Source organism: Rattus norvegicus, chromosome 1 (assembly GCF_021556685.1).
Source record: "Rattus norvegicus strain SHRSP/BbbUtx chromosome 1, alternate assembly SHRSP_T2T, whole genome shotgun sequence".
Lineage (NCBI taxonomy): Eukaryota > Metazoa > Chordata > Mammalia > Rodentia > Muridae > Rattus > Rattus norvegicus.
Window position 1 is genome coordinate 272,188,231 of NC_141534.1, and position 144,179 is coordinate 272,332,409.

A 144,179-nucleotide genomic window follows, 5' to 3' on the forward strand; every position below is an offset into this window, starting at 1 on the left:
GGCAGTCGCCAGGGGGATGGATGAATGGCTCTCTGGAAGCCATAGTGAGAAGAGGGCTTGCTCCTCCTTGGGCCTGAGTTTGTCTGGGCTTTTCTGGCATTTGCCCCATGACTGCCTCTGTATTCAGAAGAGCCAACCCTGCCCCCAGTCCACAGCTTGCCCACATTTGGAGGCTGTTAGAGGAATCAGCCTGCAGCCTGCAGCCTGGCCTGGCCGAGCTGGCCCTTTTATCTTTCTTTATAAATCACCCTCTCCCTCCTCCTGATCCTGCCTGTCCAGCTCCTCTGAACCTCCTCCAATTTGTCTCTAGTGAGGGGTGCAGAGTCCTGCCTGCGAGGCCAGGTGTGGCTGTTGTGAGGCTTGCTGGGAAGGAGGGCCCCCTCTTCCATCTGCAGGCAGGCGCCTTTGCCTGCAGTCCACGCCTTTGCTGGGCTCTGTTGGCTGTAGCCCAAGTGGTTTCCTTACTGAACAGTCACTCAACATTTATTTCCTGAGCTTCGTGCTCAAGTGCCAGGTGGGAAGACTGGGAACATGTGCAGTCTCCTTATACGTTTTACAAGTGCCACAGAAGAAACCAGTGGGGCCTGCGATGGTTGTGACAGGGGAAGCAGGTCTTCTGAACGGTGAATTCCCTCCCTGGGTGTGATCAATGAACAGAGCCAGCTGTGAATGTAGTGGAGAGGGAGAATTCATACAGAGAAATGGCGTGTGTAAAGGTCCTGTGGCTTGAATAGCCACTGAGCTTGACTTTCAAGGGCTGGCAGATCTGCTTTTGAGGAAGTTGGGCATGTCAGTGCTCTGGCTAGGGCACTGAAGGCAAAAATGCTCACACCCTGATGAGCTTCATGACCATCCTAATAGCATCATCTACCTAAGGGCAAGGGCCATGTGCTCAGTGCCTCATTACATTTACTAGTGTACAGGGAATTTTTGCAGATAAAGAAACAGCCTCAGTACCCTCACCACTGTGACGCAGTTAGTGAGGACACTTTAAACAATAAAATGACTCATTTAATTTAAAAGCATGTGTGTGCATGCCACTTCCAAGAGTATAAAAATGTGAGACCAGAGACATCGGAGTCGGAGGCTGTGGTGAACACTGTGAGGTGGATACCGGGACCAGCTGCCTCGTGCTCCTGCACCACAGTCAGGAAGCAGAGAAGACAAATGCTGGTGTTCAGCTGGGGGACCTCAGCCCACAGAGGGGTGTCATGTACACTTAAGGAGGGTCATCCTGTCCTGTTAAATATTTCCAGAAACATCGTCACAGACACGCCCAGAGGCGTGCTCCCGTGGTGACTGCATATCCTGGCAAGCTGACATTCATGATTAACCATCATCCCATCAAGTGACAGGGGTGAAGATCAGATATTTGGCTCTGATATCTGGGTCAAGGGCTTTGTGTGGATGTAAGGAGCAGGGTGAGGAGGATGCATATGTGTGCATGTGTTATATATCTGTCATCTATGTATGTATGTATGTATCAGAGTAAATCATCTATTAATCTACCAGTCTATCATCTATTAATCTTTCTATGTTTCTATCTGTCTGTCTATCTATCTATCTATCTATCTATCTATCTATCCATCCATCCATCCATCTATCTGTCCATCTATCCATCATTCAGATGGAGGAGTCTATGGGCACCCAGGAGCCATGTCCTGGGCAGGAGTCGGGAACATGAGAGAGAAGCAGGGTTGGGCTGTCTCTGGGGTGTTGGTCTCATGGCTCAGTACAGTGAGGGCAGTGACAGTTTCCCCATTTCATTCTCCCATCTACATCAGAGAGTGGTGTCATGAGACACACTCTGTACTAAGACCCAAGGAGACACAACTACTTGGTCCAGATCTCAGGGTCAGAGCATGGTAGTTTAGGAAGGAAAGTCTGTTTATCATGTTTGTATATATGTATGTATCACCTATGTATCTATGATCTGTGTACCTGCTTATCATATATGTATGTATGCATGTATGTATTTATCACCTATGTATCTAAGATCTATCTGTGTGTATGTTTATCATGTATGTATGTATATTTGCATGTATGTATGTATGTATGTATGTATGTATCATCTATGAAGCTGTCAGGCTGGACAAAACCCACTTCTTTTTCTTCTTGCCTGGAAAGTGAAAAAACAGGTGCTACTTTGTCTACAGAAGTTGTCTTCCAGCTGTGTGTGTGTGTGTGTGTGTGTGTGTGTGTGTGTGTGTGTGTGTGTGGTGTGTGTGTAACCCAGAGGGGAAAGTCTTTGTTATGTTGGCCTTGCTGGGAGGAAGAGATTCTTCTTGCCTAGGATTCAGACCCAGCAGAGATACCCAGGAGCCTAGAGGCCTGGAGGGCCAGGAGCTGAGCTGCAAATGAGGGTTGCCTGGCCTCCATCAGCACACACAGATGTATTAGGTGGGAACAACTCCCTAGGGTCCCTCCCTGTCATCTCCTGGCCACAGTAGATCAGAGGTGTGGGAGCGAAGTGCTTACTTCACAGATCTCTCACAGAGGGTTGTTGGCTTGGGCCTCAGCTGGGTGTGATGTGGAGAAGGAGGTGGCATCAAGGTCAGAAGTGGAGAGAAAGGTGATCCCAGGAGAGAAGTATGAAGGCCTGTTTGCCCTCTCCCACTGGTCCAGGAGACATGTGGAGGGACAGAGGCCGGCACTTGAGGTCCTACCCTCTTTCTGCTCTCCCTGATGTTTGAGCAGGTCTCTGTCAGTACTGTGGACTGAACTGGCATCTTGGGCCATGACTGCTATGACTATGCCCCTGAGTTCCCAGGTCATACATCACAGCTTAGAGAGGCTCAGACAGTACCTGACACTTTGCTTACCATCCTCATGATAAACTCAGATAAGTGGCCAGCCAGAGGCTGCCAGGGGCTCCGGGAAGCCTGGTGGCTTGTGAAGTCTAGGCAACCACCTGGATAGCCTCAGAGGAGTGATTCTAGGGGACCCAAGGCTGGGACGAAGCTCGTTACCTCGGGTTGGAAAAGGAGAAGCTGAAAGCACACTAGATTCTTCTAGGCTTTCAAGCTAAAGAAAGGAGGGAGGGAGGTGGATACTTGCCCCTAGGCCACTCAGGTCATTTAGAGGCCAGCCAGGCGGCCCCTTCTACCAACAAGAGCCCATGTCACACTGGGTCCCCTGAATCTGGTGTTGAACTCTTTCTCTGCTGGAATAGGCCCCAAGTTGAATCCCTTGTGATGATTTCCAATGATGTGTCACATCTTTAGGGCTGTGCTTGTGTCCCAGACACCTGCCATTCTTCTTATCCGAGCTGTGTTCTGCCTCTGAGAAGCCTGGGCAGGTTCCTGTCCCACCCAGTACAACCCACATAGCCTTGTCCTGTGTCTCTATGTCAACATTTACCCTTCCTTATCTCTGGGTTCATATCTTCCTTTGCACCAGAGCCACTTTAGGTGACAGACCATCAGATGCACAGTTTGACAAACAGTGGGTCCTCAGCGCTGCTCGATGATTGACTGAGTGAATGGAAGGCAGACTTTGATTGTTGATTGGCTTACATGCTAAACCCCAGAGGACCTTTCCCCAAGATTTCCTTCCTAGTTTATACAGCAGACCCTCCCTTGTGTTCCTCTGAGCTGGAGACCACTACACAATTGCTTTACCCTACCAGGAAACAACTTAAAAAGGTTTAATTTGGGTTTTTCTGGTATGTCTCTGTGGAAGCTCACCCTGGTCCCTGAGATGACTGGGCCACAGTGATCTTGACTCAGTAGTAACTTCAGACCCTTGGCCTCATGTAAATATATAGGAAGCTCTGTCTGAAGAAGGGAAAATTGTGTTTCTGCTGCTCAAGCCCTGGGGTCAGAAGGCTTGAGCCAGCTGGCTTCTGGGACCTATGTCTGTGCCAGCAGGTCCCAGAAACAACTTCCTGGTTAGGCCAGCTGTCTTCCGTAAGCTTTACCTACTTGTTCAAGGGAGACAGGAGTCAGGCCCTCCGGATTCCAAAGCTCAGAATGTGTCTCTTCTTGTTGCATCTCCAGGAATTTCAGCCCCGAGGAATTTCATTGTCTTGCAGGATGCTCAGAGGGATGTGTGTTCCTAAAGAGTGCTGCACTCCTCTTCAAAGAGAGGCAATGCCCCTGTATCCCCTCGGCAGGCCACTCCCAGAGGAGAAAGCCTAGGTACATCCCCCAGACCAAGGCCACCCTGGCCATTCCACTCACACTTTCTCTCCCCACCGAGAGAATGCTGGGCTAGTGAGATCCCTCATTTACATTCCATTAGGAGGTGTGGGTCTGGGTGGTAAAGAACACATCTATTCTGGCCCTGGATCCAGAGTTTGGGGCACCACTCTGCAATTATTCCCAGCAACCCTGTCAGTGCACCTCCCTGCCTCTCACTGTGTAACTGGAACTACTAGAATTGTATGCTAAAGGTTCTGCCTGTTTCCAGGATGCCTCCAGAAAGGGGATGGCTTGACCTCCATTTTTACATAGGAGAGATCCAGATCAGAGAGATCAAGCCATTGCTACTGATACTCAGCTAGAACATGGCAGAACTGGGCAGTAAGCATAAGCTAGTTTGCCTCCAGAGCACCTGCTCTCCCTTTACGAACAAGCTGATGACCCCCACTTGAAGAAGGAGTTGGAAATAGGAAAGCTTCGCAGAAGGAACTCAGTGTAGACCAGTGAAAGGAGAGGGCGGTTGCCCAGAGACCCTGCTCTTTGCTGCTCCATGCTTTTGGAGAATGGCACAGGACCCCTTAACAGTTCCTCTACTCATGGTGTAACTCATCATATGACACTCTCAGGGTACCTTCCTTCTGCTCTCACCCGGAGAACCCAGGAAGAAGTCAGCATCTCCTCGTAGGAGCTTGGAGACTCCACATGAAGTCTTTATCAGGGAAAATGTCACCCTGAGAGCCCCTCCCATCCTGGCCTTCACAGGAGGAAGAATTTCCTAGAAAATGCTGGGGACCAGCCTAGATCTAGAAGGGAGATCCTGTGGCTCATCTTCCTGTGCATCTCGGAACGCTCTGGAAAATTCAGGCTCAAAGCAATCCGTGTTTTATCACGTTTCTGCATGTACCGTGCATATTTTCACGTGTAAGGCGCTTTTCAGCATTTCTTGTTATGTTTTTAAGGCTCAGATTGATGAAGGCAAGGTGGAAGTCAGACCCGGGGGCAGGGGGTGGAAGAGACAAGGGTTTCGTAATGAGTTCGAAGTTTACAAAACACAGAAGCCAATATGGCTTCAATACGCGACGTGACCCTTTATAAGCCTGGAATCGACTCTTCTAAACTCTTTCTGGACTGACTTCAGAGTGGAGTGGGTGTTGGGACAGCACAGACTGACTTTGAGAAGTGGGTCGGTATTGCAGGAATTTTTTAATTTCCTGTAGCTCAGAACAGTTTTCTCCCAGGGCGCTTTCGGAGTGACTCCGCTACGAGTTGACCACGTTGCTGCTTCGGGAACGGCCGAGAGAGAAGGAAAACACCGTCCAGGAAGAACATTAATGGGATTCCCCTGGAAAATGACACCACCAAAAGTTTAGAAAAATATTTCCAGGGAAATGAGGAACCCGCTACTCAGAAGACAGAAACCAGTGACCTGACACCTCCGAGCTTTAAAAAGCAGAATAAAAATGGAGTCACTTACACTTCCCAACTGAAAGGAATTTGGGAAAAGCAGATTATTATTAATTATTTTAATAGCTTCTTAATTAGCCCTTCAAACAAGTTTTTAAAAATCCCCAAAGGTGTCTAATTTGCATTACATGTTTTTACTTTTCTGTGCATTTCATTAACAGCCCCCCGTTAAAAAAAAAAAAACCAACAAAGCTAACAGCGAGACAGGAAAGCAATGATTTTTACAAGGTGGATTTGAAAAAGAACTCAAACTAAAGTTGTTCAGAAGCTCACGCGTCTCTCTTCACCTCAGCCGTGTCTCATCTGTGCCACCCCAGGGTGCTCATGGGAGCACATGTGCTCTTCTGAAATCACCAAAAGAGCTCCCTCAGAGTCACTGTGACCCCGCAGAGCTTGGCTGGCTCCAAGGGGTGGGGCAGGGCAGGGGTGGGGCGGAGGGCGGGGCAGCTGCTCCTTCAGCCAACAGTTAATCTGGAAGATAATGACTTCAACCGCATCAGTGGGCACATGACCGGTCACAGGAGCTGACCTGGGGACACTGAGAGACCAGTATGCGGATGTCTCTCACAATGTGTGAAGTCAGGCAGAAAAGTGGCACATTTGATTGAGAACAGAGGACAGCAAGGAAAAGTCAGCGCCACCCGCTTCTGGCGGATGTGCGGCTGGGAAGCTGGAAGGTGACACTTGGCAGCCCAGGGCATGGTGCCAAAGGATGGACTCAGACCCCTGGAAGAGCTGGACAGGAGAGAGGGGCTGACCATTGCTTTCCCCTGGTACTTCTCCTCTCCCTTCCTCCTTCCCATAGTTGTGACCAATGGCATTTTTCACTTCATCTAGTGTGTACCAGATCTGGATCAAGGTCTTGACTATATCATCTCTCTAAATGTTTTCTACCCTACTGGCGAAATGAGCTTCACTATTTTCCTCATTTGGCAGAGAGCAGCTGTTTAATAGCTAACTTTTAATGAGCAGTTACTATGCAGCAGACCTTGGAGTCTACTAGTATAAATTCAGTTAATTATCACAACACCCACCCATTCTACAAGAGCTTTCCTCCCACACTGGATTTTACAGCGAAAAAAAGGAGGCTCAGAGAAGTTAAGTGACTTACCTTGGTCACACAGCGTTTGAGTTACCCAGTCAGACCTCGAACCCATATTGAACTTTACCTATCATTTAAGGTCACACCAGGTTACCTAGTTTCTTCCAGGAACCCTTCTCTGATTTTCCACAAATCCTAAGCCAAGTTTTATTTCTTGTGCTGCCTTTTGAAACTTGATTCCTCTATCCCTGCTATATACTTTCCCTGACTGTATTCTCATCATGCTCTAGCTCAACCTATGAGTGTCATGGGTACAAAATCTGCATCAAGGGCTGGGGATTTAGCTCAGTGGTAGAGCGCTTACCTAGGAAGCGCAAGGCCCTGGGTTCGGTCCCCAGCTCCGAAAAAAAAGAACCAAAAAAAAAAAAAATCTGCATCAAACAATCATATAATGAGGCAACTTTAGCTGTGAACTTGGACACTGGATAAAGCTACACTTTAGCTGATTGGATGGTGTTGGGCTGGGGGGGGGGGTGTCCAGCACTGCTTATTAGACTTCAAGGTGATTTATCTTTCTGCTTTTTTTTTCTTGCCTACTAATGGAAAATTCTCTCCAAAGTCACATTAATTAGCACTCAGAGGCTGTTGTAGCAAAATCTTCCCAAAATAGCCCCAAGTACATCTGCAGGAGGGGAGAAGGGCTGAGCCTCCGATGAGGTTTGTGGATTCGACAGGCAGAGGAAGCTTGGAATAGGCAGACTGGCAACCTCCACCTCCCCTAGAAATGGCAGCCCAGGGTGGAGAAGATGGTGTGTTTAACTGAAGGCAGCAAGGAACAGGCACATGGAAGCCACTGTTACCCTTTTAACAGAGGGTTCCATTGCTGAGATCAGACAGGTATGTATGATTGACACTGTTTCTCACCAGACTCAACGGTTAAGGAAATCTCTTCCTGGTAAGAATGGGTCCTCAGCAAACACGAAGCATGGAATGGACTGAAGGGACTACAAGAAAGTATGTCTGTCTCTCTCTCTCTCTTTTTTTTTTTTTGTTCATTTTATGTCACTGTGGAGACCTGGTGTTCAGGAACCCAGAGACCTCAGAAGCAGGTGGTCGCCTTTATTCTTGCAGTTGAAGACTCTTGTGTACAGAATGCCCATCAAGAGACTGAAGTTGACTGGGAGCGATGGAGTCAGTGGGTACAGCATTCACAGAGCACCAGGGAGAACTTTCCCTAGCCCTAGCAAGGGCTTTTAGGGAAAGGATTTAGCACCAAGTGGAGGAGGGGGGTGTCCCATGGGGCAGTTATTCCCATCTTGACTCCCCTCAAATGAGACGCCACAGAAACCTGCCTTGGCTCACACATCCCTCCTTGATTCAGCCTGTTGGCTTTGGCATTCATTGGAACTCCTGGGGTCTTTATTCCAGGAAAACCGTCATGCCTAAATCAGATATACCAATGTTCTGTGATGTGATGGTTCCTGAGCAGGGACAATTTTTGCCCAGGGGCCACTGGGCAATATCTAGGATGTTTTCTGTCACCACAACTGGGGCTTAGGAACAATATTTGTATCTAGAAGGTAGGGACAGCAATGCTTCACGGTGGCTCATAGTCCCATTACAAGGAGTAATCTGGCCCCTAATGCCAACAGTGACAGCTTTTGAGGAAAAATAGACTAAAGAAATTTCTAAAATTTTCCCAGAAGGGGAATTGGTTTGGAGGTCTGAGTTCACATGAGACCTCAGAATGACAATGCCAGGTATTCTACAAGGCCAAGGGCTTTCAAAAGCACCGTGCTTGTATGGGTTGTTTGTGTGTGCACTTCTGTGTGAATGTAGGTGCACACATGCTGTGAATATGGAAGTCAGAAGACAGCCTAAAGGCTTGGTCCTTGTAGTTTTGAGATGGTACTTTGTTGTTCTAATGCTGTTTCTTTAGCTGGCCTGGGAACTTCTGGGGACCCCCTTCTGCCCCCCAGCTCTCTTTAGGAGGTCTGGGATTGCAGATACTCAAGCTACTGTATTCCATCTTTATGTGTGTTTTTGAAGCCACAAAATAACTCTGAGAAGATAGGTGTGGCCATCCTGTCTTGCAGAGGCGCTCGTGGTCTCTTTTGAGGTTTGAAGGGCACACAGTTATACTTGCAGGGAGCTGGCAGTGGCAGGTTTAGAAGATACCCGCCATTCCTTCTTCTACTGTAGCTTCTTCCCATGGCAGAACTGGCCCTGACGTTCCCCAGTGACTGGGGAAGGAGGAATGCAGAGCTTTTTAAGAGAGATGACATCCCACTTCACCCAAGTAAATTACTCAGTAAATTCCACTTGGCTGAGTCTCAGTGATCAAAGTAAAGGATCATCAAAAAAATCAGTCCTGGGTCTCGGGAACCACCTCAGGGTGGGCGTGAAATTTTAACCCAAGGCATTTGGCTGAGCAGCTGTGCAGCAGCAAGCTGGGGCTACAAGAAACTTGGATGGTGCTAGAGGACAGGGGCAAGCCAGAGAGAGGTGCTGCCTGCTTCCTTTTACGGTGAAGAGACAGTAGTGAGTTTCTAGTGACAGAGATGGCAGCCTCTGGTCCCTGTTCTGAGTCACCTGTGGGCGGTGGGCAGCTGGCTTCCTGGCAGAGACAGATCAGATCCCAAGCTGTGACACCAAGACAGTTGAGACTGGCCAGGGGTCTTCACCCATGGCACCTGCAGGAATCTATCTTAGCCACCCACCTCACCCCAGCCTGGTGCTTGCAAGTCGGCATTCACAACCACCATCCATCCATTCTTACTACTGTGGGGATGACTTCATTGTTCGTTGGTCCTCCTATTTGCAGTGAACCTGAGGGGAGGGAAAATGCTCATGTACTCAAGGATCAAAGAGCTGCTCATGTACAGCATTGGAGGAAGGAGCAGACATGAGACCAATATGTCAGACCAATGTGGCACATGCCATAGAGGTCCGGTAGACATCAGATCTCTCTTGGCCAGAGCATCATGGAAACTTTCCTGGAGACATGGGATAGGGTGACTTTTACAAATGGGAAGTTTTACTTGTCTTAGAATTTCATTCCAACCCCACTACTGAGGAGAACGTAGATGGGAACTTGGGTGTGGACTTTCTCTAGACTAGGCTAGCCTAGTATTTTCAGGTTGTAGCTGTGGCGGTTGAAGGAAAATGGCTCCCACAGGCTCTTTCCTTGGGAGGCTAGATAGCATGAGTCAGAATGCACTTACCTGCATCGCAGCTTGCCTGGAGTGTTTGCTTAAGAATCTGCAGACTGACAGTCCTTAAGAGTCCCCGCTGTATACATTGTAGCAATCTGAGTACACACTGAACATTTTCTTCTTAAACAATGTGAGCCGTGAGTCAGGAGCACAGCTGTGGCTTGGCTTGGCTCAGGGTGAGGCCTTCACAGCAGCAAGGGTAAGCAGGGCTTGTTCCTTTCACCTACAAGGCCTTGCAAAGAAACTGAGCCCTGTTACACTTTCAGGTACTGCAGAAGCCCAGGATCAGTGGAGCCTTCATAGAACTGCAGGCAGCTGGGAAATGGATCTGAGGAGGTTTCTGCGTAGATACCAGCCTGTTGTTTATTCTGTTTTTTTTTTTATTTTTGTATTAGTTTATAGCAGGAGCATGATTATCAAGGATGTGGCAAGTGAGTGTTAGTGCCACTTGGATTGGTCACCTATTGCCTGGTTCAACTTAAAAGCTCTCATCATAGGGACGCTTCCCAAGTCTGTGGTCCTGGCCCTGCCTCCACCCTGTGCTCTACTGATGAATGTCCTCTCTTACTCTCCCGTAAGGCTCTCAATAGCAGGACCCTTTCAGTTTTCCATCTCCAGGGATGTCTGCATATATCTGGTGCCAATAATGTTTGTTGGGTGAATCGGTAATCAGTGATGTCTTGGTGGGTTTGTTCCTTTGCTTTATAGGAGCCATCTAGAGAGTTCTCTTGCCTCTAAATTCCCTGAGAGTGTTTTAGGCGATCTTTCACAGCATAAATTACTCTTCAGATGAGGAAACCAAAGCTTGGGTATACAGTAGGGCTGAGAATGGGACCTCGCCTAGTTCAAGGGTCTTTCCTTGAACTGTCTGTTGGAGTCTACTAAGGGCCATGGGGAACCATCAGTGGGGGATTCAGTTGCTGTGTGTGTGAGGGGGTGGACCCTGAATCAAATGGTGGAGATGACACATCTAGTTGGCCAGTTTCTTCTTAGAGGACATGGATTGAGCTACAGCAGGAAGATGGGACAATTGGATCCTACTTGTATTTACCCATAATCTACCTACCAGAAGTCCAGAGAGAGGGTGAAAAAAGAGAGACAGAGAGAGGAGAGAGAGAGAGAGAGAGAGAGAGAGAGAGAGAGAGAGAGAGAGAGCTCATTGAAGGTCACATAACAAATGGGAATCACAGCCTGGAGCAGCCACCAGGCCCTTGAAGCATACATGAGGCTTCTTCCCCTGCACAGGTAGAGCCATTCCTTGAATTTCCTCAGCACCAGCATTGCAGCTGAGGGCAGCTCACAGGCAGAGAAGGAGGCAGCCATGTCCGCACCTTATCTGAGGTTGCTCTCTGGTCCCCTTGCGGGATCTCAGCTTCACATATGGTTCCTAAGAGGTTGAAACGTTTTGGGAACCAGAGGCTATTTTCAGACCAGCAGCCTGCTCAGAGCCCATCTCTAGGATGCCACAATTTGGGGGCCTCATATAGAAAAGGTGGCCCTTTGCAGACAGGGGAAGCAAGTAGAACCTTCTGTTGGTGAGGTGTGGCCTCAGTGGTCTGCCCTTCATACCCATTCGTGGGAAGCCTTGGACACTCCACCCAATCCGGCTTCGTGATGGATGTGGCAAGGCGACCAAATGCCCCTCATTAATCACTGGCTCCATCTGGCTCTCTGCTTGATGATTTTCAGCTGACTTGAAAAAGACCCAATTAGATCAAAACATTTTGACAATTTATCTTATGGCGTGAGGGCCAGATAAAGCCTATGAAGTCATCATCTAGGAAGGAGGAAGGAGAGTTTAGTGAGAGAAGAGGTCCTACAAGAGGCTTCTCATGAAACCAGAGTGCAGTCTGCCTCCCAGGGGAGGCTGCATATATCAGTGCCTGGCCCAGGGACCGGAAGGGTGTGGGTACCTTTGGTTTGAACAGGAGAGGCCAGAGCAGGGAGTCTGGGTGGAGCTGAAAGATGAGCAGTAAGGAAAAAGCGAGTTCTTGGGCTGCTTGGTACAGGGTGTGAGCACATGGAGTGGACACGTTCAAGACCAGTCCCAGAAACCCTCATTTTCAGGGGTCCCTGCCCCTGCCCTCCCACCCTGTGATGGGCTACCCGTCAGCTCTTGCTGATTGCTACCCTCTCCTCAATGGATAGGACTACTACACACCTCCTTGCTAGGTGGGAACACTACCTATCCCCTTGCTGGGTGGGAGGACCACCTACCCCTTTGCTGGGTGGCAGCACCACCTAGCCCCTTGCTGTGTGGGAGCACCACCTACCCCCTTGCTGGGTGGGAGCACCACCTACCCCCTTGCTGGGTGAGAGCACCAACTATTTATTCCCTTGCTGGGTAGGAGCACCAACTAATCCTTTGCTGGGTGGGAGCACCACCTATCCTCTGGATGGGTGGGAATACTACCTATCCTCTTGCTGGGTGGGAGCACCCCTATTCCCTTGCTGGTTGGGAGCACCAACTATTCCCTTGCTGGGTGGGAGCACCAACTAGTCCCTTGCTGGGTGGGAGTACCACCTACCTACTTGATGGTGCATCTGTGGTAAGAAGCCATGAGACCTCAGCTTTGGTTCTTGACCTTTTTTGTTTCTTTTGTGAGACAGTATCTCATGCAGCCCAGGCTAGCCTAGTAGCTGTGGTGATTGAAAGAAAATGGCCCCCATAGGATCACAGGGAGTGACGCTATTATGAGGTATGGCATTACTGGAGTAGGTGTGGCCTTATTGGAGGAAGTGTATCACTTGCGGTTTCAGAAGCTCAAGCCAGCTCACTGGCTGTGATAGTTCGTATATGCTTGGCCCAGGGAGTGGCACTATTTGGAGGTGTGGCCTTGTTGGAGTATGTGTGTCACTGTGGGTATGGGCTTTAAGACCCTACTCCTAGCTGCCTGCCAGTCAGTATTCTGCTAGAAGACTCCGGATGAGGTGTAGGACTCTCAGCTCCTTCTGTACCATGCCTGCCTGGATGCTGCCATGTTTCCAACTTGATGATATTGAACTGAACTTCTGAACCTGTAAGCCAGTCCCAATTACATGTTGTCCTTTATAAGACTTAGCTTGGTCCTGGTGTCTGTCCACAGCAGTAAAACCCTAACTAAGTCACTGACTTTTCCTGATGCTTGTCGGACCCAGGTATAGAGCTACCTGTCCAGCACCATGACTGCCTGCATGTGCAATGCTTCCCACCATAATGACAACAGATTAAACCCCTGAACTGTAAACCAGCTTAAACGCTTTCCTTTATAAGTGCTGCCATGGTCATGGTGTCCCTTCACAGCAAAGAAACTCTAAAGCAGCTGCATAGGATTGCATTGAACTTTGGATGCTTTTGCCTTCACCTCCCAAGTACTGGGATCGAAAGCAGGTATCTCCACGCTGGGTTTACATGGTACTGGGGATGGAACCCAGAGCTCTGTGGATGCTAGGAAGCACTGTGCCAATGAAGATATGCCATTGTGGACGCACCCCCCTGCTCTTTGTTCTCAGGAACCCTGGCATTGATTTCCCCTCTTTACCCACCAGTGTGGCTAGCTGCTCAGCAACCCTGGCTGGCATCTCACCACAGCCTCAGGAGCTCTGCTCCGGCTGTGCACCCAACAGATGCCGGGAGGCTGAAGAGCAGACTGTGTCTCTTTCCCACTTCCTTCCCCAGCCCCCAAGGCTAAGGTGGGGCTGCTGAGAACGGACTAAGACAGTAACCTTTGTTTTCTGGTTGGGACTTCCATTCTGCCTGTTAAGCTGGGGTTGGTTCCCAGCTTGTCTCTGCTTTTTCTGGGTACCTCTGGGTTGACTCAGGAGTGAAGAAGACCTCCTTCTTTGGGAGGGCTGGTGTGAAACAGCCCAAGGAAGACTTCTCCAACTGTACTAGTTACTTTCCTCATAGCTATGACAAAAAAGGCCAGAATAAAGCAATTCAATGACGCAAGGGTTTATTTTGGGTCAGGGTTTGAGATAATAGCCTATCAGTGTGGGGAAGGCATGGCCAGAGGAGCGTGAAGCATCTAGTTACATTGAATCTAGTTACATTGAGTGTGCAGTCAGTGGTCAGAGGAGCGGGAGGCAGCTAGTTACATTGAATTTAGTTACATTGAGTGTGCAGTCAGTGGTCAGAGGAGCGGGAGGCAGCTAGTTACATTGAGTGTGCAGTTAGTGTTTGAGTTGTTTCCCCTCTGATAAACATGATAAAGGGTTGTGAGCAAGGCAACTGAAAAAAAAAAAGCATTTAATTTAGTGTGCCGTTTCAGAGGGTTAGAGTCAATGATGGCACAGTAAAGCAACAGCTGAGAGCTCACATCTGGATCCACAACCACGAAGGAGAGAAAGATAACTGGGGTTCACATGGATGTTTGAAACCCCAAAGCTCATTTCCAGTGACACCTTTCCACCAAGGCCACACCTCTCAAACCTTCCCAAGTAGGTCCACCAACTGGTGACCAAGTATTCAAACACAAGAACCCACAGGGACTTTCTCGTTCAGACCACCACAGAGAATGCTGGTGTTAAACTCATCTCCTTTTTATCCCCTGGGACAGGACCTCAGCCACTGAGATGGTGCTCCCCACATTCAAGAAGAGGGAGGGAGAGGGAACCTAGGGTGGGCAAGGGTACCTTGACTCATCTGTACTTTTTGGTCTTTGTAAATAAATGAACTTGGCGTTCTAAATTCCCCTCTTTAACAGAAAGGAAGCATTTAGCATGGCTGTTTTGGCAATCCACAGAGTCCAATTGTTTTGGTATATAGCAGAACTCTGTTGCCCACAGGCTATGATGCTCCGAGGCAAATCATTCATTCTGTCTCCACATTTGTAGAGTAAGAAACACCTCCACCATTACACGTTACACATGCCAGAGATCCTACACGGATCCCAACCATAGCACTACTGTGGTTTCACGCTGGTAAATTCTTTGTCATGAGAGGATGTTTGGCAGCATTGCTGGGTTCTACTCACTGGCTGTCAGCAGCAGCAGCAATATGCCTCACCCCAGTCATGGCAACGTTAATAAAAGTTAATTAAAGGTAGGGAACCACCTGGATCAGAGTAACTTAGTTCCTTTAGAGTACCTAGGTGCCAAAGCAACTCAGGTAAACAGTATTCTTATGCATCCAAGAATGGAAAAAAAGGGAGTGGGCCATGCAACTCCATGAAGCCAAGCAAAGGGATCCAGACTCTCGCAGGGGCAGAATCCTGGACAGAAGTCAAAGTATTGGGGATCGGCTTCTTTCCTTGTTCCCTTGGTGTTGGAGTCTTTGGACACTGGTAGAGAGTAATTTTCCTTGTCTGTAAAATGTGGAGGCCCCAGCAGAGGCTGTATGCAGGGACCCCTTCTCTATCTCTCAAAGCACAGTGTGGTGGGTTCAGGGCCTGTCACCTCTCTCAGGCAGCTGCCCCAGGGCTGGGCTTCAGTTCAGCCTGGCTGGGGAATCCTCCTCAGATGTACCCCTCCCTCCCTCCACAACTGTGGAGCAGATGCAGCCTGGTGACTACGGCCCAGCCACAGGTGGTACCTGTCACACATGCCTCCATTCTCCATCGTCCTACAATCACTTTTGGCCCCCAAACAATTTGCTGGGTGAAGGGAGAGGAGGGCCCAGAGGGAGAGGAGGAAGAGAGGGAGGGGAGATGGGGTGGTGTGGGGTTAAAAGTGGCTTTGAAGTTTGCAACCGTCTTATAGAAACCATCTTCAGTCACTCCCCATTTGGGTGATGTCAGGAGAACACATTACCATCTGAGATCAAATGCAACAGCAAGAATCACTTGTTGTGCACCAGGCTGTAGTCATAGATCAAGGACTGCAGGCACATGCAATTCGTAACTTTCCCCGAAACAGATTGATATTTTCCTCTTTCACTTTGTGGGAGGAGACATCTGACTTTGCCTCAAGAGCAGTTTGGGAGGCGGCAGAGAAATTACAGCAGGGCCTAGAGACTTTGTCAGTCACGCAACTGGTGCCCAGTTCTGTTTCAAGCCTCTTTGTGTCCCGAGGCTATGTAGTGGATGTAAAAGAACCCGAAACAACCCTGCCAGGCTCCCTAGAGTCTGGTCCAAGCAGAGCACAGAGCAGCAGGCATTGTGGTTTATTTTTCCTGTTATAGGCTCTTGTTGTTTTGTTTGAGGTCTTCCGTGTCTTTCCACTGTGGATGGAATTAAGGTCCAGAATGGTGGGTAAACCTGGGAAGTTGCTTGGTGAGATAACTCAGTTGGTCAAGTGCTTGCCTCACAGGCATGGAGGCCCAATGTTGAGTCCTAGAACAAACATAAAAATAAATGAATGTGGTGGAGGCTGCTCGGAGTCTTGTGATAGGAGGACAGAGTCAGGCAGACAGCCTAGCTTCCCATAGTGAGTTCCAGAGCAGTGAGAGGGCCGGTCTCAGAAAGTAAGGTGGGGCTGGAGAGATGCCTCTGGGAGTAACGGTGCTTGCTGCAAATGCTGACACCTGAGTTTAACCCATGAGAACCACTTGGTAGACAGAGAGATAAGATTCCCACAGGTTTGTCCTTGGACATCTGTGGACACACACACACACACACACACACACACACACACAGAGAGAGAGAGAGAGAGAGAGAGAGAGAGAGAGAGAGAGAGAGAGAGATATTAAAGCAAAACAAGGTGGATGGCTACTGAGGAATAACATTCAAGATTGTCCTCTAGTCTCTGCATGTAACATACGACACACCACATACACAAACACCCCCCCCCACACACACACACAAAGAAGAGTAAAACAAAACAAGGTGGATGGCTACTGAGGAATAACATTCAAGATTGTCCTCTGGTCTCTGCATGTAACATATGACACACCACATATACAAACACACCACACACACACAGACACACACACACACACACACACACACACACACACACTCAACTGATTTTGTTTGTTTGTTTTGAGACTTTCAAGTAAGCAGAGCAATTGAGCCAGGGGCAGCTCCCTGCACCCACCACAGAAAGGAAGAGAATGAAGATAGGGAAGAGTGGCAGGATCCAGGTGCCATCATGAAGTGTTGACCTTGAGCAATTCACTCACTTTCTCTGGAAGCTCTTTCTCCTCTCAGTGAATAGAAAATGTGGGGACCCCTCGTAGCTTCTTCCCAGAGCTAAGAGAGTTGGGAACACAGGAGGGAAAGTTCTGCAGAAAATGCTTCCTGAAGCCACATCCAGAGACAAGTGGCCGCTGCTTGTGAGGGAAGCTGTAACTGTGTGTGTCCTGACATCCAACAGAATTACTTCCTGTGTCAGGTGACAGTTATCTGTTGTCCTGTACAACTGTTTCCTGTAACAGTTATTTGAGAGAAACAGCTTAAAAAGTCATTTCAAGTATTTCAGTCCACGCCTGGCTGCCTTCACCGTTTGCGGGTAAGAGGTAAGACAGACCTCAAGCTGGAAGGGTGTGGTGGGAGGAACTTCTCATCTCTCCTGGCTGCTGTGAGTGAGTGATGGAGGGTGGGAGGGAAGGACAGAGGGAGACAGATATTGAGATTCAAGGAAGCTAGGGGCAAGATACCTTTCAAAGGCACACCATAGTGACCTTCTACCTTCAATCACGTCCGACCTCTTAAGTCTTTCTCCCCCACCGTCTAGTAACACTATCCTTATTTCCTGACTTCACCAGTGGATCAATCAACTTACACAGTCAGCACATCATGAGCCAACCCTTTCAGAGAGCCCTACTAACTGGTAACCAATCCTTTAATACAGGACTGTTTCAGAAGATGCTTCTTATCCTACCTCTTACCACACACTTGGAATGAATTCACACTGTCTGAGCTTCAGCAGACACAGGTCGAGTCTGAGGGTCCCATGACACAAGTGTGTGCTTGGAGGGGTCACTATGTATCCAGGAGAATGAGGCAGGCAGGTGACTTAGGGGAAGATCGTGGCCCCCTGGAGGCAGCCCCAGGAAAAGGACAGGCCAACACTGACTTGTCCCCAAGTCTCTGTCTTGGGGGACCTGGAGCACAGGGTAGAGATTAATACCATCACTCTCCATGCCTCTCAGCCACATCCCTTCTGTAATTTATAACTTCTCTCTAGCAGCCCAGCTGACTCATGACAGCCAGCTCAGTTCAAGTGTTTATCCAGTTGTCTGGGATCAAACCCTAGCTCCACTGATTCCATGCTGTGCAACGTAGCCACACTTGTTAGCTTCTCTGGGCCTTGGCTTTTAGTCTTTTAAGTTTATTTTGTTGTTTGTTTTAGATTACAACTTAATGTGCATACAAGTAAGTGAAAAAGTCCAGTGAATTTGCTTCTCAACATAAAAAGCAGAACTTTTTTTTTTTTTTGTCATGTTGGGGCTTCCTCAGATCCATTAAATCATGGTCCCTTGGAAGCAGCCCCAGGAAGAGGACAGGCTGACACTGACTTGGTACCTCTGGTCAGGTACAAGCCATCTTGCTTTTTGATACAGGGGCTTGCACTAGCCTAAATTAACATTAGAATAGGTCGCTGGCCAACAAGCTCAGGATCTCCGAGTCTCCTCCTCCCCAGTTCTGGGCTTAAAAGGGGGGACCACCATACTCTGCGTTTTTATGTGGGTTCTGAAAACGAGACCCTGTTCCTCTTGCTTCAAAGCAAACACTTTACCAATGGAGTCACCTTCCCATCCCCATTTTGCTGTAATGTGCTAACAGCAATGGGCCCTTTAAAGGGGTTGTCCATTGAGTACCCTAAATAAAGTGTTGCTTAATTTTGAGCTTACAAAGGCAGTACTGAGGGTGGGAGAGGCAGCTCATAGTTCTGAGCCCGGTTCCTAGCACAGACTTTGGGCGGCTCATAGCCTCCTGTAACTTCAGCTCTGGGAGATTTAATGTCGTCTTCTGGTCCTTGGAAACATCTGTCAGACATGCACTTAAACATACCCAGACATAATGCTGTGCACATGAATGTTAACAAAACTACAACAGTAGTATTTGACCCTGGGAGGGTCCCTCTGGCCTACTTCCCTCTCACTAAAAACTGTATTTTTCTCTTCTTTGTTTTTATGAGATGGTACAATTTCACCCTCAGCACAGGCTAACCCGGAATGCACTATGTAGACCAGGTTAGACTTGAACTCATGACAATCCCCCTACCTCTGACTCCCAAGTGGTGGGATTACAGGTGTGAGCCACTACACTGTGGAGACATTTCTATGACTCATCTCCGCTACCCTGTTTCTCCCATCTTTTCTGTGTAGACTCCTTCATTTCATAAGCACATCACAATTAACTTCTGCATTCCTCTTTGGATGGGTGTCATACTGGCTGGTTCTGTGTGTCAACTGGACACAAGCTGGAGTTATCACAGAGAAAGGAGCCTCCCTTGAGGATGTGCCTCCAGGAGACCCAGCTGCAGGGTATTTTCTCAATTAGTGATCAAGGGTGGGAGGGCCCATTGGGCTGGCAGTCCTGGTTTTTATAAGAAAGCAAGCTGAGCAAGTCAGGGGAATCAATTCAGTAAGCAGCACTTCTCCATGGTCTCTGTGTCAGCTCCTGCCTCCAAGTTCCTGCCCTGTGTGAATTCCTATCCTGACTTCCTTTGGTGATGAACAGCAATGTAGAAGTGTAAGCTGAATAAACCCTTTCCTCCCTAACTTCTTGGTCATGAAGCTTTGTGCAGGAATAGAAACCTTGAATAAGACAGGTGCTGAGGTTGGTATCATGTTTTATTACAACTAGAAAAAGTGCTTCTGTGAACATTCTGCTCTTTCCCTCTCTCTCAGTCTCGTTCTGTCTCTGTGTCTGTCTGTCTGTCTGTCTGTCTGTCTGTCTATCTCCGTCTCTGTCTCTCTGTCTATCTGTGTGTGTGTGCGTGTGTGTGTGTGTGTGCGCGTGTGTGTGTGTATGTGTGTGTGTGCGTGTGTGTGTATGTGTGTGCGTGCGTGTGTGTGTGTGTGTGTGTGTGTGTGTGTGTGTGTACAGACTCTGAAGAAAAGTTTGCATGTCTTAGGGAGTAGCCATACTAGCTTTATGGGGGGGGGCGGGAACACTAGGTTATGTTCCAGCGTGAAACTGTCTGTGCTTTCATTTGGGATATGGATGGCTGCTTCACAGAGGAGCTGTTTGGGATGCATAGCCTGGAGCCAGATGCTATGTTCCTGTCAGGATTTGGGAGAGGGCTCATGCATCTTCTGTGCTGCTGCTGCTGCTGCTGTGCCAGCCGCCCTGGCACTCCGCTGGAACTTGTACCTGTGGCACTGGCTTCTGGGCTTTAACTATCATTGTCCTTTAGAGTCCACACAGCAGCTTGGTGTTATCATCCCGTGGCCTCTCTCACTAGGCCCCAGTCAGAGCATCTTGCCCACTTCCAAGAGTCAGTGCTCTCCAGTTTAAGTGGGGACTGTGAGCATTCAGAATTGGATTTGGTGGGGGCAGGTTGGAAATTCTGTTTCCAGGCACATGTGGTCCATTCTTTGTGAAACAGTACAGACCACACAGGCCATTTATTCAAAATATCCCAAACATACCTTCCAAGTACCTCTCAGCTCACAACAGGGAGCAGGCAGTCTTATTAGTGTGATACTGAATGTCTAACAAAATGCCCTTTTCCTTCTTGACAGAAGAGCAGAGGGAGGAGATGGAGGATGGAGGAAAGTGGAACTGGGTCAGAAATGCTTTTGGTTATGGTGAGCTCTGGGGGATGCTGTGTTACCCAAGCCCTTAGCAGCTGAGGCAGACTCTAGAACCAGGACAACGGAGTAGAGAGAGGCTCCGTTAGTAATGCCCTTTTCATGATATAGGAAAAACTCCTCCTGTGAACTCTTTAATGACTTTGAAACTATTTTTCTAGGGAGTGAGGCTAAAACCAAGCATCCCTAATGCCTTCTGCAATCCTTATCAGGACAGACATTCAGCTAGGCAGAATCCATTGCTTGACCAGGACCTTTTAGTTTGGGGTTTGACTCCTACTTGGCTCACTAAGTTTACCTAGAGCATAGGAAAGCCTGGCCCTTGAATTCTGGTCTTATACCCAGAAACCCACTGTTGGGGAGAGTATTGAGGTGTGCAGATGGATGGCCAGTCTCTCTAGGAAGTAAAATTCAGTCTTTGAAGAGTTAAATACTCCCTGTTCATCCCCATCTTTGCTGTTGACAGGTAGGCACCAAGGGAAGCATGCACACACAGTTCTCCATGGCTGGCAACCTAAGATACTCGTTACTCCCTGGCACTATTCACAGCTCACGAATGAGATACCATAATTTCTTGTTCAAATAGAAAATTTCAAGCCAGATCTGGTGGTACAGTTCTGTAATTCTCAACTACCGTGAGACACTGAGGCAGGGAAACTACAAGTTCAAGTCTAGCTTTTTCTTTGGAGTGAGTTCAAGTCTAGCCTGGGCAACTTAGTGATATCCAGTATCAAAATAGAAAGGGAAAAAAAGCAGGGTGTGGATGTAGCTTAGTGGTAAAATTCTTTTCTAATGTGTACTATGATGTGGGCTCAATCCTTAGCACAGCAAAACAAACAAAAAGAAAAGAAAACAAAAATATTCAAGTGTGAATTTCTGGACACTGTCCGACATCAGGATGATGGTGACTCAAATATTCCAGCTCTGGAGCCCAGACCCACATGTTCAGACTCTAAGATAGTGCTGGATGATATGAGTTCTTCAGGCTCTAATCTGACTCTTGGGTTCCCTCAACCATCTTTCTCAGTGAAAAAAGTGGTGAGGTACTGAGGCAGGATTTGAGGTGCAGCTCTTATTGCAGAGATGCCAACAGGAGGGCAGGGACCCCTGGCAAAACTCCTCAGCTCTCTGCACCCAGTTGGATATTAAAAAAAAATTCAGAGGGAGCTTCTTAGGAGCCAGAATAAAGCTGCCAAAGATGGTTGGTTTGGAGCTCCAGGTTCCTACTTATTGTCCTTTCCCAACCATAGAAACCTCAATGGTCACTTTAGGAGCCCCAGTGTGTCCCATGAAATACAATTTTAAAACAACTGAACTAAATAACCCCCCAAAGCCTTTTTTCATTCATTTGTTTTTGATGGTCTGCAAAGATATTACAACATAGCTGAGTTTGGAGATGTGGGTTCTTATGGGTTGAAGTATGTTCATCAAATTAATATTTTGAAACCCTAATTCTCTGTATCTTAGAATGCAACTTAGTGGAGATAAGATCTTAATGAGGTAATTAAGTTAATAAAGTCACTGGGGTGAGTCCTAATCTAAGGACTGGTGTCCCTTTAAAAGGAAATCAAGACATACACAGGAAAATACTATAGGAAGAAGTGGCAGCCTACAAGGTATGAGGATACAGGGAGAAGATGGCGGCCTCCATTTTAGGAAGGGAACTAGCAGGAGAAGCCTGTTCTGGTGATACCCTTGTTTTGGACTGCTTGCCTCATGGAGATACATTTGTATCATTTAGGTTTTGGACTGTTTGCCTCGTGAGCAGATACATTTGTATCATTTAGATTACCCTGTCCGTGGTACTAAGGTATTGTAGCTATAGCAAGCTAACATGGCCAGCTTCCTACAAAGGCTTTCATTACCTGGAATTTTGTTTCTTTCTTTCTGACACTTATTTGCAAGTGTGTCTTCAGAAAATCAGAACCATATTCTTCACAGGGGAGGTGAGTAGTATCCAAAGAAGTGTCTCTGTCCTTGGGGGAATGAGAGGCATGTTCTAGAGGTTGGCGGTTTGTGGGTAGTGAGCGAGATCAACAGACGTTCATGTTAGATTTCAAACCTGGGATGACTAGTGGACAGGTCTCACTCAGAACCTGTGGCTTCTCCCAGCTCTCCTCACCCCAACCCCTCCTTCCCAGGGCTGGGATTCTGCTTCCCCTCCCCTAGTCTGATTCCCTTTATTGTAAAACTGCCACCTTGGCTATACCACTTGCTCTTTTGGCCTCTTGGCTAGGGCCAACTCTCTTTGTCATCAGCTCCTTTCTTGTTCTCCCTTCCTTCTCTCCTCTCACGGTTTGGTTTACTCTGCAGCTATGTTCAACCTGGGCCCTTCCCAGTGGTTGCTTTCTCCCTTATGTCTCCAGTAAAAATTGTCTCCATACTTTAGGACTAGTCTAGTCCTCCACCTTTTATTCCTTATTTTATAAAATTCATCTGGTTCTACAACCATGGGAGGAGCATAAATGAACCTCCTTCCAAGGGACTTGACCTCTCAGAACCAAGCTGCTAACTTGACTCTGCTAAGGTATGCATAAATTATTTGTTTCTGCTGGCTTCTGTCACTCACCATATTTGATTTCAAATTCTAGAGTCTGCCTCTTCAAACACTTCTTTCCTGCACCTGCTCTAACCATCTGTTTCTCCTTGCCTAGCCAGGAAGTGTTCTCTGTCTCTGGGGCCTGCTTTGCCCTCCAGCGTCTGTATCACTTGGGGCATATCTCTGTCTTGCTGAACCCTGCTTTACCCTCTGGGGCACCCACCATATGAGCATATCCCTGCTATGTATGACCTTTGATGTGTGTGCCCTACTGTGTGTGCAAAAGACACCCTGTTCTCCTCATCTCCTCAAGGAGCTCCCTGTTAAGTCCTAGAGCTCCTCTATACCCTTGTGTGTAACTTCTATGATGTTGGAACCTGCCCCTGGGTAGAGTTCCTGCTTGTTCCTTTTTGTCCCTCATGGCTGTGCTGTTCTCTGTCTTTCGGCTCCCTCTTAGAACCTATTGGAACCCTCCTCAAGGTGGAGTTCATTTTATGACCCTTCTTTTTCTCTTCAGAATCAATTCCTTGTTTGGGCTTATGTTTTATTAAAGATTTACTATTTTACTTCAAATTGTTTGGCCTCAGTACAGCTCAATGGCCAAAGATCGTACCCACTTCTGTCACGTCACAAGCCCATGATCTAAAGGCTCTTGTCTCTAAGGTGTATTTATTTGTTTAATCTCTATGATTTCTCTGTGCTCTTAAATGTTTTTTAAAATTTATTTTTAATTAGTAATTAATTAATTAATTAAAAATTAAAACAAGGTTTCTAGCAGTTCAGTCCTGGAATTCACTCTACAGACCAGGCTGACCTTGAACTCAGAGATCTGCCTGCCTCTGTTTCACAACTGCTGGGATTAAAGATGTGCACCACCTGCAGGTTTCTAAGAAACCTTTTAAGACTATTGTGTAAGCAGTCTTTATCTCAGGATTTGTAAATTCATCAGGTGTATTTGAAGACTCTGTAAAATCTGTAACAGAGAAACGTTAGCTTAAAACTTGCTACAAAAGGTTGAATCTTACTTTGTTGTATTATTCAACTCTTATTTAGAAAAATGAATCTTACTGTATATGTAACTTGAATTCAACTCTTGTTTAAGAAAATAGATATTTCTAAATAGCAATAACTCAAAGACATGAATCTACTGCCTTTTGCATCGTGTGGATTTCAGTGTTGTTTACAGTTTATATATAAACTTTTTTTGTAAACTGAAAACTATTGGTGGACACTTCAGGGACTTGACCTGGATCCACCTCTCACAGGTCAAATGGACTCCAGACCTGCCTATTCCTGAGGTTCTCTCTCTCTCTCTCTCTCTCTCTCTCTCTCTCTCTCTCTCTCTCTCTCTTACCTGGTCTTTGGACTCCCCTCCACCAACTACCAGGGACTGTGGTTCAATCCCAAGTTTTGGCAGCAGATGAATGAAAAAATTAAATAAAGGCTTGGATGACATGACTAGTCCTAAAGGATGGAGATTTTTATTGTAGACATAAGGGAGAAAGTAGATAATGAGAAGAGTCCATGCAGTATATGGCTGGCAGAGTAAACCAAACCATGAGGAGAGAGGAGAGGGAGAGCAAGAAAGGAGCTGATGACCAAGAGAGGTGGCCCCAGCCGAGAGGCCAAGGAAGTGGTGTAGCCAAAATGACTGAGTTTTATAGGGATCAAGATTGGAGGGTGGACGTTGAAGGAATCAGAGAAAGAACTGGAAGAGCTTGTAGGGGCACGAGACCCCATATGTACAACAATGCCAAGCAACCAGAGCTTCCAGGGACTAAGCCACTACCTAAAGACTATACATGGACTGACCCTGGACTCTGACCTCATAGGTAGCAATGAATATCCTAGTAAGAGCACCAGTGGAAGGGGAAGCCCTGGGTCCTGCTAAGACTGAACCCCCAGTGAACTAGAATGTTGGGGGGAGGGCGGCAATGGGGGGAGGGTGGGGAGGGTAACACCCATAAGGAAGGGGAGGGGGAGGGGGATGTTTGCCCGGAAACTGGGAAAGGGAATAACACTCGAAATGTATATAAGAAATACTCAAGTTAATAAAAAAAAAAAAAAAAAGATTGGAGGGTGGAGAAGCCCAGTTCCAGGAAAGGGAAGGTTTAGGGTAGGGTGTGCGGTAAGGAGAGCTGGGAGGAGCCACTGGTTCTGAGGGAGACCATACCTGGGTTTGAGAACCTAAAATTCACAGGAATGGTAGTGATGGACATGGTATTTGAGACCTGCAGAAGGCTTCTCTTTTTCCTAGCCTGGGCAAGTCTGGCTGTGGGATATCTGAAGTCTTCTGGAGCCAGAACCCAGGTCTCATGTCTTCCTGCTCAAACTGCAATCATAGTAACAGTCAGCAGTGGGAAAACTATGTGAAAACTAGCAATTTTTGCTTCACAGGGATTTGGAAAGAATCACAGGTTTTCATCTTTCGGAACTGCCATTTGGTTTCATGAAAAAAAATCCAAGGTGATAAGAGACGTAGGTGAACATGTTCTGTTGTTCATGAGCTCAATGGTGGCAGGGGTGGTGGTGGTCTTCAGCCTTGTTTCATAGTAAGAGGGGTCACCATGGAGGGACTGCAGTGGTTGAGGAGGGTGATGGAAGGGAACAGGGATGTGAATGGGTGTTGTTCATAGATATCCTTCCAAGGGAATCTCTTCAGACAGGGTAGGAGGGAATGATGCCAACTCTGAGACATCATTATCCTTCTTGTTGTTTCTCCATGGGTTGCTTGAATGAGGGCAAAGTATGATCAACCCCCACTGGAGCCTCAGTAATGGGTCATATACATTGGTCAACAATGTCTAAGGTCAACTCCTTAGAGTTTTTAAAACATGGATTCATTTGGCAATTATTCAACCACTTGCCAAGTGTCTCTGACTTCCTGGGTATGCTGGGTATAGTCACCATAGATACTGCAGAGGTGTGAGTGAGTGTGTGTGTGTGTGTGTGTGTGTGTGTGTGTATGTGTGTGTGTGTGTGTGTGTGTGTGTGTGTGTGTGTGTGTTGGGGAAGAGAATGGCCACATTCAAGGGCAAGGTTTACAAGAGAAGCAAAAGAGTTGTGTGTTCAACATAAGAGTTACCCCCTGTGTAGGCCATACTCAGGGGTTATGGCCTTCCCCATTGAAGCCAAATAGGACACAGAGAGACAGCCTCTCAGCCTTCCAAAGGGCTGATGTCTGGGTCTGAGGTACACATGGTTCTTAACTCAGGGTCAATATAAGTTCACAGCCTCTTCTTTCTGGTACTCTGCCTCCCTCATCTCTATCAGCACCCCCTTCAACATTCCCATAGTACAAGACCTTGGGGGTGCAGGTAAAGCTGATATAGTTGGGGATAAGGATAGGAAATTAAAAGTATGAAACACATGCAGGGCTTTGGAATGGAGTGACTCCATGAGACCCTTCAGTGAAACTTCTAGGTATGAGTCAACTACAGTTAGGCTGGCATCCCAAATCTTTTGCTGTCAGGTTCCAGCCACCTGTCTTAAGAGGCCTTCTGTGCTGAGGCATGAATGCAGCTATGGGATCTGCTCTTGAGAGCAAGTGCACAGGTTGTAAGGGTGGCTGGTCGCTGTGGAAGAGAGCCCAGGATTTCTGGTATTCTGGGGGGATGAGAAGCTGCCTCTCACCATTTCCATCAGGTGACTTCTGTTCCCATCAGTCAGATGGGAAAACTGATTAAAGAAAGACCTGAAGTGGAGACACTCTCACTGTAGATACTAAATAAATGGCTTTCATTCCTTCTACTTCCTCTGTTACAGAGGGAGTAAAAGCAGCTCAGTTGTCACCACTTCACAGACATGAACTGGAATCCTCTCTCTCTCTCTCTCTCTCTCTCTCTCTCTCTCTCTCTCTCTCTGTGTGTGTAGGTGCATAGCCATTTGTGTGTGCAAATATGGAGGCCAAATGTCATTCTTCAAGCACCATTTACCTTGTTTTTGGTACAGGGTCTCTCCTTGCCCTTGAGTTCCCTGAGCAAGTGGGGCTCTCTGTCTGTGGAGCCTTATGTGTTTTCCTTTCTCCATTGTTCCAGAGCTGGGATTATAAATGCCCATGACTGTAACTGACCTCATCTGGATTGCCAGGATTTAACTCAGGTTCTGCACTTGCACGGAAAGTACTTTTCCAATTGAATCATTTTCCCAGCCCCTAGGCCTGAAATCTATTCTGGGTCCTCTGCTTCTCTTCAAGGAGAGTTGGAGGTTTCCATTCTGTGACAATGAAGGGCCACACAGGAACTATTCTTTTTGCATGAGACTGCTTCCAGGGACTTACTTGGCTATAGGGAAGCCAGGCTTCCTCTACTGTAGATGAAAACTGCTGATCTCTTGGCAGAGCCTCTCACTCAAGCAGAAAATGCGACATGATATCAAAGGCACATGGGGATCAGAGGTATTAGGAGGCCTTTATTGGCCTGTCAGATCTCATCTCCGGGGGCGGAACTTCCTTTACCTGATCTCTGAAACAATGTTCTTGCCATTCCATTCCCTGGCCCTGACTCCTCTCCTGGATACAGTGACAATTCCCTCTTTGAGAAGGATCTAGAGGCCTGACAACCCTCTGGGGCTGCTAGATAGGGGTGGGGGCATCTGATAGGTGATCCTCAATGGATACAATGCCATCACCTAAGGTCACTTCTGCCCTCAAACTTTGATGCAAGAAGTACATCTGTCCTCTATGGAGTGGACTGTTCCCTAAAGTCCATCTGTTCCTAGGCACAGAACTCAATGTGCCCCTTGGAGATGTATGTGAAGACAAGAGTGAGTCTTGGGTTGTATTTCATGGGTAACTCATCCCACAGGAATCAGTGCTCCCACCCCTTGTGGGAGCTGCCTTTGTGAGCTGTTTCCATCTTATCTCAACCTGTGGTATGTGTCTTTCAAAATTCATCCATTCTCATAGGTGTGAAGTGATGTATCATTTGAATGGAGACACTGCTTTATGACCATGCTCTACTGAAGCACTTTCCTGGTATTCCTTTTTTCCTAGGAATCTGAGCTCCATGTCTGTGGGTAGCTGGTGGTAGCCATAAGACATCTGCTTGTGGGAAAACCATGCTGGATGCATCTGGTTATGGGTAATGGCTGTACTTCTTTGTAGAACTGTGTCACTTGAAGTCCTCATTCAGCCTGTTGCTTTGTTGTTCCAACAGTCAGTCATGACTCCCAAGGGTTTTTAATGGTGGTCACAGGCAAATAAATGAAGCTTTCATTTCTTTGGGCAAATAAAGGAAGTTATGTGAGCTGTGCATGCAAGTCCTAGGCACAGTACTTGACATTGGATAGGGCTCACCTGCCTGACCTGGGAAGGCTATGAGATGTCTAGGTTGTAGAGTAAAGGAGACATTGTTACTCAAATGCCAATTCCATACTTGCATGGCATTGGGAAAGGCATCTCTTTCCATCTCAGGGCTGGGTACCCCACTCCCTCTAATTATCTCATTTAGCCTTGACATATGTCTTATGGCTCCCATTCTGTTCTGCTGGTTGTATTGTCTGGTACTCACCAAAGTCTGAACCTGAAGTGGATTTGAGAAGTAATTTGTTGAACTTCTGACACAAATCTCTTCACTATGAAATAGAACGGAAACTATTAAGCTGGGTATGGGGGCCCATTCCTGTAAACGATGCTAGTACCTGAGAGTTTGAGGCAGGAGGAGTGCCACGGGTTAAATAGTAACTAGCTAGACAGGACTAGCGTGAGCTCTTGTCTCCAAAGCAAAACAGCCAAGAAAGCCTCATCCTGCATGATAACGGATTCCAGGCATGAAGGTGACAGCTACACTGTGTGTCTAAGGTTTTGAAGGGAAGTGCATTTCTTTCTGGAGTCAGAGTTTCAAAAACTTTTGTCAGTTTAGCATCATCAACAGTACCCAAGAATGTAATCTCCCCTTCCTTTATTTGATAACTTCTTCTAGCTCCTTCACTGGCATCCTGACTGAGCACCCTAGACTACCTCTTACTTGATGAATGGCCTGCTCCAAGTCACACATGTGTTCAGTGCCTTCATTCCCCCCCAACACACACACTTGCAAAGCAAAGATGAAACTACTGTAGGTGTTTGGAGCAAGGTAGAAATTAAAGTTCAAACCCCGTGAGCCCCCAGGATAGTCCTAGGGAGTTCTTGGGGAGTTCTGAGTGATTTTACGCATGGCCCTGGCATTGTGGCTATTGCTTTACCTCCTCATGATATGCCTTCCTGTCTGACCTTAGTCTTCCTCTGTGGATAATGAACTCTAACCTGGTGACTGCATCGGGAGCATCAAGCCTAAGCCAAATGCTTTAGCTGCTGTCCTGGAGTACCTTCTGGTCATTAGAGTTTCTGCCTGGTGTCTGTCTTTCCATCAGTAACTGTTAACCTGTGCTCACCATCCTTGAGAATCCTGGATGATGGCCAGGACTCTTGGGTTGTGAGCCTTGAGGGGAGCAGCCCTGGGCACCTCCAGGATTGATATTTGAGGAAATCTGTCCCTGCCCCTTTGCTACCTGTTGCTGCATTGCTGGGTCAGAGTTACTGAACAGGTGCAATTACCAAGGGAACTTGCAATGCAGGATTGCAAGGACACAAGGCTGCACCTTTCACAGGACATAAACTCTACACAGAAGGGCAGAGATTAGGTAAACATCCCTGGATATGGGGGTTCCTAACTGAGGAACTCTCTCCTGTGGGCCTCTCTCCCCGGGAGCCTCATTCCTCCATTGAGCCTTCTGGAAGAGACTCTGCAACTCTGCTCAGGAAGCTCTGTTCCCTGCTCAGAGGCTTGGCCTGGCCCAGGGACTCATTTTCTTCCTTTTAGAGCTGTTCTATGGGCTTTACTATCTCTGCAGTTCATTTCCAGAGGTGGTTGATTGGTGCATGTGTGCCCCCACACACACAGTGCATACACACACACACACACACACACACACACTGCACACACACATACACATCTCCACATTTATGGACCCATATACACAAACCCAAACAAACATGGTGTGGCATCTATGCACAAATATGCATGATGAGGAGGAAACATATAGAATCATGAACAAATTTTCTCATAGTATCTATTACTGAACAAATATTTTCATAGTATCTTTTTACTGAACAAATATTCTCATAGTACAGCTCACACTAAGGAATAAACATGTTCTCTTAGATGTGTCCTGCTCTTCAAATGCCAGCTCTCTTGACAGAAGCCTTTAGGGCACCGGGAAAGGCCCTGGCTTGCCATTTCCTTTCTTTGGCCAGTTCTGGATGATCTCTGCGATCGATGTACGTAAAGCATCAGGTTCTCGTCTGAGCCATCTGCATCTCTACAGCTTCATGGAGAACAGATGTTTTAAAGTGAATACTAGAATACCACACTCCTTAAATGCAAACTTGTCCTAACCAAGAGACTCTAATATTACAGTGATCTCAACAAGGTAAGTCTCTTTCCCTCTCACATACCAGAAACATGAGAAGAGCCAGGTTGTTGGAGAAGTTCTACTCAGGAAGACTTCTGAGCACCCAGAGCACAACCTCCACCCCATCTGTGGCCCTGACTCTCCTCAGAGGCCTTCATGTGCCTGTTCACAACCAACTCATCACCATGTCTGTAGAATGGCAAGAGGAGAGGGCTCACAGGAAGGGGTTGCTTTTGGAATTGAGAGATGGCTCTGGTGTTGCCTCCATCACTTGCAATAACGTCTCCTCCATCTAAATGTGGTCACAGGGCCAGACTAGCTGCAAAGGAGCCTGGGAAGTTTCAAGTCTTTTTGAAGAAAGGGGAATTTGCTCTTAGATGGACAAGTAGTTGTCTTATGAGCTGCCTCATGTGTTGGTACGAGGGATTGTATGCAAAGCCAGGGTTTGAGAAATGGGAGCTATTATTTAACAATTTCAAAGGAGTTCTCAGGGTGAATGGATAATAATATGAATTATTATTATTATGCTTCTTTGGTGTGGCCAAGGATGTGGAATAAATAAAAGGTCCTAGCCACCAAGTCTTTTGGACAAGATTTGGATGGAGCATGTACCCGTGAAGGCAGAACTCACATGAGGCATGTGCCTTCTCTCTTGGCACATCTCAAGGTAGCATCTTGGAGGAGGCGAAGGCTTTCTAGAAGGGTCCCTCAGGCAAAGGCTTGCATGTAAGAACTCTTCAAAGGCAGGAGCCTGTAACGATTGTTGTCTAGTTTCTCATTCTGGCAACGGTGTGTTGTCATAGCCTGTCGAAGTGTTCGAGGAGGAACTGAGCAGCCCCAGGAAGGACATAAAGCTGTGGGTCCCACCACCTCCCCTTTCTGAGTTTTATCTTGTTCACATGCTTAATGGAGACGTGGACACTTCCCCTGTGAGGTGGTTACAAGCTGAAGCAAGATAATGGGTGTGTTGTGAGTTCTGAAACTCTGCATGTGTGAGGAATTAGGGTAATTGACTAAAAGTGGGAGCATCCATCACTGGCAGTCAGGTGTGTCCCCCACCCCCACAGGGGTTCATGGGGTGGTTGGGTGGGGCCTTTGTACCTGTCCAAGAGAAATGTTTGCCCATCCCCCGGGAGTGGCCACAGAGCTGTCGGTCCTCATCAGTGTGTCTGCTCTGGAAACGGCTTCCTTTGTGTCACAGAATTGGCACAGTTCAAACCTCTGCTTCAGGAGGTATTTTCTTTGAGTTCGTTGAATCCTCTTTAACCCAGACTAGACAGAGGAAAAGGAAAAGCTCTGAATTTCTCCCTATCTGGGCATCACCATGGCTTTCAAGCTGTTCTTGACTCCTGGTTAAAAATCATAGTTGTATGTCCACACCCCTCAGTTTCCCCATGTGACTGTCAGGAAAGGTAATTGGCTTCTCAAGATTAATGCAGGTGGCCCAAATAAGGAGCTAGTGGTGAACTCATCTGGTTGAGTTGTTAAGACAGCTGTTGGGCTTCGTGAGGGCAACACTGAATTGAATCTCTGGCCTCCTGCATTGCTTTGGTTATTCCTAAAGGCTGGCCACAAAAGATCCATGGCTCAGGATCTCAGGCTGAGCATGAGGACACCTTTGGTGTACCCTAGGAGGTGTTTTGGTCTCTCTCTCTCTCTCTCTCTCTCTCTCTCTCTCTCTCTCTCTCTCTCTCTCTCTCTGTAGTTGAAGACAGTAATGCAAAATGCTGTCATGACAGAGCTACTCATTGGCCATCTCCTGCTCATTGCTGGATTGATCCTGGATTTAGACTTCATTGTGGCTCTAGGAATGGATGGTCATATTTTACAGATTAGGAAGTTGAGGCTCTGGGAAGAATCTTGGTTTGCAGGAGAGAGCACAAACAGTGGGAACAGGGTTTCTGTTTCAGTTCTACATCCTTCAGGCTTCCCGGCTAGGAAACTAGATCCAAAGGGCTGGGGAGGGAAACTTTCTGCCTCAGTTGATGCCACATCCCTTGGAGAATCCCTTACAGACAACCTATTTGGGGATAGAGGGACCTTTGGAGTATGTTCTATCGAGGGGAATCTTCAGATAGCTGAAAGTCTGGTTTTGGCAATTGTGGTTCAGCCCTTTTATACCCAGCATTAATGTGCTGGAGTTTTCAGAGACCAGAGCCCATAGAATAGGTTGGCCTTAATCCTTTCGTATAGGGGGACCCCTGAAACATTAAGACATTCAGAATAATTTAGAGGAGACAACTAAGGGGATAAAGTACTTGCTGTGTAAGTATGCAGACAGGAGTTTGGATAGCCAGCACCCACCTAATGCTGGTAGCATATGTCTGCAATCCCAGAATTCCTGTAGTGAATTGGAAAATGAAGACAAGAGAATACATGTCTTCAGTGGAGAAGATTCTGTAGAGGTAGAGGGTAAGGATTATCCTGAGATCTTCTTCTGCCCAGCACAGGTGAACCATGACATGTGTGTCTGCACTCACAGACACCCCATACAGAAACCTGCACACACACACACACACACACACACACACACACACACACGCACCACACACACACATGAAAAAGAGAAAAGGGCATTTAAATACCCATTCAACTAACAAACAGTACCTAGTATTGCCAGTTCATAACATGGAAACAGGCCTGTATGTCATTCATCAAAGTGTCTCTGTAAGTTGATAATAGCTGTATGTATTGTATATAATGGGCAGCTCACAGAGAAAATACAAAGAGCCAATGAGTGTATGGACAGTTAATCGCTTTCACTAGCAATCAGAGGAACGCAAATTAGAGCAGCAATAAGACATCATTTACATTCACTGGAGAGGCAGAAATTCCAAGTCAGATACTACCTTAATTGTGATGGTTTGTGCATGCTCAGCCCAAGGAGTGGCACTATTAGAAGGTGTGTTGGAGTAGGTGTGGCCTTGTTGGAGGAAGTGTGTTTCTGTGGGCCTGGGCTTTAAGACCCCCATCCTAGCTGCCTGGAAGCCAGTCTTCTCCTAGCAGCCTTCAGATGAAGATGTAGAACTCTCAGTTCCCCCTGCACTACTCCTGCTTGGATGCTGCCATGTTCCTGCCTTGATGATAATGGACTAAACCTCTGAATATGTAAGCCAGCTCTAGTTAAATGTTGTCCTTATAAGAGTTACCTTGGTCATGGTGTCTGTTCACAGAAGTAAAACCCTAACCAAGACACTGATGGCAGCTAGGGTAGGGGAAATATATATATATTTCTATTTTCTGTTCCTAGGGATATAGATCAAGACTTCTGCTAGCTTGCAGGGGAATATGGGGGTTCCTATAGAAACACAACAGGCACACCTACCAGAATTTAGTAGGCTTTTGTTGCTGATAATTCTTGAAGTGTACAAGACAAAACAGACACAGAGTCTAAAGTACCAAAAAACATAGATCAATTGTTTGAACATGGAAGGAGTTTGGTTTTCAAATAACTGGATGTTTACAGAATAGGATGATGTGTAGCCATCTGGATGAATTATGAGGAGAACCTGTGCTACAGGGGAGAGACTCTCTGGGCTGTCAGGAAAAATCATATTCTCAGCAAACCTTCATCTGATGCCAATGGCAAAGCCCTGTAGTCCCAGAGGTCTCTGTTAGTGGGAAACACACGTACAGTAATGTATTTGTGTGTTGCGGGTATGCACGGGACACATCAATTGTGTGGCAATCAGAGGGCAGCTTGGAGAGTTGATACTCTCCTTCCACCACGTAACTTCTAGGGATGGGACTCAGCCCCTCGGACTTGGAAGCTAACATTCACCCAAGGCCTTGTCTCCATGGCCCAACACACAGGCTAGGAGAGTTGTTCTTCAGTTGGCAACTTGAAGAGTCTGAAACCAACTAAAACCCAAATGGCTGGGGACACTTAAGATCCAGATCTTCAAGGTGGGGTTGTCCATCTTTAATTTGGGCCATGCCTTCGTCTTCTTGTCTATATGAAGGACTCGGAAGGAGGAAGCTTGCTCTCTCTACCTGCTTGTTCTCATTGGCAAGTCCATTCTCTTACCAGCATTAGAGCCTACTCTGGGATTCCAGTGTTCACTGCTGACCAGCAGAGACATTGAGCTGTGTGGACTGGACAACTGGATTCTTAGACCTTCCATTGGTAGACAGCAATGGTTGAGCTAGCTGGACCACAGCCTGCAAGCTATCCTAATAAACGTGTGCATGTGAGTGTGTGTGTGTGCGTGCGTGTGCATTCATTCCATAATTCCATAAATGTTGTTCCTCTGGGGAACCTTGATAAATACAAGGCTTTTAAATCTTGCTATAGGGCTATCTGTGTCTACAAACCTAAGAAAGCATCTGGGGAGAGTTCAGGAGAGAGGTAGTAGCCTCTTTCTCCTGGGGAGGTCATGGGATGGAGATCATCCCAGTAAGGGACAAAGAACAGGGGAAGGCTCTGAGGCCACAAAGTACGGACTGAAGACTTCATTTTCCAGCTTGCTGGCAGTGGGACTCTGCAAATTCTCCTTTGGAACATGTTGACACTAATAGGCTTATCTGGGAAGAATACACTTAAGACCCAGAGAGGGCTTCAGACCACATCATGGGCATAATACACGAAAGTTCATTGGTGATGTTTGTTTATTTTGTTTTTTGTTTTTGAAACAGTATCGACTACCTTTACCCGGAGCTTGCCGTTTTGTTTAGGAGGCCAACCATGAAACCCCATAAATGTGTCTGTCTCCACCTTTCCAGCACTAAGATTACAAGTTCAGGATCCCCTCTGTTAAAACAAAACAAAACAAATCAAATCAAAACAAAACGAAGCCCCAGGGGTTCTAGGGGTACAAATCTGCACACCTGCGAAGTAAGCCATTTACCAACTGCACTGCCTCCAGCCTCATCAGTCCCCCTCGCCCCCCATTTTACACATAGCGCTTTAATGTTTAGAAAATAGCGTCTTGGAGTACTGTCCTAACAACAGTATTCATGGAGCGTACGCTCATGTCACATGAGCTTTTTGCGTTTCACAGACACATTTATGATTTCACTAAGAAGGTCCTCTAGCAGCCCTGTTCTTTCTTTTTAATTAAAAAAAATTAAAGTTGCATATCTGTGTACTGTGTTTACATCTCTTCCTCCTTCTAGCCCTTCTCATACACCATCCCTCAAATACAAGACCTCTTTTACCTTTATTATTTTTTTCACCTATAATTTTTAAAATGTCCTTTTCTTCCCCTCCCAGTTTTTCTCAGACCACAGTTGCTTTGGAATTCCCCAACCTCAAACCTGCCAGAGAGTCTCAGCTGAGGGCAAGGCCTTTCTCTTGTCCACACACCCCTTAGGTCCTTTAAGGTCTGTATCAATTTAACCTCTATTTTTCACTTGCCTGATTCCTGATTTTTGTCACACCAACAAAAGCCCCGAGACAAGCCCCCAAAGAAATCTCTCTCTCCCCCCCACTCTCCACAACTTCTCAGTAACTTACTGGAGCACACCAGAGAGAGCCCAGCCCTGGGAGTTCGAGCATGTGGAAGGGGCAGGTCCCTGCCACACTAGATTCATCAAGAAAGCAGCTTAATTAAGCCTGAGTGTCAACAGCTCTGTTTTTAAAGCGAGTCACTGCTACTATAAAAGGTTCCTTTTCCCTGGGTACATAATCCTATTTTTGCACTGTGCAATTGGCCATGAGATCTTCCTGCATTAAGCAGCTATCAAGTAACTCATGTTCTACTCGGCAGAAGAATGGCGACGCTATAAGACTCCTCTCTTGGTTTGTTTTTCCGAATTTCTTCATGGGCGCATTTGTTTAATATCGATTTTTTTTTTCTGGCTTCCATGCTAGACAAGGCAAATGTCACCTCAGTCTGTTGCTATGACTCTAGTTGTGACGCAATGATTTCCACTTCTCTTTCTAGATGAATAAATGGAGGTTTAGAGAAATCAAATAAAACCTCATATAGTCTCACAGCTTGTGTGTAAATGGGTCACTCCAGTGATTTGATTCTTTCTCTGATGTAGCTGTTTTGTGGAACCAGGAAATAGCAAAGATGAGGTTCATAAAGCCTCAACCTTAGTTAATTTTTTTTTAACTTTAGATTTGCCCGTAAATACCTAGCTGAGCAGACTTTTGTAGAAACTAAAATTACTGCCATGAGGCATTTAGGTCACCACTGGGTCCTGTGTAAGTGCGTTGCAAGCCTTACTATATATAGGTTAAGGTGGCAGGGAAAGGTGACCAGAGCAGTGAGTCTATGGCTGGTTTGTGGATTAGATCACTTGTTAACCGCCACACACCTTTCTTAATCATCGCTAGGTATTTCATGCCATCTCATTGATACACGCTCCACAGAGCCAGATTGCCCAGATTCTCTTATAGTTGGAAATCTGCATCTGACCTGAATTCTACTGATGGATGTTCCAGGGCAAGTGGAAGGAGCAGGAGATGGGTTGACAGCACAGGAAGATCAGATTATAACAGGGCTAGTAGAGTATTTGAGGGGGGAGATCCCTGTGGTGAGATTTGTAGAGTCCATTATCCAATAGCAGCGGTTCTGTTATGTGAGCCTCAGAGAACTTGAGTTTGACAGCATTCGTTTTATCCTCTAGCAGAAGGTCCTCTTTGGGCCATGATCTTTTAGTACCCAAATCCCTTTTTGCTACTCCTCCTACAAACTATACAATCTCTCTCACTAAATCCTTTTCTACTTAAACTGATTAGTTTCTGTAGTTTGAAAAACAGCACTTGCAGACCAACATAGCCTCACCCAGAAATATGGAACTGGAAACACTCTTTTTGAGTAGTCAAAGTATCTCTTAGTGGGTGGCCAATGCTTTGAACCAATGTGTTCTAAACACCTAATGCATTTCAGGTTGCGCCATCAAGACAAGGAGCAGAGGCATAGAGGGAAACAGATATTTCCCAAATTTTTAATTTTGAGTTGTCTTCATTATTCGTGGCCACTTTAAGTGGTGGTACCAATGTGCCAAAATGTATTACCTAAGACAACAGGAACATTTAAACTTCGTAACCAGATTATGACCCTGACAAGCATGAAAATGTCCATACTTCTAGACACTAGACTATCTCTACGCCTAACAGTTGGTAATATTCTAAATAGTGGGTAAGGGAAAGGGAAAATATAATGTTTGCACAGAATTAATAGGGTTCTGTATGGCAAAGATATGGTTTGAGGAAACACACATGTGATTATGACACACACAGATTATGACACACACACAGAGACACACATTGTTTATGACACAGAGAGATGATGATGCATACACACAGGTTATCACATACACCGATTATCACACACTGATTATTACAGACAGATTATCACACATACATACATGCATGCATGCATGATCACATACACAGATGCTGACACACACACATACATGCACACACAGATTATGACACACATAGATTATCACGCACTTATGACACACAGGTTGTCACACACACATACATGCATGCATGATCACACACACAGATGATGACACACACATGCACACACAGATTATTACACATATGTTATCACACATTTATGACATACAGATTGTCACACACACATGCACATACTTTATACAGCCTGATACATCCAGGTCTCAGTCTGTCACTTGCTGAGTGACCCTGGACAAGTTAAAACTAGTCTCCACATGTCTATATTAGTAGTTTTCTGTTGGCTGTGATGTAAACCCTGACTTAAAAAAAAAACAACTTAGTGGAGAACTGGCTTAGTTCAGTTTACAGTTCCAGAGGGAATAAAGTTTATTACGGTAGAGAAGGCATAGCAGCAGGCATGTAGAAGCATGAATCTGGCCTGGCAACCAGGAAGCAGTAAGAACAAATAGGAAAGAAAAAGTGGAAGACATTATAAAACCTTCAAGCATACCTCCCTTGATATCTATCCTCCAGCCCCATCTCCTAAATCTTCCACACCCTTTCCAAACAACACTATCATTTGTGGTTCCACTTGTTCAAATATATGAGACCATGGAGGGGCATTTCTCATAAAAGTCATAATGGTAGCCTCCTAGCTCTGTGATGAGAGTCTACTGAGATTAGCCTATGTGGATAGACCACCACAAAGTAAATAATCAACCTGAGACAAAGGATCCTTCTGACTTCTTTCTTACCTATTTTACTCCACAGAGAGGTCTAACCCAACCAGCTGCTGTGATTCTGAAATACTGTGTGTGAGTGATCAAACCAGCAGTGTTTGATCTATACCAGAGAGCTCCTCTAGGGCCCTATTGGTCAGGCCTTTTAAATCCAAAAGCTCCTTTTGTATTGCAAGTACATCTTCATGGAATTTCCTAGGTATATAACAATACAGGGGCACATTAGGTATATAATACAGGGGCACATTAGGTGTATAATACAGGGGCACATTAGGTGTATAATACAGGGGCACATTAGGTATATAATACAGGGGCACATTAGGTGTATAATACAGGGGCACATTAGGTATATAATACAGGGGCACATTAGGTGTATAATACAGGGGCACATTAGGTGTATAATACAGGGGCACATTAGGTATATAATACAGGAGAGCATTAGGTATATAATACAGGGGCACATTAGGTATATAATACAAGAGAGCAGGGGTTGGGGATTTAGCTCAGTGGTAGAGCGCTTACCTAGCAAGCACAAGGCCCTGGGTTCGGTCCCCAGCTCCGAAAAATAGAAAAGAAAAAAAAATACAAGAGAACATTAGGTATATAATACAGGGGCACATTAGGTGTATAATACAGGGGCACATTAGGTGTATAATACCTGGCTTAACTGCAGGCCAAGGAGGAGGCTTAATGGTTAAGGTGCTTGCAGTACAAGAAGACTGGAGTTTAGATCCTCATCAGAACCCACTAAAATCTAGGTGGATGTGGCAGCCAAGTTGCAAAGACAAAGACAGGAATCCCACGCATTCTGGCTTGTAAGATGAGTCATATTAGTGAGCTCTGGGTTTGACTGAGAAACCCTGCCTCAAGAAGTATAAGGTAGAAGTGTGATGTGGGAAGATTCCCAACATTTACCTCCAGCCTCCATGGGCACATGCGTACACATACATCAACACACATGGAGATATAGATACACACCTGCACACACACACACACACACACACACACACACACACACGAAGAAGAAGAAGAAGAAGGAGGAGAAGAAGAAGAAGAAGAAGAAGAAGAAGAAGAAGAAGAAGAAGAAGAAGAAGAAGAAGAAAAGAAGAAGAAGAAGAAGAAGGAGGAGGAGGAGGAGGAGGAGGAGGAGGAGGAGAAGAAGAAGAAGAAGAAGGAGGAGGAGAAGGAAACTAAACCTTCATCAGTGCTAGCACAGTGCATACCTGTATTTATATATTAGAAGTGCATGTATATCTTTTCACACACATATGTGCCTGTAACATTTCGCTATCTGCACGATACATGTATGTATCCAAGATAGGAACTCTATCTGTGTGATTAGCCTCAAGGAATTTTGTCGACCTTTCGATAGGCAGGTCATCTTTAGCATCCTGGAGTCTGGAGAGGGTACCCCTTGCCATGTTCATCTCGGTCCTTAAATCTTCAGGTCTACTGCTAATTGGCTAAAGCAGGAGGGCACAGAGCAAATGGATTACACATGCTGAGTGACCCCTGACATAAATCTACCACTTTGGGGGTGGTTTTTGTGAGAAACACTCAGCCTGGCAACGGCTGTGCTGTATTTCTTCTTTAGATAAACAAAGGAACATCTCCACCATTGTCCCTAAACATCTAACAGGGACACGGATGGAGTTCGTCCAGTAAACTCCAAAGGTGCACGGGGACGAGAAAATCAAAGGCACGTGCTTTCCCTGATGTCATGGTCAGGTCCAGCAAACTGACTTCCTGTGAGTCGGGTGTTTTGATACCCGAGCAGATGAGCTTTAAAAAGCTGAGTAAGAAGCTTGCCTGTATTCTTAGACTCAAGTTTTCCAAGAGTTAGCTTAGCTATAAATTAACTAGTCCCCCAAATACATAAGTAAATGAATTGCCTTGTTCGGAGACGTCTCCAGTAGGGCGCCGGCTGCTCTTCTGAAGCTGGTGGCTAAGCCGCTGCCCGGCACTTTGAGAAATACTTATCAGTGACATATTGAGAAAAATTGTACCTACAAAAGCAACGTCTTCTTCCATGCAAATCAGGCCCCAATTCCCCACAGATAAGGATCTTTTTGATGGAACGCCTGCAGAATCCCTAGCTCTTAATTCTTTCATTAGTATTCCAGGCAGCTGGTAGCTGAATAACAGAGAAAACTGTCTGAATCGCTGTGTCTGAAGCCTAATATTGATTTGTTTAATAGTGTCAGGAAGTCAAAATTCACAAATCTCCTGTCGATTGTTTATGAGGCAGTTAGCAGAGACTTGGTTGCCCTTGCTTAATTAATAACTCATTACTGAAATTTGATTATATGCTTGAACGCTTTAAATGGGTTCCAACACGGCAGCGGCAGAGCGGGGCGGTGATGAGGTAAGGCACTCTGAGGACAGCTTCCCTCTGGAGGCTTCTGCCTTGAGAATGTCCCCGCATGCCCACCACGTAGGCGCCCTCTGATGTCTCTCCCCAGGTCAACTGCCCTGTGGTCAGTAACTGCACTATGAAGGAGGACTGTAGTCCTGCAGACTGGAGACTTGCTGCATTTGAAATCTGAGGTGACAAGCATCATTGATCGGTTACTTGATGGGGCAGATATGTCACAGGGTTCTGGATGTATCCAGTCAGGAGGCAGGAGCGAGGAGGGAGAGGGATAACAGATGGGGGCCCAGGACACCGTCTGTGTCGTAAGCTCCGTAGTCTCAAAATAGAAAAACCCGGCATGTCTGTCTAGTTGTTACCCTGGATAAACAGAACGTGGGATCAGAACTGAGGTCTGCCTAATGGGAGCTTGAGGCTGGGGCTGTGAGGGAGGCGCTGTTCCCTGTGGCCTAGTGCCAAGGACAGATGGAGAAACGAGGGCCTATGCTAAGGTGATGCCGTAGGACAGGGGTGTCTGGGCTCTGTTTCCACATTAGAGTGGGTACTTAGAGCTAACATGAAGGACCAGGCTCAGGTGTCTGTGGAAGGGCAGCTCTTCCTCACTGACTTACAATGAGGACGCTGCTTTTCATGAGTCCAACAGAGCTCCTGGGTCATGCTGCTATTCCCAGCCATTTCCACTGGGTTGATGTCAGTCAAGCCTCATGGGCTCGTGCATTGTTGAACCCCCTGTATTCCATTTAGGTGCAATGAGGTGAGGAGACAGAAGGGGGGGCATAGGTGAGCTCTTCTGTGTACTATGACTACTGTGTGGGGGTTGGGTGACTGGGGATAAAGACAGAGGGGATACAACTGCGCCTCCCAGTGAAGCATTCCTATAGTTCAGCTTGGGGTTAAGTTCTTAGTCTGATTGGAAGACATTCTTTCCTTCATTCTATGGGTTAAATCTATTGGCTGGGCTGTCCAGGTAATGAGCAGCCCTGGGCTGTGTGGCAGGTACATACCACTTGCTGGCTTCTGTGGCAAGTACGCTGCAGGAGAGATGGGACCTGCTGGTCTGGCCAGTCCACCTGACATCTTCCTTGTGTCATGATATAGGTTAGTCAGGGGGTTTCACTGTGCTATCTCAGATTTTTTTTTCTGGAAGATTGAAAGGGTTACATTCTGGATTCCAGGCAGCTGACTCATAGAAACCTTCTAGCACAGCACAAAGTCAGGGATCCCTGGTGACAGGCTAACCCTGAAGTGGACAAAGGGCATGGCTGCCAGTGGAGTCTTCCCCACGGAGACTGTACACTGTGGTTACCCTCCTCAGGAGTCATCAGCTTAGGGAGCTGAAGAGCAACTTAGGGCTGGAAACCTATACAAAAGACCATAGCATATGGCTGTGGATTGCAGGGGTAGTGGTCACTGCCAAGAAGAGCCAGAGAGCTTCTACAAAAAGGTAGGTCCAGCATAAGGCCTTGAAGGGTGGGTTGAATTTCACTGGGTTGGGGCCCAGGGCATTCCAGGCAGGCCCAGGAGCAGGCTGGTCAGAGGTAGGTTTCAGGACCGGCGACCGGCCAGGGTAATATGACCGGCCTGTCTCCTGCCTGTGGTCTTAATTGAACCAGCCAAGCTTTAAAAATGAACAGTTGATCGTTTGATTAAGAAGGGCCTTTGACTCTTTCGAGACCCACGGAGACTGATTCTTATCAGTGTGGATTGGAACAGTTTGTATGGAGGAATGCTGGCTAGACTCAGGAAGGACTGTTTGTGCTGGCCCTCGGGCCAGACTGACTTGTACTTTCTCAGTGTTGGATCCCTCCATAGAGTGGGCGTTCAGGGCTTAGGCCAGGCTTGCTATCCAGTGAAGGGTCCCTGAATCTCAAGGCTGTGCTTGCTTCTCCTGGTGACAGGAACTTCATCAAGCCTGCTTTCAAGGCACCACCTGGGCCTTTGTTGCAAGGCTGTCTGCAACAGCTTTCATGTGGCTCCTTCACCCAGCACTGGGAGAGCTTGCTGTTGTTGGCCTTGGTGCCTATTTATCAACTTGTTGTAAAGGACTTTCGGTTATACAGAGGGAGAAAAAAAAATAGAGTTAACTCTTTAAAAAAAAAACTCTAATTTATTCTGCTTGATTACGCAGCTGGAATGGGAAGGTAGCTGCTGTTTGTGGTTAAATAACTCCTGACAATTTCTTAAAGAAATGATCTTCAAAGCTTTAACGGGTCAGTGGCTCAAGTACAAAGGCAAGATTGATTTTCGTCCTCCTACTCTTTGTTCCCAGAGTTTAAAACAGACACGTTTGGGTAAATTAGTTTGTCTATGTTATTAATGGAAGAAGTTATTAAACTCCCATAAATATGTGCTGGTATCTTGCTTAGAATGCCAAGTTTGTTTTAAGTGGAGGGGGAAAAAGTCAGAAGAAAAACATAAAAAGGCAGAGGGGTTGATTCCTGTCTCCCCTACCACTGTTTCTAGAGATGAATTTGAATTGGTGAGCTGGGGAAAGTCTCTAGGGGTTCCCCAAGTCGTAGGGGTCATGTCCAGGGTCATAGGACTGGTGTTGGTGAGATATAAGGAGTAGTGTGTGGTAGGGTACTGACAATATCCCTTCCTTAGTGAAAAAGATGACATGGGGCTGTCCGGCTGGAACTTGAGGGCCAGATAAAATTTAATGGCAACTGAAAAGTTTTCTATGCTTTTCCAAGGCTAGGAGGACAGTTGGAAGAGTAAAGCATTTCCCAGAACTCACATGAAATAAAACAATACCAATCAGCCAGCCAGCCAGCCAGCCAGCCAGCCAACCAACCAACTATACACATATCAGAGTAGTGTCACATGCATTTATAGCACTGGTCATAGAGAGAGGAAGATCCCCGAGTCTCACTGGGTAGACAGCCTAACAGAATTGTTAAGTTTCAGGGAAACCATGCCTTAAAAAACAAGGTGAGCACATTCAAGGAACACATTCAAGGTTGACCTCTGGCATGCGCGTGCGCGCGCGCGAGCACACACACACACACACACACACACACACACACACACACACACACACACACACCATGGGCCCATTCAGAATAAGGGACCATAAAAGCTGGTTCAACAGGCAAAAGCAGCTTTCCTATCTCACATCCTGGGCTATAGTGTAAAGGTTTGGCCACAGGACTCACCATGGGGCACTGCCCAAGTTGTCAGGCCTCAAAGCAACAGGATGCCAACATAGGTAATTCTCTTGACTGTGTGAAGTCCATGAGTTACAACTGTCAAGTTCAGTGTTTTTTTTTTCCCCCTGAATTCAGGGAGTGACCCTGGGAGTTCTGTTCACAAAGACTCATGAGCCTTACACTACAGGACGCTAAAGGCAAACATGGAGTCATTTTTCTGGTCCTTGAGCAGAAAAGTAAAATACAGAAAATGTTTGGAAATAAAAAAATACATTTGGAAAGAAAAGGGGTCAAAATACATCTAGTTGTCTGTTAGTGTTTTTTCTAAACTTCTTTTCTCACGCCCAGAACCCTTGCATGTGTGAATGTATGCACATGTGAACACACACACGCACACACACACACACACACGTATATATGTGCACATACATACATACACACGCACATGCTGCACTGAGAGTTGAGCTCTTTTTTTTTTTTTTTTTTTTGCCTCCAACATTCATTCTTTGAAGCTGCTTCTGGATGAAAACTGCATCCAAATGAAAATGGGCTCCTTTTGTTGTATCGAAGCCACTTCAAGGCAGTCGGGAAGACCGGAATTCGGTATAAGGAATTATTTTAGCAAAGCTTTTGTCTGTCTTTACATTTAATTAATCTTTTAATGTTCTGATCATTTTGATGCATTGAGGATCTTAGTGATTAAACATCAGAGATGGGTCTCTCAGAATATCGACATTCAATGACCATGTCACTGAACTGAACTTTTTTTTACCATCATGTTCAGCTTCCATACACTTGGTCTCCATGTATGTTTTCAAGAACACTTGTGTATCATTTCATTTCACCAAGCCTCATCTCTGTGGGGCAGGGAACGAAGCCTCCATAGTAGGTGTGTGATGACCGAGAGAGCCCGGGGAACTGGAAGGGGGCTGGCACATGCCAAGTGCCTGCAAATTTCAGTTATTCTCTTTGAGATTCTCTGTTGGGAATCATTCATCCCTTTGCTTCTTCGTACCCTCCATCATTGAGTTCTCTGCAAGCCCAGACCCTCCCTGTGTCTCTTTGAGTTCTTTGCATACATTAGATGAATGAGACCTCAGTATTGAGAGAATGCTGAGTATAAGTTGCTTGGCAGTCTTGATTCCAGGGACTCATTTGTGTTCTGTTGGTAAGCCTAAGTGATCACAATGACAGTCTTGAAGAGGCACTTGGGAGGATCTTGGTACTGCACAGCTTAGTCACAATCCAACCCCTATTTGTCCCATTTATCTCCACAGAATGTATGCAGAGTTGGGCCTTACTCATAGCTCCTGATGTCAGGGTCTCAGACCTCCTACCATAAGGCCTATCGAGCACCTGGGCATCCTTGGGATCAATGGATCCATCAGGAACACTGGAGATGAGTCTGGTGATCCTCCTTCAGCCCTGCTAGCTGCTGACAGGTATGGGAAGAGTTGACATTTTCTTCTGAGCACCTCACTCTGTGGGCTGATGAAGTGGCTGGGTTCACACATGCTACCATCTTCCTCTATCTGTAGTTAGCTGAAGGGGCAGAAGACTTTGCTCCCATCAGCTGAGCAAGGGATAAATGGACCATTGAGTGTCATCTGCTAGATCAGCTTCACCAGATTTGGTGATGGTGGGAGGAGACAGGAGACAAGAGACAGAGACAGAGACAAGAGAATGAGATGCCTCTCAAGCACAGGCTCAGTCTGGTATTGGCTTGCTTCCCCCATATTTTACTGGCTGTATTAGTTACTCTTGTCATTTCTCTGACCAAATGCCTGTTAGAAGCAACTTAAGAGAGGAAAGATTTATTTAGGCCCATGGGATAGAGGACACCGTCTGTTCTGGCAAGGAAGGCATGGCTCTGCAGAGGGTCATTGTATAGCAGTAGGAATTTTCATCAAGGGCTTTTTCTCATGGCAGTAGCAAACTGGAAGCAGAGTGTTCAAGTTGAGAGTGAAGCTTGGGTTGCAAGCATGTACTGCCATCCTGAGCTTTTAATGTGAGTGCTGGGGACCAAACTCAGATCCTCATGCAAGTACGGTAAACACTCAGACATGTCTCCAGCTCCAGTGGTGGTTATTTCTCTCTCTCTCTCTCTCTCTCTCTTGCTTTCTCTTTTTCTCTGTCTCTCTATCTCTGTCTCTGTCTCTCTCTGTCTCTGTCTCTCTCTGTCTCTGTCTCTCTGTCTCTCTTTCTATCTCTGTCTTGTCTATCTCTGTCTCTCTGTCTCTCTGTCTCTCTGTCTCTGTCTCTCTCTGTCTCTCTCTGTCTCTCTCTCTCTCTCTCTCTCTCTCTTCCTGCTGATTACCATTAAGTGTTTGGAATGGACACCTGCCACCATGATGTTCTGCCTCATCAAATATGTTCAATAGTGGGTTGAATCTCTGACACCAAGAGCCAAACAAACCTCAACTTTTCTCCTTGTTTACTTCAGCTGTTTGCCACAGGTATGGGGCTAATAACATTGTTTCGGAGCATCATTATGAGGACAGGATTCTAGCGTGTTTCTGATACAATGATAAATAATGACTAATGTCAATCAAGTAGAAAATAACAGCATACCTAACAAAAGTGATACATAGTAAGGAGCAAGTAGAACTTGTCATTTGCAAATGGGACTGGGACTTTCTCTCCTGGAAGGTAAATGGCACCCCGGAATTAGTCTAGTAAAGCAAGTTTGGCATGAGAATTGGCCTCTGGTCACTTGACCCTCCATCCTGGGTTCACAGGTCTCACAGGTCTCTGTTAGGGTTGGGTAGCACACTCACTTCCATTTCTCACCCTGGGCCTCTCTACAAGGCTAGGCCAGGGAGAAGAGGTTTTGTCCAGGAAGTAAGACTGCCCTTCTCCAGGTTCAGGAAAGCCACTCTAGACTTGCTCCCCCACACTCTAATGTCTCTGGGTGGGAACTATTAGTAGGATGACCAGGAAACACATTTGACTTTTTGCCCAGCAATCTAGAAAATAGCCTACACATAAGCTTCCAAATATGGCAGCCACCAGACACACATAGCCACAGAGCTTATGGGACGTGGCTAGTTTAAAAAGGTCTTTCTATTCAGAAATGGATCATTTGTGCAGGATCACATGGGCAGTAGAATCCTATGTGGGAGAGAGAAGCTCTAGACAGACTTCTACCACCAACCATCAGCCTGAAACATTTGAGAACCTTGTCTTGGATGCAATGTGGGAGCCAGGTGCAGGGCTGCAGCTGCTCAGCAAGCCTCTTGACTCCAGCATTGCTACTTTGTCTTTTCGTTTTTTGTTTCCAGGCTTCTGAGAAAAGAGGAAGACCCGGAACCCCAGGATACTCCAAAATCCAGGCAAACTCAGCTTCTCTGTCTCCTTGCCTGTTCTAAGTTACTTGTAGCTTCCAGAAAGGCCTTTTTCTTCATTCTTCCAGGGGCCAAAGAGAAACAGCTTAATGGTCTCCCTGAGTACAAAGGCAAGAGCCCACATCCACCCTGGCAGGGTGGATAATGGCTTTGCAAATAAATGGTCCAATGTGAGCTTGGGGGACATTATGACAGCTCAAGCATCTGAGTGTTTACACACACACATGTACACACACACACACACACACACACACACACACACACACACACACACATGCTGGTTCACATAGACACATACTTCCTTTAGGAAAGAAGTTGTTCTTGGAGAGCTGAGACGTGATGCCTTGGTGTGGAAAAGCTGACGGGTTTGCTTTGGTTTTAATTGGGTTTTAAAAGATGACAAAGAAAAGCTGCCTCAGGGTCTGCTTTTGAAACTCATACAGGAATTTATTTCAGAACCTTCCCTAAGTACCCAGAGAATGCTGAGCAAGGACCGGATGGTGGCTTTTGCTCAGCAACCCCACCCCCATCCCCACCATTCAACTTCAGCAGCACTACACGGTCCAAGCCAATCCCAGTCTTCTTCCACACACTAGATGAAAAATGCCACCCTTTGTGCTGTCTCCAAGCTTTCAGTCCTTGGAGATTCTTCAAGCTGGTTGATACTGCAGGCTTCTGGAGTCCTGCAGAGCACAGATTCTTTCTGGAGCCTTCCACGAGCTGTCTGCAGTCCACGGGCAGTTCCTTCATGAGCTTTCTGCGGTGGCATGGGTGAGATTAGTTTCTGCTATCACTGTAATTTACAAGGCTCACATCACCATGTAACAACTTGGTGATTACATGGAAAATATCGTATAAATACACAGTAATTACAAGTTCATGCAGATTACTTGGGATATACATTTGAAGTTACCGAGTAGTTCAAAGATTAATTATCCTGTAACTGGCAGTATTTAAATCATTTTTCCCCCTCATATACGGATACATCGAGGTCGACTTCAAGGCAGCCTAGGACAGGAATGGCATGGGTATGATCTGAAAAGAAAAAATGAAATTTGACAGGCATGGATTATTTAAAGCATGCATATGGGAGCCGAACAGCCACTACACTTTGATGCAAATCGTAGGGGAAAAGAGCAGAGGGATGCTGTGGAGGGAAAGGTGCTGACCAAAGTGAGGGCTTCCTGCCGGGAACTTGAAATTTAAACAAATAATCATTTAAATGGCAGCTCAGCATTACATTCCGAACTGCGTGCATTAATGCCAACATCTGGGACCAACATTTTGACAATTCTATTAAAATGCCCCAGCATTCCCTATCTAACACCTGTTAGCTCTAATTTTCTTTCCTGAGTAGCACACCAGTAGACAGGGTAGATTCCAAACCATTTATCACTTTTAAAGTGCTTCCATATGCGTGCTGGACCCACGCTGGCCCTAGGCAAACGTTTTCCGAATGCATTAAAATTCAGGACTTTTTTTGTGTGGTGTGTGTGTGTGTGTGTGTGTGTGTGTGTGTGTACACCAATGTTTCATTGAATTCATGTCTGGTAATTATTAGCTTAAATTATAGCTCACACATGACAAAATGGACCATGAATTAAAAGGCGTGCACACATGGGCACGCGAGCACACACGAACACTCGCGCGCGCGCACACACAAACACACACACGCACATTCTTCAACTGATACACCGGAGCTGTACATCGAACGTTATTGAGATGTCAGTCAGTAACCATTACACAAACATGCTTCATGGAGGGCCCTGCTAAGAGGCCCAGGGGTTCCCAAGAGACCATCTAAAAATGTCAAAAATGTTACAGCATAAATGAAGGACACCAACAAGACTACATATGCCTGAGACGCAAAGCTATTAGTTAATATATTACAAGTTTCAAATCTCTAAGCAAAACAGGTAACACAATTTTCTTTTGACAAAAGACTACAGATAAGATGGGACTGGTTCCCAAACAATACAATCTCCCTGATTTGGAGAAGGCCTTGACAGGCTGGAAGGGCAGGGTGAGCCAGGAAGATTCTGGAGCTTGCAGACCATGCTCTCAGAGCTTGACTCTGCCTTGCCTAGAAATGATGGGAAAGTGAAGTCCAGATATAGCTGGGATCCTTTTCATAACGATGTCTGGCTGCTCCTTGCACTTTCATAAATAGAGGAGGTGCAATGGATCTAAGGGGCTGTTTTTTTTAAAGGAAGGAGGGTGCTTGTAAGAAAGAGGTGGTAAGGTTGGGATTATTGTGTGAGTAGAAGATCACTCACTGCTTTTCTGAGGAGGCAGATTCTTTCAGATTCTCCCCTTGCCAACAAACCCACACAGAAAAAACATTTTAAGTAACAACCACCACAAAACACACATAGAAAAAGGAAAGATTTATAGTGAAACCAAAAAATAAATAAATAAATAAACGGACAAACAAACTCCTTGCATGTACTTGGGATGACGGCATGAACAGTTCCCTTGAAACACAAGACAACGTTGAGATGACCAGGGAACAGGACATGGAAACCACCTCACCAAACTCTCGATGTAAAAAGCTGTAGGCAGTTAAAATGTCTGCCCCTGTACACACGCACACCTACACGTTCACACTTCCTCTGTTTACTAAATAACACTTCAGCACAGTTTTCATCGTATAAGGAAAGTGTTTGAAACTCGGAATAAGTGCACTTAATTAAAGGAAGGCTGTGAAAATGTGCACTAATCTGATATGACTAATAGCAAGTGCATGAAATTGCTAATTAGAATTTCATTAAAGGTGCTGCTTTATCAGACTGTGAAAATCACAACCCTTTAAAATTCTTTCAGGAGAGCTTAATTCCTTTTCAAACAGAAATATTCTTTAAAGACATTTGATTTGTTCTGAAGGAATACATGGTTTCGGCTGGAACTAAAAATGTCTCCGATATTCCAGGAGGCAACATCAGAATAGGAATCTACATCAGGGACATTGTTATCTCTGCCTGACGATGCTACTCACTGCCTCCTACACACAGGATTGTTCAAAAACCAGGGCTTGAAAACACCAAGTAGGGTCAGTTTGTTCCACACAGAATGTGCATTCTGCAGAAACCAATATCTAGTCTCTCCTGGAGAGTAAGTGGGAAGTCTTGCTAAACATTTAAAGTCACTGAAAGAATTAAAATTTAAGAATTTTTCACATACATTTTTTGGGTGATTTAAATTTACACTTTATCACTTTGGCTTTTAAAAGAAACATTTAATTTTTTGAGCTTATAATACAATCACATGCATTTTTAAAAGTAAGAGACATTTGCAATAAAGTATTTTCTTTGAAAGAGAAGGCTATTCTGTTTCTTTCCTCATCAGTAGTATTTACTCTTTTCTTTCTTTTTTTGTAGAAAAAAATCAATCCCTTAAGATATAATAACATATCAATTATAAAATTGCACTTTTAAAGTTGGAAGATCCTAATGTCAGCAGACGTGTACTGTCTCACCCCTTCTCTGGCTTGCTATCCTCCCTCACCGGGTTATAGTTCCCATTTTAATTACTCTGCACTGGGTCCAAACTTCAGATTAATATGACTAATTAACTTCAGATTATCACATTAATAAGAAATATCCCCTTTTTAATTTTTCTGTTTTTTTCCCAGCCATTTATTTGCAGTTTTAAAGTATAAAAACCACTCTGTGCTGCACCTTCTTGTGTGGTCAATGGTATTTTTGTTGCTTTCTACGTGTCGTTCTTAATTTTCACTGGTAGGAATGGGGTTCTTTGGAATACTCACACTTGATTGACCAGTGACATTTTTGCTACAAAAAAAAAATCAAACAAAAAACTCATTAGCAATCATGTAAGCTAGAGTCCCTCAAAAACACCATTTTGCTTTACTTTCATGGTGTTAAAATATCAGCCTTGTTGACTGCTCTGAACACCACATCTGACAGTGATGGTACGATTTCAGAATCAAATCTCCTATATACATTTCAAATCTTGACTTATAAGCTCATCAGTCATCCTCAGATGACTATTGTTTCTGAAAGGGGAGAAAATGAAATTAGAAGTAACTTTATTTGAGAAACTGATTTCCTTGGACACCTGAACAAATCTCAAGAGGACTAATGACGGTTTGGTCTGATTTTAAATTCAGCTAAAGGAATTTTCATGGCATTTGGATAATTTATCACCAATGCTAGGCAGAAGGTAAAAGACTACGTTTTTCCTTTCCTGCATTTGGGGGGGTACATTTGTACAATAAGAATAATGATTTGGGGGAAAAAAACTGGGTCTAGACTGAAATGAGAGAAAATTATACTCCTTAGCTTTCGTCTGGAGTCCAGGCTGGGTGTCAGTCTTGCTCTCTGTGGCCACTGCAGTCAAACAAAGCTGCTAATTCGGATGTTTAAAGTTTCAAACTGGAAAATATTGTTGTAATGCGGAAACAATGGGGCCACTGTCCTTGTGAGCGCTCTGCCATTTCAGATGCTTTTATGCAAAACAAGTGACAAGCAGTGGCAACTTAATTTTTGTCAAGTCAGTCACACAGAGAACGTGACATGAAACATAGCAGACTGGGACCCCACTTTCTCCATCAACAGTTGAATTAACAGTGGCAGGAGTAAAAATAGCAAGGCATTCAATAGCCTTCCTTGGGTTTCCCACTCTCTCAGAAGGGGAATTGTTCATTCGCTGCCACCACCAGGCAGAGAACTCTCCAGTAGCCTATGTGGACTTGGGGATGGGAAATTCTAGTATCACAGAACTGGGGTCCTGAGTCCAGGGGTTGTTCATCTTTGGCGTCCCTGGAGAGGTCAGCATGGAATATTTTAGTTGGACCCAGGAGAGAGACTTGAAAATGGCAGGTGCCTTGCTGGCCCTCTGGCAGGTCGCTGAGCTTTGGGTTCCTTACTGACTGATCTTGGATTTTTTACTTGCCCCGCTCTGGTTTCAGTTTGCTCAACCAGAGGATGTTGACAACAGGACTTTACATTTCAAGGCCCAAATATCTGTCATGGAGAGTTTCAAATGGTGCTTGGTTGGAATAAAGCGGCTGGTACACCTTGGAAAACTCATTTTCCCCAATCCCCGACTTTTCCAAGCATGCCCCTCCCTCAAAACCTTACCTTTCTAGACATACTTCTTCTCTTGCTTCTGTATTGTTTCTGTTCAGCTACCACAACCCAAGAGGTACGGGATAGCTCACCAAGGGGTATCCATCCTACCCTTCACCACCGTGAGACCTTTGCCTTCCTAATACTGGTTCTAAGAGAAATGGCCTCTTTTCTTTGTTTAGCATGATTGTCTGTCTCCCTACCCCTCCCCCCACCAACCTGGAAGGTATGTTGAGAGAGACAAGTTCACCAAGGGTCATTCAGCCCTTTGCATTAATGTTGCATAAGTGGGAGGTAGTCAGTAAATCATGGAGGGTGGATAGGTGAAGTCACTCCCTTTGCAACACACACACCAGACCGGGTGAACAGCATCATATCTAAGCACCAAGGCCTTGCCATTCAAGGTTGCACATGAAATCGTCAGCTTGGGGATGGGGAATTTTAGAATAATAGCAGTTACAATTCCTAAGCAGATGTAGGTTCTCCAGAACAATGCTTCTTTCCACCTTGCTCCAGTGTATGAGGAGAATAAGCTCTGTGAAGGGTCCTTCTACTCTCCAAGTTTGAGAACTGTGCTGGCTCTGGGACAGCCCAGCCCTTCACCTTTAGAGCTCTGCAGGACCTTGGAACCCAGTCCCCACCCGTAGATCAACAATCCTCACCTTTCTACCCTGTCCTTCCAAGCGATGCTTCCAGAGACCTCAGTCCTCAACCTCTGTGGCCAAAGCTTTGATCTCTGATTGGCCTTGCTTGATTTGACCTTACCAGAGTCTCATTTGTTGTTCCTCTTCTCTGAAGCCAGCTGCCCAAGACTGGCTCCTGCTGGGCTGGCCAGGCCAACCCAAGCAGAAGCCCGTACCAGCTGCCAGCTTATGGAATCAGAGCCCAGTGGGGCCATAGCAGCTTAGTGCCCAGTGGGTGGAGTGATGCACAAACTGGTCAGAACCTCTGGGTCTCAATGTCATGGCTAGAACCAGGGCCTGTGTATTTCTGGAAGGGCTGGCTCCCCATGCCATGCTATTTATTACTCTGTGGGATCACTGCAGACAATGACCGTCCTCGGTGGCGCCTCCCATCCTGAGGTCCTATTTGAGGAAGGAATTTGTGGAAGATCTCTGGCTATCTACCCAGAGACTCAGGAGTCAAAATAAGAAGATCATTTATGTATCCCATACCAGTTGCCTAGCAATGATGGGAGCCAGGACATAAATGTGATCATAGCTGACACAGGCTTCCATTTCTCCTTGCCAGGAACCATGCTTATCTTGTTTCATATGCTCTGTATAACGCATAGCTATCAAAGTGGGCCTTCCATTATCCTGTCATGAAGGAGGAAACTGAGGCACAGAATATATTAAAAGGCTGATAAAGATGCCCAGGCAGGGTTTTGGAAGCAAAGCCTGAGATCTAAGATTCCTCTTAGGTCTGGGATTCAACGAGTGCCCATTTTCAGTCCCTCTGAGTCTCCAGGAGCACAAGACACAACTGCTACTTTCTAGAGTCTTGGGAGTTCAGCAGTGAGGGGAGAGGTGGGTGGCAGAACTTCATGCATGAGGGACCAGTCATCACCCAGAACTCTCACTATGTACCAAGCCCTGCTCTAGCTGCTTTGCCTGCTGTCTCTGCATCTGGGACCTTTGGAGTAGCCTAGTTGGTAGGAAGAAATACCATCCCCAGTGTGGATGTGATGGGCTAGCCATTCATCTGTGGTCTCAGGGGTTCTGAATGGCAGAGCCGTGTGTGTGTGTGTGTGTGTGTGTGTGTGTGTGTGTGTGTGTGTGTGTGCATGCATGTGTGTGATGCATTTGCGTGTGTGCATGTGTGTTTCTGTGTGCGTGTGTGCATGCATTTTTGTTTGCATATGTGTATCTCTCTGTGTGTGAGTGTGTGTATATATACATTTGTCTGTGTGTGCATGTATGTGTGTGTGTGGGTGTATATGTATATGTGTATGTGTGTGTGAACATGTATGAGTGTGATGCATTTGCGTGTGTGCATGTGTGCATGCATTTTTGTTTGTGTATGTGTATCTCTCTGTGTGTGAGTGTGTGTGTGTATATACATTTGTGTGTGTGCATGAATGTGGGGGGGTAGGTGTGTGTCTGTGTGTGCATATGTGCATGTGTGCATGCATTGTTGTTTGTATATGTGTATCTCTCTATGTGTGTGAGTGTGTGTGTATATACATTTGTCTGTGTGTGCATGTATGTGTGTGGGGGGGTGGATCTGTGTCTGTGTGTGTCTGTGTGTCTGTGTACACATTTATTTGTGCACTCATGTGTGTGTCTGTGTGCATGTATATGTGTGCGTGTATGTGTGTTTGTGTTTGTGTTTGAGTGTGTGTGTGTGTGTGTGTGTGTGTGTGTGTGTGTGTGTGTGTGTGTAAGCCAGAGGTCCACATCAGCTGTCTTCCTCTGTTACTCTTCACCTAGTGTTTGAGACAGGCTCTTATTGAACCTGGAGCTCACTGATTGGTTCGATTGGCTGGCCAATCCAGGGATCCTCTTATCTGCTTGGTGCTGGATCACAGGCACGCACCCCTGCACTTAGCATTTACATGGGTTCCAGGCATCCAAGGCAGTCTTCACACTCGTGTGGGGAGCAATTTAATGACAGAGCTATCTTCTTCACAGATCTACCATTTTTAAGAATGTTTCTTCATTTTGTGGTTTTGGGTTCAAACCGAGGGCCCCATTCAAGCTTGGTGAGCACTGAGCTCCATAGCCAATGCTTTTTGTGTTTTTCATTTTAAGACAGAGTCTCAGTAAGTTTTGGAAGTCAGCCTTGAACTTGCTCTGTAGCCATGAAGTTTTCAAATCTGAAATCTCCCCAAGTCAGCCTCTCTAGGTGACTACTGTTACAGGCCGGTGCCCCTGGTCAGGCTTGATCTTAAAGACCAGGTACAGGGAGAACCAGACATGTATCTGTGGCCTGGGGTACTTTGCTCTGTGGCTTTGGTCTCTGATGAGCATAGTTGATTGTGGCCAAGTAACTGATTTGCCTCCAAGGTTATGCCCCCTAGTTTAGGGCACATGGCCATGGCCAATGGAGAGGGGATCAAAATAATTGTGAAATGTCTATAAGAGACAATTTTTTATTGAATGATACAGAAGGTAGGAAATTAAGCCCATTGTGATCACCACCATCACCACCATCAGGGTGAGTCCTCCTGTAGTCACCCTGACCTTCCACCCATTTTACAGGCCAAGAAACTGAGGAGCAGCACCCCAGCATAGTGAATGGTGGACATTGACTCTGAGTCAAGTCTGCCTGGCTCCAGTCTGTGTGTCTTTGCTGCAGTCTCTCAGATTTAACAGGGGACCTGTGTACAGGGCTGTTCTGCCCTCCTGAATCAGAGCGTTAGCTGTATTGGTCTTGAGTGAGTAGCACTATTGGCCCTTTCTCAACTGTCGCCCTCCTTGTTTTTGGAGGTTCCCCTCTTCATATACCTGAAGTGGAAATTCCTTGTTACATTGGAGACTCAGTTGTGTCATGTGATGTTTTTCTGGAAACTGTCTTATGAGAGGACGTTTTGCTGAGACAGACACTTGAGAGGATCTATGATGTTTGAAAAGAGTATAAATAGAAACTAACAGACAGTGACGACGCTCTTGCCTTGGTATACCTTGCAACTCTTCACTGGTCATCACTGATCTTTGATTGTCGTGATTTCACAGAGAGAAATTCACCAAAGAAGTTCTTGTGGCATTCTGGCTGCTTTTTGCCATTTCTACCTGCTGACTCCATGGAGCCTTGCGGTTTCTTCTGGATTGAGCCGCCGCTACTGATTCACGTTTGGTGTTTGCTGATTGGGCTGGACTGCCACTACTGATTGTGTTTGATGTTTTGGATTGGAATGCCTCTTGTCTTAGGGATTTACTGCTGTGAACAGACATCTTGACCAAGGCAGTTCTTATAAGGGACAACATTTAATTGGAGCTGGCTTATGGGTTCAGAGTTTTAGTCCATAATTATCAAGGTGGGAGCATGGCAGCTCCCAGGCAGGCATGGTGCAGGAGGAACTGAGAGTTCTACATCTTGTTCTGAAGGCAAATAGGAGAAGACTGACTTCCAGGCAGCTAGGACAAGGGTCTTAAAGCTCAGGCCCACAGTGACTGAATTCCTCCAACAAGGCCCACATTTATCCAACAAGTCCACACCTCCAATTAGAGCTACTCCCTGGGCCAAGCATACTCAAACCACCACAACACTACTGACTCATGTTTGATGCTGTGTTTCGTGTTCTGGACAAGATGGCCTCAAGTTTACAGCACCACCCTAAACAGCTTGGCAGGCTCTGCATGGCGTTGCCAGGTTATAATCGGCTGACTTTACTGAGGTCAAATACACCCTTGGAGGACTTAACCTTAGACCCAGGTGAGAGGGTCATGTGTTCTACTTGCCTCAAACTCAGCAGGCAAGCAAAGGAAGTGCCATGCTAAGTGCCCAGGGTCTTGAATGGAAATTCATGAACACTGTATGAGTGATATAGTCATGGGAGAGAGGTCCCGTGCCCTCTCATCTATGGAGATTCAGATAATTACATGTCTTCTCTGCGCCCAGCTTCCTCATGCATAAAGGCAGCAGGGTAACTGGATATATCTCATGGGCGTCTGTAGAATGATTTTGTTGTTTGTTCTTTCAAGACAGGGTTTTCCTGTGTAATAGCCCTGGCTGTCCTGGACATGCTTTGTGGACCAGGCTGGCCTCGAACTCACAGAGACCCACCTGCCTCTGCTATATGTATCCTTGCACTAACCTTCCCGGTAATATGCCACCTATCAAGAAATACCCCATTCCCAAACACCTTATGAAGTAAACCCAGTACTGCCTCATCTTTATGGGTAGGGATACAGATCCAGAGAAGGATATGTGCCAGCTGTCACTGGGAATTGGGGTCTTTCTCCTCAGCTGCACCAGTCCTGTGAGGGAAGTATTCAGCATGGAGCGGTTCTCAGTCACTCTGAGTGCCTCTGTGATCTCATGAACCAACACCAGTACCCAGCCACTGTGAGATTCTGGGTAGGGTGAGAAGAGGCCAGGCTGGGACCTGGTATGCGTGTAGGACATGGGAACTCTGATTTGGGTAGTATTTATACCAGATCACCAGGCAGCTCCAGCCTGTATACACTGTATGCCGTGTGCTATTCCCAGGCTCCTGACTGTACAGTGTATGTGGTGTTCTAATGCTTTAGAAAAATGATCTCATTTAGTTTCGTATCTTCTTCCGCAGTAGAGACTGTGGTGGGCATTTTCCAGATGAGAACTCATACCTCAGAGAGGTTCACTCTTCCCCAGAGTTTTCATGGTTAAAGAAGGAAGTCTGGTGCTTCCGGAGTCCCTGATCCAGCCAACCTTGCTCCTTGTCTGGCCTCTGGGAAAGAGCAATAATACTAGGTGTGTGCTCTTCCATGGATGGTGTCTCAGTCAGGGTTTGTATTCCTACACAAAACACTGTGACAATAACTAAATCGGGGAGGAAAGGGTTTATTCAGCTTACATGTCCATATTGCCTTCACCACCAAAGGAAGTCAGGACAGGAACTTACACAGGGCAGGAACCTGGAGGCAGGAGCTGATGCAGAGGTCATGGAGGGGTGCTGTTTACTGGATTGCTTCCCCTGGCTCACTCAGTCTGCTTTCTTATAGAACCCAGGACCACCAGCCCAGAGATGGTACCACCCACAGTGAGCCCTCCCTCATTGATCACTAACGTAGAAAATGCCTTACAGCTGGATCTCATGGAGGCATTTCCTCAAGGGAGGCTCCTTTCTCTGTGACAACTCCACCTTGTGTCAAGTTGACACACAAAACCAGTCAGTACGGATGGTGACTCTGGAAACCTCCTGAGAACAAGTAAGGACCACTTGTTGGAGTCAACACCTAATGTGCACACAAAGGCCTCATACTTGGGATGACAATAAAGAGCCCCATCCTCAAACCACCAGACTGAGAAAGGAGCCGACCTCTACCTCTGACCCATATCGATCCACAATATGGGATGGGTACCTTGGACCATCACACACCTCCGACTTAGAGCAGAGAGGACCCACACACGCGGGAGCAAGCATGTACCATGAAGAAGGCGAAGTCAGAATGGCCTTGTCTGTTCCCATTTTGCACACCGGCTCTGCTCCTAGCTGAATGACTTTGGGCAATTTACTCCACCTCTCTAGGTCTATTACGCCACCTATAAGGTGGAGACAATCAAAGCGCCAATCTGATGATGCTGAAATAAAGTGTATAAGTGAAATAGAGTGTATAAAATAGTAGGCTCTACAGTAACAGTGCTGAGTTGCCTGTTACTGTTTAGAACCAGAAGGGTTTTAGCAGGTAGTATGAGGGGCAATACACAAAAGTCATGCAAACGTAAAGCTTTCAGGGTTGCAACGTGCTGTCTATTGGTTCATTTGGGGCCCATAGGAAATGAGACTGGAAAGAGAGTTTGCCTTGACATATTGTTTCAGCAATGGGTACTGTGTATGTTGGCGGTCTCAGAGTATTACATCGTCTGGCGGTGTCATGGCCACGTTGTTTGCACAAGTATGTTCTATGATGTTTTCACAACCACAAAAATCTCTTAGCAATACACTTCTCAGAATTCCTCTCCATCACTAAGTGATCCGTGGCTATTTGATATGCAATGGGGACCCGCTGGAGCTGGAGGTTTTTAAGCAGGGGAAGTGTCATGGTCTGAGCTATTCTGAAAACACCCCTCTAGCTACAGCGTACAGGGTAGAGAGCAGCAAGCAGCTGTCTTGGGCAGGCTGGATGAGGAGAACATGCAGGGTGGTCATGGAGAGGAGATCTGTGGGCTTGGCAGTCTGTGGAGTTCACGACGCATAGAGAGTTCCTGCTCATCCCCTTGGTGAGAGTTGGTACAGTGGGAGCATCCATCCCATGTGTCCAGTCGGGCAACTGGCGGCCATAGCCAGCTTTTATTCTTGTAGGTTCTGCCTGGGCGTTAGATCCTTTATGCAATGTCCACTGTAGCCAGGTGAATCAGCCTCCCTTTGGGCCTGAGACCCAGGGAATCTGTTGTCCTCTGGGAGGCAGAGTTCTTTGACCTTCGGAAACAGGGTTCCAGAAGGTGTGCTGAGGGTGGGAGTGGGGGAGGCAGGCCCCTTCTCTAGTCACATGCAGGTTTCCGAAATGCAAGCCATGCTGGGGGAGAGCCTGCTGTCTGTCTTAGACAAGCTTTCCCTTAACCTTTGCTTGTAATCCTGCAAGCCTACCTAATCAATTGAAGATCATAAAATATTAGACTTAACGCCGCAAAGTGCTGCTTTTTAATTCGCATAACAAGCTCCTAAATAATTCAAACAGCAAACAGACCCTGCGAGTCAATGGTGGGAGGCAGCTTGGATCAGCAGGAGAGTGTCAACACATGCCACATTTCCCGGATCGACTCCATTTCAAGAACCCTATTAAGTTAATTGCCGGTTTCTGACAGAACAGAGCATGCTGGGAGAAAGCAAGCTTTATTAGCCTCATGGCATCTGGAGGCCTCCACCACTTTGCCTCTACTTGTAGGCACTGGGAGTGGTATAAAGAGAAGCAAATCAAATTAAAAGACCAGAGATGATTTGGACAACTGGTGGCCATCAGGCATATAGTTAAAGCCAGAAACTTTCAACAGTCAATTTGCTTTATTATTACTTAACCACCCCCCCCACAGCCCCACCCTGCCACCACCACAAGTCAGACTGCTTACATGTGACAAAAATTGTAGTAAATAAGAAGTTAGTGAGGAATTATACTGCTTGGTGCGGCCTGGGGCACATCAGTAAGCATTAAGGACAGGAGGTAGCCTCCTAGCTCCTCACGAGATATACATGCTTTGGGGAAGGGCTAAAGGGGAGTAAGGTGGACTCGTGAAGGTACTTTGGTAGACTCTGAGATCAGTGAAACCAATTCAGGGCTAGAAGTTTAAGTCCCTAGGGTTGGCAAACTGGGAGAGCCTGTGGATCTAGAGATGGGCAGAAAGGACCAGGGAAGGACAGAAGGGTGACAAGACCCTTAGCCTCCTGTGACACAGAAGAGGCCTCCACACAAAACTTTACATGGAAACCCCTTTGTGGTGCCGCCCCATGATGAGTCCCTGTGGGCCGAGGTGTCCTGTGACTTCGTGGTCTACTACAGGTATGTCACCATGGTGCTGTTCCTCTTTCAGGCTCAGGATCATGCTATAACAGATTCAGCCAAGATTCTATGTAGATTATAGTTCTGACTCATTCTTTGCTGTGACCTTTCAGTGTGTAGTGTGATGTGGTGTACGTGTGTGTGTATGTGTGTGTGTATGTGTGTATGTGTGTGCAGCTGTATGTGTAGGTGTGTAGGTGTGTGTATATGTGTATGTGAATTTATGTGTGTATATGTGTGTATGTGTGTGTAGCTGTATATGTATGTGTGTGTAGGTGTGCATGTGTGTTGGTGTGTATGTAGGTATGTGTAGGTGTGTGTATGTGTGTGTAGGTATGTAGGTGTGTAGGTGTGTATAGCTGTATAGGTGTGTGTAGGTGTGTATGTATATGTGTGTGTATATGTGTGTAGGTGTGTATGTAGGTGTGTGTGTATATGTGTGTAGGTGTGTATATATATGTATGTATATTTATGAGTGTATGTGTAGGTATGTGCATATTGTGTGTATTTGTGTGTGTGTGTGTATGTGTGTAGGTGTGTGTATGTGTAGGTGTGTATGTGTGTGTATTTGTGTTTGTAGGTGCATGTAGGTGTGTGTAGGTGTGTATATGTGTGTATGTGTATGTATATGTGTATGTGTGTGTAGGTGTGTGTATATAGCTGTGTGTGTATGTGTATGTAGGTGTGTGTATGGGTGTGTAGGTATGTATGTGTGTAGTATGTAGGTGTGTGTGTGTGTATGTGTGTGTGTGGGTGGGTGCATATAGAGGCCGCTGAGTCAATGGTTTCTTTTTTTTTTTCTTTTTTTTTTGAGGGTGCAGCGAACTTTGTTGATGGTATTCAAAAATATGGAATGCTTCACGAATTTGCGTGTCATCCTTGTGCAGGGCCATACTAATCTTCTCTGTATCGTTCCAATTTTACTATATGTGCTGCTGAAGCGAGCACGAGTCAATGGTTTCTTCTTTGACTGTTTTCCACTTTATTCTTTGAGACAGGGGCTCTCATTGAGATCTCTGGAGGTCCCTGATAGACTAGACTAGTTGTCCAGCAAGCTCAGCCTGCCTCTGCCTCCCAGTTCTGGTATTCAGCTGCATGCTGTTCTGCTTAGCCTTTTATCATTGTGTTAGGAATCCACAGTCAGGTTCCCATGTTGTACAGCGGTGCTCTACCGATTAAGCCATCCTCCTAACTGAACTTACTGTATGCACTTAAGCAAACAAGCTGAGTTCCCTGTCCCTCTTTCCGTGGTCTGGGTGAGGATGGGACCCTGACTGAGGGGATTGCATTAAATGATACACATTAACTATCTGGTCCAGAGCTTGGACCATGACAGCCAAGGTCCTTTACTATTCCCTGACCATCCTCTATGTAGGACTTGCAGGTGAGCAGCCTGAGGAAAGAGGAAGGTGTTACACAGCCTGTTACCAAGCACCTTCCACTGCATCTTGCTTGCACATCTGATTAATTACAAGTGCTTTCTTTGTGCACTGTTGGATAAACAACTCTTTCATAGTTCTTTTTGTCCCAGTCTTTGGGTTCAGTCTCTGACTACTGAGATTATGCTTCTGGACCAATCCCTTGAGAGGCTCACAACAGAGAATCAAGTGTGAGAACTGTAGGCGTGAGGGGCTGCATTCACAGGGTCTGCAGTGGGAAGCAGGAGAGGCGGGGGTACAGGGACCTCTCTGCTGTAGCACGCTCAGAGCCCTGCATGAATGAGATTGAAGTGCTTTGCTGCTCTGATGATGACCAGGCCGCAGAGACAAACACAGTATGACACAGCCTACACACACACACACACACACACACACACACACACACACACACACACACACACACTGTACCCAGCTAACTGGGTTATAATCCTTACAACTACTATATAGACAGAGGAATTACTATCCATTTTCCGTATAAAAAGCAGAGACTCAGAGAGGCTACACAACTTTCACAAGACCACACAGCTGGCAGATGTCAAGAGTCCGAGACCCTACTCTGTATTACACCACTAGGCTGTCCCCTCACTAGCTCTACCCTCACTTCCTGTGTTAGACAGCGGTGTCCCAGAACAACTCGATTGTCTTATGACCTTCTAGCAACACTTTCTTTTAAGGTCTACATTTCCTGTTTTCCCTCTCAACTCACGACATTCCTCTACTTTCAACGGATCTCCTGGAAATCACGGCTTGCATTATATAGTTCTCTCTCCTGACTCTTCTTGTGACCTGGGCCAGAGACAGCCCTTGTATGGCCTCTTACTGTTCTGGAGGATATGGGTACAATTCTGGCTCCAACTCTCTAGGCATCTTCTCACACACACTTCAGGGATCAAATATACAAGGGTGGGGCTCAAATCAAGAACCCCTTGGTCAGCTGACCTATAACAGGATCCATGAATAGGATCCCAACATGGTAACCCCTGTACCCTATACCTGTCCCCATCTCAGGAAATGAAGCTCCCAGAGCTAAGGAAAAATGGGGACACCAGTTCCCACAGGCCCAGCAGGCAGAAAGAGATGTGCACAGCTGAGGCCCTGCTGCCTGCTATGCGTCCTGGGCTTTAGTATACAATCTAAATATATACTTTGAAAATTGAAAAAGAGCTCACATATAGAATGTGGCTGATGGAGGCACGGTGCTCTTTGAACTTGTCTCTTTAAAGACAAAATTGGCAAAGTGTTTTCCTGCCCTTAAGGAGATACTTGAAGATGGCAGCAGATGGGGGATGGAAATTGAAGTGTCTCTCCCAGGCCACCGTACATGGATAAAACAGGCACCATCTATTCCAAGCGCTCATTAATAGCTGGTCTCTGAGGTCCCAGCAGCGGCTAGAGGATTTGACTCATTAAAAGGAGGCTGAGGTGGAGTAGTTCCCTGAGCCCATAGCTGCTGCTAGGCCGGGTGCCACACTTTGCTCAGAGGCCTTAAACGGGCACCCTGATTTCTGCCTAGGAGCAGTCAAGGGTCTGAAAAGTCTCTGGGCCACAGATGGGCTGAGAAACCCTTTCTGCTTATCACATTTATTGGTCTCTCCTCCTAGGTCCCCTGACCTGGTGCTAGACCAAGATAGAGGCAGAGAAATGAACTCTCTTGTCAGCTCCTGAAAGGTCTTTCTGCTTCTCAACAGGCCTGAGATTTTCTGGTGAGCCACAGGGCACTCCCAGGCTTGGTCCTTGTGGGAAGCCTGACTATTGTCTCAGAAACATCTGGAAGGTTCTGGCCTGTGGAAGGGGCACCTGTCTCACACAGCCCACTTGCAGGTATTCCCAAGGTCTCTGTTAGAAGAAGGGTGTTTCGGAGGGGGGACTCAGGGTGTGCTACAGTGTGCCATGTTCACAGTCTGTGGAAGAGAAGGAAGCTATTCCATTTGAGCTATGCACAGTTGCAGTCATTGTGTTGGGAATATTGGGCACCTGCAGGCTTTTTTCTGTTGTCACACTTAGTGTGTGTGTGTGCACACGTGCACGAATGGCTGTAAGCCTGTATCTGTCTTGTCTGTCTATGTGTGTCTCTCTCGATGTCTTTGGAGTGGGAGTGGGCATGCCATGGCACATGTGTGAAAGGAAGGAGACAATTTTCAGGGTTCAGTTTTCTCTTCTGCCATGTGGGGCCTGGGCATGACTTTCAGGCCGTCAGGTTTGCCAAGAAAGCACTTTAAATATCAGCCATCTTACTGCCTCATTCTTGGTATTCGACTCTCCAAAGCAATACACTTTTCAGTTTGCATCAGCACTCTGATTTCATATTTAAGAATGTGCACCTAAATAGTGTCTGGGGTGCACTAGTGTTATCATGTCAGCACATACCCTTATGGAAACATGCCACGTGTCATTTTGTCTGTTTCTATGTCATGGTTAAGGTGCTATGCCGCTCAAACTCTTCTAAATGTAGACAGACTATGCCATCTCTGAACTTCAAAGCTTAAGAAATGGGTACAATAAGGTGCCCTCTGATTGAACCCCAAACCTGGGCCCCCAACCCATATGTAGACCTCAAGAAGGACTGTATGTTACTCCAGACAACTGAGGGTCCAAGGTTAAGCCTGAAGAATGAGGAGGGGTTCTTTCAGACAAGCATGATGACTAGACCTCCTTTTCTCTTACCTTGTATCCCTCTGTCCGGCAGCTGCCAGAAGCCACCTACCCAGCAGCCACTGTGCAAATTAAGGTGCTACAAGAAGAGCACCCTCACCCCTTGCTTGTCAGTTGAACAGCTTGCTCCCTTCCCTTACTGTAGCTATGGGTTACCTGCTTGTAATGGTAGGACTCTTATTCTGGTTTTCTGATCTATGCAGGCCACTTGCCCGTGTCTTGTAAATCTCTGATTGGTCCTGTTACCTGACTGCTGCCTCAGGCTTCGTTGTATCTCAGGAGCCAGCCTCTCAACCTTTGGACCCCAGGCCAGGAGCTAAGAATATCTTCCAGAGTATTCCCCAACACCTACAGCAGATGTGCCCGCAAATTAGCTGGTCCCAGTGGTGGGGTGTACAGGAGGAAAGGCCACATTGTTGCTAAAAGCATTACATACTTAATTTGCAAATTACATCATACGTTCACACACAGGTCAATGTTCTGGGAGCCCTTTTAAAAAAAAAACAGAGACAAATCAAGCTCTTGACTGTGCGTGTTGAGAGAAGGCAGGCAAGACAGGAGAGAAGCTGAGAGGATCTACCAGGCAGATGCATTCAAAGATGAGGCCATATTGCTCCTGTTCGAGAGAGATGAATGTAGAGTCCCCGCTCTACACCCACTGCCCTCTCCTCCTAAGTCCAACTCCATGGCATGAGCATCATCAGCCTCAGCCTCATCTCAGAGGCAGGAGCCGAGGTCATGAGGTCTCCTGTAGTCCTTTCTCATGTTCCTTGTGACACAGAGCAGTGCCTCATCCTGAGCACGGGGTTTTGCATCATGCAGTGTTTGCTGAGGTGAGTTATAGATGGCGGTGCCACATGCATGTGTTGTCCAGTCATGTTTCCAGGAAATCATCAGTACACAATCTGGTGGCTTTATTTTGTAAGGGGAAGCTGTGGAAGCCATATGAGGTTAGAGACAGACCGTATGAAGTAGAGCTTTTAGTGCCAGGTATAGGGGCACATACATATAATCCCAGCCAGCATTTGGGAGACGGGGGCAGGAAGAACAGACACTTAGGGCTGTCCTCCATTACAAATCAAGTTCAAAGATAGCCCAGGTTACATGAATCCACAGTTGTAAACAAAAAAAATCTGGGCTACAGAGATAACTCAGTAGGTAGTGTTTGCCATGCCAATATGAAGACGGGGATTTTATTCCCAGAATTCATGTTAAAAGTGCAGTGGTGCCCCCTTGGGTTCCCTTTATTGAGGAGCAGAGGCAGGGCTCACTGTCTAGGCAGCCTAACCAATTGATAAAGTATAGCTATAGACCCATGAGAAGCCCTGTTTCAAATACATGCACATTCATGCGCGCGCACACACACACACACACACACACACACACACACACACGTACACATGCACACTCAATGCACACGCACAGACACATACAAAGGAAAAGTCAAAACAAAACAACCAAGGAAAGAACAGCTTTAAGATCAAGCCAGGTCGGAAGTGGGTAAGAGGGATCAAGTCTGTGCAGTGGAGCATCAGTTCCCCCAAAGCTGCTTCAAAGTGTTGATTTGTGTGTGTATCTGGTGTCTTTTCAATTACTCTCCCCACATTATTTTTGAATCAAAGTCTTTCACTGAATTTGGAGCTCACAAATTCAGCCAGACTACCTGACCAACAAACAGTTCACAGCAGTGCCCAGTCCTCACCTCCTTGGTGCTAGAACTGGTGTGTGCCAGCACATGCAGCTCTGTGTGTGTGTGTGTGTGTGTGTGTGTGTGTGTTTGTGTGTGTGTGTGTGTGGTGTGATTTTGAATGATTTTTTTGAACCAAAGGAATAATTCACAGTGTACTTTGATTTTTTAACACTAATATTAGATGTCAATAAAGTCAGACCATTTATTTATTTATTTATCTATTTATTTATTTAATTTTTTTGAAGCAGGGTCTTACCGTGTAGCCCTGACCAGCCTGGCCTTGAACCTATGGAGAACTTCCTGCCTCTGCCTCTTGAGTGCTGGGATTAAGGACTTGTACTGCCATGCCTGCCTCCTTTTTATCTTTCTAAAATGACTTCTGGATTCAGATTGTGAGTTGTATTCTCCTGGAGATGGTTTCACTGTGTACATGTCAGTCAGTGTGTGTTCACCATTGTCCTGGTGATGCTGATGGTGCCCCCTTCCCCAGGGTTCAAGAAGCACATCTCTGTCAGCAATGTGTGTGTGTGTGTGTGTGTGTGTGTGTGTGTGTGTGTGTGTGTGTGTGTAAGAGTTTCCACTCACTTGATCAGCCTACTCCAGTCCCTCATTGCTGGAGGCTACAGAGAGACACTTTGAAATCCAAGCTGCCTGCCTCTTCTTCCTCTTCCTACAAAGCAACAAGATTTCCATTTTCAAAAACCTTTCAGACAGTCACAAAGCCCAGAAAGCTCTCCTCCTCCGAGGTTTAATTAGGAGAAACTGTCTTTCTGGTAGTTTGAGATCCTCATTCTAAATTTCGCAGAGGAAAGGAGGAGTTCACCAGGAAGGAATGAGAGTTACAGGGGCTGGGTGCAAGCCCTCTGTCCCCGTCTCTGTCCGCTGTGGAGAGCAGAGACAAAGGCAACTTGCAGGTCATGGAAGTCACACTGCGAGTGTGCTCTGTATCATTAGAGCCCAGAGAATGAGGACGATCGGCACGCAGATAGCACATTAGCGATAGATAATAGTGTCTAAATAAACACAGTCAGCCTTCCTCTCTGTCTCTAGACCCAAGCTTATCTATAAATACTCTAATGACGCCTAGCCAGCCAATTACCCGATTCTTGGAAGAGCCCCCTTATTAATGGCGTTGCAGTGAGGGAAGAAACATTAATTATTGGACACAGTGGGATCTTTTACGTTCTGTCTGGTCTGGACAGCACCAATTAATGCAACAATTATTATCAACGACTGAGGCGGTGTACTGAGAGCAGCCACCCTAGGCTGGCTTGATGGAGTGGGAAGAACACACTCACCCAGGGAACTCTTTTTGTGAAGCCTCTTCATCGCTGTGGAAGCCACTGGAGGAAAGCAGAGGGTGGCCAGAGGGTGTTATTTTCTTCCAAGTTTAAGGAAGGTACCTCACGGGGATGGAGGTGTGGGGGGGGGATCTGTTACAGTGCGTTGCTGAGTAAGCCACACTGGAGGAGCCACACGTTCAGAGCAGGGCTACTGACTGGGCCCCTTTCCACCCCTACCCCCAACCCCCAGCCCCGTTGCTTCAAGAAGTCTCAACATTTTTAACTCAGCTGCATTCAGTCCTGCTCCAGGACATTTGCACAAGCTAAGCCTTATGCCTGCAAAACCCATCCCTACAACACTAGGCCTTTCTGTTTTGCTTTTTGGCAGAGCGTCTATTATAAATCATATTTAACAGCCGTATCTTATCATTTTATCACTGTCCCCTTCCCCCACAAGAACACATAGAGACAAGGATTTCATTATTTCTCCTCCAGCCTTTACCCAGCTGTCTTGTGGACATCAGGGGATCACTAAATAGTTATCGGGTCAATGGATAAACTCTCATGTAGAAACATATTATATTTAACAGTGCCCAGACTGTCCGGCATCTCATGAACAAAATCAGTCTCTCTCTCTCACAAAACTGCACAGAAAAACAAACCAAAGCAGAGTGAAGCAAACCCCTAAGCCTGCCCAAAACCATTCTATTCATAGCAGCACTTCTTCTGGTGGATTCCGTATCCACCGGACTGACACACTGTAAAAACCACGACTTGCCTGCAGGGGCCTCGAGGAGTCACCCTGGCCAACGGCAGCCCCTGGATGAGGCCCACAGCCCAGCACTTTGAGTTGGCTCCCGAATGAACCCGCTCTGAACAAGGTAGGAAGTAGTTACAGGAATGCTGCTGTTTTTCCTTCCTGGTGACGAGTGGAGGTTTGCTTCTGGGAGACTTTAATTATACAGCACTTCGGAAAATTGGTTCCTCTGAGGCTTATTCCCCAGAGCCCGAGCCACGGCTGGGAGAGGTGGGTATGCTGGGTGGCTCTTCCACAGGGAGAGTCCGGCAAGAGTCTCTAGGAAGGCTCCCTTCGGGGTGTGAGCTATTCAGGCAGGTGGGAGTGAGTCGCAGCCAAACTCAGGGAGTTTGTTTAACCCCCTGAACCACAGTAACCCAGACAACAGTTGGAGGCTGGCCCATGTGTCCTTGGCTGAAATGAGCATCTTCTGAGATTTTCCCTAATATATATTTTTTAAAAACTGTGTGAGAGTACATTCATGTACAAGTGCGCATGAGTGTGTGTGCCCGTGTGCATGAACATGATGTCTATGAAGCCAGAGGTCAGCCTAGACAGAGTATAATTTCTCAGATGCCATCTATCTTATCCAGACAGGGTGTCTCACTAGATCTAGGGTTTATGTATTGATTATGCTGGTTGACCCAGGGATTGATACATCTGCCTCTACTCTCTGAAACTGGGGTTCGAAGTGTCTGAAACCGGTCCCAGTTTTCAACATGGATGCTGAAAATTGGGCACAGGTCCTCCTCATGCTTGCCCAACAAGTGCTTTACCCACTGCATCATCTCTCCAGTCCAGTTTGCTCCCCAAACCCCTTAACCAAATTTAAAGCTCTGAGGCAGTCGTGGGGTTCCTTAGCCTAGGGCTGCTGTGCAGATGTGGCCACGATGAGCATTCCCATCTCAGGCCTTCTAAAAACCCATCATCTGGGAGGGAGCCCCACAGAACACTCAGACATGACAGGGACACTCAGGGTGCCCTGGTGGGGGTTGTCTTGCCTTCATCTCCTGAAGTGACAATGACATCACCACACAGTGATCTTACAGCCTTTGCACGCTCCTAACACATTTGGTCTCCACGATACACTGGGGCCCAGCATGGACTGCCCAGCTTCCAAGCTGTTAGGGACAGACTGGGTCTGTGATGTCCCCACACCGTCTTACTGCTGGGCTCAGCCAGGCAAGCAGGGCAGAACTCAGTCACCTTTAGTGCCACGTTTTGATGAACTTGTGAGCCTGTTGCTCTGTTCCTAGTGCATAGGGCTCAATGCCAAAGGGCTGTATAGATTCAGAGGGAGCAAGAGAGTTAGATCCCAGGAGTGACTGCAAGGTTCCTGCTGCCAATGGTCTTTCCTTTCCTCCAGATACACACTTTGGGTTCCCACTGCCTTCTCTGGACACAGAACGAAAATACGTGAGCTGTCTCACATAGGTGGTTGGAAAGGAGCAACTGGCTGACCTGGCTTTGAGTCCTGGCTCTCTACTCCAGCGGGGAATGCAGGGGTACAGGACGTGACACTGAATTTAGTGCCTTAATCCCCTTGTGCTAAGATAGAAGTGACAGCCACACTCCTGGTATTCTTAGGGTGTGCTAATGTTGTCTGGGACAAAGATCACTCCAATGAACACGAAGGTAACTGGCAGGAAGTAGTGACCTTCAGAAGGTGCTATGCCTCTGGTGATTTGACGAGTTTATCTCAATGTCCATTTTCAGAGACTTCGGTCTTAAGGATACAAGGTGACATGAACTGGTTGTGTCCCTGGTTGGACTCTGGACCATCATTCTTGATCACACCTACACCCTGAAGAACCAGTAGTCCTGTTTAAGCACACCACGTGTCTGTCATAGAAATAACCCCATCAGGACAATTGGGACCACAAATCAAACTGTAAATCAGATGCTGTTGTTAAGAGTTTGTATTTGTATTCAAGTGTGTGTGTGTGTGTGTGTGTGTGTGTGTGTGTAGGTGTATGCAGGTGTGGGGGCATTTTGTGCAGATGTGTATGCATGGGTATGTGCAGGTGTGTGTGTGTATGCATGTATGTGCAGATGTGTGTATATGCAGATATGTGAGTGTGTGTATATACATGTATGTACAGAGGTGTGTGTATGCAGGTATGTGAGTGTGTGTGTGTGTACAGGTGTGTGTGTATATGCATGTATGTGCAGATGTGTGTGTATGCAGGTAGGTGTGTGCAGATGTGTGTGTATATGCATGTATGTGCAGATGTGTGTATATACAGGTATGTAAGTGTGTGTGTAGGTGTGTGCAGGTGTGTGTGTATATGCATGTATGTGCAGATGTGTGTATATACAGGTATGTGTGTGTGTGTGTGTGTGTGTGCGTGTAGGTGTGTGTGTATGTTCAGGTCTGAGCAGGTCTCTGTGTGTGTAGTATACATGTGAAGGTCAGAGATCACCCTTTTGTGTTCTTTCTCAGGTACTGTCTACCGTTCTGTGGGACAGTCTCTCATTGACCTGGAGCTTGCTGAGAAGTCTAGGCTGACTGCCAGTGAGCTTCTTTCTGTCTGTGCCTTCTCAACATTAAGGTTACAAATGAACACTACCATGCCTGGCATTTTAACATGGACTCTGCAGGTTTGAACCCAGGTCCCCATGCTTAGAAAGCAAATGTTTTACCGTCTGAGCTGTCTCTAGCCCATGCTGTGAAGACTTTACAGCCAGTCCCTTTGGAAACTACTGATAGTTGACTTTGATCCTGGTATCTTTGTGTGTTTACCTTTATGAACAGAGACAGAAGAGGCTTTCCTTAGGAGCAGTTCCGTGTGTGTGTGTGTGTGTGTGTGTGTGTGTGTGTGTGTGTGTGTGTGTGTGTGTGTTTCATTGCGATTCCCCGTAACCCCTCAAGGGATAGTTATGAATGCCAGATAGTGCCTTTCTTATGTCTGGCCATCCTGAATATATTTCCAAATTTGAAGATCAACTTAGGTATTTTGCATATGCAGAAGCAGCTTGGCAGAAAAATATTCAGTTCAGATTGCATGGGCATGACTCTGAGATGGGGCCACTCCTTCCTTCTTTCTCCCACCCACGTAATTTTCCTCTGTGTGGCTCTCCTCCCGCAAATGCCCACTGATTCCCAGTTTCCTGGAAAGTTGAAGAACATTGTAGCCAAATAAAAGACAAAATGATTTGCCATAAGTAAGTGCTTCTAGCAATTTCCGCTGTTACTCAAGACAAAAGGGTTATCCTTTAAATGGAGCCTATGGTTAACCTCTGATCTGGTAATATGAATCCCACACAGATCTGGATGTTAGTGGAAAGACAGATGGGTTCTGAGGATGTTACAATTTGGATCTGGCAGGTCCTCCAAGACACATGTGATGAAGACTTGATCCTAGCTTGGTACCATTGTGGGGATGGACATGAGGAGGTGGGGCCTACTGGGAGGGCATTATGGTTGTTGAGAGTGTGTCATCTAAGTGTGTGGTAGGACCCCAGTCTCTTCCTCTTTCTCTCTCTCACTTCCAAGCTGTGGTGTGAGAGAAGTCCTGCTCTGCCGTAAGCTCCCACCTTGATGGGCTATCTAACCACCCCATCCGCCACTGAAAACTTCAAAGCCACAGATCTATCCATTGGACTGGAGCCTTCAACACTGGGAACCCAGGTGAACCTTTCTACTTTATAAGTGAATTAGCTCAGATATTTATTATAGTGATGGAAAGATGACCAACACGGGGTTTTGCTAACATAGCAATTGTGGTGTGTTAAGGGTCTGGCTTGTGTTCACGTTCAGCTACCACTTGTGCTACTTGTGCTGCCTTGATAGCTCCTGAAGTTCTGTGGCACGTTCTCAGGGTGTGTGCTCTACCTAATTCTTTGAGCCCTGTGCTTCCTTTAATTGGGAATCTCAAGCCTTTGAGCCGTTTGGTGACATCCCAGGACTTTTGATGCATTTCTGCCTGTTTGCTTAGCTTCCAGTTTCCAAAGATCTTCTAAACATCCAACAGGGAGGGCTCCAAGTAGCAGCGGCCTTGAATTCATGCAACAGATCAATGAGTGGAAGAGGCGATATAATCAGTAATGGATGAGATCCACAGGGAGTGTCTGTTACTTGAGATAGTCTTTGTCTAGCAGTGACTGTCCCGGGGCTCCCAGTGACCTTGGAACGGCAGCAAGCAGAAGGCCTCAGGTGGCTATGAACTCTGGAGTAGTGAAGGATTTGGGCAAAAGATAAGTTATTGCCTGGGCAGCCTTGTGCTCCGGGGCAAGTTCACTGTGTTCATAGGACAACTGTTTTCACATCTATAAAACTCAGAAACTCAGATAACTGCTGGGACCCAAGACCATGTAGGGCCTAGAGGATCAACTTCTGGGCCATGCTTAGCCTAGCGCGTTGATAGCAGTGAGAGAGAGAGAGAGAGAGAGAGAGAGAGAGAGAGAGAGAGAGAGAGAGGCTTTTCTGACAGTGCCGCCCATTTCAAGATGTGGGCCTTGGACTTTTGTGTAAGAATGAGTCACTGGGGATGGAGTTGACACTGGGTTTTGATTGAAGTAAGTCTCTAGAAGGGTTTAAGGATGGGGTTCTGGAGATTGTTCAGTGGGTAAAGTCTGTGTGGTACATGCATGAGAACTGCAGCACTCACAGAAAGAAACAACCCAACAATAACAACAACAACAAGAACAACCACAAAACCCCCAAAAAATAACAGAAAAAAAAAACAGGTATGGCAATATACCTGTAAGTCCAGTGTGGTGCTGGGAAGACAGGTGAGTCCCTGGGGCTTGCTTACCAGAAACACTAAGCCCAGATTCAGTAGGACTCTGCTTCCAAAGGTAGGATAGAGGGCAGCTGGGGAAGTCCCCTGAAAGTCTGGCCTCCACACATGCAGGCGAGGCCCATTTTACACCATGTATACACACTTACATCCATCGCACACACACACACCAAATAAATAAAGAAGAGAATCTTCCTACCAGGCATGCCAACCCAGCACACACGGGAGATAGATGATTCTCATGCTGTGTTTAAAACATCTCGCAGCAACCCATCAAGGGGAGCATGGGGTCCTGCTTCCATAGTCTTAGAAGGTGGATGTTCCGGACAGAAGGTATCAAGTAAAAGTGGCCAATTGAGTCCATATCGAGATGATCTATGAGTAAGAGGTACATGATATTACATAAAGTGTCCTAGTCATTTCCCCATTGAATTAATATTTAGGTATAGTGGGTTAAATAGAATAGTAGAATAAAATTTACCCCTTCTTTCATTTTCTTGTCCTCCACCACAGTTGCTGTTAGAAAATCTAAAGTAACATATTTTAAACAAGTTATGCAGCTTACATTCTAGTTTCATTGAACTGTGCTAACCAAGGTCACTCAAGGTCCCTTCTGAACACGAGAATTCAGGAGCCTGATTGTTCCCAGCACCCCTGATTGCCCACTGTGTGTCACTGTGTGTTCCCTGAGGCCCCTCGAGGACCCTGCTAGCACAAGGCTTGGCTGGAGAATGAGGGGAGAGCATGTGTGTTTGTCTCTGCTTTTCTCTCCTTTTCTCTCAGAACTAATAAAAGACAAATTTGTCACTGTAGAGGCAATCAGTGTTCACCTCCAGGGGTATGATTTCTTGACATTGCCTCTCTGGATGAAGACAAACTTCTGTTTCATTCAGAACTCCTCAGGTGAGGGAGTCAATGTTATACACCACAGTACAGGATAAAGATGTCTGCCTGGTGTATGACTTTCCTCTGAGTGGTTTTATCATTACAAGGGCAACGATCCTGGCTGCTCCATCTCCTTGAAGATCACTGATAGCTTGATTCCCTGGAGGACCTGGAAATAGCCCTGTTGTCCTGCAAACTACCAGGTGATCAGAGCTTGGGAACCAACATGGTACTAGCAGTTACTAGTTCAGGCCCGAAACTACAGACATTTAAGATCATTTTTTTCTCTGTTTCCCCTCACCTTCTTTGCCATGTGTGCCTTTTGTGTATATAAAAATTGCAACTAGACATGGAAATCTTTCTCCATGCCAACTCAACAACTGTTTTTTTCTCATTGGCCTATAATGACAGCTGGAGAGGAAGTCCTGACTTTTGCATGGAGGGTAGGACCTTTGAATCTGACTTTGTGTGACATTTACTTCTCTGGACTCAGCTCTTTCTCCTCCTCTTCCTCTTCCTCTTCCTCTTCTTCCTCTTCCTCTTCCTCCTCTTCCACCACCTCTTCTTCCTCCTCTGCCCCCCTCTCATCCTCTCTAGCCAGATTGTCTTGGTTTAGCCATGCCAGCTTTTTGTGCTTTCCTTTCCTTTCCTTAGCTATTAAATTTTCATGACCATGACTCTCACCTGTGCAGAGATTCTGAGCATGAAATGGTTGGGAAGAGATCTTGGCCTTTGGTAAGGCTAAGCAAATATACTGAGCCCATAAAAGCTCCCAGAACAGCAGTCTCTTTTTGCATCTGGCAAATGACTCAGGAAAGGTCCTTAGATTTGTATCTGGTTGGGAAAAGAGCAGGTCCTGAGTGGCCCTGATGTAACATATCTATTTTTGGCAGACGTGAGAAGTTCTGGAGGTGTCCCACTTACCTGCATCTCACTGGGTTGTTGCAATGAGTTTCATCAACCCACAACCTTGGCCCACAGCCAGAAGAAACATTCATAGCTACTGTGAGCTACCATCCAAGGTGCAGCTCCTTCAACAATGGGGAGAGGGTATATACTGAGTGGTGATGCCATCCTGTTTTCATGGAGACATAGAGACACATCCTTCATATGAGTCCTTGGGGGACATCAGAGGCTGCACCAAGGAGGTGGGTAGTTTTGTGTGGGAGGGGGCTACTTGGGAGGATAGGCATGGAAGGCAAACTTGAGTTTCCCAAGCGTGAAAGACCACTGGAAAATTGATGATGGTCATATGATATGGTGAAGCTTCTACTCTCTGGAAATCCATAGGACACCAGATTGTCCCAAGCCCCTGGAGGGTCAGAAGAAGCAGAGCCAGGCACCCTTATATGTTAGACCTTGTACTCTCGAAAGATTTATCTTCCTTGGATTTCTGCACCACTAACCTAGTTGGAGGTGTGGAGTGCTGTGTTTAAAGAAGACTCAGTAATACAGGAAGCCCAGGGGTCTGAATCCTTTCAGAATGAGGCTAAGCAGGAAGGGAAAATGTATAGATGGAGGCTGAGGGGATGGCACGATGAGTACAGCTGGATCTCCCGTGTCTCATAATAAACTGGGCATGATGGCACTACCAGGATTCTAGTAACAGGGATGCATGGCCAGTCTGAGGCCTGTTAGCTAGCTAGTCTAGACTACTTACTGAGCCCCACGTCAGTTGGAGAACACTTAGAAGATGGATGGTACATGAGGAATGACACTGGATTTTGACCTCTCAGTTCCATGAGCACATGCACACACACACACACACACACACACACACACACACACAGTTTCATACACAGAGACACACAGACACACAGAGATATACACATAGACACACACATAGAGACTCATACACAGAGACACAGAGACACAGACTCATACACAGAGACACAAACACAGAAGGACACACATGCAGACTCATACACAGAGACAGAGGCACATACACACACCACACACACACACACACACACACACAGAGAGAGAGAGAGAGAGAGAGAGAGAGAGAGAGAGAGAGAGAGAGAGAGAACCTGTGTAGACAGTCAAGTAGTTAAGGATGGTTCAATACAGACTGAATTGTCAGTGCTGGTACCCAGTGGGACTCATGTAAGTGTCAAGAGCATTCCTGGGGCCTGACGCTCCAAGGTTATCAGTGTTGACTGTGTGGTGTTCATCAACTTACTCCACCTCTCTGTGCTACAGAATGCGAGTATGAGCAGTGGAAGAGTCTGAAATCTCATGGGGTTGTCAGAGAAAGCAGTCAGGAGAGCTGGCTGGACATCCCCAGACCTGTCCCCTCCTCCAAATGACCATTCCTGACCAGCTATAGCTCTCTAAGAGGCCTGCTCTGTCCTTCCCAGTAGCCTTCCACTGCAAACCCTGCTTTGATGCTTCTCCAGTGTGTGACAGTGTACGGCATTCTCTATTGTCTTTTCTCACTTTTGCTGTCCGCTAGCGTCCCTGGACTATTGTTCTCAACCTGTGGGTCACAACTGCTATCACAGGGGTCGCCTAAGACCATCTGAAAACACGAATATTAACATTATGTTTCATAATAGTACCAAAATCACAGTTATGAATAACACAGGTGGGGTCGCCATGGCATGAGGGACAGTGTTAAAAGGTCATACCCATTAGGAAGGTTGAGAGCCATTGCCCTACACTGAGACAGAGATTGTTTGTTTATTTATTTATTTATTTATTTTGATTCATTAACTTTATCCCAATCACAGCCCCATTCCTTCCTCTCCTCCCAGCCAACCCTTACACATCCCTCCTCCATTAACTCCTCCCCTTCTCAGGGAAGAGGAAGCCCCAGTTGGGTAGCAGCCAGTCCTGGGATATCCAGTCCCTGAAGGACTAAGCACCTTCTTCTCCACTGAGGCCTAACCAGGCAGTCCAGCCAGGGAAGGGGGCAAAAGTGCAGGCAACTGAGTCAGAGACAGCCTCCACTCCAGTTGTTAGGGGACCCACATGAAGACCAAGCTGCACAGCTGCTCCAAATGTGTAGGGGGCCTAGATCCGGCCCCTGCGTGCTCTTCGGTTGGTGGTTCAGTCTCTGAGCATTGCCATGGGCCAAGGTTAGTTGACTCTGTAGGTCTTGTCATTTTCTTGACCCCTCTGGCTTGCTCAATTCTATCCCCCACTCTTCCACAAGGCTCCTGAACTCCACCTGATGTTTTGCTGTGGGTCTTTGTTTCTGTTTCCATCTGATGCTCAATGAAGCCTCTCAGGAGATAGTTATGCTATGTTCCTTTCTGCAAGTGTAGCAGAGTAGCAGCATTAATAGTGTCAGGGGTTGGCTCTCTCCCGTGGGCTGGGTCTCAAGTTGGGACAGTCATTGGTTGGCCACTCCCTTGAACTCAGCTCTATCTTTATCCATGCACATCTTGTAGGCAGGACAGTTTGTGGGTTGGAGGTTTTGTGGGTGGGTTGCTGTCCCTCTCCCTCCACTGGAAGCTCCATCTGGCTACAGGAGGTGGCTATTGCAGTCTCCATACCCCCTAATGGTAGGAATCTCAGGTAGTCACCCCACATACTCCCTGGAGCCTCCCCTGTTCTGGGTCTCCAGATAGTCCCAAAGATGCTCCCCAACAATTTCCACTCTCACTCCTGTCCCTCTCACACCCCCATCCCAACATCTGATCCCCATCCCCTTTCTCCTCCTCACTTCCTCTCCCATCCAGTTCCCTCCCTCTATCCACCTCTGATGTCTATTTTGTTTCTCCTTCTGAGTGATAGTCATGCATCCTCCCTCACACACACACACACACACACACACACACACACACACACACACACACACAGAGGGGGGAGGGGGAGTGGTGAGAGGGGAGGGGGAGGGGAGGGAGAGAGAGAGAGAGGGAGGATTTTCTCCCAGCTACTGGGTGCAGATATTGCAAAGTTTACGGCAGCCCTAAAAACTGGGGAAAGAATGAAAACAAAAACAACAACAACAAAGAGTTTTCAACCTCTCCTTTTACAAAATCAGTGATTTCATGTTTAATACCAGCTGAAGCAGCCGTGGGGTGAGTTCATGTGTTAACGTGCAAACTGACCAAATGAGTCAGCTTAGATGGCAAAGCTCATGTCTTTGGACTTGGCCTCTTCCTTTCAAAATAATATTCTGGGTTGTTTTTCCCTATGAGGTTACATTAGGACAGTTTTTTTTCCTTGAAATAATCCTACTTTTTTTAAAAAAAAATAATGCTTCCTCACAAGTGGATGAGAACTCTGGGACACAGTTTTACCTGGAGTGATAGGAAGCTCAAAGTGAATTTCAGCATGTCCTGTTAAAGTCACTCCTTGGGGCGTGGTAGCTCTTTTATCTACTAACTACATTTTGAAAGGAAGCAGGAATAAACGAAGAAACGTGCTTTGGAAATGCGATTTTCTTATGAAAATTATGTTGCTGGGTTTTCGTTCTGGGCCGCAACAGAGACTAATACTTGGTCACTTGTGATCCTGCGCTTGGCTGTCCCTGGCTCTGGTCTCAGTTCCTCCTGTTATCCTAGGAGTCTGTGCACTGCAGGGTGAAACTGTTGTTATGATCTCATGAATACGAAGACGTTTCTTATCTCTATCTCAGAGTTTCCTGTGTAGTTGCTTCTGACCCCAAACACCTTGCCTTAGGCTTGCATTGTCCTGCTTTTAGAATGAAATGATACGTGTAGGCGGTTCAGGCACATAGAAGAGACCATGGCATAGGTACTCTGCTTAAAGACTGTGTGTGGAAGGGTGTCTGCTGCAGCTCTACGGGACAGATGGACACATGCAGGATTCAATCACTGTTTGAAATCTTGCTGCCCTGAACCTGATCCAGATCATCAACTGCTCAAGAGTATAACAGACTTGAGGTCAGTTGCCAGTGGAGATCATAGGAGGACAGGAGATGGATGGGGTCAAAAGTTAGTTCTGATTCAGGAGTCCCGTTTCCTGGGTCCTTGGACACCTCTAGCCATTGCTGCTCATTATAGGTTTGGGTGGCCGAGATATGCCTGGTACTACATAGCCAAGTTTTTCTTGTGTTTGCCCCAGGGTGATCTGTGACTTGTCAGGCGGGGGTGCTGGGGTTATAATCATCACTTCCAAACTTTGCAATGGCAAATTGAATTTCTTTTGAACACTGGGGACCCTTTAAACGGTAGTTTAAGTATTCGATTTGCACTTAAAGGGCACTGGGGAGGAGGGCGAGTGCAACCTGGGAGGAGCTCCCAAAACCTATGAAAGAGGGATGGAAACCATTGTGGAGTTTTGCAGGGAAGACTATTTTTTTCTCTCTCTCTCCCTGATTGAAATATTGCTTTAAAGCATTGGCAGGCTTACAGAAGTAAAATGAAAAACAAATCCCACAAAAATCCTGGAGGACCATAAAACCAGCAAATAAAGTGGCACAAAGTCCTTTGATTTCAGTACTATTTTTCAATAACATCGGTGCATTCCACCCAGAGTGGATTTATCTTGAGGGAGGCCCTCCGTACCACGCGGTCGAGAGCTTACAGCAATGTTTGGTGGTCAGGGTTGGGGATAGGATAATACAGAATTACAGGAGCACTGACTGAAAAGGATGTAGGCTTACAAAACCAGGAAGGCCTGAGTTCTAATTCCTTATTCTCTCGGCCTTCTCCGGGCCTGCTTGACTAGGGGCTATGCTGTCAAGGCAAAGGTTTCTGCTCTGTGTCGTATACAAACAGGCAAGGTACCTCAGTGGGTATCTGTGGAGATTCCTGAGCCGATAGAAATAGCGGCTGCCCGAAGGGTGTGTGCAGACATCTGGACTTGCCAGACTTAAAGGAGTGAGTCTGTAGTTTTGGTCCAGAGCTTTGTGAGTTATCTCTAGAGTCGTGCAGGCTCCATATTCCGATGGCACAAAAATCTACAGCTGTGCTCTTGGGTTTTATTTATGCTTGTGAGAGTCATGCAGATTCACCAGAGGAAGCTTTCAACCCAAACAGAGTAGGGTTAGATGTGTGGCTTGGGGTAGGGAATCCTTCCCTACCAGGACTGAGGTCCTGGTCCATTCCTAACACCACCCGAACAAAGCAAAACAAAGCAAAACAAAACACAGCTTCTGAAAATGGATATTAAAAGGGAAGCGCAAATCACACACGATCCTAGAAAAAGACGCGTATATAAATAAAACATCTTCATAGAAATGCATCCTTTCAAAATGATCAGTTTGATTTATTCAGATTTTTCAAATGCTTTAGGATATTTGAAAGACACCATCCCTACGTCCACGGTCCTTGCAATCAGAGAGATCATAGGCGTGACAGATACGGCAGAGAACAGGGAGTGGCAACGCTGAGGCTGTTAGCTTAGCCTTCCAGAAGGTTTGCGCGGGTTCTGGAAAGATGCTTTAAAGATGAGGGGCTTTGAGCTGGCACCCAAAGTAGAGGGAGGTGGAATGAGGAAACACCTTGCACAACAGCAATAGCCTGGTGTGGCTTATCCAGGATGGGATTGTCTTGACATCATTAACATGTATGTGTGTACCATAGAACACAAACATCAAGGCAGTCATTACATGGTCCACGGGATGCTGTCCCGACATAGGAAAGATCAGCAGATATTGAAAGCACTATTGGGAGCCGGTGAGATGGCTCAGTGAGTGAAGGTTCCTGCAACCAAGACCGATGACTTGGGTTCAATTGCCAGGACCAAGATAGAAGGAGGGAATGAATTCTCATGGCTGTACTCTGCCCTGTGGCACAATACATGCCACAACCTGGGAACCTTTCCCCCAAATAAATCAATACATTGTAACAAAAAAGAGAGAGCATCATCAAAGACTCTTTCCAACCAGCAGTGATCCCATCTATGGATGACCAATTATTTACGCATACGGTGGCCGTAGCTTAAAACCCCCTCCAAATGTGGGTGGCTTGGGATTCAAACATCCCAACAGGCATCTTCTATCATCATTCAGCCCGACGAGAGGTCAGTGACTTCTTTCCTCGGTACTGGGCTTACAGGAGAAGATTCCAGTGTGAGCTAAACCAGCAACATGCACAGTTAACACTTGGGGCTGTGGTCCAGTTGCATGGCTTGGCTGTGTTATGAGTTAAGTAGAATACCATTGGTTGGCTTGCTAAGCCTCAAAGCCAGACATAGTGTATTTCTTTTGAGAAGCAGACTGTGGTCCAGACAAGCCCTATGAAGACACACTTAAGACGTGAATACTTCCTATGAAGCAGGGGACATTTTTGTGAACGTGAATCTTTTGCTGTAAACCACCGACCGTCTTTTCAGACCAGAAGAACAAATGTTTTAACCGAGTTCATTTCCCACCACTCACATCAGGCAGTTCACAACCACCTGTAACTCCAGCTTCAGGACAATTCAATATCTTAGCCTCCTCAGGCATCAGTGCTACCCCGACATACGCATAGTTGAAAAGAGAATTAAACTATTTTGTGGGATGTTTATTCTTTGAGAATTTCAAACAGCCGTTTGAAGAACTTCAACAATATTACTCCCCCTGATTCAGTTAGGAGGGCTGAGAATCCTGGTGGAGACTTGCCTGCCTTTGCATGGTAGGATGAACATGTAATTGGAGTTAGTTATAGAGGACAGACAGGCTAGGAATTTAGAAGCAGGGTCACATGAGTTTCTGTCTTTGCGAATAACAGTTATGAAAACATTCATTTACTACTCAATGTCCTAAACCTGATCCAGGAGAAGGAATAGACCAGAAATTGTATGATAAGTTCCTTTGCTCAGTCAGACACCCTGGGATAGCCCACAGGCTTGCTCCAGATTAGCAGGAAAGGCAATCCGTTCACCATCATTCCTTAAGAAAATGCTGCTCAGACCATCAGCACTTGAGAAGTAGGGAGAGCTGGGGCTGTGGGTGCAGCTCTAGAGATGGCTCAAGCTCATGGTTCTGAGTTCGAGCCCCAGCATCCGTGCAAAGGTCTGACAGTGCACACCATAATCATCAGTTTGGGGGGGCAGAGACAATGGATCCCTGAGGTTTGCTAGACAGCCAGCCTAAGCAGAATCAGCAAGCCCCGGTTTCTCTATGAGATCCTGTATCGAAAACATTAGGTAGGGAAGGGTTAAGAAAGATAGCTACTGTTGATCTCTGGTCTCTGTACACACGCACACACATGTATAAACATGCACACACAGTTGTGGAAGGTGACACCTAATTTCCGTCAATTGGCCCATTTTGTAGCTGATTTACCCCCAGATCATAGACCAAAAGTTCTGTTGCTCAGAGGCAGCCAGGACACAGGGGAGCTTCTGAGATACCATGAGATTTGGCCTTTGCAAATAACAGTTACAAAAACATTTATTTACTACTGAATGTCCAAACAGGCCCTGTTTTCCACAAGCCTAAGAGACCTCTCAGGCTGAGTGAGAGACCTTGGAACACTTAGTCCTAAAGCACTGTCTTCATCAGTCTCTCCCTTCGGGGCTCAGGGAGCTGTGCGGTAGAAGAGGTAGAAAGACTGTAAGAACCACTGGGGATAGAAGGCACCAAGAAAACATGGCCCCTTAGACACAATAAGGCTGATTTAAGTATGCCACAAAGATGGTAGCAGCATTCACAGCCTAAACCACACCACAGAGACGATGGGGACCTGCACAGCCTAAGGCAGATAGGGTCCCAGTGCTTAGAGGGGAAGTGGCCTCGAGGTCCCATCCCTAACCCAGAACCTATCCAAGTACTCACAAAGGAAAAATTAGTTTTCTCTGATTGAGTCTCACTGGGTATACAAACTGCACTTAAGGGTAGGCTCCATGCCCAGAAGTCTGTGACCAACACAAAAGTAACACGAGGCGTCTTTGTTGTTTGTTTTCCCTTACAACTATAGCAACAATCTTGGAGTTTTTGGATTCTTTTAAAAACACAGAGATATTATGATAATATGATTTCATTTTAATCCCAGGTGCAGGATATGGGGCTGCTTCAGATTGTCCGCAGCAGCTGACTATGATTTGCCTCGTGCTCTAGCAGGGGTGTGATTTTGCCAGAGGCAGAGAGGTTCTGCCATTGTGGGACACTTGGAATTCTGGGGACTTTTCAAAAGAAGAAGAAATTAGATGTCCTGACAGGGAAGATCAATCTTGCCCTGAGGAATTCAATGCCCCTAATATCAGCAATAATCTTTAGCAGGAAGTAGTTTAATAATAACGTCAGCCCCTTTCCCCTCTGTCCCCTTTTCTCTCTCCTATCTAGTGTAAGGGGGTTGGGGGTTGAGAGGTGGAAGAAAAATGAAGAACCCACAAGGTAGCCCAAGTCCAGCTATGCATAATGCTTTGAGTATTGTTTTGCTTGCTTGTCCTTAAGTTATGGTTCCCGACTTCGTGTTTTTATGGCATTTGAGTGTGTTTGTGTGTGAGTCTCTGTAGGTATATACGCATTTCCCATGCTTTTCCTTTGCTTTTGTTTGTTTGCTTGCTTATTTATTTGTTTGTTTATTGTCTGTTTGTTTTTCTAAAGAGAGAGAAAGAAGTGGAGTTGGATGGGTCAGGGGAGGTAGGAAGGATCTGGGAGGATGAGGGAGAGGAAACCATGATCAGACTATATTATATGAAATTCTTTTTAAATAAAGTATTTTTCTTCTAAAATAAAAATGGTGGATAATGTTGTAAGACCCTGGTGTGCAAACATCTTTGTGACATGTTGGCACCACTGGAGGAATTGTCCAGAAACGGACGTGTTTGTTGTTGGTGCTGTTGGTGTTTTAAGAGCAAAGTTGTGATTTAAGTTAAAAGGAAGGAAGGAAGAGAGGGAGGGAGGGAGGGAGGGAAGGAGGGAGAGAGGGAGGAGGGGTTGCGACCTCTCAGGCCAAATTAAGTAGTGGCACCAGGGAGTGACTTTTAGAGCCCTGTGGCCTGTCAGAATGGGTACAGCTTAGAGTGAAGGATCCATGCTTAGGAAGCTGGCCTAGGTGACACCATTTCTTCCTGGCTGGAACACCAGCAGAGACTCTCCTTTTGGGGTGTGTCCTACTGGTACCCATTTCACTGGCAGTTCCATATGCCATTCACACAGGTAGAGCATGTGTCTGTGGACAGGGACATTAGAGCAGCAGGTACCAGACTGCAAACAGGAGGGACACAAAGCAGGCAGGTGGCAGAGGGTGACAAGCATGTGGTTCACCTTGAGACTCCAAATGAAACACCCGGATGGGGAAATTCTACCTGTGCGATGCAGTAGCCACTAGACACAGAGGGCTGCTGTGCCTAAGGTGCTCACAGAAACTTTTATTTACTTTAACAAACATAGCTGTAGCGGGTGAACAGCTGCTATATGGCAAAGGGCAGTTTTAAGACTGAATCCAGGCAGAGCCCCGCATTTTCTGGAGGAATTAGAAAACCCCAACAAAGTTCTTCCTGGAGGTGATTGAAGACAGTGATCACTTCTTATCCGGAGCTTTTCATGGGGAATCGTGGGAGATTCTGGTTTTAAGATATGGAGGACTGGAGCCCCACTGGACTGATTCTTACTTTGAGGGTGTTGGAACTCATGGGTCACCGAACTTGCCGCTGGGGTCCCTCATTGGCAATGGTGGATCTGAGACTCCTTTTCTCAAACATGTGTGCAGCCATAACATTCCATTTCTGTTACAGCTTCTCTCAGGGCTCTGTGTCCATTCCTCTTTCCATAGAGAGACAGCAGCCTTGTCTGAAAATCCCTCCCGTCATCTCAGATTATCTGGCAAGGAACTGGCAGAGGTGGGCATTCCCACTGTGGGGGTTACAGGTGCTCCAACAGAAAGGGTTGCAACTTCCCCGAGGCCCCTCTGATCTCCACAGGCTGTGCCCTGGCATATCCCAGCGACTGCTGTAGACAGTTGGAGTCACAGTTCTGCAGCACCTCTCCCAAGGCACAGCAAAAGGCAGAGCAGTCGAGCCCTTCTTCCAAGCACAGGGCCACTGTGCACCACAGTCTTGCCCCAGGCCTTGGCATCTTCTGTAGGTACACATCTTCTACCTTGGAGCTGGGGACTTGGAAGCTGCAGGGAAAGGGGGGTGGGGGCACAGCCAAAGTTAGTGAAGTGCTTGTCTTGAAAGCAGAGGACCTGAGCTCCAGAACCTGTGTTTAGAAAGCAAGAGCTGGTGATACCTGTGATCCTAGAACCAGGGGATGGAGACAGGCAGATATTTAGGGCTTGCTGGCCAGCCAGCCAAGATGGTTCCTGACACCCAACATTGTCCTCTGAATCAGTCTCTCTCTCTCTCTCTCTCTCTCTCTCTCTCTCTCTCTCTCTCTCTGTCTCTGTCTCTCTCTCTCTGTCTCTCTCTCTCTCAATCTCTCTCTCTCTCAATCTCTCTCTCTCTCTCTCTGTGTGTGTGTGTGTGTGTGTGAGAGAGAGAGAGAGAGAGAGAGAGAGAGAGAGAGAGAGAGAGAGAGAGAGAACCTTCTAAAATTCCAGAGGCAGAGCACTGTGAGAGAAAAGGCTGAAGGATCCAGAATGGTAGTTGGGAGAGAAAGCAGGAGCAAGGGGGGCGGGGTGAGGGGGTAACTGCGTCCTCTGGGGGTGGAGTGGGTCCTGTGGCACATGTCTGTAGTTGAGACAACTCTTCAATGTGCTCGGTTTTGCTCCACCATGGGGAGATCTACCCCTTCCCAGCCATTCCTTCCCAGTCACCCCTGGTTGTGTCCTTTGGAAGCCTGGTGTTTGGAGAGCCCTCAGTGCTGGCTCTTGTGCTTATGGCTGGTTGGGCTTTCGCATTCACTTCTCACAGGAGATGTGATTCCGAGACCTTCCAGCCTCAGTTCTACCCTTAAACCAAAGGGCAGTGTACGGATATCACTGGTCTGCTCAGCCTCAAAGGAAACACCCCAGACTTCCCACTGCTTCCCGCCCAAGTCAAGGGAGAAACTGTTTAGAAAAATCAGACCAAGATTACCCTAGAGGGAAAATGTTTTGAGTCAAGTGAAGGCTTTTGTTGAGTGACATTAATTACTCTCGTTTAGGTTTGACATTATTAATTAACCTTCTCAGTTGTTTATATTGTAGCCTCTTATTAAAACAATATGATTAAAACAAATAATTAAGGAACACTACTACCTCCACAAGTGCGTGTATTTCAGGCTTAAAAAGACCTCTATCTACAATCTCGTTTGGTGAGTACAGTGATTCTTGAAGTTAATATGTCGGGGGTTAGCACCACTTCCCTAATTTTTATTATAGCAAAATATGCATGATGTCAAATTTACCATTGTTATGCATATAATGAATTATATGCCTATAATTTTATGCATGTAATAAGGCATTAGATAACACCATGTTTCCTCTCCCCCAGAGCCCGATAACTTTTAACATATTCTCCATGTCTATGTGCTTGACTGTTTTAGGAACCTCATGCATGAATCATGGGGCAATTGTCTTTTCATACCTGGAATATGTTCTTAGTATGCCTTCATGGTTCATTCATGTTACATCATGTATTGGGATCTCAACCAATCTTAAAAACTGAGTACATTTTGCTGTATGTGTATGTGTATGTGTATCTTTCTCTGTTCCAACTCTGTGGACACTTTGTTATCTCCCTTTCAGCTATTATAAAGAGTGCTTTCTGAGCAATGGCTTTTGTCATCAATAGAGCTGAGGTGCTATAAATTTATGTGGTAGAAGGGAGCTCCCAACTATGGCTTTACATGATAACGGCTTATACCAGGGGCTGGGGAGGTGACTAAAGGGGCAAGAGAGGTTGCTATGCAAGCATGAAGTTCTGAGTTCAAAGCTCCAGTACCCAAACAAAAACCTGGGAATGGCCTCTAGTATCTGTTAATGTAGCACTCTATGTGCAGGAGAGGTAGAGACAGGAGGATCGATACCCCCATCCTATTGGCTACCCCACCATGCCAATAACATGGTGTTGTATAATTCCCTATCACAAGCATTACAGGTTCAGGGAGAGATCCCCTCTCAAGTGAATAAGGTGATAGAACAGGGCACTGGGCACCTTTACCTTCTCACCGCCTGGCTGCACACATCCATGTGGCAGTTCTGTTTTATGCACATAATTATTTTTGCACATAGTCACACTCATGGGTACCTCCCATCTCCCTCTCTCTCTCTCTCTCTCTCTCTCTCTCTCTCTCTCTCTGTGTGTGTGTGTGTGTCTCTCTCTCTGTCTCTCTCTCTGTCTCTGTCTGTCTGTCTCTCTCTCATACACACACACACACACACACACACACACACACACACATCCCACACGCAGGCAATGTTTGAAAAAGAGCTTAAACATCTTCCCAGACACCACTCTGTACCTATACGATGTCTTTTCCTGACAGCAAGGCCTGGGTCAGGGATCGTAGGAAAATCTTCCCCCATACCTTGGCAGACTCCAGTGCCTCAGCAGCAGGGCTTTCCAGCTCACCTCTCAGCACCTCTTGTAGGCTCTCTGCTTTGGGGTTTCCCTCTTATAAAAGCTACCTCTAGTGGCTAATCCTCCTAGCAGCATGCGGACCTGTAGAAGAAAAATGAAAACAATCTTAAAGTAAAAACTCAAGCTTGAGAGAGAGAGAGAGAGAGAGAGAGAGAGAGAGAGAGAGAGAGAGAACGAGCACCAAAACAACCTCACTGTCTACACCAGGAAGCAGAATGGTGGTTTGCTGGCTAAATATGTGGATTCATTTGTTTCTTGCATTTTAATTATCTCCTTCTAATAACACATCACAGTACAAGCAATTGTGCAGACTGGTTCCGCTCCCTTTAAGAAGTCTTGTTCTGTGCGCCAAGATTGTTGTTCTGTATGGTTAAATGCTCACGCATTAAAATGCTAATAATTAAACTGTTACGATTGACTAATGAACTCTGCCAGCGATAAATGATTGTCTTGTTAGATTCACTGCGCAGCAAGCCTCCCTTTGTACTGAGAAAGTTAAAGGTTAAATCGCTCTTGAAACTCGTGAGTGGATCTAGAAGCAATTACAATCTTTCCTTGAAACTAGTAGTTACTACAATAATGTTTCGATTCTAGCCCAGTGAGAGGGGAAAAAAAGAATAAAAGTGTTTGGGGGTGGGGAAATGACGCTGAGCTGTGTTCACAGGGAAGGGCATAGGGCGTTTATTGAATCCACGAGGCAGGTGGCATGTGTATAAAGATGCGACCCCACTTACATACATGCTTCTTGGAACCTCAGCTCCCAAGCACACAAGCCCAAATGGTGATGTTTTTGGATACAGCAACAGGTGATGCTTCCGGAGTTATCTGTAACACAGTGGTTCAGTCACTAGGAAACTTCTCCAGAACTCTGTAATTTGAGGGAAGCTAATTAATCTCTTTGGGCCACCATCTTGAAAAGCAATAGATAATAATAACTCTCTAGGAAGAACATTGATCCTGCACCGCAGAGCCAGTGTCTACGCTTCAAAACACTCACCGGGCTAGGGTACAGCCGTATCTAACCCTGAGTGCACCATGGGAAAGCATGTGACCCAGGTCTGGCCAATCAGAGCATCGCACTCCTCCGTCCACAAATGGGCCTAACTAGAACCAGAGAGACAAATCCTGGGGTTAGAACCGGAGCAATCTAGAAAGACACAGACAGCCTTATGTGAAAAACTTGATCCTAGAAGCATGAGCAGTGTGAAGAAAGTCTGTCCATTAAAGACGACAGAGCAAAGGCCAGCCCTATTCAACCTCATTCCACCGTGCTTTAGCAGCATGAGCCAATATCGTATGTTGCATTTGGTCAACCAAACACATTTTGACCAGATATATTTTGGTTGTTTTATCATGACACACGTTGTAATACTCTGTGAGAATCTGGAATTCAAAGCCACAAGGATTCTGATACTCGGTCCACGAGTGTGGGGAATGAAGGAAAAGAAACAATCAGTGAGGAGGTATATTGTTGACGTTTCTCGCTGCAGAGTGATGGGACGCTGCTGTTCGAACTCTGGAGAGATCTGCAGACTGCCTTACAGAACTCGCTAGCTAAAGGACAGGACATTGGAGAACTTACTTACCATAGACTATGCCCTACTCAAGCCTGGGACTACCCCCACCATTATTCCAAATTACACACTGCTCTTACTAGTGGTCTTAATGAAATCCTTGGCTTTGAACAGAGTGTTATGCAAGAAAAAAAATTGACATGCCCTTGAGACAGACAGAACTGTCAGCTGCTTGTGGTGGCATCAAGAGTAGCCTACGTGGATATGATGCAGGGTGCCCAGTCCTCACCACAGCCTGTGGTGAACACAGCTCTGAGAACACGATGTAATGGCAGAGACTAGCCACTAGGCAGTCTTGCTGGGAACATTTGGGCCACTACTTATGCTGTCTTCTTGGGAAAGAAAAAAGGGGCGCACAATAGGAAGTGAAGTGTTTATTATCCAGAGTGGAGTGGAAGCTGAGGATTAGCTCTGCATCCATCTAGAGGCAGTAAAAGGACAGGTTTCTAGGGGGAACTTAATCTGGGTGTCACCAAGAATTCCCTCTCCTCCAAGTACTGTAGTGTCCCTTAGCGCAGCTGGAAGAGCAAGCAGAAGTTAATGAGGAAGCCACACAGTGTACCCAACGACGTTCTTAGGTCAGTTATGAAACTCACCAGTCATGTACTAACATTTTAAAACCTTTACAAATTAATTTTATTAAAAAGCTCTCGCAGTCTGTTAGCTCCATAAATGTGCCCTAATTTTGTGTGGGCATGACCTGCACTCTGAACTGGCTGCTCTGTGTGAAAGGACCTGCCTGTTCCATCACAGATAACCAATCTGTTTTATGTACCTTAGGCTGGCTTCAAACTTGCTGTGTAGCCTAAGTGTCTTTCAACCCCTGATATCCTACTTCATAAAGGCAGAGACCACAGGTGTGCTCTCATGCAAAGTTTATGCTGGGCTAAGAACTGAACCCAGACCTTCTCTCATGCTTGAAAAGGTCTCTAGTAGTAACTGAGATACTGCCCCAGCCCCCCCACCCCTGCCACCCCCCAGCTGTTTTTAATGCCAGTGTTTGTCAGCTCTCAGGGAAGAATGGCAGCATTGATGACAGCTGTTCTGGTGGGTAGCTGCAGTGGACAATGCCTGTGAGAAAGGGCCAGGGGAATGCAGCCACCCTGGGCTCCAGGAAGGAGACACCCCAAAATCAGCCTTGTGAAGAAGGGAAACTGAGGCAGTCACCAATGGTCGTCTCCCTGGAGAATCCAGCCTAAGTCTGATGGTAACAAGGCACTGTTTCTTCTAAGCTAGCACTGTCAGGGCAAATGCATGGGAGGGGGTGCTATAAGACATGTCTTGACCACATTTACGGAAGAGAGGTCTTTGGTTTTAAACAGCCCGTTTGGACAATAATGCGGACATCCTGGAAAGAGGGCAGAGTAGGAGGGGAGGTGACAAGTCATGGGGCAGTGTTCTGAAGCAGAACTGTGTTTTGTCCTTTGTGTGTGTGGTAAGGAGGCTGGGGAGTGAGATGAAGAAATGGAGAAAGCCTTAATAGCTAACCTCTGACAAGCCTGTAGAGGTTTTCATATACACGAGCCTTACTAAGCTTATTGGGTGATAATGGAGGTCTTCTTTTTGTTTTGGTTTAAATGAAACAGGAGGGATTGCAGTTAGATCTAAGGAACACTGTGATGAGGAAATATTATTTATAACGGCAAAGATCTGACTAGGGAGAACCTGTCCTTTCTACAAACCTTTAAAAACCTGCCTCCTGGCTGGTTGTGGCAATATACATCTGTGACCTCAGCATCAGGGAGGCAAGAACATGATCATGGGTCTGAGGCCCACCTGGGCTTCGTAGAAAATAATAGGCTAGACTGAGTGGCTATGATTAGAAGGCCTGCTTCCAAGAAGTCAAGGACGAGGAAAGACAGAGAGGGAGAGATGGGGTGGGGGGAGAAGGCAAGGAGGGAAGGAAGGGAGGAAGGGAAGGAGGGAGGAAGGGAGGGAGGGAGGGAGGGAGGGAGGGAGGGAGGGAGGGAGGGTGGGTGGGGGGAAGAAGGGAGGGAGGGAGGGTGGGGGGAAGAATGGAGGGAGGGATGGTTGGTATGTGTGTGCTGTCTCCTGATCACAGTCACTGTCTTCCTTGTAGACTGAGCCTCAGTTGTTCTCTTCTGGCCTTTAGATCTCTACATAACCATATCTCCCATGGTCAAATATAGTGATTCTAAAATAGTATTTTTCAAGTAAGCTTTTTCTGGTCATATGCCTACTTATGCCACAGTGGTAGAGGGCTGCCTATTCATTCTTAGGCCTGCACAGGGCTCTAACTTCCAAGCCTACCCTATCATGGCTGACATTTTCTGTGGGAGCCTGGTATTTCCTGTGACTTCCTGTGAGAGCACCCTGTGAGCATCTGGCACTTTCTCTCTGGGGTAGTAACTACGAGTGTCTTCCATCAACCTTTCTCATTTCTGTCAGAGTTGCATCTGGAGAATTATCTGTCAACTTTTCCTCTCTATGTGAGAATGTCCTCAGGCCTAAAATCAAGACACCCTTCATGTTGGCCATTTTCATGCCTGCTCAGCACACATCACAGTAAAACAGGCTGACTGCTTGAGACTAAGCTCCGAACAAGATGAGGTAAGTAATTCTGTCAAAACCTTGATTTTGCTTACTCAGAAAATGGTACCTCTGTCTGGGACCATCACAGCAACAAGATCCGACAGTGCCTACAGTTTAATTCCAGGTGCCTGCAGGACAGAGCAGGCCAAGCTGGGGTTCTTTGACGCTTCAAAGACCCCAAAGGGCATATTGTCTTCCCCGGGTCTGAAGAGGAATGCATTTCCACCAGTACCACATCCGGGCCTCACCTCGCCCCTGACAGGAGACACCTGCAGCCCTTCATCAGGCCACGGAAGTGGGGTCCAGCTGCTCAGAGGAGCCACGAAAAACACCCAGCTCAGGTTGTCTCCAAACTCAAGGATGGGCCCACAAGCCACCTGTTTGAGAGCGGAGACTCACTCGGTGTTTCCCCGAAACCATCAGAACAGGAACAGTGGGCATAAAATCATCTGTCAACTTGATATTTCTGGGCAAATGGAAAATATAGCAGGTTTCAAAGTATTAGCGAGACAGGAAGAAATGCACAGAAAAGAATATGAGTGTCTCCAAAGTTCTGTCCCACTTGGGTCTCCAGGGCTAGTTCTGTTTCCTGTGCAGTTTTAACCTGGGGATACGTCCTCAGGGATCTCATTTGGTCTCACAGAGGTAGAACCCACTTTAAACGTTTCTCCCCCACCTACCCTGCTTTGAACTTGGGCTTGACGATTCTGCAAGCCTGGCAGACTGAATGCTCCACCACGTCTTTCCTAGGCTTGGCGTTTATGCTTGCCCACACTCACGGTATGATTTTATTTCACATGGGCTGTGTTTAAACACGGGCTTTGAAAAACCTTGCTTCCCTCTAGGATCTCCACCTGTAACACAGGCTGGCAACCGCTACACATCCTGCCCCTTTAGTCTGGGACCACAATGAAACAATGTATATGATACAAACACATGCCTTTCACTCATGTCTCATTCATGCTGTTTGCATCTTCCCTTCTGCCCACCAGTGGATCACCGAGATACTACTTAAGTCAAACATCAAGGTTCTTACAGGGGGAAGGAATTAAACTCTTTTTTTTTTAACGATTTTCTGCTAAGAGCAATACTTTTATTCTGTGGATTTATTTTTTTCTACAACATACACAGGTGGTTGGCCATTTTGAGGCGTTTACCTCTCTAATGCTAGTCATAAAGCAACTGTGCTTCCTTGGAGTGAAAATTCGTAGAAGTTGGGATCATTCAAGGGTTGGTGCAAACCCCAAGTCTGAGGCCTCTGAAGTCAGGGTGTGGCCTGCAATAAAATTGTTTGCCTTTGTTCCTAAATGGCTCCAAACATCCTTCAGGTCTTTCTAAGGTCAGAGTCAGAACGTGAGGTCCCACAAGTACTCATATTGTTTCAGAATGATCTGGGACGTGGCCCAGTTGACAGAGTACTCACCTAGCACCGGGCAAGTCCTAAATTTAATCCCAAGCACTGAATAAACCGATGTGGTCGTTCAGGCCGGTGAGGCACTTGTGAGGTAGATACAGGAGAGATAAGTCAAGGGGGCTAAATGAAACTCTATCTCCACAGGAAAACATCCCCCTACATGACATTTACTCTATCCTTTATCGTGCTCTGGTTCCCATCTCCAAGAATGCAGTAGGGGAGGTCAATGGGAGGCTGTGAAGTCCTACGTCCTGAGAGGAGGTGAGCACTGTTAGTGCCATTCTGCACTTGTTTTCTCGGCCTCCTTGGCAGAAGTGGCCCTTACCACTCACTGCTCACTCCCCTCCATGTGGTCTCTTGGAGCACAGATTGCCTCCTCTCTTGATGGAGAAATGACTGCAGCTGAGCAGGGCAGCCACTTCCCACGTGAACGGCAACAAATGAATGAGTCACGTAGGTCAGAGGCAGACTACAAGTGCCTGGGGACTTAGAAAACTAAGTCAAACCAAATCAAACTTTGCTTGAAATAGGCCGATACGATCTTAACCCATGCACTGGCGAGGTTGTTCGTTAACAGCATAGCAGAACCAGAATGAGCCCCCAGGAAAGACTGGGTAAGGGCCAGTGCCCTAACGCCTGTCTGTGGGTACAACCATTCTTACTCACTGGGGCTGCTGTGACAAACTTATTTCCCATAGTTCTGGAAGCTGAGTTGTCAACAAACTCAGGGCAGAGAGAGTCTTCTTTCTGTTTCATGGACAGCACCATCTTGCCGTGTCTTCATGAGGAAGAGTCAGAGGAGCCCAGAGGACAGAAAGGTTTAATCTATGCATTCAGTTCTTATTTGGAGGGACTTTATTCTGTGAGCATTGCATCTGTCACCGAAAGGCCTGGCTTTCAAAGCCCACCTTTTTGAGGATGAAGGCTTCTGCATATGGTCAGGGAGGAACACAAGCATTTCCACCAAAGCTTGGAAGGAGAAGTTTGGGGAAGAACATGCTGAAATCTGCCCAGCAGTCCCTGGCCTCAACCCTGTATGCTACAACCAGGGGTAAAGGATGTGATCTGAGGCAATCTGGCTTCTGAGTCAGGTGACAATATTCAGAAGGTGGCTTTACGCAGTCTGCTCAGGGGTAAGGTCCCTCAATAAGCATAAAGCCAGTGGGGTTGGGGCTGTAGGTTGTACCCACAAGATGAGGAAGAGCTTATGGGATACACCTTAATTTTTGAGCACCCTGGAGCCTCCGTCAACTCTGGGAGTTTACCTGGGTGTTGTGGGGGAGGAGGCGAGGCAGGTCGCTGTGTTGCCTGGGAATCAGAACGTTCTCTGATAGCAATCGCTGATCAGTTGTTCCCTGAGGAAAGAATCAAGGGGTTCTCCTTCACTGACTCTTGGAATGCCCTTTCATTACCTTGCTCATTAGGACGGGGAAGAATAAAAATTGAGGTCTCCTAAACAGGTGCAGGCTAGATCCTTGAGATGATATGCCAACAGTTCTGAGTTCCTGCATGAATAAGAAAGAAAATGTGGGAAGAGATAGGGCCAGCGAGCTCTGAGAACTGAGCAGACGACCGTGTGGAGCCTGTCTGTACCCATTTCACAGATGGGTGCCCCAGGACACAGCGATCCAACTCAGGGGTCCCACTTTAAGCAAGAGAGCTGAAGCAGGACATAGCCATTTGTCCACGAATCGACATCTCCCCTCAGCTCTTCACTGGCGTCACTGTTGATGAATAGAGTGAGGTAATGTCTCAGAATGTCCACTATAAACTATAAAATATTATATGTCTATGTGAGAGATGACTATGACTTATAAAGCCAAATTACAACAAAATTTAAAGGGGAAGTGGCAGAAGGCTAACTCCTCATACTGTTTTCCTGTTGGAACACTAAGAAAATCCAAGAACAAATACCGGATTCTGCTGTGTGGTTCTAATGCTTCTGTGAGAAAGTCAGACCATTATTCCAACCTCACCAGCAAAAGCCAGGTCCTGAGAAGTGGATTGGGATAAAAATCATGCCCTGTGTGATAAAGGTGCTGCTTTTAGTCTGCGGTGTGTTCCTAGCTGGGGCAAAAATGTACCCAGGTCCCCATATACCTGCCTGTCCCCAGACTGATAGAAGAGAACATGTCTTTGACCCGAACATAAATGTGCTTTTAGAAAACAAGGTCAGGGCTGAGCTGAGAGCTCAGTTGGTAACTCACTTGACCAATAAGCCTGAGGACCTGAGGTCCATCCAATGTGAAAATGCTCACTGGTCAGCCAACCTGTCCTACTTAGTGAGCACCAGGTCAATGGGAGACCCCGTCTCAAAACCCACAATGACAATTGAAGCTGTTCTCTGGCCTTGACATGCACATGCACACATAGGAACACGCAACCACGCACACATATGGACTTGCATGAATATGCATCACAGCCCCCTCCCCCCAACACACACACACACACACACACACACACACACACACACACACACACACACACACACACACAAAAAGAAAGTCTAGACCAAACTAAAAATCATTCTGTGTCTTCCAGCATAAATGAGGCTGGCCATTCCAGCCAGGAACGCAAGAGGTTCAGCTGAACTGTGACCCAGAGGGCCCTGTGATATTTTCCTTCTGTGCCACATATGCAGATGGGCTCTGAACACGACCATCTCCCCTCGGTTGGAAGTCATGAATTTTTATGAAGCTGGGTCCAGAATTCCCAGAATCCAGTTGGGTGCACTTTGCAGACCCCGAACCGGCCGTCGCCACGGAAGGCTTCATTGCTTGCACCTGCTAAAACATTCGAGGCATTTGAGAGGCAGCGGACACATTTGCTTTCCATTTTTTTCTGGCTTGGGAAACCTTTGAAGTGTTTAATAGTAGAGCTCGGGAAAGGCCTCTACCTCTTAATCATTTACTCCCAAGGCACATTCGCGGCTGGTAGCCTGTCAAGCAGAAACTGAGCCGAGCCCAGTTTATTAAGTGTCACGTGGGTACTCACTGTTCATTAAAGGTGTTTTAAGGTTTGAATTGTGTAATTTATGAGAAAGAGAAATAAAAATTCCATTGTTTTATTAATATGCGGCCCCAAGAGGCAAGTTGAGCTAGAGGACCCGAGGGGGTGGCTGGTGGTGACCTTCCGCTCCCTGCCATCTGTGCTGCTGACCTCCCACATCTATGCCATCCCACATGGTGAGGAGCCCAGCCAGTGGATCAGAACTCTGGGGAAGACCATCCCGATGTCCCTCAGGCCCGATGTGACAAGGAACCTGGGCTTCTGCTTTCCTATGTCCTCACCCTATTTTCTAGAAAGTTTTAAGACAAGCAACAAGGAAAAACATTCCTGAAGTAACTCCAGGTGACCTGTGCCACGCAGACATTAAGAATGAATGTGGCCACCCCTTAGGAAGGAGGGAAGTGGGCTGGGCACCGGGCATGGCCTCAGGGTGCCAACGGCTTCAGGTAGATGAACTCACTGCATGAATGGTTCCCATTGCTGAAGGGATCATCCCTATTCTGCAGAAGAAGACACAGTGGTGTCTGCCCTACTTCCTGACACAAGAGGGTTCTTTTTGAAAATGCAGGCAGCTAGAGAACATGCGGACCCAGGCCACCGTTTGCTAAGCTATGCAGCTGAAGCCATTTCTCACCTACGCCTGCACCACAGTTTCCTGCCCACACAGAGAGGATCATGAACCTGATTTGGAAGTATTTTTTTAATCAAGTGACTCATGTATTACAGGTGCGAAGTTGCACCAGGCTTTTCCCCTTTAGTCAGATTTGTGAGCTTTTCGGTTCTGAAAGGGAATGGAGGTGCTAAGATTCTCCAGAGACATCTAACAGACCTGCTTCAGGGATTTGAGTACAGGGGAGCTGTGAAGCCTGGCTGAGGCCTGGGCAGGGCAAGTAGGACCTGCACTTCTTCTATTTGGTATATCCCTAGAAGCAGGGGCAGAGTAGGAAAGGCCCTGTTTGCAGGAGGTGAGGTAGGTCAGATTTTACGGATTGATGTCAATCATTAACTCACTTAATTTTGAACTATCAATTCCGCTGATGCTGATATTCTGATAATGCTGGCCGCTAACAATCTGCACCAGAGTCACCGCTGCCTTTCATCTGCCAGCTCAAATTCCATAGGCAGTGAAACCACAGGCCAGAGGCTGGGGCCAGAGGCTGGGGCCAGAGGCTGGGGCCAGAGGCTGGGACCAGAGGCTGGGGCCAGAGGCTGGGACCAGAGGCTGGGGCCAGAGGCTGGGACCAGAGGCTAGAGAGTTCTGACATCTCTCAGAGTATCATAGGAACTCTGAGGTGCTCCTCTTGAGATGCCCAGAGAACTTCTGAGTACTGGTTACAGAAGAGGCCATGGAGAATCTATTAAGTTATTCATAGTTATAGATGGTTCCACTCAGGGTTCGATACTGGGTCATAGGAAGTAGTCTAATTCGGTCAACAAGAGAGACAACCAGGTGAACAGTCACAGTATGCAGGACTCCCCCAATACCTTGCTGGGACACACAGACAGCTATGGGAGATGGAAGGGCATTGGGGAAGGCTGACCAGAGGAGGCTATAGTTTGACCTGAGCTCAAACTATAAACTGGTGGAGGAGGAAGCCAGGCAAAGGGCAGAAGAGAAAAATTTGAAATGTGTCTGAATATAGCAGGAGAGCATGGATGAAGTTTAAGAGGAGAAAGGGCAGCACAAGTAGATGGATACCCCAAAAGTCGAAGCACGCTGGAGAAGGGGAGGGCTAGTATGTATAGTTCAGGGTGACCAGATTGGAATCTAACACCTGTACCTTACAGAGGGACACAGGGTAAGCAGGATCAAGTATGGCTTTGCATGTGCTGCTAGGGGACATTGAGACACTTACACCCGAGGCTGGGTCCTAGGACATGACAGTCCCTTAGTGTCCCTAAGGACATGACTGTAGTAATTTGGTGAACCACACCTTAAGGGTAGAACTCAGCAACGTAGACATAGCCACAGGGAAGAAAGAACTCAGAAGATATCTGGAAGGTACGCCTTGCTCAACTAGTATGGGATTTTAGCTAAACCCTTGGACACCTTTGGAGAATTTGGGGGATTGAAAACTAAGAAAAAAGTTTTGGACTGTAGACATGCATTCTGTAAAAGCTATCCCAGGCAACTTGGGTAGTTGCACAGGCTGGTCATGGTGGGCATCCTGGGTGATAAATACAAACCCTGCCAAGCAGCATGGTGTCTTAACCTAAGTGTTGGAGGTTATATGTCTTCATGGGAGAGATTAGGGGGAATGAAGAGGCAATCACTACACCCTTTGAGAGTTTGGACCATTTTTGAAAAACATGTGTTTGCTATGAGCTTCCTGTAGTAATGACTTTTTTAGCTAATGGGACAATCACCACATGCTCTTGCGTGCACTCTCATGCTAGCTCTCTTGATTCCCTATCCTTGAGGCAAGCATCATGACAGTCACTGTCAGTGGTGGGAAAACTGAGGCTCCATGAAAAGGAACCATTGGTTCTTTAGGACCCCAGGGAACAGAGAAACATCCATGAAGGGACATGAAGGGACACCAGGGAGAGGTGAGAAGGTGATGTGGGGACCTTGCTCTCTGGTGATGCTCTGGGGCCATGCATTTACTGGGCTATGTCACAGGAAGGCACTGCCTGCCCTCCTGGAGAGTAGAGTCCCTTCCTCTCCTCTGGATGGCACTGATCACTTGAATGCATGTGATCCCATGTCTTTGGCAGTGATTTAGCATGGCATGAGCAATCCGGCAGGAGAGAGGGTAGCCTACCATGAAGAGTTGGGGACAGATGAGTTGGAAGATACCCTGTGGTCTAGAGATCTCTGGCTTCCCCTGCCATCAGCTATGCTACAGTGGTCCCTAGGGATGCAGGGACCAGGGGCCGAATGGATGGGTGCTAGATCTCATAGCAATTCTGACTTGTGAGAAGCTGAGACAGGGACTTGGGGCTTACTACCCAGCTGCCAGAAGTCAAAATGCAAGTTCCATGAAATTGACGTTTGATATTGTCTTGGACAGTGTGTTGTCCAGATGAACTGCTCTGCCCACCTAGATGGACAAATAAAGACCCTATTCTGCCTGTACAGCCAATACCAGGAGAGCAGAGAGAGGACATGAAGTCTCAAGTCCGTGCTGGCCCTTTGCTGGGTACCTTGAAGGTTTTAAGGAGCACCATTTCTCCCCTGAACCTTCTAGGATAACTATCATGATCCATATAGAATCCAGAGATTCAGGGTGGAGCTCATTGTGCAAAAAATCTCAGTGAACTGGGTGGAGCTCACTTTGAACTGATCTCAGTGTGAGTTGGGGCCCATTCACTTCCAGTTCATTCCCCTGGTTGTTGGTGCCACGGGGCTGGTGGTTGCCCATCCACACATGGCACAGAGGGCTTGGGAAGGTGTGATTTATTTTAGAAGATGTAGGAAAATAGAAGCCTACACTTTCAGAAGATTCTCTCATTTGTAAAAACACCAACTTTACTATTTCAGATACATTGGGTATTTTTGAAAGCATCCAGTTATTAATTAATCTGCAGACATGAAGGTCTTGACCTACGGATGGCATTTGTTCTGCAGGAGACAGGAAATGAGCACAAAGACTCTACCTGCCTCCAAGTGACAGAGAGGACAGGCCCTGGCCTGCCAAATGTGGGAGGTAGATTTAGTACTATGGGAATTAGCCCCAAGTTGCCGTCCAAAGTCTGGGGGGTGGTCATAGGTGCCCTGGCCAGGTGTTCCTTCCCTGAGGGGATGGATGAGTGACAGGAACATCACTCGAGCTACCCCTGTAGGCTGTTGGCCTGTATTGAGTGACCTCTTCACTTAAGGTTCCTCTTAAGTTGGCTCTCAAAGTATACTCCAAAGATAGATTGTCTGGAAGCCACACAGGAACTTGAAAATTCATTTTTTCAGTTCAGTAACAACAACAATTCTCTAAAGCAGACATCTGGGTAAATTTCTGATACAATGATACTCTGCTATGTAGGACTTCCATGTCAGAATGTGTCAAATTGAGTTCTGAAAAGAAATCTCTGGAACCTTGAGTTACTTTTCCCTAAATGTTAGAACTAAAGAGTTTGAGAAACATAGTAACCTACTCCAGAGATCAGAAATAGGGCGAACCACAAGAGAGGCTTAGCCTTCCTGCCTCAGCCCCACAGGCTGTGGGATGATCTGAACGGGAGCGAATATCTGGGCTCTATGGTGTTTTCTTTTAAGCCTGCCTTCAAATCAGGAGAAACCTGGAGGTGCCATGTGTGTCCACTAGGTTTCCTGGAGACAGCTCCATGTTGAGTGGTAGTAATTTCCTGATTAAGTTGCCACCATTTCTGGGCAGGTCTCTGGGAGGTTTCTGGCATGGCAGCCTAACTCTGGAGTGCCAAAGCCATGCAGTAATCACTGAAGTCACGTGTACTGAAGTCATGTGTTCGTTGACATCCTATGATAGGATGGTGCTACCCAAGGTGGCACCTTTTTTTTTTTTTTTTTTTTTTTGGTTCTTTTTTTTCGGAGCTGGGGACCGAACCCAGGGCCTTGCGCTTCCTAGGCAAGCGCTCTACCACTGAGCTAAATCCCCAGTCCCCGTCACTTCCTTTTTACCAGTCACTAGGATTCACAAAGTTCAGGCACCGTTTCCAGCATCCCACAGCCATTTCTGCCTGGAAGCTGCCACGGATGGACTTACGCCACCATGGGCAGTTTCTTGCTCTGGGTGCCGCTGGTGAAGGGTGCTCCCGTTAACAGGTACACACTTGACAAGGCCACGTACCCGGAGCATCCAGCTTGGAGTCCAGCACCCAGGGATGATAGTTTGTGTAACAGCTTAGTTCATTCATCTCTCCCCCTGTCTTCCTTCCAGGTGTGAGGCAGAAACAACTTAGCCAAGTGACTCATGAAAGACTTTCAGGAAATCTAGCTGCTAGGAGTATGCCTGTCTCTGGGGAGGATGGAAGGAAGGGGCTGGCGAGGGTCACCTTCTGAAGTGAGGAATTTGGTTTTCTGATGTGCTTCCGTAACAGACATCTGGGCTGGCCTGACCTGGGCAGACCCACTAGGTTTAGAGAGCTGTCAGGAATTGGTATCTAGGGGTCATTTGCTTTTTTGTCTCAGGAAGCAGTGAACCCGGGGCCTCCTGAGCAGTGGGACTGGGGACAGGGAGGGATGTCCCTTAACCTTTCTGCTTTCTCTCATGAAGCTTCTAAGGAAATTCCATTGTATTGTATTTACAAGGCATCCCCAACTGTCAGCTTCCTCGAACACAATGTATTTAATAAAAAGCCATTAAGCCTTGTAAAGCTGTCAGAAACCTAAATGACACTTGTAATAAAATCTTGTCGGGTGACCTGTTCTGGTTAATCGGGCCCTGTGACATCATCGCCCTCGGATTTGTCTGATACCCCGGGCGTGAGCTATGTTTAGACAGTTTTATGATCCATGAGGATTTGAGTTATTAAAATTGTACAGTTTTGCAAGGAATTTGGGATTTAATAAAACAGCAGAGAAACTACAAAAGAAACAATAAGCTTCAGCCAAGTTGGTCTCCCTATGTGCTGGGGTCAGGCGCCCAGGCTGGTTGCCTGGCCAGGGCCCACGCCAGGTGTTCACACCGGCAAGTTAACGTATCTATAACGGGTTTATCTGGCATTCACAAGGCAGGCAAGTCAATTACATCTTTCCCAATGACTTCAAGGTGGTGAACTATGCTTACACCTAGATTTATGGATTTATTCAGATTACAAGAAGATATTACCACCAGTTCCAATTTCTCTAATAAGACACTTTGAGCAAATCCAACTGCTAGACTGTAAATATCTTTGGCTCTGCCTACCCCCTATGGTTTCCGGGCCTTCAGTCCCTTTAAGGCATAACTCTTTTTTGAACTCCACAAAGCTTGACTTCATGCAACCAACAGGATGACAGGAACAGACAGACAGACACAAAGGACTCCAATTCACACATTTAAACTAAAGGGACATGTTAAAAAGAAAGTGTTGGGCATGAGAGAATAAATCATATCTAGTCTCCTGGCATGAACTGGCACAGCACTCCTGATATCTCAGTCAAATTATTCCATTTGTTTCTAAAGATATTTTAATCCCACATGACCTCAAACTTCCCGTGAACCAGGGCCCGGACCCAAGGCCGCCCACGGCCTTTGCAATAAATCCATTGTCTCCCTTTCTCGGCCCTCAACTCAGGCCCATAGATCACCCCTCCCTGCATCTTGCTTCAATTACTCAATTAAGCGCAGTAAAGTTCTTGTAGGTTTTTGCAGATGTCGCTTTATTATCAAGGCCTCAGATGAACACAAGGGTTCAGGAGCCGAGGTTATGGGGAGGTTGCTGGGGGAAGGGCCAGGCTTGGGTACTGGACTATTCCCAGAACCTGCAGGAGCCGAAGCCCTGGAGAGGGCAGGGGCACCAACCGTTCCCAAGGCCGCTCATCCCCTTCCCTTTGCAGTTTTGGGAATTTGTGATGTTATCTCTCTGAGAAACTGCTTCAGGAGATGTAGGTATTCTACCCTCCAATGAGATAGGGCTCTGATTAACAGACGGTTAATTGGACCATTTATCAAGAGAAAGACCTGCCCCCAAGTCAGTGGGCTAAGTAAATTATGACCCACCTTGCAGGTGTTGAACTGGCAGCCCTATTACTCTTCCTTGAAATGGTCTTCAGAAGATTTTATATGGAAAGATGATTTATGGCCAGGAGGAATTCGATTGAGCTTATATTTTTCCTGAGTGTGGCAGGATTCTGCCTGGCCCCTCTTCCTTCATGCTCCAAAGAGGGCTGTTGAAAATTAAAAGCACAGAGATGGAGTGATTTGGGGCCAGAAGGATACTTAGAATTCTATGATCACTACCAGACCACTTTACAGGTGGTAAACTGAGTCACAGGTAGAATAAGTCAAACTACATAGCCATTTAGTGCATTGACAATGATATTCCAATCCCACTTGTGTGTTTGTGTGTGTGTACACGCGTGCACATTTATGCAGGCCCATGAATTCCTGTGGCATCTGGAGGACAGCCCCAGTTGATTCTTAGTCCCATCCACCTTCTTTCTGAGACAAGGTAGGCTAGCTGTCCAGTAAACTTTAGGGCCATCCCAGTCCCCTCACGCTTAGTATTGGAATTACAAGTCAGTGCACTACCTTGCCTGGCTTTCACTTGGGTTTTAGACATCTACTAAGGTCCTTTTGTTTGCAAGGTGAGAACTTAACCGCCTGGACCATCCCCCTAGCCCAACTATCTCTTTAATTAAATATTAAGTAATTAAATTAAATTACTTAAATTATAATTAATCAATTAATTTTTAAGAATGTGTTTTCTCTAGGTGATGAAATGGAATTAAAAAAGGAAGTTCAAGAATCTAGTCCTGAGTCTTTCATATGCTGCATGCCTTACAGAGGGGTTTCTTAATTTTTGCTTTCCTGGCAGTTAGGTCCTCATGGTTCTTTGTGGTGAGAGCTATCTTGTGTATTGCGTTTTATGTTGTTACCGGCATCCTTGGCTGACAGCACCCTCTACTCAGGGTTAATGATAACTGAAATGATCCCCTGAAGACTAAATTGGCCCTGGGTGAGAGACACTGCCTGAAAGCTGAATAATCACCACCGACTCCTTTATTATCACAAAGTTGATCTGAATGACCACAGTGAGTACTTACTGAGTAAGATTATGGTGAAGAACCAGGTCCACGTTCTCTGAGGCCACATGCTAACTCTCGCACGTGACTATCATTGTTGCTTCATTTTACAAAGGAAGGAAGTCTGGATGCAATGGGGTGAAAGTTCTCAGAGGGCTGAAGAAGCTCCCACAGGAAGAATACAGCTACAGAATTAGAAAATGTTAATGAAGCCACAAAACCAAACCACTCTCCTTCCCATTCCCTCTATGGTAAACTTGTCTTTAAGGACTTGTTAGGATAAGAAGTCATCTTGTCCCCACATTGAAAAGGAAGTGAGTTGTCTCCTGGTCTTAGAGACTGGCCTCTTAAGAACAGGAGGAGCATACCTGGGTCTCTTCGTGCTCACACGCTCACCACGAAATTGTGGACACCTAAGTAGCAATAGTCACTTGAGCTTCCTCTGAGACTTAGTCTGGTTTTCTTCCACAAGCTGGGATACACTGCACCCAAGAGCTGGAAGTAGTCTGAAACCTGGGTTAGGAAATTACTAGGTTAAAAAAAAAAAAAGATGTCCGAGATCATGGGCTCTAAAGGTAGGTGGTGTCTGGGTTTTGAGTCATGAAACAAATTCACTGCAAAGTATGGTGGGGAGAGACCCAGCTGTGTGAAGACTTGTGGCTTGTGTCCACCTGCAGTTGCTCTGGTCCATGGGATTTGGGATTTGGGAAGCCTGATTCTCCATATCATTGTATCGGAGGACTGCACACAGGGCTCCAGATTCTGTGACCTGAATCCTTAGCCTCACCCAGGTTTAAGATAATGTTCTAGATCTCCTTAATATTTCTTTACCTATTAATTTCATTTGTTGCAAACTCTCCCTTCCTCCCCCTCACTCCTCACACTCTCTCATGTGTACACTCGTATGTTGAGGTCATAGTCTAAGAAATGTGTCATCAGGTGACTCTCATCATACAGCAGCATAGCCATGCCCATAGACAGTCTCACAAGTCTCAGTGCTGTGGGCCTGTCACCCTGCTTGCCTCTTGGTGACAAATAAACTGAGCCACTGGGAGCCAGGTATGGCTGCTGCTGGCTGAGCCTTGCATACCATTTAAGGCAGGAGTACACTTTATAGTAACTGCAAACAGCGTAGTAAACACAGGGACCAGTAGCAGTTACTGACATCCAGTATCACATAGGCACATGACCCGGTATGCTCTGCCTCCCTATGTCTGGCAGTGGAGTGTGTTTGCATTTACCACAACCACTGCAAAGGTGTGAGGAATGCCTTAAGCTAGATTGTGGGAGCTGCGTTGTTGTCAGGAGACAGAAGGGGTCTTTCTATAATCCTCTGGGACCATCGTCACAAGCATACCTGCTGCCATTGAAAACAGCACGAGGCACTTGTCCGTGGGTATTTCTTTACGTTCAGTAGGTCATACCAACTCCTTATGAAAGAGTCTGGCTGTGGGTGTAGAAACATTGACAACCTGACAGTGAAGGCCTGCACTCCAGCCTCTCCGAAGGCCCCTAGATGCTACTGGCAGAGAAAACAGTCTGCTCTGAGGACACCTCTAATTAATCAGAGGCACACTCCTGGTTTGTGGGAGTGTTTTTCTCCCAGTTGTGCTTTGGTTCAGGATCTCTGACTGATTTTTTTTCCCACCTCTTTTGTACAGGGGTGGGCACTCATCAAATCAACCTCACAGAGGTTACATGTAACCACAGGTAAGAGGCTAAAAGAGAACAGGGGCTTGTTCAAGATTATCTGTCTGCTAGTGGTTATGTGTGGATTTGAACCCTGAACTATCCTTTAAGCTCCATTATGCCTTCTCCTGGATGAAGATTTCTTGCATTAGAGCAATTCCACAGATATGGAGGGAAAGATATGGAGGTGACATCTTATGAGGGGCCTGTGCCTTCTCAAAGCATTAGGGAGCTCTATCGAGGACATTTTTCCTCAGCAGGTCTTGTTTCCTTTTCCAAGGCAATACATTCCCTGTGGAGCAGGCTCCTCCCTTCCCTGGGGGTGCCCACTGACCATCCCCTTGTATAAAGTCATAAAGACTTACTGATAGGTTGTGGATCGATCAGGGACTCAGTTGTGATAGGTGTTGAGGGACGTGCTAACCGCTTGTGACTACTGCTGTGGCTTGTGGCTGTTCTGTCTCTAGGCCCAGCCTGAAGTCTCCATCTCACAACACACCTCCACACTCACAGAGAAAAGAGAGAAAGGCAATCATCTCAGATCAAGATGTGAAAACCTGCTCTCTAGCCTTCTCTCCCCACGTTTACCGCCCTCCCCCTTTCTATGGCTTCCTAGCTGTGGCATTGGGCTTAGAGTCAGAGGGAAAATAGCTGGGTATTGGGGTGCAGGAGATGTGACTGACCCCAGGGGTGGCGAATGTCAAAAATACAGCCCTCTTGCAGAACACAGGGGGCATTTTATTTGAAGAAAATACTTGCTGTGTTGGCTATTATTAGAATTCGACTCGAGCATAAATCTGAGTTTATCCCAAGTAGAAGGGAAGGGCTGGGGTCCACTTGAGTTTGGAGATGCTTTTCTCTGGGCAGATTAAAGTCCCTTCCTTCTCTCTGGTTTATAAGTCACATGTTCTGGGTTTCTGGGTAACACTGGCAGCTGTACCCAAAATTATTCTGGCTATCCACTCTTGTCATCAACCACTAGTTTTAGGGAAGCTGAGGGAGCAGAGTCAGGCTTCTTCCTCGCTGTAGATGACTTGTCTGTAGAGGGCTTCAGTGAGACCTATCCGTTGGGTAGTCTCCTGAGTAAACAAGATAAAGGGGAGGCTTGAGGACCATGAAGGAAAAGGAGAAGGCATGAGGAGAAGTGGAGGCGGCATGAAATGTAGCCGCCCCAAGGAGAGGGTTCTTTGGGAAGGACTTCAGTTGGAAAGAAATGCAAACAGCAGCAGGATTTGTGAAACAGGCCAAGGGATGCAGGTCCTTCCCCTGAGGGTCCAGAAGGAGGACTGGGGTAAAGACAGAACATTCTAGAACCTGCCAAGGTGGCAAAAGCTGGCTTTCCACAAAACTGAGAGGCGGCCTGGCCTGTCTGTTGTTTCCTCCTGCGCCTGCATTTGCCATCCGCCCTCATTTCCAGATCTGCCCCCCGAGGGATAATGCCAGCCCGTGATCTTTAAAAACCAGATAAATCTTACAGCATAGGGACTAGATGTGGCCTTGGCTCCAAGATGCTCAGAGTCTCCTAACTTTCCCCAGAGATACGTCTTTAGGGCTTCACAGGTTAGAGCTCAAGAACCGGGCGATGAGAGGTAGGGACACATTGGATAAGCTACAGGCCCAGACACAGGTCAGCACTGAAAGACAGGGGTAGTACTGGGGGCTAGAGAATTCTGGCTATCAATCTGGTGAGGACAAAAGCAGAAGGGTCCTGGAAGGCCTGGGTCTTTCCTTCCTTGAGGTAAGCAGTCAGAATGGCCAGCAGTTACACAAGCATCCTAGACCGCATCCCTAGCTGCTAAAAAGAATTGCTAAGATTCCTTCTATAGAAAGCCATTAAAAATGGCCTTTAAGACAGACAGATCTAACAGATCCTTAGACAGCCAGTGCCTCAGATGCCTTATTCTTATAATGACCCCAGAAACAGTACCCCACTGTGAATAATCGTGACAGCACCCTAACAACGCCAGTGAAGAGACCATGTATGGGGAACTGGCTGTGCATAGGACCAGGGTTCCTCCCAACAAGTCTAGAGGTTTTCTCTCGGTATCCCACTTTTCCAGTGAGGAAACGGAAGTGAGAGCCACAGAAGTCAAATCCCCGGAGCCTCCTTGGCCCCATTTTGCAGATGGGAACAACCGTACCAAGGGCACGGGTGTAGAAGGAAGTGGGTAAGTGAATTATTCCAGTCCAAAGGGACTCGGAGAACCTCAGAATAGGCAGACACAGGGCAGGTTTCCACTCGGCTGCCTCAGCCACGCTCCTCCAGCCTGGCTGATAATTGCTCATTATGTGCTTAATCTGGGCACAGCCAGGCCTGGCAGCAGAGCTGCATCACATCAAAGCGAGCTCTTCAAAGGAGCAGAAAGCTGGCCTCTGGGGTAATTAGCTGAGGGCCTATTCTCTTCTGCTTGGGACAGTTGGGAGGGTTTTGAGCAAAGTCCAAATGGCACAAAGTACACCTCAAGTTGTCAACTCTGGTGAACTTGGGTAGGCAGGGCTGGTAACTCAAATCAGGTCTCTTTCTCTCTCCTCCCCTGCCCAACCCTGGGTATGAATCCCAGTGATGTGTGCATGCTATGGCTGTTTTCTCTTTTACATTGCTATCTGCCCCCCCCCCCCCGGCCCCAATCTGGCCTCAGCGTACAGGAATACTATGTGCCCCCTCTCTGGACTACCATATTTTTGCTGTAGACACTGGAAAGGAAAAGAAAACCCTCACCCAAGCACAAACACCACCTCCATGACTCATAGATGAAGCAGAAATAAGGTGTTCAGAACCTTCCTCGTACACAGAAAGGCTCTGATTCATGCATGTGACTCAGTTTCCACAGTTTTCCAAGCTAAGCAGCCCCAGGTGGCAGCCCCAAGTTGAAGATGGCTGGTTCATCCACCGGAGTGGAACTTCGGAGGCTGCAGACCTGGCATGAGACCTTTGAGAAAAGCTAAGGAAGGGTGTGTATGATCACTTGGTGTGACCGCCTTCCCCCTCACCCGGCTGGAGGGAGAGACAAGGTGATGTTATGTCTCTAATCCCATTTGCAGTCCCCTGTCACTCAGCCAGGTATCCCACCAGCAAGGCACAGAAGTGCAGAAAGTGCTAAGAGACATTATAATAGAGTCTGGTACCTCTTTTTGATGGCCTGTGGGGCGGTCAGACTAACAGGCCTGAGTGAGTTTGACATGTAAGTAGAATGGTGTTGAACTGGCCAGCGGGGTGCAGGAAGCCGCTAGTCCTTGGAGAAACGATTCTGGGATTGGTTGGTGCAGGCAGTGGCGGTCAGCTTCAGTGAACGACAGCTCACTTGCTTGGAAGGCAAGGTAAGATTTTATCTTACCTACCTCTTAGCCATATTTAACAATGAAAAGGACATTGGAGGAACCCAGCTTCTCTGACCCAAATGAAGGAGATGATCTCAGGTACTGAGCAAACCCCTCAGACCACAGAGTGGAGTGGTAGCTCAGGAGGGTCTCCTTACCAATGGAAATGAAATGGTCTACTTCCTACTTGCCGTAGTTGAATTTTATCTTTATTATAGTTTCTGAAGGTGGATTCTCTTTGTAACAGTTACTTTGTCAAAAATGAAAAAGAACAATTAAGCACACATATGTAAACGGTGACGAAAGGGTTGAGGACATGAAGACCTGAATTTGATCCCCAGAATCTAGGTTGTTGAAGCTGGGTGTACTGGAATGCACCAGTCCCAGAGCTGGGGAGGCAGACAGGTGGCTCCCTGGGCCTCACTGGCCAGCCAGCCTGGCCAAACCACTGAGTTCCCATTAAAAGTGAGAGACACCCAAATAAACGAAATCCAAAAAGCAAGTAAGCAAATAGAACCCAAACAATTAGAATCACCAACTTCCTCCACTGACACTCTCCCCATAGGCACACACAGACACACACAGACACACACACACACTAGATACATACACAAGATACACACATATATCACATATACATACATACACTCAGACACACAGATTTATATATACAGACACACACACAGACACACAGGCACTCAGACACGCATACACACACATACAGACATACACATAGACACATACACACAGACACACACATACACACACAGATAGATACACAGACACATAAAAACAAAACAAAAAGAACAAGTGGAAAGGAACTAAAAAAGCATCAAGGTTGATCTCTAACTTCCAGAAGCAAATACATACACAAACAGACACAGACACACAGACACACACACACACACACACACACACACACACACACGCACACTACACATCTAGACAGACATTTAGTCAGACATATACCATAAACACACATACAGACAGACAGACACACAGATGCACACACACAGACACACATATGCATACACACAGGCACACACATACCACACATACAGACACACACATAGATATACATACACACACACCATACATATACAGACAGATGCACACACATACACACATATAAATACATACAGACACATGCATACATAATGCATACATACAAACAGACACACACATGTATACCTAGACAGACAGGCGTGCGCACACGCGCGCGCGCGCACGCACACACACACACACACACACACACACACACTTATTATTATTCCTGGAGAAGCCCATGCAGCTCTAGAACAGACAGGGGTACAGTCACATCTAACGTGATTGAGAATATCCAGGGCCAACATGATTCTCTGCCGGGCCCTATAGCTCTGGCCATGTGCTCCACGTACTGTTGGCTCAGTGCTCCTATGCCTCCTGTACTCCTTACTCTGAGCCTCATGCTGAAAACATAAGCCTTTAAAATTGCTTCACAATGCACCTGCAGCCTTTGCTAATCCCCAGGTGTGAACGCAGCACGCACCTGCTCAATACTCCCTTGGCATTTGTGCTAACTGCAGGGGAATCACATGGAGTGCTTCTGGCAGTGGCTAGGTGTGGCGCGTTGCAGAAAGAGGAGGCAGAGAACAGGGTTCGAGCCTGTTGTTGACCAGTCTTTCATGCCTTACAGCAGTAATTCCCTTGTTTCTAGAGTGGGTGAGGGGTGGGATATGAAGCCCTCTGAATTGAGCAGACTTCCTCCTGATCACTCCCATGACCCTTTGATCCTGCACCGAACTGAACTGTCAGCAGGTCACTCTTCAGCTCTACTCCTTCAAGGCAAGATCTGAGCTCGGTTAGTTACCTCGGAGCAAAGTGCTCCTATACAGGAGGTACTCACTCAATGCTGTATTGTTAGCTCATTTTGTATTTGCTTTAACAAAATACCTGAGGCTAGGTGACGTAGAGAGGTGGGTTGGCTCAAATTCTAGTTGGCTGGAAGAGTCTGATAAATTTTCACAACTGTGTTATTTCAGTTTGACTCCTTAGAAAGACATGGGACGTCAACTTGTTTTCTGATTATAAAAAGATGAAGGGGGTGGAACTCAGAGCTCCACCCACCCACCATCCAGCAGTTACCACTGAGTGTGCACTGCTCTTTGGAGCCTTCTGAGACCATGCCTTACCACTGAGGAGCCAAGAGTGGGACACAAAGTCTAATTTGTTTCCTTTGGGGACCCTTGTTAATTGTAAGAGAATCTAAAAATACAGTCGGTGTACTTGACATGTATAGAGCCTTGTTTAGAAACTTAGGCTGGAGAAAGAATGCAATTAAACTGTCAAAATCTAATTCTTTCCTCCCTTTAATTTAAAGCAGCCCATTCCCATTTACTTTGCATGGACTCAAAGTAAAAAGTGAAGAATGTTGCCAGAAAAAAACAAAACAAAACAAAAAACAAAAACTCGGTAGTTACAAAATGAAGATGCAAGGCCGGTAGCTAAGAATGGTCACATTCAAATCCCCGTGACATAATGAAATGCTGCTGTCACTCGTGGCTGTACAGGCATGTGATCTCAGCACTAGGGAGGTGCAGACAGTAGGGCCATGAGTTCAAGGCCAGCTTCAGCTACAGGAAGTGGGAAGGAGGCCTGAACTATAAGAGACTCTTTCTCCAAAGTCAAGCAAGGAGGGGCAGAGAGACGGACGATTCTGTAGGTAAGAATGTTTTCTGTACAAAGATAAGAGTCTGAGTTCAAATCTCAATGTTTATGTAAAAGGTAGGGCCCCATATTGAACAGGGTAAAGGCAATAGGATCTCTGGGGCTTGCTGGTCACCAGAGAGAAGACACTATCTCAAAGGAATAAGAGGGAACGTAGTAGAGCAGGACATTCAGTGTCCACCCGTGCACAGGCAAGTTCAAACACACACACACACACACACACACACACACACACACACACACCAGAATGAGGGGATAAACACTGCACAGTATTTGAATATGAGTTCAAATCCCCAGAACCCTTAGGGCTAAAAACAGGAACTGGTTGCACATGCCTGTGATTTTCAGCACTCCTATCAAGAGATGGAGGGTAGATTCAGAGACACCCCAGAAGCTCGTGGGCTGGGGTTTAGCATCAAATGAGAGCTCCTGTCTTAGTAAGCTAGAAGGTGATTCCTGACACCCTCGTGTGCCCTCTGACTTCACCTGTTCCACAGAACATAGGTACCTAAAATCATATACATGAACATGCACACACACAAAGATTTCAGAAAATCAGACATTAATCAAATAAAACAATATGATGCCTCACTCCTTAGATGTAGGAGGCACAGAGCTTACTAGGCTAGGCACAGTGGGCCAGTTTGATTCAAGACATGATTTACCCAGCCCCGAACCTGTGCTGAGTGTCTGTGCAAATGCCATGTATACTGAAGGTGTGCACCAGCAGTGACTTGGGCACTGGGTAGGCCTCCCCAGAGCTGAGACACTAGTCAGTGCAACAATTTTGATATCATGTCGTGTCATGAGCAGTTGGGGAGAGGTAGAAAAGATCATGTGTGGCCCCCAGAAAGTTCCACAAATGTGCCAGGGTGAGGCAGGAAGCCATAAATCAATTCAGTAAGAAGTTAATTGCCTCCTATGCCTGGGGTATAGTCATAGCCCAAGCTAGGACAGAGCTAGTATCTGAAACAGCTACCAAATGAAGGGGATTGGATAAAAGCAAACAGATTAACTCTCCACACACAGAGAACACAGGATAGGGAGAGCCAAGCTCCTGCATTGGTAGAAATGACACTTGGGAGGGCTGGCAGCAAGGGAGCCGCACATAGAGGTCAAACTGGATCTTTCCCATTGTCTTTTATGTTTTATATTTAAAAGGAAAAGAAAAAAAGAAAAAAAAACCCCGATAGCCTGAATCTAGTGCCCAGGAAACAACAGAAAAACCCAAATCAAGGGGCATTTTGCCAAACAAGGCATAGACTCTTCCAAATCCACTAAGGGTAAGAACTGTAGAGGGTTCTAGGCACTTGCCACTCACCTATGAAAAGATTTGCAGTGTTTGCAGTTTACTGTCTAATGGAGAAAAAGCAGGGGGCTAACAGATCAAATATAGTAAAAATGCACCCAATTTGTAAAACTGGGTGTGGGATTATGGAAGTGTCTTAGTGGCTGATTCTTAAAGTTTGAAAGTATATCCAAATAAGTGAGAATCCTACAGAAACGCATTTAATGTTGGAGATTTAACCCTATAGAAACCCATTTAATGTTGGAGGTGTAACCCTATAGAAACCCGTTTAATATTGGAGACTTGGCAGCTCAAATGAAATGAAAGTACCCGGTCTCACCCACGTCCTTCGGAACCAACCACTTGTAGAGAGTGTGGCTTCCCCAGTCTTCCCAGGCATTTAACACTGACTTGTAGGGCACCCTGTCCTCTTTTCTCTGGATCCCCATGGTATCTTGTTCTTGTTTTGTTGAAGCAGGGTCTCACACGGTAGCACAGGCTGGCCTGGACACACCATACGCTTTGATCGCTACTACAGCTGTAGGTGAGTACTGTCTAGAGGCCTGGCCTGCTTCCTGATGTGTTTGGTATGGCCACATCAGGGGTCAGAATCCTGAGATTAGGAGTGTGTGTGTAGAGAGTTAGGAGTGTGTGTGTAGAGTGTTGGTAACAGAGGCTGCCTGAGATCACCAGAATAGCCCAGGACTCATCAAGTTCTTACAGTCCACAGCCCCGAGCGTTTCACACTAACCATGGAGGTCTCTTCAGGTCTTAGCCCTTGTCTAAATGTGAACATGTTTAAGTTGCTGGTACCTCAGTGACTCTCTGAGCCATCTTTGAAGCAATGTCTCGAGACACTATTGATTCTTAGCTTTGCTGCTATTCTTGACTTTGGGTATCTTCAGATGGATGTTTATCAGTAACTCTGGCCTCTTCCAACCAGATGCCAGCTGCAGTCCCACTGATTTATAACAACCAAAAATGTCTCCAGTCTTTGGCAATTATTTCCTCTGTGGGTGGGTACTATCCATATTGGAGACACATTGTTCTCAGGGTAGATACAAGAAAGGGGACAGATACCTCTCCCTTGCCTCCTTCTCATGACTGAATGAGCAGCATTGGCCAACAGAGAAATAAATGGAGTATTAAGATCCCAAGACCAGAACTGAACATCTGACTTAGCTTCCTTAATGGCCCAGTTGAGGCGGTGTCAGGGCCCATGGTCCCTACCACTTAGGACCTTAACTATCAGTTGATATGCAGTGACTACCCCAGGGATTGGAATTGTGTAAGGTTGGTGTGTAACATTTAGTAGGGATATATACTTTATTGGATTCAGATGAATACCTCTATCCCCAATTCTGCAAGGACAGCAGCATGATGCTAGGGAGATAGCATGCAAGGCCCAAAGTCTAGATTTCCCATGTGGTGCGTTCCTGTAACTCCAGATCTGGAGGAGCAGAAACAGGAGGATCCGTAGGGGTTGGTGGACAGCCGATGTAACCAAATCTGTGAGCTCCATGTTCAGGGAGAGATCTTTTCCAAAACACAAGGCAGCCATTAAGAAAGACACCTAACTTCAGCTTCTAATCCACAAGAGTACACATGAGCAAGTGCACCTGTACTCATATGTAACCCCCATGTTAGATCTCCCACACACAGCTCACATACCCTCTCTACACACAATAATAATTAATAAACTATTTCAGCAGTACAATGAAATCAAAACACATGGGTTAGAGTTCAGACTTGGCCAATCCCATAGTATTAGGAAGCAAGTTAGGAGGACAGCCCCACCTGCACACACTGGTGACCATGTAGCACTCTGTTGGACTTTGGACATAGGCCGCCCCATTCAATGCCTGCAGCAGCCCTATGAGGTTGGCTTCTTAAAACTGCATGGTCAAATCTGTGTTCAATACATGACAGATGCTCTGCCTTCTAATCTGCCTATTCCATATCCTGCCTTCTATGCCCTATGATTCTCATAGGACCCAGGGAAGGTAAAACACTGAGATGTGACACCCCAACTGGGAAATAGCAACAGAAGGGGAGCTCTCAACACAGCTGACCAGAGCTGGTGCTAATAAATGCAGATAAATATTAAGATTTGGGGTTAGAGCGTTTCACCTCAACCAAGCATCACAATGCAGGAGTGTCTGGCCATCAGCCTACTGCTAGTCCAGTTTCAACAATGAATATGATGTTGGTTAGGAAACAAGGGTTAGCGCAGTCAGGGGCAATCTGAGGTTGATTCAGTTTGCAATGTCTGTATATTGTAAAGGTTGCTTCAATCGACTTCCTATGTTTAACAGGAGGCCGAGAATACTGCTCCATACTCAGAGTGCAATAAACCCTTAAGGACATCCTGTCAGAGATACCATATCATGTCGACATGATATCTTTGTCTTGTGCTCAATGGTAATGACCACCCTTGCACTAAAGTATGTGCATCAATAGACATTTATTGGCTTCATTCTTCAACAATGGTGTGAGTGTCAGGGTCACTTTGAGACCCTCGAGCTCCTTGGCCAGCCTGGCTGTCTCTTGTGGTCACTGGCTATTTCCTTTAACCAAGGAATGAAGGTTTGTTAGTGTCTTATTTCATTTTGTATTGATAATGCATATATGATAATACAATAATGTTAACATGCATTGACAACATGAATGACCGGGTTCTACTTCTGTATATAATATGCACCAATCAAACCAAACCTCCCTTATCCACCCTCCCATGCACCACTTTTCTCAAACTCCACCAGTCACGGTTACACTGTATTCCTATAGAAATGCTAAAAAGCATTTTGAGAGTCAGACGCAGTAGATCAGATCAGGAGGATCTCAAGTTTTGGGCCCACCTCTGCTATATAACAAGTACCTGTCTCAAATTTCAAAACAATCATTCTGTGACAATGTCAAGTAGGGAGTTTGGGTTCCTGGCTGAATACCTGTTGCCTTGGATGGTTTGGGGCCATGGTACCAGCAAGTCAGTGAGGTTGCAAGGCAATCCGGCACCAGCTCTCACAGCTCCTTGGCCTTGAGTGTTGACTCCTATATCTAAAATGGGGACATCGCAGTGCTGATTCTGCCAGTGCTTTGAGATGAAGGTGTACTCCAGAGGCTTCCAGCACAGGGGTCGGTGCATAAGCAGGTAGTGAGGAGACATTTTTGTTGTTCCTGATTATCACTGTCACCTATACAACTCACCCGCTAAAGCAAGGGTCAAGCAGGTAGCCATGGCATGACAAACGCAACATCCTTGAGGATGGACACCCTTTGCTGTCTGTGTTTTGGCGACTCTTGCTGGCACTCACATGCAACACGCTTTGCTGGCTTCTTAGCCACACAGAGAAGCATAGCTCAGATTTCCGTTTCTTGCTTCCCACGTGTCTGCTCCCAGTTGGCACGTCATTACCATTCATCCTTCTGCCGATCCTAGTTGAGTTCTTGCCTCTCCTTTCTGCCTCCTCCCTCCTCACTGCCCCGTGCTAGCTCTCAGCAGCCCATAATCTTCCGCTCACACTTCATCCATCCACCACACGCAGCACATTCTCCACCTGCCTTCCAAAGCTTACTCTTCCCTGTAGTCTGTAGTGTCTTCTCACCCAGTCCATCATGTCAAACTGGCTTCCGAGCCTTTCTGTTGTGTACCCTGCAGGGTGCTGGAGCCCTGCTCCCTGGGTTCAGTTGGCAGGATGGCTTTACTAGTGGAAGTCTACTATGTGGGCCCTGCCAGATCAACCTAAAGGTTTAAAGGGCCAGCTTAATACTTTAATTAAAAAAAATCACTTATCACATCCTGAGATTTTATTACGTGCTCATCTGTCACCATGCTTTCTCATGGAACATTTGGCAGGTGTTACCTTTGCCTGGGTTTTTCAGTGATGGTGGCAAGGCTCTCAAAGGCCAAGGCCCTTGTCAAGGTTGGAGGATTAGTGATGAAGAATACTAGGTGATCAGGGATAAGCAGGTGGGTATGGCTCCAGGCCCTTGCTCTTAACCCCAGAGTGAGGAAGAGAAGACAAGGCCATGGGTCTCATGGTTCCCTTGAATCAGTCATCCAGTGAAGGAGGGCAAGAGAGGAGATGAACTCTCTGAGCTGCCTCTTATGGAAGGAAGCCTTCCAGCCTCAGCCAAATCAGACCTATTTCCTCCAGGATTTGTGTTGTCTACCAGCCTCTCTTCCCATTCCAACAGAGTTCCATAACAATGGCCAGAAACCAACCCAACGAGCTGAGCTAACCTACAGGGGAAGGTGTCAGCTACCTGGAAACAGCTCAATCCTTCCTCACCCCCAGGCCTCAACTGCCATTTAGCCCACGTTCCCCATTCCCTCCCATCGTTAAAAGTGTCAACTAGGAATCTGTTCTTGGGAATTCCCCAAGGGTGGGGCCCTCACATGTGTCACTCAATGGACTGTCTCCTCTTCTTGTCCCTGAAGAACACAGCTGGCAACAGCTTTTACCCAGGGCAGCTTTTCTTGCTTTGTTAGTTCACCCTGAAGAAACTGAGAAATAAAATGTAAAGTGCAAGGTCAGTCAGGTTCAGGTTGCAGAGCAGAGGCCAAATCTAGCTTGGTCAGATACAAATGCTGGGCTTCACATCCCTGGGGGAGTGGGGGAGTGGAGGAGTGGAGGGACAAATAAGCTAATACTGAAGGGGGCAGTGGTGTTAGCTATGACACTATTGCTCTGACTCCCACATGGTGTCCTCACCACAAAGGTATACTAAGTGGTGCTGGTCAGCAAAATGGCAGTCACTGCCTCTGGATGGGCGCCATCTTTGATCCTGCTCTGTGTAGAAGCCGTTTTCTTTGCACTCCTAAGGAGTCAGTGAGGCATAGCAAAGTGAATATACCCTGGATTGGCCTTTCCTGATCATGAATGAGGAAGGAGGTGGCAGAGGGACATGAGTAGAACATAGCAAGTCACCATTAGCTTTAGGCCCAGGGGAGAGAGTTCACTGGGGTATGGCAGGGTATTGGGGAAGTAGACCTCACAAGATGGTAAGTTTGGGATTGCTTATTTCAGAGGCTGCTTGTGGTTCATGACCACTGGTTTCTAGTCATACCTTGGAGGCCCCATGTACAAATGCTATGCTTCACGTCCCTGGGGGAGTGGGGGAGTGGAGGATTAAAAAAAAAAGATGAAGGACACTGGCCAATGATTTCAAACGTTAAGTCTCCCTTTTAACAACTCTCCCTGAAGTGCCTCAGGGTTGTTATAGCTCCTACGGGGAGACTGAGAAGGACCTAAGCCTCCCTAGTTGTGTGAGGCCTCAGTTTTCACAACAGCAAAATGGAGCAAGTACCTACTTCTAGAACTTAGCATGGTGACTGCTGGTTCAGCCATATATTACCATCATGACTCAGCATTCTCCTTCTTGTGACCAGAATCCTAGCAGGAGTAGGAGCATGAGATTACTATAGAGAGAATGTTACTAATCTTCAATCATCTGGTGTCTGGGTCTCTCCCTTCTCAGTCCCTCAGAGTCACGGGGCAGAGCATCAGCTCTATACAAGGCCTTGTATGAGTAGGCAGAGTTGAGAGGAAGGGAGTCCAGGATGCAAGTGGCTTGGCTAGCTGCTCAGCCAACAAAGACTTTCTTAGAAAACGTACATTATGTTCAATACATCTGATTTCAGCTCTGATACTTAGTCACTGGGTAATCCGGGCACTTTGGACCACCACATCTGCTGTGGATCTAAATGAAGGACCTGTTGCTTTCTGGCACGGTAGCTTCCACGTGGTGCCACCCCTTCCTAGATCTTCATTTTCTTTTCTCCTCTACCTAGATGTTTGTTCCCATTTCCCATCCTGCAGGGTCTCTGAGGATCCTCCTTGTACCACCCCAGCCTTACACTTGGCTGCAAACACAATGTCTGCTGATCTGAGGCATCTCTCATGGCTGACCACCTGACTTGGGGAAGAAAATCATGAACCACTGCTTGGCAAGAGCTCCCCAGACCTGAAAGTAGGCATGGAAAGTAGGCAGAGGTTGCTTCTCAGATGGATTAACTCTTGCCCTAGTCACCACCAGTGAGAAAATCTGAGTCTCCCCAAGCCTTGAGCTCCTGTCTCGTACGGGGATGCGTGTCCGAGCCTGCTGGGATGTAAGACCACCGAGCATGCGCAGTTCCGCCATGCTGGCTATGGTCTAGTCCCAGGACCTCATGCAAGTGTCCGTCATCATCTTCAGTCATTCAATAGCTGGACTCCCTGGGCACTAAAAGGAGGAACTAACAGACATAAATATTGTCCCAGTAGGGTGTTGTAGGTTGCAAAATGAGACAGACAAGGACAACAACAAAAATAACTAAGTATGCAAATACGTAACTATATAATTAGAGGAAGGAATAAACGCTACAAAAGAAATAGCCAGGGCGTGAAGCAGAACATAACTGAAGAGGCACCTACCGATGCTACCAAGGAAGGCTGTTAAATAAGGTGACACTCGGGGACGCTTTGACAAGTCGGTGGTTTAAGACAAGTTAAGGGATGAAAAAGGGGTCGGGGATTGGGGACGATGAGCTGGATACAGGGTAGCGTGCTTCAAGGACAAGAGGCAGGGCCAGATGTAGGAGGAAGTCAAAAGGGGAGGGGCCAAGTGGCACTCAGAAGCCAGGGTGAAAGGTTTGTTTGTGTTATGGTTACACTACATGTAAATATACGATTATATCCACGTAAAAGGTTGCCTGCAGGTTTGTATGCTTGAAGCTAGTGGTACTATTTTGGGATGTTGTAAAGCCTTTAGGAGGTGGAGGCCAGCTGGAGGTCACACATCAACAAAGGGCTAGCCTTTAGGGTTACAGTTCTGTCCCATTCCCTCCTGATGTCTGCTTGGTAGACGGCCGATAAATTATAAGCAGCCTGCTTATTCCCAAGGCGGGGCCTTCCCTCCTCTCAAACAAGGAGTTCAAATAAATTCTCTCCTGAGTCTACTTACCAGGAATTGGGTCATGATATTAGGAAACGTAAGTAACAAAGTGAGTCACCCCAAGCACAGGGTTTCCATGTGCCAAGGAACAAACACTGTGCTTTCATAGGCAACAGGCACAGACTTAACCCTTGAGGTGGCCCTTCAGAACCTTTCTGGTAAATCTGGGTGATGTTGCAGCCACTGGGCCAGGTCTTGGTAGAATAGAACAACACCTAATAATAACATAAGAATATCACCTCACCCACCACAGGACAGGAGCTTAAGTAAGGGGCCACCTGGGGCTGCCCAACTTGGACAATGACTTTAGATAAAACTCCTGGGTGTGCCTGAGAATGAAATCCCTGAGCAGCACTTTCTGTGGGCTACAGGAACTTGGTAAGGCAGCATGGCTGTATAGAAAATGACCTCGTTTTCCTCAGAGAGACCTGAAAACCTTGGTTTTGAATCCCCTTCATCGCTGACTGTCTTCCCACAGGCTCTGTGGCACTCACGTAAGGTAATACATGGTAGGTGCTCAAACACATAGTAGGCTCCTAATAACAAAGAACTGCTACCCATCTCTTTCCTTTGTCCATAGAAAATAGATGCTCTTAGAGGGGAGGGGGAAAGGCCCCATGTAATTAGCATTAGCTCCTTCCAACTTATATACATTCAGCCGATCTGGAAACACCCACTCAGCTCTAACACTGCCCTAATTACAAATCACAGCTTTGAATTCATTAGTCCGGAGTCCCCAAGGGCCTCCACAAAGGTGTGTTCTACCGGGCTCATTTGAGGCCCTCTGTGTTTGGCAGACCTCCTTTGTAATCCTGGTGCTGGTGGACAGGCCTGACAGGTGTTTTACAGCTCAGCTGGGTCATATCAAGTTCTTATTGAAAATGCTTAAATTTCAGAAAACACCCTTGGATTCACACTACAGGCAAATCCACTGGAGGCAAGGCTAGTAAAAACTGAACTTGATAAGGATAGAATGTATCTTTCTTTGACATTAGTTCTATTGGAGAGATTCAAATGTTCAATGATTTAAATACACACACACATACACTTATACACACATGTTAATATATCTTTTACACATGGATAAATCCTCCTTTAAGGTGGGCTCCTTGGGTAGATTTTCTTTACCAGGCTGAATTTTGAAGTCTAAGTTATACAATGAAATTATCCAATGCTTAGCATGAAAAAAAAATTACTGTGGTGTTTTTGTTAAATGTTTCTTCTTAATAGAAAAATAATTACCTGTGAAAATTGTTTGGTGTGTGTATTAGTGTGTATGTTTTTGTGTGTATGCACACGCGTGTATATGTGGTTGATGCTAGGTGTCTTATTCGATCTTATTTTTCAAGACAGGATGTGCCTGTCAATAAAACTCCTGAACGGCACTTTCTATGGGCTACAGGGCCTCTGTGAGTAACGTGGGCCACCAATTTGGCTATATCGGCTGGCTAATGAACCCCAGGGATACTCCTGTCTCCATTTCCCCTGTGATGGGTTTGTAGTCGCACAGTGCTAGACTCGGATTTTTAAAAAGTAATTATGGGTGATGAGAACTGAGAACTGAACCCAGGTGCTCCTGCTTGCTTGGCATTTTACTGACTGAGCATCTCCCCAAGTCCAAACATTATTTTCTAAATGTAAAGTATATAATGAACTTGAATGCTTCTAGGCTTGGTCTAGCCCGATCCATTTAAATGCGTTTATTTACAATATTTAAATTTCATAGGCCCAATTTCTACATGTAATAATGAGGCCCCAAAGAGTTTCACAGCCCCTTGGGGTACCGTTCAGCGGTGTTCTGTCTGGCGAGGCTTGAGTCAGAACATTCCTTACAGTGACTAGAGGAGCTGCAGCATTAAGGAAGCCTTTCAGGACGCAGGCCTTCCATCCCAGACCCCCTGGAGGGAGGCATTGACCTCTCTCCCTTCATAGTGACCAGGGACCTCAGAAGTAGGATGCTCTGGACATCACATTCCAGAGTAACCTTAGAACTTTAGTTCTGTGAGTGTCCAGTGCCTATTGTATCTGAAATTTAGACTTCTCTCCTCCTGTGCCCAGACAATGAGAATCAAGTATGGGTCCTGGCTCAGGAATGAAATTGATTTGTGTCATCTTCATCTGCTTGCCTGCAAATAGGTTTGTGAGCCTTCCCCAACAACACTCAGATTAAAGTGAAGAAATGCAAAACTGGGAGAGAGAGAGAGAGAGAGAGAGAGAGAATGAGAATGAATAAGAGGGAGAGAGGGGAGGGAGCAAGGAAGGGACTAAGGGGGAGAGGGAAGAAGGGAGGAAGGAAATAAGAGGGAGAGAGAGGGAAGAAGGGAGAGTAAGAGGGAGGGAAGGATGGGAGGAGGGAGGGAAAGAAAGAGAAGACAGAGCAAAATCAATGCACTAAATTGTGGAGTAGAAGAATATGCATAGTCTCATTTATTAAAAAATGATATTAATGAAAAACTCGGTAGAAGCCAAATGAAACACGAGGCTGTGTTAACATTGACACAAGTCATTGCTCTTAGAACATTCTAGGCTTTCTGATTAGGAATGTTCAATCTGCCTTATCAGTTGAGTTCTTGTTTCAAACACATGTGCCGTGATGACATAAGACGGTAGCACAAACGGACACAAAACCTCAGTACGGGTTCACAACAAGTCTACGTGCTTTGTGATGTCTCTGAAAAACCTACGGTTATGTTAAACTAAAAACAAGCATTCCAAATTCATCACATGCTCATCACTATTCCTTTTGGTTAGAAAAGCAAATGTGGAAACCATTCTTTCCTTTCTTGGTAATTCACAAAGGGTTACGGTTCCTGCCAACTTCATTTACCAGAAAGTCACACTGGCTTTGAACAGGAAGCGATGAGCATATGGCTAGACCCAATCTTCTTGTATTCCGGGGAAGAAATAGAAGCCCATTAGGGGAAAAAAAAACAAAACCAAAACCCCAAAAAACCAAAAACAAAAACAGGAATAGGAACAGTAGCAGCTAAGGTGGAATCCTAGTATCTGATTTTTATAAAAGTAACATTGTGTAATACCTACTGTGTGCCAGGTCCTGTCCTCCACATTGCGCTCTAAGTATCTCTTCTATAGCAACCTTCTGGGGTATATTTGATAGCTTTTTATAGTTAGCTTGCTGAAGATCAGAGAGGTTAAGTGGCAAGCTCAGGATCACACAGCAGGAAAGTTGTAAGGTGAGGCTTTCAATGTGTGAGAGAAAAGCAGTTACCACTTTCAGGGGCACCTACTATGCAACAGGTAAAGCTGTTCTTTCCAGCCTTACAAACGGGTCTTTAACTTGTTGAATAATATCTTGTAGCCACTCCACCAGGTCAGTGCTCTTTCTCCAGATGAGGGGCTCCAGATTGGTAGAATTGTCTTACCACAGCACTGCTAGTTTGAATGATGTGGTTTGAATTTGGAGGTTTGAATGATGTCTCCCATAGTCTCTGGAGTTTCAGAAGAATGTGGGTCTTCTGCACCGCTGTGCTCTCTCTGCCATCAGCCTCTCTATACCAGTGTAAGAGGCCAGCAAGAGCAGCATATTCTTCCCCTACAGAGCCAGAGTTCACAGTCCCCCTAGCTATCTGCACAGCTTCTTTCGTTTCACACACAGAAAAGATATCTTCTCCCCATAATTCTTTCCAACTCAGAAGCTGACCTAAGGCTTTAAACCTCCTCAGGATGTAAGATGACAACCAAGTCCACTTTACAAATTTCAAAGTGCTTCCAGTACCTAGAAAACAGTAACGGAATCAGTAAGATGTTAATGTATGACAGTATTAGCTGAGGCTGATGTCTGTTGTGTTGGCCAAGCTCTCCCTGTCCACAACCAAGATGCTCTGAAAAGCATGCTATGCATTTAGACATATTTGAGGGAAAACACAAAGCAATCATCTGTTTGTAACCCTCTTCCATATGTGGTAACAAATGGAACATATTGAGAGGTCATGAGAAATCAGGAGATTTAGTGAACAGGGCACAATACAGCTTTGTGGCCCGCTTTATTTTCTCGTGACAATGTAAAATATAGATTGAGATGAACTAAAATCCCTCATATTTGGTTTTATAGCTCAAATTCATAAATTCTCTGCATTCATTAGAAAGTGATGGACTCTCTGCACCCACTTGAAAAGATAGCATCCCGAGGGATAGAGACAAGAATATTAAGAGAGAGAGAGAGAGAGAGAGAGAGATCCTGATCAAAGAAATATTGCCTCTTGCCCCCTTTCATTGAGCAGATGTGCAATGTGTCCCGAGAAAGAAATAGAAAAATTCCTGAGTGATTTATGGGATGAGCCAAGTTTTCGTGGAGGATATTGCATGCCTGATAGCATGGGAGGGGGGTTATTAGTTCCTAGTTGAAAATGACCAGAGAGGGTCTCGTTCACTTCATCAATGTGGCGCTTTTATAGGTTGTCAGGAAGGCAGCACCAGGCAGCCAGGGCATGCTGTCTTGGAATCATTTCTCTATTAGATGGTTGCTTGTCTTTATCAAGACTTCTGGCTATTTAAAAGAAAAGAAAAGAAAAAGAAAAAGAAAGAAAACCTAATACATGAGAGATGACGTCTGTTCCATGCCAGTGTCCTAGCCCTGAAAAGCAGATGCATAGCTCACTAAACCTTATAGTCATGTTCACACAGGCACTGTACAGACCCTAATTGCCACTGAAAAATGAAAACAGAGCCCCCTCCCACTGTGTACACGTGCACGTACATTTTCTAGCCTGAAACTGGATTTTGCATTTTTAAAGAAAGATACCAAGTACTGTGCCATGAGCTCCAGTCATTCTGATGATGTAATAACTGTACAGGATTTCCAATAGACTTCCTACTATTCTTCTGTGGAGGTTCTCTTCATTCTATACATAAAAGAAAAATTTAGTAAATCCATGAAATTTTAAAAGAACATAAAGTCATGTATATCTGTGATCTCAGGAAGGGGGCAGACTGAAGAAGCTGCCTCACTTATCAGCGCTGGGGTAGAGGCACAGAAACCACTGCACAGTCTTAGACAGATTTTGAGGAGTGAGAGCAAGGTTACCAATGGAAACTTGTTCTAAAATCTTGTAACTCTGTAATGTTTTAAGGTTACAAATGGAAACTTCTTGTCTAAAATCTTGTTCTTCTACAATGTTTTTCTGGGCTGTTACAATACTAAGGATGCTAATAATGATTTCCTTCCTTACCTGTGTTTTTTTCACCCTTTATATGGCCCTTCCATTATGGGTGCTGAGAAAACTGGCTTGCCTATAAGCATGTCCTCCTGGCTCCTTCTCCTGGAGGTATCGAGCAGCCTGCAGAAAAATATCTTCTAGCAGAGTATCTGCTACAGAAGGTTTGGGGGGCAGATAACAATCTAACAAAGTATCGATGTACAAATTGACATTTTCTTTTTTAAAAAATTATGTTACTTTAATATAGAATTATATTATGTATTATATACTGTATGCTGCATATATTTCATTGATTGTACATTGAGACCATAGACTATACCATATATTATACGATGTCCTTTCCCTGTGAAATAAGCAGCTTAATAATAGATGGAAGCAATCTAAGGCTCTCTTGAGGGGAAGGATTTTTAAGACAAATCTTGTTTTGTTGGACTCTGAAAGGAAAGAGCTAAGGATTTTGAGAATTGGGTTTCCCTTGTGTGTGAAATTGAAAGTCCAACCTCTTCTTCCTTTAAAAAAGCAAGCTCGCTGCTGACATTCAGACACAACCTCTTGGCCACCTCTGTGATGTGATTTGCTCATCTATCCTTAAACTCTGGCATAGACTTTAGTCTCTCCTACATCTTCATGGTGCTGTGAAAGCCAGAGTTCTGAGTTGGAGAGTGTTCCTAGCATTGAGGGCATGGTGCTGTTTTCCCAGACTCAGCTGGAAATTTCCCAAGACTGAGATGAGAGAATGATCACAATCAAATCCATTTGTCTCTGGTTTCGGCACCCTGAATTACAAGGAGTACAAGAGGTACGAGGGGTCCAGGGCTGTCCTTCCCAAGGCCTGATGCAGAGCAGGTGGGTGGGTGGTATCTTTGCTGTGTTTTATTTCAGTCTCTGAGCCTTCTCCATTTGCATGCCTTCCTGGACAGATGTTTGTCTGAGTAAATCAACTGCTGAAATGATTTCCAAGTCAGCCATCAGCAGGGTCGGGGACAAGATACTGATTCCTTTTCAGCCCTTTAGATGGACAAAGTGTTGAAAGTTAAGGTTACGGGTACAGAGACATGACACACCTGCCTTCAGTCTCTGAGGCTACACTGCGAATAAAGACATCATTGCATCTGTCTTATGATATCACTGGAGGCTCACCAAACTAAAAAGAACCAGAAATCTTAAGATGGGGGAAAAAAAAAGCCATGCCTATCAGCCTAGAATCAGCTAATTGGTGCCTGGCCCCTGACAGCCTGTGTCCAGGTTCACTGTGAGCAGCAAACAGTGGGCTCTAGTCTTGGATCTGAGGAGTTAAGCGACCAGGTTCCAGCTTTGTTTGTAGGTGAAAGAGTACAAAAGACTTCAGATTAACAGTTAAATATTGCTGACAATATGTTAGCAGACAATTGTTTTAAAAACAATTCCATAGAACGGTCAAATAAGAACCATGAGTAGCATTTTCATTGACTATATATATCGAACTGTTTTCCTAAAGAATACTTTTACACATGTATATTATTTTTCATAGGGCGATGTATTACAGCCACTTTTCCTACATCTTATTCATAAACAAAGTATGCAGGGGAAAAATCTTTTAGTAGCAAAAATTGTTTCAATTTTTTAATTTAACCTCTTTTTTCCTTTCCTTTTTTTTTTTTTTTTTTTTTTTAAGAAGGTGACTTACGTAGCCTAGGCTATCCTTGAACTCCTCGGGTAGCTGAAAACAACTAAACTTTGAATTCTCCTGTCTCACCTATACTCCTGGGATTACAGGAGTGTATCACCAGGACTAATTTATAAGGAAAAGGAATTCTCTTGTCTCTGCAGACCCCTTTCTTTCTGAGCAGCGTCTCACCAGGGATAATGAGCACATCTCAACCAAGGAGCCATTAGATTTTTTTTGAAACTTTTCGAAGAGTGATGGGAAGGGCACCAAATAAAAATAGCATCAACGACTTCTCTCTGGTAGATCAGGTTTTGGGGGGCTATTCTGTTTAGTTTTATCCCTTCACCTTTGAAGACTTGTTGTAAGTGAGCCTCCCCTTCCCCCTCTCCCCGGGTCACTTTCAGTTTGTTGGTTTGTTTAAATCGACCCCATTCACACACAGGCTTGATAATGAACCTGGAGTTCTTGAATGCAGGACATATTTAAGTCCCTGAACTTGGATTACTGAGCTTGTGTTGTTGAGCACCGCTTATTATCACTGTCACAGGACTTAGCTGAAGAAGGTCTGTTCAGACCGGGAGAGCCCAGCCGAGGGAGACAGAACGCCGGCTCGGCTCCTTGGTCGATGAAAGAATGGGTCCCACCTGTTCTCAGTTCACATACAAAAACGCTTCGGATCTCGGCATTAAGAAATGATTTGTAGGCTGGGTTGAAAAGATGCCCCTCTGAGCCAGGAGTTCTGCCAAGGAACCAGTAAAATGCGTAGGCAGAGAGACTGACCCGCAGACCTAGACCCGGCCGCTTCAGCTTTGAACAGCCTGACCGGCTGAGTGCTAGCTAAGGAAATGATGTTATCGCATGTGATGCCACGGACCCAAATAAGACGCTCAAATGATACCTCCTAGAAAGAGGAAAATATGACTTATTGGGTAAACTGTGCACCTTTTAAAAGTAAGCAGCAAGCTTGATTTTATAAGAAATCACACAAACCTCCAGGCTGTTTGCGGTGTTTACACTGGGAAGAGGGAATAGTCTTTTTAGTCACGCTTCCTATTTTGCCATATTTCTGAAATTCTTTACTACAAACACCTATTTCTTGGATGACTTAAAATCCCAAACCAATAGATGCCATTAAAAAAAAAAAGAGCTGGCAGATAGGTGAGCCAGTGTGATCCCGTTTTCTATTCGAAACATGGGCGCTCTGTCAAGCGTACCAGTACAAATGTGTCTCCCGGCCCCACTGTTCTAGGACCTGTTGTCCAAAGGAAGGCCCCTATCATGTCTTCACAGCTCCTGGCCCTGTATTAATGTCGCATGTGTTCGAGTAAGGTTGTGTGATTAACTGACGCACAATCATGGTCTCTACTCCGAAGTAGACATTTATTTCCCTCCACACGTGAGGCTCTACTTCCCTCGCATTTATCACAACAGTGTTGTAAGACTCGCCTCGGCAGGTTGTGTGTCTAGTACCTCTCTTTTTAATGCAAGCTGACCTAAATGGCCCCAGTAAGAAATTAAATATAATTACCTATAGGCTCGCACAGGGCAAATGAGATCACACAGGCTCCTGAAGCAGAACAAGGTGCTCGGAGGCCTCTGGGCCTCCCTCTTCCCCAGAGTTAATTTCTTCCCTCCTGGAGAACGCCTACGCACAGCCTCACAATGACCTGTTTAGTTGGCAGTGGAAAATTATGTCATTTGCAAGTAAGCTTTCAGCTGTGATATTTTATAATTGTTAAGATGAAAACCTGATAGTCCTCTCCCCCTTCACATAAACTGCAATCCATCTTTAAACCTGTGATAATTCCCAAAAAACCTGCCGCTTAATAAACTAACAAACCCCAGGCCTATGTGATTTTACGGGGAGTCAATCTTTGATCAGCCAAGCTGAAATGGGTCTGATAAGGGGACGCCCTTCCACTCCGGAGTCGCCACTCGAGTGGGTTATTGCTGTTTCCTCCAGTCCTCGAGTGCCAAATAAGCAGAAGTCTTCCCAAGCTCCTTATCTCTTCCACTTTCTTCTTGAGATCTCTGTCGCTTTAATCCGGCCTGTCTGCTGCTGGTTAACAAGGAAATCCTATGTCAATTATCGCCAACAACTTCCTGCTGAGAAGCAGCGGGGAATCAAAGCGTTTGAGAGCCTTTTCACACCAGAGAGTGGTGCAGGGCCTAATTAAATGGCCCTCATATCCTGCAGCCTGGTGGAGGCCTCGTGATAGATAGCTAATGAAAGATAGCCTCATTTGGCTAGGAAGTTTTGGAAGCCTGATGGCTGTCCATCAGGTTGCAGGTGTACCCTAAAGTGGAGCTGCCGCACAGGGCTCCTCTAGTTCCTCTGGACGTAGAGGGGGCTGTTGTCAGCCCTAGACAGCTGGATGAGGCAAGCTGTGTGGTTGCAGCTTGCTGCAGTCAGTCTATGAAGCAGTAGGTCAAGGTGGGTAGAGGTCAGATTTTGGGAAATGCCCACTAGTCAGGCTTCAAAGAAGACCCCCGTGCAATTGGTCCCTTAGTTCCAATATAAGAGATTCCCCCTCCTGCCCAGCATTTATCAGCTAGCGCCATCTCATCTTTAAACATACATTTTAGAAAAATACATTTGGGGGGCTGGGGAGGTAGTTCAGGGGACACCATGCTTGCTTGGCATGCGTGTGGCACTGGGTTCAAGTTACCGCACCACATCAGCGAGGTGTATTGGATCAGGCCTATTATTCCAGCCCTTGGGGTAGACTAATACCCCCCAGGTATTAGGGGTCAGTTCAAAGGCAACCCCAGCTACATGTTAGAGGCCAATCCAGGCTACCTGACACCCTGTCTCCCTGCTATACATACCCTCCAAATTCAGTGAGTTAATCAGGTTTGTTCTTTATTTTTGTAGTGGATGGTATTATTTCATGCCTTATCCCATCTCATAAAAGAAAGGACATTTTAAATCACGACAGACGGAAATAGTAAGAGTGTAAATTCAGAAGAAAAAGCCAATGTTTTAAATGGAGTCAGCTTATGTCTATGAAACTCATTATGCTGTTCTTAGGTCACATGGAGAGTTTCCCTGCTATGGTGCCACCACTTCATGTCAAGAAATGGCAATGCCGAGTTTGATGTAAGGATAAGGGGCAGGACGTGCTGAAGCAGTGGTTTCCCACATAGGCTACTCTTTAAAATGAACTGGCAGAGCATTGATGACTTCCTCCACCACCCAAGGGGTTTGATTGATATAATTTAGCAAGCAGATATCAGAAGTTTTTAAATGGTTGAAAATCCACTGTGTTCTCTGTCTCTGTCTGTCTCTGTCTCTGTCTCTGTCTCTGTCTCTCTCGTGTGTGTGTGTGTGTGTGTATTCATGTACGCATGTATGTGGAGGACAGAACATGGGCTATTGCTCCTCAGTCATTGTTTACCTTGTTTTTGAGACAAGGTCTCTTCTTGATCTGAAACTCACCAAATAGGCCAGGCTAACTGGCTAGCTAGCAAGGCTCAGGGATCCACATGGCCAACCTTACACGCTCTATAATTACAACCGTACACCATCATGTCTGGCCTTTTTTTAAAACCTTGGTTCTGGGGATTGAACTAAGGTCCTTATGCTCACAAGGGAAACACCAACTGATCTATGGTCTCAATTCCCAAGCCGCTGCTTTAATGCTCAGAAACTGTATTTCAGATCCTCTCTGATCTTGTGCAAATACATTCTTGGTTTTTTTCTTTAAACAAAACAAAACAAACAAACAAAAAGAACAAAAACAAAAAAAACAGGGTCAGGAGTGGGAAGATGAGACACAGCATGGGACCCTACAACCCGGCACCAGTAGCAGCCTGCAAAGAAAACTGTAAGTTGAGTGTGCAGGGCAGGCCCCATCTTATTCCACATATATATCAGTTGTCAGAATGGATATTTTTCCTGTCTAAGCAGCTCTCTGATGATGCTGTTGGTGGTGGTCCACAGACAACACTTAGGGAACCAAGGCCAAAAGAATATTTTGACTACAAGATTTCTAGGCACTTGACAGAAGTCCAGGATTTTTCCTTGGACCTGCGAAGAGTTTCCACCTGATTTCACAGAAAGAGGTCAACCCTTTCAAGATTAGACTAGGAGAATTGTCTTGGATATGACTAATGCAGCGCTAAGGCTGGCTACAAATCCTTAACCTCAAGGTAGCAACTGGTACATTTTGCCGTTTGTACTTATGTTCTTTAGCTACCTTGGTCATTCAGTGGTAGACCAGAAGGTTTAAATTTGGCATAGGGACCCAGGCAATGGGTAAAGCCTAAGAATGTAATATGACCTAATTACCATTGTCTTTTATAGTTGTTCCAACTTTGCTCATTTTTATCTGTTGGCCAGTCCTGAAGACAATACTATGGAGACAGAGGCACAAGCAGGATAAAAAGCTCATCCTATTGGATGTAGATAGCAAAGGTACAATGAGATCTACTCGTAGAGAAACATTCCCTCAACGAGGAAGAAGGGAGACTTATAAGACTCCAGAAGCTAAGGATATTTACCTGGCTCAGAGAGTCAGAGCTCACAAGGACATGCTCAGAGGTCACATAAGCAGCAAACAGTTGCTGAGGAAAAGGAAACTCTTCAGTAGATCTGCCTGCAACTTGAGCAAGCAGTTTCAGAGAGAGAGCACTCATGCTGTGGTGAGATGTAGCTACTCAAGAGCCATGACAGGCATGGATTGGAGATTGTCCTGAATCTATTTATTCTAGTGGTATTTCTCTTAGCCTCCCCACTTTGCCTTGAGTTTCACAACTTGCTTCTCTTGCTTTTGTTCTCACTAAAGCTCTGATTTTGGGAAGACTCCTAATTTTCTGTATAGAGGCCTAATTTTATAATTGGGGGTGACATTAGCTGCTTAATTCAGAGTATTGTTTAAAGGTGGAATGAGGCTTAGCAGAGAAGCTGGTACCAAACAAACAGTTTGAAAGGATGATATCCTGTAGATTAATCTTTATTGTGTGTATATACATATACATGTATACATTTATACATATGCATATACATATATAGACACACCATATATATATATAAAAGCTGAAGCTCCCCAAAGGCAAGCAATCACCCAAAGGGACCATCTTAGCTAGTAAAAGCCAGAAGACTTCCCTAGATCAAACAGTTTTGTATTCTCACACATATAAACTGTATGTTTGCAAGGTGCCTTTAGTCTTCTTGGGAACAAAATGAATTATCAGTGAACACACAGAGAGTTAATCTGATATCCCTTCAACTCCATGCTGTCTTTCTCTTAGATAGTATCCTCAGGAATGGACAATCCTGGTCTTTGGTGTTCCCCACCACTTGTGGATCTGTGGCAGACATTACTGACCCACCAAGTCCATTGCCCCTCTAGGTCCTCACACAATCTCAGCACACAGATTCTAAGAAGTCCCTACCAGCTGGACAGTGTTGGTCCTGGAAACACAGAGCCTCCAGATGACACATAGTTGGTTCACTTGAACGTTAGGCAAGATTCTTTCCCCAGAATGGTAGAGAGAGTTGAGCCTATGACGTCCCAGTAGCTGAAAATTTCTCAAGTCCAAACATCTGGGGACCCATAAATTTGTAACAGCAGAAGCCGTATCTGACATTTTGTTCAAATCCTTGATTAGGTTTTTAAAGAGCTGGGGCAGTTTTTAATGAACAATAATTATAACTTTGGATTTCTGGTTATATCAAAATGGGGTGGGGGAAGCAACTCACACTCAATGGTGTCTTTTATGTATTCTAACCCTGACAGGGCTGTTAACGCAGCATAGCTTGTGCCTAGAACACTTCCCTAAAACGTAACACATCATTTCCTTGAAGGTAGAACTCAGACTAGCTTCAAAATTGGAAGCAAATTACAATTCCCTGTTTTCAAGCTAAAGATGACTTTAGAAGAATGCTCTCTCTCGCTAAGTGATTTGGTGTCTGCTATGACTGTAGTTGCTGCATCCGGGGCTTGAAATGTTTCAGAATCTTTGGAGACGCTGATAGGCAATGGCAGAGTTAAAAACCAACCAATCAACCAACCAACCAACCAACCAATCATGGGGCCTATAATAGACTGAAGAAGGTACGGAAGAATCCACTGGAGGGAGTTGTGGAGCACACCAAGCCAGAGCACAAAACATCAAGGAAAAATCGGAAGTTCCCACTCAGGGATCCATCAGCCCCCCCATGAGGCAGACATCATGCAGGAAATCAAACCCTTTCATTGCTGCTACTGCTGAAAATATTGAGTTAATTTCTCAGCAAACAACAGTCTTGTCTCTCATTTAACACCCTGTGCCCCTGAAGCTAATACCTGATATCAAGTTAATTTCATCTCCAGCACTGTCTGTCTGATACTACATGGAGGGTCTCATGCTACTATCCCTCTCAAGATGATGTGAATACATTCTTTACATAGATTAGAATCCAAAGATCTTATAATAGCACTTAGAGTGCTTCCCAAGCTACCCTTCAGCTTGCTTTATTCCCACAAATGACACTGCAGCTGTCAATAAGACTACCCTTATCTAGTCTGCCCTTAACACTTCTGCAAAATGCATCTGTCTATCACCACACTTCCCTGGTAGCCGGTCATTGCAATAGGTCCTTTATGTGTGACCTGACCTCACCCATGATGCATTCACATGCTTCTGTAGACTCCAGAGATGAAGAAATGGAAGTGCAGCAAAGTTAGAGCCCTCGCTCAAATATTAAGTGAGGGAAATCAGGCCAAGAGCCAATGCTCAGACGAGCATTATTACAAACTGACTGTCACTATGATTACACTAGGTCGTTGGTGGTATTTAAAAAACAATAAATTCCCCTAAAAATGTAAACAGTACATCCAAGTCATCTAGATCCCCTTCTGATACATCACCATCTCCTGACCGACCCCTACTTTGGTTCCTCCCCTCCCCCCGGGGAAGGTTAACAATGCTTCACCCCCCACCCTCTCCCACCCTTCCCCACCTAATAGGATTCTGCCTATGTACTTAGACTAGTAGGTGGATGTATATGCTATGCCATCCTGACCCACTGCTCACCATAGCCTTCCCCTGAGATGAAGTGTTCTACATCTCATAGGACAGTTACTGAGAACTGAGATTTTCATTCTGTCCCTCTTCCCCTCAGGAATATTCAACGGGCTTCTTCCCATCGTTTAAAACAACTGTAACACTCCAAATATGATGGTCACCTAGGGCTCTCTGGGTCCTGTCCCATGTGACATGTTCGAATGTTTACATTGTAAGCGAGTAACCACACATTGTGAACAACTCCCTTGCTTGTGAATATACGGGTTTGGATAAATATTCATATTACCAACTCCGAGTACAAAAATGTTGTGGGTTCCACCGTGGAATGGGGAAAGGTGAGATCAGTTTTGTTGTGTCACTATTTTTACCCTGGGAAATTAGATCAGCTTGAATATTCCATGGAGGGGGCTGCAGAGAGAGATTTTCCTGTAGTCAACAGCACAGGGCTTTAGAATCAAACTCCTCTTTGGGCTAGGCTCAGCTGCTTGCTGGCAAACTTAAAAATACTTTTCAATTCTTTAAGAATTTTATGCAGTGTTTTTTTTTTTTTTTTTTACTGCACTTGACTCTTCCTCACTCATCCCAGATTCATTCCCATCACCCTGTTGACATGGCCTTGTATGCTTTTTTTTTAAAAAAATAACCCATTGACTTCAGTTTGTGCTGTTCATGTACTCCTAGGTGTGAAGCCACCTATTAGTGTGCATTTTCAACCTCCTGGGAGCCCAGAAAACTTACTTTTTCTCCACAAGAGGCCATCAACTGTCCACAGATCCTCAGCTAAGGGTAGGAGCTCATGGACCCTTCCCCACTCTTGCAGGAACACTGACTGGCTTGATCCTATGTGGATCTTGTATAGGCAAGCACAGCTTCTGTGAGGTCATGGCTCCAGGATCCTGTCATGTCTAGAAGATACTGTTTTACCCTGGTCATTCCTGAGTTCTGGCTTTTAATGGTATTTCTAGACCCTCAGTGGGGGTTCCTGTGCCCTGGGGAGGAGGTGTCATATAGCTGTCCCATGTATGGCTGACAACCTAGGATACCCTTCATGGGTATCTTTTCCCAGCACTGTGGATCAGTAGAGAGTTTCTCTGCTAATTAATACTGTCCCCCATACAACAATACTTCTCTGATAAGATCTAAGAGTTGCATTAACCTATTTGTAAAGAGATATGAACTTAGAGCACAGTTTGACACTATGTTTATTTAGCAAAATAGTAGTAGTAGGCTCAACAACAAAGACTGTGAGCTCCCAACAGTGAGGGTTTGGACAGATCTGAAGTTCCTAGCTAGACCCAGCTGAGTCATCCTGGAGCTCCAGTATTTTATTTTCTATTAGTCAATCAGCAGGTTTCCCTCCAAGGTTTGGAGGCTGAGGTTATAAAGTGACTTTGGTTATGACTCTTGTCTCATGAGGCAGTGTAGCCTGGGCTTATTCATCATGATACAGACTAGCCTGGGCTTACTCATATGGAAGAACCCATATTCTTGTAAACAAAATGGTGTGAAAACAGCCCTCAGTGTGTTCCATTGCTACATCTGGCATGTTCAATCAGCTAAAACAGGTCTTACATAATCAAACACCAAGGCAAAGGAGGAGAAAATAGGCGCCATCTATAGATGGGAAGAAATGCAAATTCTCTTAGTTGGATGTGTGGATCCAAGAAGGCCAGTTTTGCAGCCAAACTACCACTTGGTTTACCTCAGAGGGTAACTAATGTCTTACACTCCTGCTGAAGCCCTGCCCTGGAGATCTTGTCAACACATGTAGGTTAAAACTCACTCTATGAAGGAGTGAGGCCATCAGGAATCTTCCAGAGTTGCTTATGGTTAATAAGGTTAGAGTCAGGCCCAGATCCGAGCAACACATCTGAAATCTAAAAGGCTGATGCCTGGATAACAGGCAGATGAAACCAGCCAATGTTATGCTTTGGAACTATGATGTTGTTATGAAATATTTAATCATTGAGAGATGGCATATTAGGTCTTCATGCTGTTGTGAGCAAATAACTGGGAAAAAGTTATTTTCCATTAAAAGAGGAAAGATGTTAGCTTATGGTTTCAGAGGGCGCAGGCCATGGTCGCTTGCCCCTGGCACTTGGGATAAGCATCGTGGTTGGTAGAAGCCTGTGACAGAGGCTGTCCCTTGCTTCATTGTGGACAGGAGGCAGAGAAAAGGAGAAGTAGAAAAGTCCCAGGGTGAGATACAGCCCCCAAGGACACACCCTGGGTGACCTGCTTCCTGCCTAGGCCTGACTGCCTGCTTTTCCCCATTCCCAACAATGCCCGTATATTGTGAATCATCAAGGGATTAGGTCAGAGCCCTTATGCTCTACCCACCTCTGCAGACATTACCACAGACACTGGGTGCTTCCCGAGTCCTCAGACCAAGCAAGCCAGCAATGGATGTAGGAGATTAACCGTCACAGGAGAGTAGGGTGAGAGGAGCTGGGAAACTCTCTGAACACCTTTCCTTTCCATTTTGTGTGGATCTCAAACTATTTTATGACAATTAAAATTTAAAACTCTGGGAGTGAGCTAAGAGATGGCTCAGTGCTTAAGAATACCCGTTGCTCTTTCAGAGGACCCTGGTGCCATTCCCAGCAACCACAGGGTGGCTCACAACTGTCTGTACCTCTAATTTCAGAGAATCCAAGGCCCTCTTTCTGGCCTCCATGAGCACTAGGCATACACATGGCATCCAAACATACAGAAAGACAAAACACTCATACACACACAAAAAAAATAAACAAATAAAATAAAAATAATTGTTACTAGTTCTTGGTTTTTTTGTTATATTCTATATACATGGAAAAATCATGAGTATCATGCCTGGTCAAGAAGAAGCCACTTTGTGGTTATTCCTTTACTGGAATGTCTCCTCTACTTACCAAGGTGAATGAAGTCAGAACTCTCAAGTGAGTAGAGAAATAGATGCCTCCTCAAACAAATGGAAAATGGCAGCACCAGACCTTGCTGGAGGATGTCAGGGGTGAAAAACACACTTGGCCTCCTGTTAGGACATGGTCTTCAGTTATATAAAGAAGCAGGTATGCTTTAGGATTTCTGCTTTTCTAAGATTACTCTATGGAAAAACAATTTCATGTTCTCCAAGAAGAGACATCTCAGCTTGGTACCAAGAAAGCTTTTGGGACCTGTAATGAGGAGGATTCAGTGTGATACAGAGACTGGTCTAACTGGAGCCACTTTCTAAGTGAGTGGAGACAAATTTCTTGACCAGAAAAGCAAAACAAACAAACAAACAAAAAAAACGTAGCCAATTAGCAAATGAGAGAGTAGGTTGGGCAGGCTGGACTTTTCACCAAGAGAGAAGTATGAGACTGTGAAAAGCAGTGAAAGAAAGTCCCACAGGTTGAAGCCATCAAGCCAGTGAAACTGCAGTACTGATTGTAGAACAACAAACTAAACCAAGCAGCAGAGGGCAGTGATGCTAGCCATAAGTGGGCCACAAACTTCAGCTTCTGCTACTTCTTCAGGGTGAGTGTCTGGGTATTAATGACTGAAAGAGAGGTCACTGGAGTCTAGGATGCTGGGCAGGGGGTCTCCCAGGAATGACTACTTAGAAGACAAAGATAGAATAAAAATAAATGTATTAAAGTCCCACCTAGGTGCTGACAGATGGCTCAAATGGCTCTCGTGCCATCATATCCCCAGGCCTTTACCGTGATGTACATCTGGTTTACCACTGAGCTGCATGCTCAGTCCCTAAGGAAACATTCCAGTCTCCTCTGGATTGGGCCACTGAGTTCTGGAGATGGCTGGGTTGGACACATGTGCAGTTCTGTGCTTGGGACAGATTCATGTTGGAATGATGAACTCACGGTTGCGATACCCCTGGAGTTGTTTGTCAGAAAGTAGTGGAGCCTCAGACTCTGCAGCACTGACTTCCCAGAAGAGTGCACAACCCTTTCCCACTTCTCTGACAGTGGGACTGAGCTGCCTCTAATTTCATGGTTTCTGGGTATTTGTGATTCATTTTTGTTTCTGGTGTAAGGACTGAGGTTTAACATTCTCTCCATGCCCAATGGCCAGTTACCCTTATGGCTTAAGCGTTAGTTCTCACGTCCCAGGTAAGTGCCCTTGGTTCATGCGTTTTGTCCCCACAAAGGCTGTAAACCACTTCTGGGTCTGTTTTACTCTTAATCTGTGGCTTCATTTCCCTGTGGGAGGCATATTGTTTAGGTAATAGTATAATTTAGTATTATTTATATGTGTATGTAAATGTATGTGTATATAATAGAATTTTATAATTTTTCAGGGGACCTCCCACTTTCCTCTTGCAAACTTCTCCTTGCTATTCTCAGTTATTATTCCATAAAAGTTTTAAAGTACTTTCACATGCTGCAGTCCCAGAGGAAGCAGCGTTGGAACACTGAACCAAATCATGTTTTGCTTCTAAGTTGATTTGAAGATGGTCTTTTAATATGATGTCTTTCTGCACCCTGAAATATGATATGTCTTTATCTTTTTTTCAGGTCTCATTTGAAGATCTTCCTTAAGATTTTATAGCTTTTTCCATACAGGCTTAACACCTTGGCTTTAACTTTGTTACTAGATAAGTGTGTCAATTTTTAAAGAACTTCTACCTTGAAGCTGTATTTTGTATTGTTGCAGTTTTTGGGATAGTGTTTCCATGCAGACCAGGCTGGTCTTGAACTCAAAATCCTCCTCTTTAGCTTCCTGAATGCTAACATTACAGGTAAGCACCCAGAGTAACTTTGTAACTGCTTGTTGTTAGGGTCACAGGCCCTGCTGTACAGTGCCACATCACATTCTCAAAATCTCCCTGTGTCTGTGCTCCCAACCACACTTTACTGAAGAGTCAGAGAATAAAAATTCCCTTCAAGAATGATGGCAGAAATAGTTAACTTCCAGATGTCCACCTCTGTTGTTGTAAAATTATATATATATATATATATATATATATATATATATATATATATATATATATATATATAGTCTTTTACCCACTAGATCTGGCACCATAATATCCTACCATATCTGGTAGATAATCTTCATCTCAGTCAGCAAAGCATCTCACCCACTCTGCTCCATCCCATTTCACACTGCTGAAGGCTTCTCTCTGAGCCTGGCAACAGTCTCACTACCTATCTAGTTCCCAAGGCAGATTGCCACCATGCCAGAAATATACATCTCAATTCCGTGGTGACCCAGTGTCTCCACCACCACAAACACTCTTGAACTCAAATTGCCACATGAAAGAACACACAACACAATAACCTCTGATCCAATTGATAATTTATAATTTGCTCATCTAGACACACAAAGCCCTGTACACATCCATCCCTTAAGAATATTCATAACAACCTGTAAAAGTGTAGAGTGGAATCTTTTTTTAATTTAACATACCTTTAGTAATATTGTTTATTTATTTATAACAATTACAATTAATTACATATGTGTACAAGTATTTTTATGAAAAAAGTTATATTTTTCAAAAGAAAAGAATATAAAGATACATGACATTATTTTGTCTTGTTTTTCTTTTTCTTTTCTTTGTTCCTCCATCTTTATTAAATTGGGTATTTCTTATTTACATTTCAAATGTTATTCCCTTTCCTGGTTTCCAGGCCAACATCCCCCTAATCTCTCCCCTTCTATGTGGGTGCTCACCTCCCCATCCTCCCCCCATTACGGCCCTCCCTCCCAACAATCCCATTCACTGGGGGTCCAGGCTTGGCAGGGCCAAGAGCTTCCCCTTCCACTGGTGCTCTTACTAGGCTATTCATTGCTACCTATGAATTTGGAGCCCAGGATCAGTCCACTTATAGTCTTTGGGTAGTGGCTTAGTCCTGGAAGCTCTGGTTGGTTGGCATTGTTGTTCATATGGGGTCTCAAGCCCCTTCAGCTCTTTCAGTCCTTTCTCTGATTCCTTCAACGGGGGTCCTGTTCTCAGTTCAGTGGTTTGCTGCTAGCATTCGCCTATGTATTTGCTGTATTCTGGGTGTGTCTCTCAGGAGAGATCTACATCCGGCTCCTGTCGGCCTGCACTTCTTTGCTTCATCCATCTTATCTAGTTTGGTGGCTGTATATGTATGGGCCACACGTGGGGCAGGCTCTGAATGGGTGTTCCTTCAGTCTCTGTTCTAAACTTTGCCTCCCTATACCGTCCTAAGGGTATTCTTGTTCCCCTTTTAAAGAAGGAGTGAAGCATCCTAGTTTTCATCATGATTCTTGAGTTTTATGTGTTCTGTGCATCTTGGGTAATTCAAGCATTTGGGCTAATATCCACTTATCAGTGAGTGCATACCATGTGTGCTTTTCTGTGATTAGGTTAGCTCACTCAGGATGATATTTTCCAGTCCCACCTATTTGCCTATGAATTTCATAAAGTCGTTGTTTTTGATAGCTGAGTAATATTCCATTGTGTAGATGTACCACATTTTCTGTATCCATTCCTCTGTTGAAGGGCATCTGGGTTCTTTCCAGCTTCTGGCTTTTATAAATAAGGCTGCTATGAACATAGTGGAGCATGTGTCTTTGTTGTATGTTGGAGCATCTTTTGGGTATATGCCCAAGAGAGGTATAGCTGGGTCCTCAGGTAGTGCAATGTCCAATTTTCTGAGGAACCTCCAGACTGTTTTCCAGAATGGTTGTACCAGTCTGCAATCCCACCAACAATGGAGGAGTGTTACTCTTTCTCAACATCCTTGTCAGCATTTGCTGTCGCCGGAGTTTTTGATCTTAGCCATTCTGACTGGTGTGCAGTGAAATCTCAGGGTTGTTTTGATTTGCATTTCCCTATGACTAAAGATATTGAACATTTCTTTAGGTGCTTCTCAGCCATTTGATATTCCTCAGCTGTGAATTCTTTATTTACCTCTGAACCCCATTTTTAATAGGGTTATTTGTCTCCCTGCGGTCTAACTTGGTGAGTTCTTTGTATATTTTGGATATAAGCCCTCTATCAGTTGTAGGATTGGTAAAGATCTTTTCCCAATCTGTTGGTTGCTGTTTTGTCCTAACCACAATGTCCTTTGCCTTACAGAATCTTTGTAGATTTATGAGATCCCATTTGTCGATTCTTGATCTTAGAACATAAGCCATTGGTGTTTTGTTCAGGAAATTTTCTCCAGTGACCATGTGTTTGAGATTCTTCCTAATTTTTTTCTATTAGTTTGAGTGTATCTGGTTTGATGTGGAGGTCCTTGATCCACTTGGACTTAAGCTTTGTACAGGGTAATAAGCATGGATCGATATGAATTCTTCTACATGCTGACCTCCAGTTGAACCAGCACCATTTGCTGAAAATGCTACCTTTTTTCCATTGGATGGTTTTGGCTCCTTTGTCAAAAATCAAGTGACCATAGGTGTGTGGGTTCATTTCTGGGTCTTCAGTTCTGTTCCTCTGGTCTATCTGTCTGTCTCTGTACCAATACCATGCAGTTTTTATCACTATTGCTCTGTAATACTGCTTGAGTTCAGGGATAGTGATTCCCCCTGAAGTCCTTTTATTGTTGAGGATAGTTTTAGCTATCCTGGGTTTTTTGTTATTCCAGATGAATTTGCAAATTGTTCTGTCTAACTCTTTGAAGAAATGGATTGGAATTTTGATGGGGATTGCATTGAATCTGTAGATCACTTTTGGTAAAATGGCCACTTTTACTCTATTAATCCTGCCAATCCATGAGCATAGGAGATCTTTCCATCTTCTGAGGTCTTCTTCAATTTCTTTCTTCAGAGTCTTGGAGTTCTTATTGTACAGATCTTTTACTTGCTTGGTTAAAGTCACACCGAGGTACTTTATATTATTTGGGTCTATTATGAAGGGTGTCGTTTCCCTAATTTCTTTCTCGGCTTGTTTCTCTTTTGTGTAGAGGAAGGCTACTGATTTATTTGAGTTAATTTTATACCCAGCCACTTTGCTGAAGTTGTTTATCAGCTTTAGTAGTTCTCTGGTGGAACTTTTGGGATCACTTAAATATACTATCATATCATCTGCAAATAGTGATATTTTGACTTCTTCTTTTCCAATCTGTATCCCCTTGACCTCTTTTTGTTGTCTGATTGCTCTGGCTACAACTTCAAGAACTATATTGAATAAGTAGGGAGAAAGTGGGCAGCCTTGTCTAGTCCCTGATTTTAGTGGGATTGCTTCAAGTTTCTCTCCATTTAGTTTAATGTTAGCTACTGGTTTGCTATATATGGCTTTTACTATGTTTAGATATGGGCCTTGAATCCCTGATCTTTCCAGGACTTTTATCATGAAGGGGTGTTGAATTTTGTCAAAGGCTTTCTCAGCGTCTAATGAAATGATCATGTGGTTTTGTTCTTTCAGTTTGTTTATATAATGGATTACATTGGTGGTTTTCCGTATATTAAACCATCCCTGCGTGCCTTAGATGAAGCCTACTTGATCATGGTGGATGATTGTTTTGATGTGCTCTTGGATTCGGTTTGCCAGAATTTTATTGAGTATTTTTGTATCGATATTCATAAGGGAAATTGGTCTGAAGTTCTCTTTCTTTGTTGGGCCTTTGTGTGGTTTAGGTATAAGAGTAATTGTGACTTCATAGAAGGAATTCGGTAGTGCTCCATCTGTTTCAATTTTGTGGAATGGTTTGGATAGTATTGGTATGAGGTCTTCTATGAAGGTCTGATAGAATTCTGCACTGAACCCATCTGGACCTGGGCTCTTTTTGGTTGGGAGACCTTTAATGACTGCTTCTATTTCTTTAGGAGTTATGGGGTTGTTTAAATGGTTTCTTTGTTCCTGATTTAACTTCGGTACCTGATATCTGTCTAGGAAATTGTCCATTTCCTGCAGATTTTCAAGTTTTGTTGAATATAGGCTTTTGTAGTAGGATATGATGATTTTTTGAATTTCCTCTGATTCTGTAGTTATGTCTCCCTTTTCATTTCTGATTTTGTTAATTTGGACACACTCTCTGTGTCCTCTTGTTAGTCTGGGTTTATCTATCTTGTTGATTTTCTCAAAGAACCAACTTTTGGTTCTGTTGATTCTTTCTATGGTCCTTTTTGTTTCTACTTGGTTGATTTCAGCTCTGAGTTTGATTATTTCCTGCTTTCTACTCCTCCTGGGTGTATTTGCTTCTTTTTGTTCTAGAGCTTTTAGGTGTGCTGTCAAGTTGCTGATATATGCTCTCTCCTGTTTCTTTCTGCAGGCACTCAGAGCTATGAATTTTCCTCTTAGCATAGCTCCTTGTCTCTTCCTTTGGTTTTCTATATCCAGGGTTGTCTACCTTTGTACTTTCTTTATTGTTTTTATTTCCATTTTCAATTCCTTCACCTGTTTGATTGTGTTTTCCTGTAATTCTTTCAGGGTGTTTCCTCTCTAAGAGCTTCCACTTGTTTACTTGTGTTTTCCTGCATTTCTCTAAGGGAGTTCTTTATGTCTTTCTTAAAGTCCTCCATTATCATGATCAAATGTGATTTTAAATCTAGATCTTGCTTTTCTGGTGTGTTTGGATATTCAGTGCTTGCTTTGGTGAGAGAATTGGGCTCTGATGATGCCATGTAGTCTTGGTTTCTGTTGCTTCGGTTCCTGCACTTGCCTCTTGCCTCTCTGGTGTTACCTTATTTTGCTATTTCTGACAGTGGCTTGACCTTCCTATAGGCTTGTATGTCAGGAGTGCTGCAGACCTGTTTTCCTGTTTTCTTTCAGCCAGTTATGGGAACAGAGTGTTCTGCTCTCAGGCTCTCAGTAGTCATTCCTGTCCACTGGCTTTCAGCTATCCCTGTGGGCGGGAACCAGAAGGGCCTGCCCCTAGTTCTCCTAGGTCCCTGTGGGCAGGGGCCCAGATAGTACTAGACCTTTTCCTCTAGAGTCAGAAATGTGGGCAGAGAGTAGTCTCCTCTGGTTTCCCAGGTGTGTGCTCCTCTGAATGTCCAGCTCTCCCTCCCATGGGATTTGGGTGCAGGGAGCTGTCTGACCGGGTCCACTCAGATCCAGGTGCAGTCTGGACCGCAGGGTTCCTGCAGCTTGACTGTTCCTAACTTCCCATGCCCAGAGATAGTATATAGTTTCCTCTTGGGCCAAGGATGTGGGCAAAGGTGGGCAGAAGTGGTGGTCTCTCCTGTCCTGCCGTCTCAGGATTGCCCACACTTGTAGGTGATCAGCTCTCTCTCCCATGGGGTTTGGGAGCAGGGAGCTGTGGACCAGGATCAGGGAGGTTCAGGCACCAGCTAGAAACCCGAAGTGTCTGGTCCCAGAGGAATTTTGCCTTTGTGTGTCCTGAGTCTACCAGGCAGGTCACTTGGGGCAGAAAAGTTGGTCTTACCTCTGGTCTCGGGCCTGAAGTTGCTCCTCTGGGCTGGCTTTCTAGAGTGGAATCTTAACATCAGCCTTCATGTTCTCTTGGTGGCTTCTTCTGCCTTCCTGTTCCAGTTTCCTCCTTGTCCTAAAACATTTCTCTTGCCCATCGTTCCTTCTATTCCAACGACAGGCCTCATTCTATCTTGTACCTGCCTTCACGTGTATGACATCCTACACACCTCTGCCCCAATTTCCCACAGAGGAAGTTCCCTAGGACCAACTGTTGGGGAGGGAGTGGTTAGCTTAGGAGATCATGGAGACTAAAGCACGTAGAAAGAATATCTTGTGAATTGTATGGATATGCCACCTGTCAATTAAAAAGTGCATGGCTTACAGGAAAGGGTAGAATAGAAGGCAGGACATCTAGGAGGCAGAAAAACTTCTGGGATAAAGGAAGTAAGGAGGTGCAGGAGATTTGCCTGGGAAGATGTGGTAAGATGGACACATGGCAG

General features: G+C 45.9%; 2 long non-coding RNA genes and 1 other non-coding gene across 4 annotated transcripts; 2 read left to right on the plus strand and 1 right to left on the minus strand.

The window, feature by feature from the left end:
- Window positions 1–40,883: 40,883 nt before the first annotated feature.
- On the plus strand, window positions 40,884–47,547 carry LOC148007953 (uncharacterized). Of its 2 annotated transcripts, none has more exons than XR_015648362.1 (3): window positions 40,884–41,056; window positions 45,307–45,471; window positions 47,311–47,547. It is a non-coding gene; the product is annotated as an uncharacterized LOC148007953 (long non-coding RNA). The 2 variants fall into 2 exon arrangements; XR_015648363.1 differs by lacking the exon at window positions 40,884–41,056 and adding an exon at window positions 41,933–42,324.
- Window positions 47,548–61,446: 13,899 nt separating this feature from the next.
- On the minus strand, window positions 61,447–61,552 carry LOC120100142 (U6 spliceosomal RNA). Its single transcript, XR_015656469.1, has one exon. It is a non-coding gene; the product is annotated as a U6 spliceosomal RNA (small nuclear RNA).
- A 6,015-nt stretch (window positions 61,553–67,567) lies between these two features.
- Window positions 67,568–96,004, plus strand: LOC148007954 (uncharacterized). The gene is made up of 4 exons (XR_015648364.1): window positions 67,568–67,784; window positions 68,453–68,549; window positions 91,428–91,589; window positions 95,527–96,004. It is a non-coding gene; the product is annotated as an uncharacterized LOC148007954 (long non-coding RNA).
- Window positions 96,005–144,179: the final 48,175 nt, after the last annotated feature.